This window comes from Misgurnus anguillicaudatus, unplaced genomic scaffold, assembly GCF_027580225.2.
Source record: "Misgurnus anguillicaudatus unplaced genomic scaffold, ASM2758022v2 HiC_scaffold_31, whole genome shotgun sequence".
In the NCBI taxonomy this organism is placed as follows: Eukaryota; Metazoa; Chordata; class Actinopteri; order Cypriniformes; family Cobitidae; genus Misgurnus; species Misgurnus anguillicaudatus.
In genome coordinates this window covers 2,856,574-2,965,055 of record NW_027395281.1, presented here as the reverse complement: position 1 = coordinate 2,965,055, position 108,482 = coordinate 2,856,574, and the positions used below count along the sequence as shown (strand labels likewise).

Genomic DNA, 108,482 nt, shown 5'->3' with positions numbered 1-108,482 from the left:
CAAATGACAAAAAAATAATTGCAGGCTTTTACCAAAGGTTTGAAATTAACCTAAACATTCAAAACATCAGTTTTTAATTATGTCAAAGCTTATGGTGCAGCCTCATGCTGCGTTTACACCAGCCGCAGTAGAGGCGGCAAGCGCGGGTGATTTACATGTAAAGTCAATGCAAACATGCGATAACATGCAAATTATTTTCTTGCGGGCGCGGTACACACGGTAAGTGCGGCGCGAATGGCACGGAAGGCATTGCCGTGGGAAACGAGTGAGATGAAAAATCTAAACTTCGGTGGATTTCTGTACAGCGTTAACCAATCAGGACCTTGCTGTAGTAGTGACGTGATTACAGGAAGCGAGTGGCACTTCATGCAGCTCCATATCCCACAATGCAACACGATTGTGATGTCACTTCAGCAACTCTCGCTTTGCACAGTTCAAATGATGGAGGGGGCGGTCTCCACTTTCCATGTGATCCAGTGCTTAGGGCGATCCATTTGAACCCACTTCAAGTGTTTCAGAAGTAGTTGACATTCGTACAACGTAAGCAATGACGTACATCCGAGTGAACGAGTTAGCGAGGTAAGGTCATAAAAAACGAACTGGAATGCAGGGTAGAATTTCACGCGCGAATGAACTCAAATGTTCAAGCATCCAACTATGTGCGAATATGTCAATGATGTGGCTGGTTGGCATTATGTAAGGAATAATTGATGACGGGCCATTGAATTATAAGAAAATAATGCACACCAAGGTGGTAATGCTGTTACACCGCAGGTGTGCATTATTTTCAAATAATTCAAAGGACCGGAGTCAATTATTCCGCTTATACCACGGTTACCACAAAAATTGCTCTGGTGCCTATTTTTAAGACATTTAACAAGTTAGGTGTGCGGTTTACAGAAAAATAATCAACACCCATAGAACATTTCTCAGCCAATCAGAATGCAGCATTCAACAGACCCGTGGTATAATTTTTAATAATTCAGCAGTGTGCATTTAATGCATGGCACATTTCTCAACCAATCAGAATAAAACATTCAACAGTCCCATAGTATAATAGATTGTAACCAATCTATGTTAAATAATGGAAAGTTGGGGATTGCTGGGGATTAGTTAAGTGAACAGGGGGTACCTTGAAGGTTCTGGTGGACTCAGACAAGTCAGATTTTGTTAGATCTGTACAACAGGTTTAATCTCTGTATTATTTTCTGTATTTCAGCAGGTGTGTTTGGTAATGAAGTGAAGTCAGTGAAAGTGATGACTGGTGATTCAGTTACTCTAAATACTTATCTTACTGACATTCATGAGGATGATGTGATCTGGTGGAGGTTTGGAGAAGGCGAATCTAAAAGTCTTTTAGCTGAAATTGTTAAACATAAGATCTGGTATGCAAGTGGAAGATTCAGAGACAAATTGCAGATATCGGACAGTAAGAGCGGAGATCTCACCATCATGAACATGAAGATCAAATACTCTGGACTTTATGAAGCAGAGATCAACATTGCCAATGGAGCATCAACATCATACAAGCGATTTAATGTTATTATCAGTGGTGAGTGTAAATATATTTTGTCAGGATGTTTGCTTTACAAATACATTTTAATTTAAGTTTTATTTCTTTCTTGTAGCGTCTCCTCCTGTTATTCATTCTAGACCGGGTGACGCAGTGTCTTTTACAGTGATGGAGGATGAATCTGTTACTTTACCCTGTAACGCTCAAACACAAAGAGATGCTTTCGTCATGTGGAGGTTTGGAGATGAAAGGGCTCTCATAGCTGAATTTGATATGGAGGACAATAAGACTTCAGTATATGATGGCACTGATGGGAGTTTCAAAGACAGACTGAAGTTGAATGATCAAACTGGAGATCTCACCATCACTGACAGCAAATCTAAACACAGTGGACTTTATCAGCTGAAGGTCAGCAGTAACAAACAGACCTTATACAAGACATTCAGTGTTACTGTCAGGGGTAAGTATCTCAAATCTCTCAGAATAAAGATGTTTAAATAATACAGATCATATCATGAAGAATGAAATTGAGCGTTTAAAATAAGAGCAGCTAATAACAAAAACTGCAATATCTTATACTTTTCTGCAACTCATAGCATCTGTGTATATTTAATATGATGCTGATTGTCTCTTTTTATTATTACAGAGGCAGGTTTATCTTCAGGTGGTAAAGCAGGATTATGTATTTTCTTCCTCCTGGTTATTGCTGCTGTTATTGCTGCTGGTTGGATTTTGTATCGTCGCAGGGTCTCTGAACTTCAATGTAAGTTTAATCTCCAGATAACACAGCAATAAGAAACAAATATATATTTTTTGCATTAGAGTGAGACTGTCCTAAAAAAATAAAATCCTCATAAGTTGTTTGTAAGGGATGAAGCGCCCTCTGTTTACAACCTGCAGGTTATAAACAGAACATAGATGTCTCAATATATAAAACACTCAGGCTGAGTTTAGTCCCAACAAAACATTACACAATGTTTTTTAAACAGAAACGGTGATGCATTGAACATCCGGTAGCTGAGAAGGCCATCCATTGTCCGATCTCCTTAGTACCGCATGGTTTATTTACACGTTGCTGCTGATTGGACTGTAGTTCTGACACACCCACCAAAGAAGAGAAAACGTATCTCAAACCCTGTTGCCCACCAGTGCACACTGTTTCCAGGAAACATGTCGTTCAACCTGGAAACCGTAGCGAAATGTGTGCACCTGTTAGAACCTGAACGTGCCCCTGATTCAGTTAATCAGCTTGTTGATTGTTTGGAGACATTTTAAACATTCTGGGAGTGGAGCCCAAGTACTGCAGTTGAGAACCAATGCCTTATGCGTCAGATTAGTAACATTTCACCTGAGGCCAGGGCTCGAACCCCAAGTTCAAATACCCCCCCCCCCCCCAGAATGCATGTTGTTACACCTTACAGTCACAGGTTTATGTAAGGACTCTTTTAACTGGAAGCATGAAGCTACATCCAAAACACGAAAGTCTTTAAGTGCAACGTTAATGAAATTCTGACCCCACAAACATTTAGTTAATGAAATTCTGACCCCACAAACATTTTGAGGAGATGGGGAGGAGGAGGGATGCTGGAAGAATTGCAACTGGACACATATATATTATATACACTCTCAAAATTGACAGACCTGAATAGAATAGAATACACTTTATTGTCCCCAAGGGGGAAATTTGTATTGGGCATAGCGCTACAATCTGTTGCATTACAACATGACAACACAAAACAAAACACAAAAACTCTTAAAATCCCTCTAAAAACAACACAAAATAAGTTACAAAGACAATACAGTAAAATAGAAGACAACATGAGGATAAGAACAGCAGAGCACATTTAAAGGTATAAACTCAACATCTATATACTGACCATGGTAATTAAAGTGCAAAGTGCATAAAAGTGCGAGTGTACTGCCCTTTAGTCTGCTAAAGTTTACTACTGGAATTCAGCAGCTTGACAGAAGTAGGAATAAATGATAACTTTAGTCTGTTTGTTTTACATCTTGGCACACGGAATCTTCTCCCTGATGGCAGAAGTTCATATTCAGGGAAGAGGGGGTGTAGGGGGTCTGCAGTTATTCTTTCTGCTTGTTTTATGACTGCTTGCTCGTACAGGCTCTGTATGGGCCTGTATTCTTTCCTCCCTATTATCCTCATAGCTGTTTTGTGTATGCTGATCAACCTGCTTTTTAGTTGCACCGTTAGGTTTCCAAACCATGCCGTTATTCCATATCTGATAATGCTCTCCAGGATTGCCCGGTAGAACATGAGCATAATCTGACTACTTACTCCATATAATCTCAGTCGCCTTAGAAAATAGAGTCTCTGCTGTAATCTATTACAAAGATGGCCGATATGTGTTTTCCAGCAGAGGAGATTGTCTATATGGACACCTAAGTATTTGTAAGACTTTACTTGGACAATTTTCTGATTTTTTATGGTGACTGGGTCGTGGTCAGTTACTTTCCTTGGATCAATAATCATCTCCTGTGTTTTTGTTACATTTAAGATGAGGTGGTTGGTGTCACACCACTTGATAAAAGAATCTATCTCATCATAGTACACAGAGGGATTTGTGTCTACCTGGAGAAGGCTCAAAATTGCTGTATCATCTGCAAATTTTAAGAAGTGATTGTTTGGGTATACATTCCTACAGTCATTGGTATACAATGTAAAAAGTATGGGCGATACCACAGAACCTTGTGGGATCCCCGTGTTTTTCTGTTTAACCTCTGACAGCGTGCTATTGATTTTCACCTGTTGGGTCCTATTTGTTAAAAAAGAATAAAACCATTTGATCAAAGCAGGGTTAATATGCATGTCATTCAATTTCTTTAAAAGCAGATAGGGTTGTACAGTATCAAATGCTGAGCTAAAATCAATAAATAATATTCTACAATAGGCTTCCTGTGTCCCCAAGATGTTTAGAAGTGAGATGTGAGATGCATAGTAGAGCATCTTCAGTACTGCGTTCATGTTTATAAGCAAATTGACATGGGTCCAACATTGGCTCGACCTCTGCTGTAAGCTGGGACACCACAAATTTCTCAAAACATTTCATTACAATTGAGGTCAGAGCTATGGGTCGAAAGTCACTATTAGCTGAGGCAGAGGATTTTTTAGGGACTGGTGTTATGGTGGTCTTCTTCCATAATGCTGGAACGGTGTGCGTGTCCAGAGACCGTTGGAATATGGGACACCACGCTGATGTTAATTCCTCTGCACAGTTTTTGAGCAAAAAAGCTGGTATTCCATCTGGGCCTGTTGACTTGTTTGTACACACCTTTTTAAAAAGGCGCTGAACGCTGGGTGGATCCACTTTCAGCCAGCCGGTGTAGTCATTATCAGGCAGCGATTGCCAAACACTGTTCAGCTTCTGGGAGAAATGTTCTGATTCGAACCTCAGGAAAAAGTCATTCAGCTCATTTGACCTTAGTAATTCATCCCCTACAATAGTTGTTTATTTGGGGGGGTTCATGTTAGTAACTGATTTCATAGTAGTCCACAGTTTTTTGGTGTTTGATGTTTGTATACTATTTTCCATGATTTGCCTATGTTTTTCTTTTGTGTCTCTGAGTAGCTTTTTGAGCTCTTTTTGGACAACTAACAATGTTGCCCTATCTTTATTTATCTTTTATTTATCTTTATTATAGCACAGCTGGCAGATGTTGTCTCCAAAATAAACGGTAGTAGTTGTAAACTGGATGTCTTACCCACTCATCTTTTTAAAGATGTTTTTCCCACTGTGAGTTCTAGCCTAACAGCTATAATTAACAGTTCTTTAATGAATGGAGTGGTACCTAGTAGTTTTAAACATGCAATTCTTCACCCCTTGTTAAAAAAACCTAATTTGGATCATACAGTTTATCACAATTATCGGCCAATTTCTAAATTGCCTTTTATTTCAAAAATTTTAGAGAAAGTGGTCTATTCACAGTTATATTCATTTTTAAATACTTGTGATATTCTAGATACATTCCAGTCGGGCTTTAGGACCTGTCATAGCACAGAATCGGCACTGCTCAAGGTTACTAATGATATATTACTATCGTTGGACTCTGGATCAAATGTTGTTCTGGTTTTATTGGACCTGAGTGCTGCCTTCGACACAATAGATCACGAAATTCTCCTCAATCGTCTGGAGCATTGGGTTGGTGTGCGGGGTATAGCTCTTCAGTGGTTTGCTTCGTATTTGAAAGGTAGGACAGTTGCTGTGAACTTGGGAGATTTCTCTTCCACATCGTCCCCTTTGGTTTGTGGTGTTCCTCAGGGGTCGATTTTGGGACCGTTGCTGTTTTCACTCTATATGCTTCCTCTACGCAGTGCTTTTCGGAAGTATAGCATTTCATATCATTGCTATGCTGATGATCTCCAGTTTTACTTTCCTGTGAGCTTAGATAAAACCTGTTCGTTGAATAAAGCACAGGAATGTTACAGTGACATTAAACTCTGGTTATCTAGCAACTTTCTCCAATTAAACGAGAGTAAAACTGAGGTTCTGATCGTAGGCTCTCCTGTCTTATCTACCTTTCCAGATCATTTGGGTTCTTTATCCCTAAAGACTGAGAATCATGTAAAGAGTTTAGGGGTAGTTATGGACTCATCACTTAATTTTAAGAAACATATTGGTGCTGTTGTCAGAGCAAGCTTTTTTAACCTGCGATCAATTGCTAAAGTAAAGCATTTTTTATCCAGTAAGGACCTAGAAATTGTAGTTCACTCTTTTATGGCATCTAAGCTTGACTACTGTAATTCGCTATATATCGGTCTACCCCACACTCTGCTTGGCCGCTTACAGTTAGTGCAGAATGCAGCGGCAAGGCTTTTAACGGGGGTGAGAAAGAGAGACCATATTAGTCCTGTACTTCAATCTCTACATTGGCTTCCGGTCAAATTTAGGATTGATTTTAAAATTCTCTTGTTTGTTTACAAGGCATTGTCAGGGCTTGCCCCCCGGTATATTAGTGACCTTATAGTTCCCTACTCTCCTTTTAGAACTCTCAGGTCTTCTGATCAACTACTTTTAAAGGTACCTCGTTGTAATTTTAAAACAAAAGGAGATCGTGCTTTTTCCGTGGTAGGTCCAAAACTCTGGAATAGTCTCCCATTCCATGTGAGGTCAGCTCCATCAGTTACAACTTTTAAGTCTTATTTAAAAACTCATTTATTTTCTTTAGCTTTTGAATGAAGTATGTTTGTTGTGTTCTATGATTTTAATGTTATTATTTTGTAAAGCACTTTGGGACAACGTCTGTTGTTTAAAAAATGTGCTATATAAATAAAGTTGCTTGCTTGCTTATTTCTGAAGGCTTGCTTTTTCCGGTTTATGCAGTGTTTAATCTCCTTTGTAATATAAACTTTGTTGTTGGGGTATACAATGACAGTTTTCTTATCTACCACATTGTCAGAGCAGAATTTTATGTAATCAGTCATTGTTTCAGTAGCCTCATCAAGCTCTAGTGCATGAAATATAGACCAGTCTGTACACATAAAACACCCCTTTAACATCTCAATGGAATCATCTGTCCACATATTGACAGTCTTATGTTCTGGTTTATTTGATTTAAAAACAGATTTATATAATGGGATTAAGTGTATTGTATTGTGGTCTGAATTAGAAAGAGGGGGTTTTGGCTTAGCAGAATATGCATTTTTAATATTTCCGTAGCATTTATCTAGTATCTTATTATTTCGAGTGTGGCAGTTTACATATTGTTCAAATCCTGGTAACACAGTCTCCAGCTTACAGTGGTTAAAATCACCTAAGAAGAAAATCGGTGCTCCAGGTGTGCGCTGCAGCTCTTCATGTGCACACTCTGCTATACATGTAGCAGCTTTACTTGCATTCGTGCTGGGGGGGACATATACAGCCACTATGATAATATTGCCAAACTGTCTTGGGAGATAGTGTGGTCTCAGGGATATACAAAGCAGTTCTATGTCCGGTTTACATATGGTGTGTCTTACTGTATACTGTCTGCACCATTTGTTACTCACATAGATGCACAATCCTCCTCCGTTCCTCTTGCCAGACGTTTCTGAGGAACGATCCGCTCGCACAAGCGAGCAGCCGTCCAGGTTAAGCAGAGAGTCAGGGACTCGTTGTTGGAGCCAGGTCTCAGTAAACACAATGAGGTTGGATTCCCGAAATTCAAAGCAGTTCCTGTGGTTAATTCGAAGTTCGTCCATCTTGGGCATCAACAACCGCGCGTTGCTCAGGATTATTGATGGTAGTGGTGGTTTACTTGCTCGTCGGCGGAGACGCTCTCTGACGCCTCCTCGCCTTCCTCGCTTTCGCCGCGGTCGTGTAACTCGAATGTCAGCTGGCAAATTATCTAGGGGTGTAAACTGAGATGATCGAAAATGCAACAGCATGTCTCTCGAATATATGCGTCGAAGTCCATATTCCCACTGTGTTGCGGAGCATAGAACTAAAAGATCACTGATAATCATCAGGACCAACAGCAGGACGGCTAGGTGTAGGCTTGATGCCATTGTTTGAGGCTATTGTTTGTCTGTAGATTATCTCGTTTGCAATGCGTCGTGAACACACATTCGCATTGCTAACAAACAAAGCGAATCTGCAACACTTATCCTCACGTGGGGCGCTTAATAAGCGAAAAAAAATAACAATAAACATTAAAACAGTGAGAACAGACAAAGAAAGCAACAGTAACACGAGCCCAGGTCGCTACAGAGCCGCGCCCCGGAAAGGTTCGAATGTTGATCGAAACATGATTGAATGTTTAGGCTCCTCCTGAATCTATGTTTAGAACTTCACTTAATTATCTGCATTTGTAAAATTAGAATTATTTTTATAAAAAAGTTGTAGAGATGTAAAGGAGAGATGTATGTTCTTCTTTGGTCCAATTAAAATTATTTTGATTTCTTCAAAATGCAAAATTTTAGGCAATTATTTACCAGCATTGAAGTAAGATGCTTTGTTGTCTAAATGTCTCTGAAAATTCAGTCCTGTCTGATAACTTAGATGTATAAAACCTTGAATGTTTTCTGTTTGTCTGATACAGATGAAATGAAGACTGTGTCAGTGATTGAGGGAAAGTCTGTCACATTGAATACTGAGATGACTGAATATGATCCCAAAGATCATGAAATAATCTGGAGGTTTGGAGACAAAGGCCACATGATCGCTCAGATTCATAAAAAGACCAATGATGCATCATTTGTTGTTGATGAGAGATTCAAAAACAAACTTCAACTGGATAAAACGACTGGAGATCTCACCATCAATGATTTCACAATCAGGACCTCTGGAGATTATCACATGGAGATCACCAGAAGTACCAGAATCAACAGATTCACAACATCTAAGACATTTAGAGTTGTTGTCCATGGTGAGAAGATCAAATATTTCAAATTCTTCAAAATTCTTAAATTCTCGGACAATATTTAGGGCCAGATTTACTAACAGCTTGTGCCAGCACAAACCATTATTTCGGCGTTAAATAACGATGTTGGGATTTATTAAGGATGCACAGTTGATTATTATCGCTGTAAAGGTGTGGTCTAGTTATTTTGCGACTGACCTTATTGCATATGCATTTCTAAGAGTTTCCCTTTAAGACACATTTTTTGGAGATTATTTAAATGATTCACTCAATGCAATTTATTAATGTTTGAACGTGTGTTATTACTGGTATTTGTGCAATTATTTAACACAAAAAAAAACATGTCTTAAATGTACATTGCACTTGAAATGGCTGCAATTATTGCTAAAAAGAAAAGCATCAGAGAGCATTGTTTTTAAAACTTCTTGTAAACCTTCACATTTTTGTCCTTCAGTTCTTTTGGTGTCCTATGGCTTCATTAGCTGGGATTACACCCCATATTTTCCACTGCGATGTCTGTTCTTCTATTTGCGACCCTTAAACTAATTTGTGCTGCTCTTTGTAGTTTGTGTTGGTCATTATGGAAATCAGCTGTTGCGCCTGTGTTATTAAATTTGTCCCTTTTTAGTAAATAACCCGCAGATATAGTAGTAGTTCTGTCCCTTAGATGTTATCAGTCTGTGTAAGAAAGTAATATAAACATGAAGTTAGTGCTGATGTCATAAGATTTGTGCACCTGTTATATATTTGACTCATGTGCCAATATTTCTTTATTTTAATAAAGTGGACACAATAAATGTCACAGAAGGAGAGTCTGTTGAACTACAGAGCGGCATTTCTGAACTACAGGATGATGATCAGATACAGTGGAGATCTGAAACTAAAGATGCCATCATAGCTGTAAGAAATAGAAAGAGCGATGATGAGATCTCAATAAACTGTGATGATGATGAGATGCTCAAAAACAGACTGACGCTGAATAATCAGACTGGATCTCTCGCCATCACAAACATTGAAAACTCAGACTCTGGAGTTTATGAACTACAGATTAAGAACCAAAATACAACTTCATATAAGAAATTTAATGTTGTTGTTGGGTGTGAGTAGCTCAAATCTTTTTTAAATTAATACTGATAATGTGATAAATGTGACATGTTTACTAATGTGTTTATGTATATTTATATATTTTGACATGCAGTAAATACAGTAAAACACACAGTTGGAGATTCTGTCACTTTACAAACTGGAGTCTCTGAGTTGAATGAAGACCATCAGATACTGTGGATGTTTGGAAAGAAAAACACTCGTATAGCTGAAATCAACCGAGCCAGTGGTCGTCTGTATGTATATGATGGTAATGATGAGAAATTCAGAGACAGAATAACACTAAATGAACAGAATGGAGATCTGACCATCAGAAACATCATGAGAGGACATTCAGATGTTTATAAACTGCAGATCAACAGCAGATCAGAGAGCAAATGCAAGAGTTTCATGCTTATTGTAAACGGTGAGTCACATAAATCAAAGACTGTGATTGATGAAGTTGATCATTTTTACTGAAATGTTTTAATGTTCATGTTTATCTGTATTTGTATTTGTGGTGTTGTGATGAAATGTAGAGAAATGGACAGAAATGTCAGTGATAGAGGGAGAATCTGTCACGCTACCCACTGATCTTACTCACATACATAATGATGATCAGATATTGTGGATGTTTGGATCTGAAGAGAGTCTCATAGCTAAATTTTATAAGAAAAGGAGTTGGAAGATATTTCCTTATGACGAGAAGAAGACTCTTTATGATGGTGTTGTTGGGAGATTTAAAAACAAACTAGAGCTGGATCAGACTGGATCTCTCACCATCAGAGACATTAACACTGAACTCACAGGACTTTATAAACTACAGATCATCAGCAACGGAGAAAACACATACAAGAAATACAAAGTTTCTGTCCATGGTAAGATATTAAAATATAACACATAACTCTGAAATAAACAACAAACACTTGCACTAAATCAAGTTACATTTAATAGGGTTGTATTTTTTTGCATTACATTGACATTCATAATTTTTTCACCACATTAGAAATGTGTCATGCACGTGAGGCACAGGTTAGATCCAAATGCAGGTTTTATTAAGAATAATCCACATACAGACAAGGGTCAACCACCAAGCAAACATAAACAGCAAAGGCAATCTAAATCAGTAGTACAATATCCAGGCATAGGTCAGGGCAGACAGAAAACAATCAAAAACCATTAACAGGAACAAGTCAAGAGTAAAAAGGCACAGAACAGAATGACAAGATATAGGCTCGGTATGTAGACTGATCTAACAATACTTCACAAGGTGTGTGAGTGAGAGCATGATTTATATAGTCCAGATAATGAGCAAACAGGAAACAGGTGTGGTGATGATCAGTGTGGTGCAAGGGGTTCTGGGTGTTCAGACAGCCAGCGACGTTATCGCTGTGTGTCACTCGTCTCTTTCAATTAGGTGTTTCTAAATCTGCTTGTCATAAACAAATGAGTACCATCCACTCCAGTAACTGACGGGAGAAGGATGACGTGAACTCCACTACTTCGTTCTCATTGGTAGTCACTCTCGAAATTTGCTCGACATTTGCATAAAGTTAAACTTTTCTTAACTTTCTCGCGTCGCTGAACACACCCATACGGTCGCCAACGGTCACTTTGGCTCGTGCCGCCGGAAGTCGCCCGGTTTCCATTGAAATGAATGAGATTGCGTCGTTCTGCTACTGTTGGTCGCTGGCTGTCTGAATGGGGTGTAAGGGAGATGTGAGGAAGAAGCCTCTGAAGGCCAGCAGAGGGAGACATTCAATTCAATTCAATTTTATTTATATAGCGCTTTTCACAAGTGTTAATTGTTGCAAAGCAGCTTTACATGAGAAGATGTAGAGGAGAACACAGATAATCAATAGATAATATAAGAAGTAGAGAAAGCGGTTAAACCGTACAAGCGATCATATTAATAATGTAACGTATACTGTAAAGTGCTAAGTTAAGCCAAAGTTGGCTGACTCTCCCTGGGATTAAAAACCCTCTAGGAAAAAAAAACCCAATGGGAAAAAGACCTAGAAGGACAAAAACCCTTGGGAGGAATTAATATATATTTATATATATATATAGAAACGGTAGGGATAGGAGGCGGGTAGGCGAATTAAACTGGTTTAGCCGGTGGTCTTTGGTCGGGCATCGGCTGGTCATCACGTTGAAGGACAGCCAGTGGATCAGTGATGCAATGATCTTCACAGCAACCGGTACTGGGTCTGTTTGTCTCATGGTCCTCGTGGTCGAGGACGAGACAGGGAGAGAAAAACAGAATTCTATTAGCGTAGGGGCCGTTCGCATGCAATGCAAGTGTCAAACATTATAGTGGTTCAAGTCGGCTCGGTTCCAGACAGGCTAACTATTGCGGCAATAGTATATTACCCATATGTGGTATGTGAGTGCTTTGTTCTAGACAAACTAACTACTGCGGGAAATGTACATTTACTGGACATTTTATGTGAATGCTTTGTTAAAGAAAAATGTCTTAAGTTTAGATTTAAATTGATCGACTGTGTCTGATACTCGAACATTATTTGGTAAATCATTCCAGAGCTTAGGGGCTAAGTAGGAAAAGGATCTACCACCTTTAGACACTTTTGATATTCTAGGGATAATTAAGTGACCAGAATTTTGTGAGCGCAGTTTACGTGATGGATTGTATTCTGATAGTAGTTCTTTAATATACGAAGGCGCTAGGCTATTTAAGGCTTTGTAGGTGATTAGTAATATTTTAAATTGTATACGATATTTAACTGGTAGCCAGTGTAAAGATGCCAGAATTGGACTGATGTGGTCATACTTTTTAGATCGAGTAAGCACTCTTGCGGCGGCGTTTTGAACCAGCTGTAGCTTGTTTACCTGATTTGCATGGCATCCCCCGAGTAACGAGTTACAATAGTCTATTCTAGAGGTCATAAAAGCATGTATAAGCTTTTCTGCATCTGATGCAGACAGCATATGGCGTATTTTTGAGATATTTCTAAGATGGAAGAATGCTGTGCGGCAGACGTTGGAGATATGACTATCAAAAGATAGATTGCTGTCGAACATTACGCCTAAATTCTTAACCGTGGAAGATGGCACCACCGTGCAGCCATCTATGGGCAACTTGTAATCTGACATATTATGTTTGTAGCGATTCGGTTCAATAATAAGTATCTCTGTTTTATTGGAGTTTAGCATAAGAAAGTTTTGTGCCATCCAGTCCCTAATATCACTAATGCAGTCTGTTAGCTTAGAAAACTGGTGGGTTTCGCTAGGATGCGACGAGATGTAAAGCTGGGTATCATCCGCATAGCAGTGAAAACTTATGTTATGTTTCCTGATAATGTCTCCTAGAGGTAACATATATAACGAGAATAGGATAGGGCCTAGAACTGATCCCTGAGGTATGCCGTATTTAACGGGGGAGTGATATGACTCTTCCTCATTTACATAAACAAAGTGATATCGATTGGTTAGATACGATCTGAACCAGGCTAACGCCTGACCACTGATGCCAACATAGTTTTCTAGTCTATTGAGTAAGATTGTGTGATCTATGGTGTCAAAGGCTGCACTAAGGTCTAGTAATATAAGGATTGAGATTTCACCACGATCGGATGTTAATAGGAGGTCATTTGTAACTCTAAGCAGCGCTGTCTCTGTGCTATGGTGGGGCCTGAATCCTGATTGGAACTTTTCATATGTATTATTATTTTCTACGAATGTGCGTAGCTGGCTTGCCACTACTTTTTCTAATATTTTAGAAAGAAAAGGTAGATTTGAGATTGGTCTAAAGTTATTAAGATCTCCCTGGTCAAGGTTTTGCTTTTTAATGAGCGGTCTAATAACTGCTAGTTTGAAAGCTGTTGGAACGTATCCTAATTCTAGAGATGAGTTAAAGATATTAAGTACCGTGTCTGACACTACATGAAATACCTCTTTTAGTAATTTTGTGGGAACGGGGTCTAGTATACAGGACGATGATTTGGATGACGTTACTAGTTTAGAGAGCTCTTCTATTGTAGTAGGATTAAATGACTCAAGATGTTCGTTTGGTAATCTAGTGGAAAATGTACTATTGGGTAGAGTGATGGCTGCTTGCGTAGTTTCTATGTTTTCCCTAATAAACATAATTTTGTTAGTAAAAAAGTTCATGAAGTCATCACTATTGTGTTGGAGTTTACTATTGGTTTCTGTTTGTTCTTTGTTTCTAGTCAGTTTCGCAACTGTGCTAAATAGAAAACGAGGGTTGTTATGATTTTCTTTAATAAGCGTACTGAGATAGGTAGATCTGGCAGTTTTAATAGCCTGTCTGTAGTGTTGAACACTCTCTTTCCATGCTGAACGCCATACCTCTAACTTTGTGCTTCGGTAGTTTCTTTCCATTTTTCTAGCTAATTTTTTAAGGGCTGCAGTATGATGGTCATACCATGGAGCTGGCGGTTTTTCTTTGATTCTCTTTTTTCGAATGGGAGCAACGGCATCCAACGTGCTAGAGCAGACGTTGTTCAGGTTTTCTATTATAATATCTAGATCTTCACGATTACCTGCTACATGTTTCATTTGAGACAGGTCTGGAAGAGTGCTAATAAAGCTATCTTTAGTGGTGGAAATTATTGTTCTGGCTAATCTGTAGCATGTTGTAGACTGAGCGGTCCTATCTAGAAGTATTGTGCATGACACAAGGCAATGGTCTGAAACGGCATCGCTCTGGGGTGATATTTCGATGTCATTAATATTGAGTCCGAGTGACAGAATTAAGTCTAGTGTGTGATTACGAGTATGTGTGGGCCCTGACACGTTTTGTTTAATGCCGAGAGAATTTAGAACATCCATAAACGCACGTCCTAATGCATCATTTGGATTATCCACATGGATATTAAAATCACCAACGATAAGAGCTTTATCTACAGTGACTGTAAGCTCAGATAGGAAGTCTGCTATTTCTTTTAGAAAATCTGTGTGGTGGCCTGGAGGCCTATATATGGTAGCTAAAATGAACGAAAGTCGTTTGTTGTTGCGATCAGTTATTTCCATATTTAACAGTATTATTTCAAACGAATTAAATTTTAGGTTGGATTTATGGTTTACTTTGAATATTTTATTGTATATTGTAGCTACACCACCCCCTCTCCCTGTTAGACGAGGAACATGTTTATAGTAATAGTCTTGTGGGGTGGATTCGTTTAAACTGGTGTAATCGTCTGCTTTAAGCCAGGTTTCTGTTAAACAGAGTGCATCTAAGTTTTGGTCAGTAATTATTTCATTGATAATTGGTTCTTTGTTGGTAAGTGATCTAATGTTAAGAAGGCCAAATTTTAACATTTGAGTTTCATCTGTTAATGTATTATGTTCTAGTTTTATGTTAATAAGATTTGTACGAGACGAGGTAAACGGTGCTCTGTATTTATTTGTTCGAGGAACAGACACAGTCGAGATGTGTTGGTACTCTGTTAAAAAAGGCTCTTGATGGCCCTCATATCAAAATGAATGCATGCAGATGTTTTAGTGTAGTGGAATTCAATGCAATTTATAAAAAGATGAAATACCATTAAATATTTAAAATTCTCCAAATTTCTTAAATTCTCTGATAATATTTAGGGCCAGATTTACTAAGAGCTTGCGCCAGCACAAATCATCATTTTATCATTAAATAACAATGTCGTGATTGCAGTGAATCATTAGCACTGAAAGGTGTGTTCTAGTTATTTTTGCAACTGACCTTATTTCATATGCATTTCTAGGAGTTTCCCTTTCAGAGACAAATTTTTTTGGAGGAGATTATTTAACTCATTCACCGCCAGCCTTTTTGAGAAAAGTTGCCCATCTGCATTTTTGTGATTTTAACAAAAGTTTCACAAAATTCCTTGCAGGAAAAATTATCTTCTATAAATATATAAACATACAAATTATATCAAATTAAAGAACACACCCTCTGCTTTCAAACAAACAACAAACAAACAAACAAACAAACAAAATGGGGAAAAAACGTTTCATTATATATTTATTTTTTCCACTTAATCTGACCACTGAAATATGGATATTTCTCTTCAAAAATACAACATTTTGAGCAAAAAGCTTAAAAAATGCGTTTTTGTAAAGGAATTAATGTTAGAGATCAGACTCAGAATGACTTAAAACATAAAGGCAGTTCAAAATGACTTAAATCTTTTTAACTTCCGTTTTTGATAAATTGGCGGTTTGGCGCCATCCAGTGGATAAAAGCGGTATTACACTTTCACTTTGAAATTCGTCCAGAAAGGCATGTTTATTAGTTAAATATTAACTCATAATTGACGAGATAACTCGTCAATGGCGGTGAATGAGTTAAATAATCCACGCAATGCGATTTACTAATGTTTGCACGTGTGTTATTAGTGGTATTTCTGCCATTATTAAACATAGAAAAAAAGCATGTCTTAAATTTACATTGCACTTGAAATGGCTACAATTATTGTTAAAAAAATAAGGCATCACAGAGATCAGAAAGAGCGTGATACAATGCAGAGGATTGTTTTAACATGTAACATGTTTGGAGGAACATATTATTCAAAAATATTGTTTGTCAAGCCATGTTATATTTTATTTGCTGAAGGAAATCAAATGAGTCACTAGAAAAAGTCAAACAATAGCAGACGTTTCAAAACGTCTTGTAAACCTTCATATTTTTGTCCTTCAGTTTTTAAAGTGCCCTATGACTGTGTTAGTTGGGATTACACCCTATATTTTTCGCTGTGATGTCCGTGGTCCTGAACTCAAGATCAGCTCTGCTTATTTGCGACCTTGAACTAATTTGTGCTGCTCTTGGTAGATTATGTTGGTCTGCAATATTTAAGTAACTTAACTGCAGATAGTACCACTCCACCGTGCTTTTTGTGAATTGCACCTTTGGGCTAATTTTCCCCGTTTAGTAATTCTGTCAAAACGTGTATAGATGTTATAAGTCTGTGTAAGAACGTAATAGAAAAATTAAGTTAGTGCTGATGCCATAATGCAAAAGTTTCATGCTAATTGTAAACGGTGAGTCACATGAATCTATGACTGTGATTAATGAAGTTGATCATTTTTACTGAACTGTTTTAATGTTCATGTTTATCTGTATTTGTATTTGTGATGAAATGCAGAGAAATGGACAGAAATGCCAGTGATGGAGGGAGAATCTGTCATGCTACCCACTGATCTTATTGACATACAGATTAATGATCAGATATTGTGGATGTTTGGACCTGAAGACATTATCATAACTAAATTTCATAAGAAAAAGAAATCGAATGGTGCTGATGACAAGAAGAGACTTAATGAAGGTGTTGACTTAATATTTAAAAACAAACTAGATCTGGATCAGACTGGATCACTCACCATCAGAGACATTAACACTGAACTCACAGGACTTTATAAACTACAGATCATCAACAACAAAGGGACAAACTACAAGAAATACAAAGTTTCTCTCTATGGTGAGATATTAAAATCTTTCACATAACTCTGAAATGAACAACAAACACTTGCACTAAATCAAGTTACATTTAATAGGTTTTTTATTTTATTGCTTTAAATTGACATTCACTATTTTCATCACTGCGTTAGACATGAATGCATGCAGATGTTTTAGTGTAGTGAAATTCAATGCAGTTTATAAAAAGATTAAATATCAACACTGTTTATGATTTTTATTTTGTTTTCTCACAGGTCAAGAAAGAGACGGGGCGGTAGATCATATAGAGATTGTGTCAGAGGAGAATCCTTTACTTCCCATACAAACTTCACAACAGCAGCAGTAGTATGTTATCTATTTATTCAACACTATATGCACACTTATTATACAACTGAGAGCAGCTGTCAGTGTAGAGATGAAAATCTCAAACTGATGCTGAACCATAAACAATACTTTATATTGACTGCCTAATATACTTTTATTAACAAACAGTCACAAATGTGAATACTTAAATAGTGTAAATTAAAGATACATATAAGATCTGATAAAAGTATTACAGATTCATCCCTCATTTAACAAAATCTTTGATCTCATTCAGTTCTGATGTCATGAACAAAACAGCAGCAGCAGCCACACCCACCAGATCAGAGACGACCAATTCAGACACAGCTGCAGTAAAACCACAACAGCAGAAGAAGAAAAAAAGAACATTTAATCATCACAATCTTTCAGAAAAACTGTATCAGTCATTCCAGTTTAAATAAGTTTTATATTGTTTGTGTTAAATTTGTTGTGTGTGGTTTCTGCACCACTAAACACTTTTATCAATCACTATAATCTCACCTGAACACGACTGACAGACATCATTGATGTTTAGATGTTGAGTTTGGTTTGTGTTGGTATTGTTAAGTACACAGCTGTATGTGTTTGTATCTTGATATTCAACCTCCAGAGGTAGAGAGAGTCTGATGTTGAGTTTGATCTTGATTTTATTGATGATGAACTTTGTGAAGAGTCTCTGCTGATAACAGGAACAGGTAGACGATCTGGAAAATAATAAAGAATCACATGATTTAATTTAAAGTCTTAAATCAGACAGTCAATAATGTGTAAGATTACAAAAGTTCTTCTTTACTCACCATAGACAGTAATGTTGAATGTTTTGAGTTGGGCATTTGTGTTGGTGTTGATTAGTTGATAAAGTCCAGTGTGTGTGATGCTGGTGTCTGTGATGGTCAGAGATCCAGTGTGATTGTTTAACTTCAGTCTGTTTTTAAATCTCCCATCAGGTTTATCATCAAATAATCTGACATTATTGTCCTCTCTCATGACTCCTGCTATACGAAACTCTTTGAGTCCAAACTTCCAAGAGATTCCCTCTTTTATCTGTGATTCAGTGAGATTGACAGATAAAGTCACAGAATCTCCCTCCATCACTGACACAAACTCACCAAACATACCTGGAAATAAATAAAACAACACTAGCAGATAGATAGTCTCTAAAGACAGACCCTCTATGTTAAATTAAGAATAGGAGTGATAATCTCATCTGAAATAACACAGACACTCATTTTTAAGTTTATATGTGTAGTTTAGTTAAATTACTTGTTAGTTATAGTTTGATGTAAATGTGTGGTTAAGTTCATGCAATAGTTGTGTATAAAGCAAACAGACTCACAAAAAGATTATGTCTCAACTTTGGCCCTTTATCTGTATATTAAACTGTGTTTGTGGGGAGTGCATCATGTATGTCCTGTATTTTGCTATATAATGTATAAATAAAACTTTTTCAGCTTATTTCTGATTCACTAGCTTAAAGGGATAGTTCGGCCAAAAACAATATTAAACCCATTATTTACTCACCCCCAAGCTGTCCGAGTTGCATATGTCCATTGTTTTTCAGACAAACACATTTTCGGATATTTTAGAAAATATTTTAGATCTTTCTGTTGATTAAATGTAATGTTACGGGGTCCAGCAATAGTCCACGACCTTCAAGTCCAAAAAAAGTGCGTCCATCCTTCACAAATTAAATCCAAACGGCTCCAGGATGATAAACAAAGGTCTTCTGTGGGTAAACCGTGCGGTGTTGTTGTAGAAATATCCATATTTAAAATGTTATTAACGTTATAAACTACCTTCCGGTAGCGCCGCCATCTTAGACTCAGGAGAGAGTATTAGCGTAGTGTACGGACTTTTCTTAGTGAGGGCGGGGGACAGAGCAGCAGCAGAGAAACTCTGTACGCTGCGTAAGCTCTCATCCTGAATGCGCATCACTCTAAGATGGCGGCGCTACCGGAAGGTAGTTTATAACGTTAATAACATTTTAAATATGGATATTTCTACAACAACACCGCACGGATTACCCACAGAAGACCTTTGTTTATCATCCTGGAGCCGTTTGGATTTAATTTGTGAAGGATGGACGCACCTTTTTGGACTTGAAGGTCGTGGACTATTGCTGGACCCGGTAACATTACATTTAAACAACAGAAAGATCTAAAATATTTTCTAAAATATCCGAAAATGTGTTTGTCTGAAAAACGATGGACACATGCAACTCGGACAGCTTGGGGGTGAGTAAATCATGGGTTTAATATTGTTTTTGGCCGAACTATCCCTTTAATTTTTCTGAAATGAACAGCACATGCAATAGCTTTAATTTATTATTTATATTCTTTACTAAAACTAAATAATTCATGACATAAATAATAAAAAATGTAATAAAAACATGAAATGCCCAATGCATATAGTATCAAAACAAGTACTATATACAATTTAACATGAAAAGTGCAAATATCATGTATGCATTTTATTTTTTTTATTTTCCTTGTTTTCTGTAATTTCTATCAAATGATAAGCACATAAATAAATAAACATCCTATAACTTATCAGACAGACACCACAAGAACAAACAGAAGAAAGTCACATCAGTCATTTACTTTGACAGTTTGCAGAACAGATCCAAATAATAACCACAATGCAGAATAGACTTTATAACAAAGCAAACTATAAAAACATTAAAACAATAGTGTAATTACACTCTTAAAAACTTGGATAAGTGTACGCCCCGCCCCCTTTCCTCAACTGGTGGTAAAACACTGATCTCATTTCAAAAGTTGTTACACAGGTTCTGTCCGAAAGCACCTATAAACATTCATATGGTAAGGAAACATCAAAAACAAAGTGAAAAGAAGTGAAATATAAGCAACAAGAGGGAGCATTTGTCACGACCTGGTCTCTCTATTTCTTGTCTCATCCGAGTTTGAGGGATTAGGTTGTGACAGTACGTGTCTGCCCTGAGAGAGTTGTGTGACATGCCCTTCCACGGTCCACGTTTCTCTCAGGGTTCGTGAATTGTTTCCCGCTCCCTTATGTTTGATTAGCTTCAGGTGTTTGTTGTTTAGTAATCCCTATTTAATTGGTATTCTGTCACGACACGGTACACGGGGAAGACAGGAAAACCCAAACGCAGACTTAAATAAAGAATAATTTAATATATAAAACCAAAACACCCACGAGGGGGTAAAACATTACAATGACAGACACAAGAGCTAAACGGATTAACATAAACACTGGAAACACTAAACTACAGAAACTTACATAAGACTAGGAACAGGAATAACACTAGGAACTTTAGCAAGGAACAGAGAATAATACCAACGCACGGAGGACAGGACAGAAGGACATTAAATAGGGATTACTAAACAACAAACACCTGAAGCTAATCAAACATAAGGGAGCGGGAAACAATTCACGAACCCTGAGAGAAACGTGGACCGTGGAAGGGCATGTCACACAACTCTCTCAGGGCAGACACGTACTGTCACAACCTAATCCCTCAAACTCGGATGAGACAAGAAATAGAGAGACCAGGTCGTGACAGCATTACTGTTTCTAAAATCAAGTGAGTGAAAAAATTTTCATTAACAACTTGAAATTAGATAATTATAATCTCATCTATCAGTGATATCTATCAGTCATTACAGAATAGTGAAACATGCAACACGGTTGTTTTTATTTTGTGGTCAAGTAAATAGACAGCTGAGCATCTGATAAAACACATTTCAAGGCGTGTCAAGAAAAGAAAAGTTTGCACAAAAACAATTCTGTTCCAAAATCTCATTTGTTCGCTCCAGGTAGAATTAAAGCCGTTCTACACCTGAGACAATGTATACTCATAAGGTTCCTACTCATTTGGCCAGGAGCATTCTTTAGGCCTCTCATCCAATCAACAAAGATTATACTTATTATATTGTTAAGGGATTAGAAGAGTATGTGAGAAGGTATTCTCTGTGAAGAAGATCTGATCACCTTTTGGTTTGTTTTAGAGCAGGAATGGGCAACTTCGGTCCTGGAGGGTCGGTGTCCTGCAGAGTTTAGCTCCAATCATAATTAAACACACCTGAAGCAGTCCATTAAGGTCTTAATAGAAACTTTTAGGCAGGGTTGCTGAGGAAAGTTGAAGCTAAACTCTGCAGGACACCGACCCTCCAGGACCAAAGTTGCCCATCCCTGTTTTAGAGCCTTAAAATAAGTGTCAACCTGCCAGACCATGGATTGGGGAAACTATTTTGTTATCTTATGAGGTGTGCATATTGCCTTCACCTCTTCTAGTTAGGGCACATTCTACAAAGTTTGGCATCTTCTTAGGCCATTTTATCTGGGGCTTTAGTGCAAGATATGTGTGATGCTGCAAGGTGATCCACCTCGTATACATTTATGATGCACTAGAGTTTGGACCTCTCATCCTTACCTGGAAACCAGGTTCTTATGTCCTGATTATTGTGTAAACTCCTAAAAAATAGGACAGATACATATCCTTATGGCATAGTGGGCATTGGTTTCTTAAAGTGTCATTTCATGTTGCAGCGTTGAGTTCCCTCGAAAGGAAACATCTCGATTACGACTGAAACCTCAGTTCCCAGAGAACGACTGTAACCTCTTTGCCAAAAAGCTGCATTCAGACTAGCAGCGACTAGCAGTAGCAGAGCGACGCAATCTCATTGATTTCAATGGAAGCTTGGTGACTTCCGGCTACACAAGCGACAATAACCATTGGCGACTGGATGGGGCGTGTCCAGTCGCTGGACAAAGTTGCAGAGGTGGGTAGAGTACCCAAAATCTGTACTCAAGTAAAAGTACAAGTACTTCTACAAAAATGTACTCAAGTAAAAGTATTAATCTAATTATTTACTTGAGTAAAAAAGTATCAGATGAAAAAACTACTCAAGTAGTTAGTTACTCGTTACTTCCGATCTGATAGAGAAGTAGCGCAAAAGCACTGAATTTCAGACAACTTGAAGGGTTTCACAAATCTCTCCTTAAAAGTCTCATTGTTCTGCTTATAAGTAAAGCAGCCTATCTCAGTCCTGCAATGGGTACATTAACATCACATAACATGTCATTTGAGAAAAAATCTCAAACACACACACACACACACACAGATGTTTTTCTGACGGTAAACTCTGTATTTATTTTCATGTTCACAACACAAACTTGTCAGCGTTTGCCTTTAAACATGCAAACAGTAAACAAAAAAAAGAATGTGTGTGTCTGTTTGTTATCATGTTTTTATATGAATAGGTTATTTTCATTGCCATTAAAGTGCAATTACTGAACATAAACAGGAGCTTAATAAAAATTATCATTTTAGAATTTCATATGGAACTTATCTGTTTGTGCAAATCAACTCTACATTTATTATAATTCATAATACGTTTCTTTAAAATCAAACTTTATTCTTTTTTTTATTCATTCATTCTTTAGGAAGGATTTAAATAAAATACAATCCGTTTTTTTTAAATGTATTTTCTACACATTGGCGAGGTGTCCGGATTTGTGTTTAAATGCAAAAAGACGTCCTTACATTATGCTGTTCAGTTTGTTTAGTTGTGGGGAAATTATATGGAAATGTGCAGATGTGAACGTGCTGTTTGTATGGTTTATCTTACACTAGGTTTTGTCATCGCTTGCACAAGAGTGCATATGGCAAAAAAACTCGTATAGTGTGTGAAATGACTATTAATAGTGTTCAAATAGACATTACTGTGACTTACCACTTCAGGTTGGATCTTGAATTCCTGTATGCTGAGATGTCAGCTCGTTTATTGAACAAAGCATGCATCGCATTATGAAACTATTCTTTTTGATCTCTTGGAGTGAAAACATAGACCGAACTTGAAGCCGCCATGCGTGATCTGCCTCCGATATCTTGCACAACGCAGTTAACGCACACTCGCCCTCATCTGCTTCTCCTATCATCTACGCGTGGGGCGCGCGATAAAGGGTGACCGCGTGGTCGTGCGCGTTAAAGGGTGACGCAGCCTGTCTCGTGAAACTTTCGAACACGCCCTATAAACGCCCTATTTAAAAAATATATTTGTTCATTAATTATTACCATTTAACAGAAGCGCAGTAACGCCGCCGAATGTAGTGAAGTAAAAGTAGTTTTTTCACCACTGGGGGCGGCAGTGGCTCAGTGGTTCATGTAGGTTGTCTACAAACCGGAAGGTTGGTGGTTCGATCCCCGGCTCCACCGGACCAAGTGTCGAGGTGTCCTTGAGCAAGACACCTAACCCCAGCTGCTCCCGATGAGCTGGATGGTGCCTTGCATGGCTGACACCGCCGTCGGTGTATGAATGTGAGGCAATATGTAAAGCGCTTTGGATGGCCATAGGTCTATTAAAGGCGGAGTCCATGATGTTTGAAAGCTAATGTTGATATTTGAAATCACCTAAACAAACACGCCCCTTCCCCAATAGAATCTGGACCTTCTGTTGATAGACCCGCCCCACACATACGCAAACCGGCATTTGATTTGATTTGATTGGCTATAAGTGTGTTTTGGTAGTCGGCCCGTCTCCTTTTCCAACGCGTTTTTCAAACATCGTGGACTCCGCCTTTAAAAGCGCTATATAAATGCAGTCCATTTACCATTTAAAAAATACCTATCCTTAAATTTACTCTAAAAGTACTAGTTACCCAAAAATGTACTCAAGTACATGTAACGAAGTAAATGTAATTTGTTACTACCTACCTCTGCAAAGTTGACATTTTTTTAACTTTATGCAAATGATGAGGGACATTCGGGAGCGACTACCAATTAGAACGAAGAAGTTCACGTCACCCATCTCTCGGCAGTTATTGGAGAGGACGTTACTCATTTGTTTATGACAACCAGATATAGAAACGCCTCTTTTGAAAGAGACGAGCGACACACAGCGATAAAGTCACTTATAATGTGAATGTACCTTAATATTCACCTAATACAAATCTTAACATCTGCTTACAGAATGACACTTTTTTTCCAAACTTCACAACACAGAAGTAAAATGTCCCAAACTATGGAATGAATGGTTACAGGTAACTGTGTGCTTACCATCTTCTATCAAAATATATTGTTTTGTGTTTATCAGAATACAGAAATTCACACGTTTTAAACAACATGAGTGTGAGTAAAAGATCTCTTTAAGACCTCTTTAATTTACCTTATTTAAAATTACAATGAAATTGAAATGAAAAAAAAAAAAAAAATATATATATATATATATATATATATATATATATATATATATATTCGTTTGGGAATATTGTGTTTTTTTTTACAAATGACTTATTTGTAAGCTTCATTATTTTGAAAAAATTTAAAAACACAAATCTCCTCCCCTCCTTGACTTCTGGTCATATGGTATGGCAGATGGGCGGGGTCAGGGAAAAGATCACAGTGATTAGCAAATAGCAACATGACCCAACTTCAAACAATCCAATCAATTCTCGATGGACAAATTGAAGTCCAGCTCTACCTTTTTTCATTTCAGAAGCTGTTTCACTCAGGCCTAGTCCACACAGACACGGGTATTTTTATAACCGTGAGTTTTTTCACGTGGTTCGGCCGTTCGTCCACACGAAACCGCAGTATCAGGGCACTGAAAACGAGCATATTTGAAAACCCAGGGTCAGGGTGAGCTTTTTAAGAAACCCCGGTTACAGTGGTGTTGTGTAGAGATTAAAACTGGGGGTTTTGCCTTACGACGTCAGAGTGTGCGCCGTTATCCACTGTGTTTGACGTCAAGATTGTACGCCTCTGACTGCTTTGTCGATGATTCTGTGCAATGGCGGACGTATCTTGCTAATAATAACTGTGCTAACAGGGCTTCTAACATGTATACAGATAGATGCTCAGTTATCTCACTATATAACGGAACACAATTTGGGTTATATCTAGGGATGCACCGATATGGAAAATTTGGCCGATACCGATAACTCTTTACATTTGGGGGCAGATAACCGATATATATAGGCTAATAAATATTCATATTATTTTCACAATGAAAAACTCCCAGACTGCAGACATCTTGTCTTTGCACTAGACTACCATACTCTTCTTAAGCCCGCAACACGTGTCATCTTCGTGCTATGTAACAGAAAGCACCAATCAAAACTCCACATGGCCAGCAATGAGCAAGTGAAGTGGTTCAACAAACCAAAATAATCCATCATGTATCGGCTTTAATTTATCGGCCTAACTTTGCTATCAGACCGATAACCGATAATATAAGCAGTTATCGGCTGATATATCGTGCATCCCTAGTTATATCCCTGCCTGCTGGTGTGGCATGCTCTTGACAGCGCTTGATTGCGTGCTTTTGCTTTATCGTGTGGATGGATATTTAATTTAAACCGAGCATGTGTGGACGGGATTTTTTTTAGGGAAAACTCCGGTTATAAATATACCCCTATCCGTGTGGACTAGGCCTCAGATATACGTCACCACAGACAAAAACAGACAATTACTACTTGTTTCATGGCGAGTTTAAGCATTTATGTCAAATCTTTTATTGAACTTCTTCTCTGAACACATGTATCACACTTGTACATTTGCACTTAATGTATTTATTTTGATACTCCACAATTAAAAAGAGTTTTCAGATCAATCTCATAGTATTATAATGTCATCATAAACTTGAACACACCCATTCATCCTAAAGGAATCTTGATGATCTGGTTCAGGTGAGTTTTGTGTTTCTGCAGAACTCCAGATGAAAGTAAATCCCCCGGTCAGACCTGATAATCTTATGAACGAACACAACTAATGAGATTTGATTTAACCTCCACTGAATATCTTCATTAAATCTGTTCTAATTGGAATTAACAGCAGAATGAAGAAGACTTTCACAATCATTATTTTATTTCTTGTGTGTGGTGAGTGTTTAGTCTTAACATTAATGCTTTCACTTTCATATTCAATAAGCATTTACTATTCTTATACATTGCATTTATATTACTCAAGATGACTTACAAATTAAATTACAATATGTAGCTTTTATAAAGAAAATAAGGAAATCACAGTAAACTTGTTAAATATCATACATAACGTACAATCCATTATTGCCATTTTTATCCTGCTCCTAGAAAGATTGTACTAAAATTAAGTATACTTTTCCTGAGATGATGACATTAGGTCAAATGTAACCCAGTCTGTGTTTAAAACAGTAAAGTGTGGGACTTTTCTTTTAAGGAGGCCAACCCATTAAACACTTTCTGCCTCCGCCACTGATTAGTTCTACAGTGTTTTAAATTACCATTTTTTGGACAGCGCTTTCGGGAATGAATGGGTGTAAGAAAGAACTTTTTAGGGCCTTAAATTTAACTTTCTGAATTTTAGACTTTTTAGACCTTTTAAGACCTCATGGATATGGCTGCAACATGACTAAAAATGTGTCTGGATCAATTCATACAGTGCCATTATTCTTTGTATTTCAGCAGGTGTGTTTGGTGATCCAGATAAAGTAACGTCAGTGACAGTGACGGCTGGAGATTCAGTTACTCTACACACTGATATCACTAAAATACACGAGGATGATGTGATCTGGTGGAGGTTTGGAGAAGGCGAATCTAAAAGTCTTTTAGTTGAAATTGCTATATCGAAGATCTTGTATGCAAGTGGGAGATTCAGAGACAAACTGCAGATATCTGACAGTAAGATCGGAGATCTCACCATCAAGAACATGAAGATAAAATACTCTGGACTCTATGAAGCAGAGATCAATATTGACACTGGAACATTATACAAGAGATTTAATGTCACTGTCATTGGTGAGTGTAAATGTGTTTTGTCAAGATGTTTGCTTTACAAATTAATTTTAATTTGATGATTTAAGCCTTATTTTTCTGTCTTTGAAATATTTATCTGTTTTTGTAGCGTCTCCTCCTATGAATGCTGGACCAAGGGAAGTGGCATCTTTTACAGTAAAGGAGGGTGAATCTGTTAGTTTACCCTGTAATGTTCAAACACAAAAAGATGCTCTGATAGTGTGGAGGTTTGGAGATGAAAGTTTTCTCATAGCTGAAGTTGATATGGAGGATGATATGATCTCATTATTTGATGGTACTGATGGAAGTTTTAAAGACAGACTGAAGCTAAATGGTCAAACTGGAGATCTCACAATCACTGACAGCAAACCTGAACACTCCGGAGTTTATTGGCTAAAGATCAGCAGTAATACACAGACCTTATACAAGTCATTCAGTGTTATTGTCAGGGGTGAGTATCTCAGATCACGTAAAGATGATTAGTAAAGAAGATTAATCAACTGTGTTTAAATAATTCCATTTAACTCGAATTCCTTTGAACATTTTAATGCCTGCTAACCTAGGTGTTTTCAGCAATATAAAAATAGTCTTTGGTCTCCCCATAATGTTTCTGTACTCAAGTTTCAACTCAAAATAGACCACAGATCTTTCATTATATAATGTTGAACATGGCCATTCGGGGTTGCAATGAAAAATGTGCTGTTTTTGTGTGTGTTTCTTTAAATGCAAAGAAAGCTTCTGTTCCCCTCCCTGTATGCAAAGTAGAGGGTAAAGTGCTTTCAAGTGCTTTAAAATACATTAAAACGTGTGTCTCTGGCAAAAGGTTGAACTACGAGCTCATAAATTGGAGTCTGTGAGAGGTTATAGTTGGGGCATAATTAATGTGACATCACATTGATAAGGGATTGAGAACATGACCCTCGCAGATCTGCGGAGATGGGTTTCTATCCCCCGGAAGCGTCTACCCCCCACGGTTGCAGAGCTCTAGAATGACGATCTCTGCAAAATTGAGTCCCCTCCGGCTCTCAGCACCCAGATCCGCAGCCAGTAGAGGTTCCCAATGGAGATGGCTGGCTTGTGTTCTACAATGCCTCCGGTATCTGTTGGTCCTCCCGATGAAGACTCTTATTTCTGTCACTGCATTGGAGGGGGCCGTCTATTTCTGATGCCAGCTCGGATCCGTACCCACCTTCAGGCTGGGCAGCGGTCGGCTTGGAGTGGACTCAACCTCCCCCGTCCAGCCCTTGATGATTGGTGAACTAACTGCATCTGCATATCGGGCCTGTGGGGAGGTGGCCTAGGCAATTCATGCTATGGTGTACACCTGGTGTAAAGATTATGATCTCCAACTCAACACATCAAAAACACAGGAACTTATCGTCAATCTTAGACGTAAGCCATCTCCCAAAACTCCTGTGCTCATTGAAGGTGTACCCATCTGCATCACTGATACATTTAAATTCCTTGGAACCTACATCAGCAATAACCTTAAATGGAAAATTAACTCTGATCATATCCACAAAAAAGCCCAGCAAAGACTTTTCCACCTCCGACAGCTTAAGAAGTTCAAAGTAAGGTCTCATCTCCTGCTCCGCTTCTACACAGCCATCGTTGAAAGTATTCTCACTACATCCATTACAGTCTGGTTTGGCAGTCTCGACACTTTTTCCCGGAAGAAATTGCAGCGCATCATTAACAGAGCATCTAAAGTCATTGGCTCACCTCTTCCAATCCCTTGAATCACTCTACCACAAACGGACATTACGCAGGGCCCATAAAATAATCTCAGATAACACTCACCCTGCACACAACGCTTTTCAGCTATTGCCCTCAGGAAGGCGCTATAGGGTCACAGCTTCCAGAACAACTCGTTTTAAAAACAGTTTCATCCCAACAGCAATAAACATTCTGAACTCTGTACGCTGAGGAATTGATTAAGTACAACTTCTTAAATACTCTGTGGTGTATATGTGTGTATTAATATGTTTTTCGGTATGTATGTTACTTTATATGTTTATTGTTTAACGTAATGCTGGCCCCTGTACCAAAGAAATATCTGTACTGTAAAACTAATTCCACCAGCCTGGCTGTGTGGTCATTAAAATTGAATTGAATTGGCATTGCTCCGATCTCCCAGACCGTCCTTTTCTGCAAGTCAGTCAAGAACTTTGCCCAACAGTTCTCGGCTGCCCAGAATCAGACTGAGGCAATTGTTGACATCATGCTGCATCGGAAAGAAAGCTGCCACTTCTAGTCCCTCTACATTGGCGCCTCAGTCTGCTGCTCGCCGAATGGGGCCCTGCGGTGGCCACCTATGTTTCTCCACCACAGAATACATCTCGGCAGTGCAGAGGAATTGGTCACCAGCACCCTGCCCCACCTGCTACTTGTGGAGGAAAATGTAAGAACAAGCGGTCCTGAAAAGGGCGATCTGGAGGGGATTGCTGTTTGGGAGAGATGGTGATAGCAACACTCCCTCCCCTGGAGGAGGGACGGGTGGAAAATCTTTTGTTTCAGTTAATTTCTGTTTCGCCGGCTTTTCAGCCGGCACCCACAAATCCACAAAAGGAGTGAATTCCCCTTCCTTTGTCACCTAGTGACAATAAAATGACTCAGGTCCCAGCCACGGAAACAAAACAGACAGTCAGTGTATAAATGCAAAAAATACTTTTTATTAATAGGCTAGAAAGCATTAAATAGGAAACACTATTATGGAGGGTAAAGTCCACTAAAATAAAGTCTTTATAGCAAATGGGGGCGGGGTTAAGGTTCGGTGGCTCCTCGGCAATCCGCCCAGCTGTCCTTCCAAATAATCGAGCAAATACGTCCAGAAGGTCACGGCAGTCGTCAGACCCACCAGAGAAAGTGACGGTACTTTAAGCAGCAAACGTTGAGGAAGACTCCGGGTAGCCAAGGCAGGCTCGCAGCAGCACTGGGCCAAGATCACCAACGGGACAATCCAGAGGCTAGAAGAGAGCACCAAGAATAACCACCAGCACCACAAACAGCAGAGGTCACACTTGCACTGTAGTACGACAAAATATAGTTACGGCCCTTCAGGCGAAGTTAGCGAGCGTTGAGGGAAGTTAGAGGGTAACCACTGTCTTCAGGACAAAGCCGCCACTGGGACCACAGGAAAGGTATTGCAGAGGCTTCGGGCAACCATAGCGAGCGTTGAGAGAGGTTTGAGGATAACCACAGTCTTCAGAATAACGCCACCCGCTGGAACGACCAGATAGGTATTTCTGGGACTGGAAACAAGCGACCACCATAAACACCAACACCACAAATAGTAAATGGACACATTCACAGTGCAGTAACAAAAATATATTTACGGCCCTTCAGGCAACATTAGAGAGCGTTGAGGGAGGTCGGAGGAAAATCACAGTCTTCAGGACGACGCCAGCCGCTGGAACTACCAGGTAGGTACTGCTGGGGCTAGAAGCAAGCGACCACAATGAACACAAACCCCACAGATAGCAAATCGACACACATTTACACGGTGCAGTAGTAAAAATATATTTACGGCCCTTCAGGCAACATTAGAGAGCGTTGAGGAAATCCAGAGCAGTGCACCGTTGTTCAGCAAACGTCCTGGGAACCCAAACTTCCGTTGCAAGGCAGGAGAGTGTATTACACCATGGCAGCAAACATCTACGTCACCCTCAAAACAAAAACCAACGTCCTCTCCCAAAGAAACAGTTTTTTATACCCTTTCACTTAAGCAGGTCCAGCTGTTTGGCAATTGGTTGCTAATTGTCATCATCAGCAGCAAGACAGAGACAATAAAACAATTCATCAAAGACAGGAAGCACAGTCCAAATATGGGCAAAAAGGTGGAGCATAATAATGAATCCTAATAAAGAAAATTAGGTCAAATTAACAGGGGAGGAAGCACAGACCAAATATGGGCAAAATAATAAAACAGGAAACAAGTTGCCAGGTTTGTCCATGAATGAATCTCTAAGAGTTAAATAGGGCAGTTTTAAAATAAAAAAAGTAACACTATAAATTTAATGTACAGTAAATACCCACTACAATTCAAAGTGCCTATATTTTAATGCACACAATAACCATCACACAGCACACTGCACACAATAAAGCCCTAATGTCTTAAATGATTCAAGGCAAGAAAAGAAAACTACTAAATCAGCCTGTGACATTTCCCCATCACTTTTCTAGTGGTCGTCCCGACTACTAATTATGTGTGCCCATACCTGGTTGGGGGCTGTCCCCTAGTGGTTCTTTGTGACCGCCTTACTGCCCCACCTGTTGGACTCATAGGGAGGCTTGGCGGACAAGGCACAGTGTCCGGTGATATTGAATGCTCCAATTCATTTGTTAGTCCTTCTGTCACCAGGCTTGGGATCTGTTCCACTGGGTCTACTTCACTAACTAGAGTCAGCAGATCTCTCTCTGGATTCGATGCGGCGAAGGTGGTGGCGGGTGTATAGGCCGTGGGCTGAGGGACAAGTGGAGTGACCATGATCGGATACCAGGACATAGCCTGTGGTTGACTTTTAGACTCTTCTCCTTCCGAAGGCTCTTCCCTCGACATGTCCAAGGGGCAACAGCGCAGGTTGTTACGGTGAATGGTCTTTGTGGGGCTTTCATGACCTTCTGGACGGATTACATAGACCGGTCGATCAACTCTAGGTCGGGCTACCACCACCCAAACATCTGGACCCCAGTGCGGTGCCAGCTTGCCCTTTGCACGTCTGCGAAAATTCCTCAGGAGAACTCGTTCTCCTGGCAGAAGCGAATCCACCTTGGCCCGTCGATTATACCTTTGCTGGTCCTTCTGTTGCCGCCTCTCTACATTTGCCTTTACAGTGTTGTAAACTTGTGTCAGGGTTCTGTAATGTTGGTTCACCCAATCTGGCAGGGAATATCTTGGCAAGGGGGGAGGTGAGGTTACAACCCAGTCCACTGGGAGGCGTGCATGTCGGCCGAAGACGATGAAATGAGGGGTCATACCAGTGGAACTATGGGTGGTGTTATTATAAGCCTGTAGTAATGCAGGAAGACTCTGTGGCCAGTGATTTTGATCAGCTTCCGAAAGAGAACTAAGGAGAGACAACAAAGTTTGATTAAACCTCTCACAGGCACCATTACCTTGAGGATGGTAAGGGGTGGTTCGGGACTGTTTACATCCATACAACTGGCACAGTTGTTCCATTACAGCTGACTCAAATGCCCCCCCACGATCAGAGAGGATCCTTTCGGGGCACCCCATCACCTGAATCACAGCACTGTACAGGGCTTTGGCTGTAGTAATCGCAGACTGGTCCTTGGTTGGTACTGCAAAGGCATACTTGGAAAAGAGGTCCGTCATAACTAAAATATAAGGGAAAGGGTCCCCAGGTCTCCCCAATGACAGGTAATCAATTCCCAATATCTCAAAGGGATAGGATGTGGAAATAGGTACCAGGGGAGCTCTTACCTCAGGTCCAGACTTCTGTCTAAGGCATCGAGGACAGGTCGCCGTCCAAGTCTCCATGCTCTTCACCATATTTGGCCAATAGAATCGTCTCCTCAAAACTGACCAGACCTTCTCTGCTCCTTGATGGCCCAAACTTTCATGATACTGTTGCCATAACTCTCGTGTTTCTTGCTCTGGGACCAACACTTGCCAGTGTATTTCACCCATTCTTGGGTCGGTGTATCGGCGTTGCATTTGATTGTCACGAATTACAATACGTTCCCAATCATGCAGGAGTCGCTTTACTTGTTGAGGAGCCCCTTTTTGTTCATGAGGTGGTGGAAGTGTATTTGTAGCCTTCCAGGTCCGCAGAAGCTGCAGCCCTGGATCTTGAAACTGGCAGTTATACCACCGGTCCAAAGTCTGATGAATGTCCTCTACAGGATGGGCCAAATCGGCAGGTTCAGCCACCATCCCTACCACAGCATCAACACATTCGGCTGGCAGCCTGGAAAGGGCATCAGCATTTTTATTAGTTCTGCCAGGGCGAAACTTAATGGTATACTGGTAGTTGGCCAGCTGGTTCACCCAACGTTGTTCCACAGCTCCCAGGTTGGCAGTTGCTAGATGTACAAGCGGACTGTTATCTGTAAAGACGTCAATGGTGGCCCCCCACAGATAATCTTTAAACTTTTCTGTCATGGCCCATTTCAGGGCTAAAAGTTCAAGTTTGAATGAGCTGTAATTTTGATCATTTCTTTCAGTGGGGTGCAAACTCCGACTGGCAAAAGCGATGACTCTCTCTTGTCCATCCTGTTCTTGGGCCAGTACTGCTCCCAAGCCCTTCAGGCTGACATCAGTAAACAATCGGAAAGGTAGAGAGAAGTCAGCATATGCAAGGACTGGGGCTGACACCAAGGCCTTTTTTAGCCTGTCAAATGAGTCCTGGCAAGTTTCGGTCCAATTCACCTGGGTTCTTCCCTGTTGAGCAGTGGCCGTTCCCTTCAACAAGGCATGAAGAGGGGCAGCAAGTTGAGAAAATCCTTGAATAAATCTCCTGTAATACCCCGCAAAGCCCAGAAAAGAACGCACCTGTTTGATTGTTCGTGGAGCAGGCTATTCCTCCACCACAGCGGTCTTCTGAGGGTCAGTTGCTACTCCTTGATTGCTGATTACATGGCCCAAGTAGGTTACCTGTTGCTGAAACAGCTTGCACTTCTTTGGTTGCAACTTCAGGCCATGGTCATACAGCTTCCGAAACACCTCTTCCAAGTGGTGAAGATGGCTGTCAAAGTCAGGGGAAAACACAACCACATCATCTAAATAAATTAATAAGAAGTCATGCACCATAGACCCCAGGCACCTCTGCATGAGCCTCTGGAAGGTTGCTGGAGCATTGCAAAGTCCAAAAGGCATACGGTCAAATTCATAGAGTCCCATTGGTGTGGTAAATGCGGTCTTCTGGCGGTCTTGGGGGTCCATCTCAACTTGCCAATACCCACTAGCCAGGTCGAGTGTGGAATACCATTGGGCCTTCTTCAGCCCAGTAAGGGACTCTTCGATTCGAGGTAGTGGGTATGCATCCTTGTGAGTAATTGCATTGAGCTTACGATAGTCCACACAGAACCTCCAACTGCCATCTTTCTTTTTAACCAGGACTACCGGTGCCGCCCATGGACTAGAGCTTTCACGTACCACTCCACTGTCTAGCATGCCTTGTAAAAGGGTCCTTAGTTCTGGATAAAGCGTTGGGGGAACAGGACGATAGCGTTCACGACAGGGTGGAGCAGCACCTGTAGGTATCTGATGCTGTACTGCATTGGTCCTGCCAAAGTCATCATCATGCACGGCAAACACACTGTTCCACTTCCTTAGAAGCTGCCGAATTCGTTGTTGTTGATCTGGACTCAGGCCATCTCCCTCAATAGCCAGTACAGAATCTGCAAGAGTAGAGGGTTCAGAAAGGTTAGAAACTGCTCGAATTGCCACTTCCACTGCTCCAGAAGAGTCAGGCTGGACCACTAACTCCCGTCCCATTTTGACATCACACTCATTAATCTGCATTACCGTAGCCAATGGTCGACGCAGTGGGACCTCAACTGGATATGGATTTGGATTGCACATTCTCACTGGCAGCTTACCTCCGCTTATCACTGCTAGAGACCGTGCTACATACCACTCCCCATCTTGATCTTCAAAGGGTTCTATTAATGCATTGTAGACTGTCTTGGGGGCTCCCTCCTGAAGTTGAGCCCATACCACCATCTCAGACTCAGGGGGGATAACAACTGGTGGTTGTCGGGGTAGTCGAGCAACTCCTTGAAAGGGGATGGCATGCCCTTCAGCTGTCACCCTCTGGCAGACCGAGAAAGCTTGTTCCCAGGCTTGACCTGCTACAGGCGACACAAGAGACTTAAAAGCGGTTAACCCAGGGTGTTTGCCTTTGGCCAGTTCATCCCAGCAGTGTGCAATTACATTCATCCCTAGAATGGAATGGTCTGCTCCCATACACCCGTCTTCAACCACCACCATTCCCTTCTGTGGAACCTGGATGCCCCCAACAGCAAAATCAACAACTGCATAGCCAACATATGGTATCTGTAACCCATTAACAGCTCGTAAGGTTAGCCAGGGAGAATCATAAGCGCAATTTATGTCAATATTCCCAAAATGTTTTGCAAAGGCGGCTTTACTCACCAGAGTGACTTGGGAGCCGATATCAAGGACACAAGAAATTATTTTTCCATTAGCCTCCACCTCAACACGTGGACATTCTCCAATAAGCTGGGACTTCATCGTCACTCCAGCAGAGTGAGCGACTGTCCCTGCCACACGTCCCTTGGTGGCAGGGGGGGCTAAAAACCCGAATTTGACCTGCGACGATTTGGGCAGTGCCTCTGGATGTGCCCCACTCCTCCACAGTCCCTGCATATAGGCCTCCCCTCAGTATCCCACTGGAAGGACCCCCTGCCTGGTGGTATCTGTTGAGGTTTTGAACGTACAGTTGGACCGACGGGCAGTTGGGGCATGTTGGCAGACAAAGATGGAACAGTGGGTTGACTAGTCATTGGGGAGTAGGTGATATCTGTCTGCGGAGTTCTTCAACAATGGAGGCACTCAAACCCTTCACTTGCTCTGCCACTTCTTTGCGCAATTCTGCCTGGAGTTCGCTTTTTAATTGGCTCATGTCAGGTGTGTCACATTTTGGGGTGTGGACTGGTGAGGCCACAGCTGTAGGTGTAGCAGCCCATCTAACCCAGGCATGGTCTTCTCCATGTTGTTGCTCTTGCTGGAGTGCTATAGCCTCAGTACAGACAGCGGCAAATGTCAACTGTGGGTTGCGACGCACTTGGCGATGGATCTCTTGCTGAATTGGGCCTGGTCTTAAGTTCAAGGTGAACTGGTCTAACAGGTACTCGCCCTCTTCTTCTTGAGTTGGCTCACGTCCTTGCCAGTCAAAGTAGAGTTCCCGTAACTTTAAGATAAAAGATTCCACTCCCTCATCCTGACCTTGCCTACAGCTAAAGAACCTTGACCGTCGCTGTGCTCGACTTGCTCCATCACCATACCTCTTCTGTAGGGCGTCTAGCAATGCCTTGGTATCGACAGTCTCCTCTGCCTTAAATAAACGTGCCTGCCGCCTTGCCTCCCCATCTAGAGTTGCCAACAGGAAATCCACCCCTTGTTGTGTGGTTAGCCCTTGTGCCCTTAGCATAGCCTCTATCTGAGACCTCCATGAATTAAACTTTCCCTTCTCCCCGCTAAAACGGGGTATCCATGGCCCCCCCATAAACCATGGCACCAACAAATGGGCTGCTGCCTGATTACCTCCTCTAGCCCCATTTCCCTCTGCCTCTTGATTAGCTGCACTACTAGGAGGATCAGACATGACTGTTGTGTTCCGCTGCTGGGACCCTGCCGACTGCGCCAGAAAAAGACTGTCACCTAGTGACAATAAAATGACTCAGGTCCCAGCCACGGAAACAAAACAGACAGTCAGTGTATAAATGCAAAAAATACTTTTTATTAATAGGCTAGAAAGCATTAAATAGGAAACACTATTATGGAGGGTAAAGTCCACTAAAATAAAGTCTTTATAGCAAATGGGGGCGGGGTTAAGGTTCGGTGGCTCCTCGGCAATCCGCCCAGCTGTCCTTCCAAATAATCGAGCAAATACGTCCAGAAGGTCACGGCAGTCGTCAGACCCACCAGAGAAAGTGACGGTACTTTAAGCAGCAAACGTTGAGGAAGACTCCGGGTAGCCAAGGCAGGCTCGCAGCAGCACTGGGCCAAGATCACCAACGGGACAATCCAGAGGCTAGAAGAGAGCACCAAGAATAACCACCAGCACCACAAACAGCAGAGGTCACACTTGCACTGTAGTACGACAAAATATAGTTACGGCCCTTCAGGCGAAGTTAGCGAGCGTTGAGGGAAGTTAGAGGGTAACCACTGTCTTCAGGACAAAGCCGCCACTGGGACCACAGGAAAGGTATTGCAGAGGCTTCGGGCAACCATAGCGAGCGTTGAGAGAGGTTTGAGGATAACCACAGTCTTCAGAATAACGCCACCCGCTGGAACGACCAGATAGGTATTTCTGGGACTGGAAACAAGCGACCACCATAAACACCAACACCACAAATAGTAAATGGACACATTCACAGTGCAGTAACAAAAATATATTTACGGCCCTTCAGGCAACATTAGAGAGCGTTGAGGGAGGTTGGAGGAAAATCACAGTCTTCAGGACGACGCCAGCCGCTGGAACTACCAGGTAGGTACTGCTGGGGCTAGAAGCAAGCGACCACAATGAACACAAACCCCACAGATAGCAAATCGACACACATTTACACGGTGCAGTAGTAAAAATATATTTACGGCCCTTCAGGCAACATTAGAGAGCGTTGAGGAAATCCAGAGCAGTGCACCGTTGTTCAGCAAACGTCCTGGGAACCCAAACTTCCGTTGCAAGGCAGGAGAGTGTATTACACCATGGCAGCAAACATCTACGTCACCCTCAAAACAAAAACCAACGTCCTCTCCCAAAGAAACAGTTTTTTATACCCTTTCACTTAAGCAGGTCCAGCTGTTTGGCAATTGGTTGCTAATTGTCATCATCAGCAGCAAGACAGAGACAATAAAACAATTCATCAAAGACAGGAAGCACAGTCCAAATATGGGCAAAAAGGTGGAGCATAATAATGAATCCTAATAAAGAAAATTAGGTCAAATTAACAGGGGAGGAAGCACAGACCAAATATGGGCAAAATAATAAAACAGGAAACAAGTTGTCAGGTTTGTCCATGAATGAATCTCTAAGAGTTAAATAGGGCAGTTTTAAAATAAAAAAAGTAACACTATAAATTTAATGTACAGTAAATACCCACTACAATTCAAAGTGCCTATATTTTAATGCACACAATAACCATCGCACAGCACACTGCACACAATAAAGCCCTAATGTCTTAAATGATTCAAGGCAAGAAAAGAAAACTACTAAATCAGCCTGTGACACCTTCTCCAGGTCTCCAGAGGAACTTGGGAGCTAAGAGCGGTCAGTAAACTGTCCTTCCTCCACGTGAGTGAATGGGTGAATGTGAAGTAATATGTAAAGTGCTTTGGATGGCCAATTGGATGGTTGCATTGGCCCCTGTTAAGAGGGTAGGGGACCTCCATGCATTTTCAGTTGACAATTTGTGTCTTTACTTTGGGCTTGCTGTCTCTAGCGTTACGCTAAGGCCATGGCCCGGCTACGTGCCCAAGGTTCAAACCACTTGTTTTAGAGATCAGGAGGTGAGCCTGCAAGCGTTGCCCCCGGAGGAGGCAGATCTAGCCCTAGTTTTGCTATCTCCCATACGCGCACTGCCGTTGTATGTTGACAGAACTCAAAGCTTCAGGACCTCAGACCAGCTCTTTGTCTATTACGGTGGACAGCAGAAAGGGAAAGCTGTCACCAAGCACTGGAAAGTAGACAGCATTGCCCTTGCTTACCAGGTGCAGTGCATCCCGTGCCCATTTAAGTATAAGTGGTGTGTCATCTTGAGCATTAGAGCGTGATTCCTCACTGACAGACATCTGCAGAGCTGCTGGCTGGGCGACACCTAAAACGTTTACTAGATTTTATAGTGTTCGTGTCGAGCTGTGTGTCGGCTTGCAGCACCATTCAAATTAGTGCCATAAATGCTTTACAAAAAGTATGATACTCCCCCACTGCCTTGGCAGTCAATGTTGTGGAGCATCGGCTGTCAGCCTTTCATCAGCTGTATTCATTGTAACTTGTGTTAAGGCCTGGTGTCCATAAAGCGTCCCCTATGCAGGGTTCCACTGTGTGTATTTTTTATGGGGTTAATACTACCAGCCAACGTTTTCCCATGGCAGAGCCCGCTGTGCGTCCCTGTCATACAGACTTATATATGCGATAACCATATTGTATTATGCCACCTATTAAACCTTCTTAGGGGGTTGCTTCCGAAGCATCCCTAGTTCCGCCCAGATGGGTTCGGTTTCGTGGGTTAAGGAACAAGTAGGGACAGCCTTCTGCAGTAAGCCCAGGTTCCACCTCTTCAGATCTAGAGATGAAAGGTGCTGCTTCCGTGGCACTTTGGTAGGGATTCCCCTAATGACGTCGTAGTGACCGACTAAAAGGGAACGTCTCATATGTAACTCTTGTTCCCTAAAGGGGGACCATTACTGATGTTAGCTGGGCACTAGATGCTCGGCTTTCTCAGCTAAAATAGCTGACTGGGTATCACATCTGCCTCTCGTATTATACTCACATGGCAGGGGGGGTTCTGGCAGATGCAAATACCTGCATGCCAAGATCATTGGCGTTTTACAAGTTTATCGAAGTTTATTGGTCCCACGAAGCACGTTCCCGATACGTCAATCATGACGTGACGTCTCCGTTCCCTTCCTTTAGGGAATGAGGATTACATACTTAACAGAGAGATTTTGTGTGACTGTTGTGGTCAAAAGGAGATTACACAAAGAAGAATAGATGGATTTGTATAATTGCAGGATGTTTCTGCACATACTGGCGACTATTTTTCTGCTAGAAACACATTTAAAAGTGCATTTTCTAGGTTGGGGGGCTTTAAAATTAGAGCATTAAATAACTGGATTTTACTTTTCTGAAACTCATTGTGGGAATGTGTATATTTAATCTAATTGTCTCTCTTTATCATTAAAGGAGCTGGATTGTCTTCAGGTGGTATAGCAGGATTATGTGTTTTCTTTCTCCTGATTATTGCTGCTGTGATTGCTGCTGGTTGGATTTTGTATCGTCGCAGGGTCTCTGAACTCCAATGTAAGTTTAATCTCCAGATAAAACAGCAATAAGAAAAAAATATTTTTCTGCATTAGAGTGAGACAAAAAAAAAAACAGCCTCATAGTCTGTTTGAAAGGAATGGATCGCCCTCTGGTGGCCAACAGCTTTTTACAAAGTGCAGGTTACATGTAGATGTTGTTAGCCTTATCACAGTGGTTCCTTAGGCCCTCTTACCCAGAACATTTTAGATGTCTTAGGGGTGGGCGATATCTCGATATTCAAACTATATCGATATATTTTTCAAACTCGAAATGGATTTTGACATATCATATATATCGATATAATGTTTATATTAAATTCTAATTTCGCCACTTTGCTTCTTTGCCTTCTCTGTGTGCTGTGATCACCCCCCCCTCCTTGCGTTTGTCCCCCTCCCCTCGCGTGTTGTCTCATTTAACATGGCGCCCGTCGCGGAATCAACACTGGCCACCGCGAATAGATCTTCCATGATTCCCGTTTACATGTATATTTTACTGTTTAAAACGGCTTAAATTCATTGTTGTGAGCGCTCAGCGTGCCCCCCTCTCTTTCTCTCATTGCTTCGACCACGCGCGTCTCTCTCTGGTGACAGTGAAAAGGTGGCAGTGCCAGTGCCGGTCCTAGATGCTGGGGGGCCCTAAGCAAAGCTTTGTGAGGGGCCCTCTGTCAGTGCATTCAGACCCTGATAGCACACATGCATCTTGAAGACGTCTATTTGATGTCTGCGTTTACATCTGCAAGATGTCTTATTTAGATTGTTTTCTCATCTGCAATACGTCTGTGAGACGTCTCCTAAAAGATGTCATATAGACATATTGAAGATGTCTGCAAGACGTTTTTGATTTAGAATGTATGTAAAGCAGCTCTTTTCCTTTATAAGATGTTTTTACACACCAGATGTATTCCAGATCTCCAGATCTTTACCAGACATCTTACAGACGTACCTGTGCTATCTGGGTAAAACCCAGTCAATGTTGCTGTTAGTTAGTTGTTAACTAACCACATAGTGTATTATCTTATAGCTGTATATTATTCCCATATGCACATTACTTTGAAACCCTGACTGATAAACTTGCTGATTATAACATGAAACATGTATTTGCTGATAAGTTGTTTTGATTTAAAATGTGTTGTGAGAAGCACTAAAAATTAACCTGATCTAAATGAATGTAATGAATCAAATTAAATTGAATATAAATACATACTGTTAATACACAGGGGTTAAATTGGGATTTGTTATGTGGGGGGGGCTCTGTGGGGAAGGGTACTTCGAGGGGTAACATGTTTAATACTGATGACAGCAAAGCCACTGGTGTGTTTCAATGACATTCTGGACCTCTGATAGGATTTGATAAGTTTCAGCTTTAAAAGAGCATTTCACCCGTAGAAACATTAATCTTTATTGAAAGTGTTATATTTGTAGTCGAAATGTAACATACATTTAGAATTTGGTGCCTATTTTACAAAGAAAAGGGGTGTTTGTAGTCTCACTCCCTCAACAAAGAAAAGATATTGCACTTCCTTCTTTCAATGATGCAAAATGATGAAGTGTCCCTTTAAAGCTGTCATAGAGGTTGACCCCAAATATTTTAAAAATAGTTTCTGATTTTAAATATTGCAAATCTATGAGTTTGACACCCTATATCCATTTGTTGCACATGTCATTATGCACAATTGATCAAAGTTTAAAGGATGTTAAAAGAATCAATCTCCTTGAATAATTCTAGGCATAAGATGCCCAAAAAGACTCAATTAACAAGATAAGGTACAACACACAGTACTGTATCAGCAACATGTCTTATAAATTAGCCATAGAGATTCCCTATGCTGGTCAGCAGCTGAAAACAATCATATAGTTAGGTTTGATTTGTGTAATCAAAATACATTATTTTATTAAACTATACAATGAGTTATATCCAGTGTTATCCAGTTAACATACTAATTAAACGAGTGACATATACTTTAATCCTTTACAAATTTCAAGTCTTCTAATAAGTTTTCTCGACGTGGGCACCATTCTTACCTATCTCTCTCTCTCTCTCTCTCTCTCTCTCTCTCTCTCTCTCTCTCATGATGTCAAATTATCCTGCGCGAAAGCACGTTCTTGAAGTTCAAAGGGAAAAGCGCGTGTTTTCGCGGCAATTGCGTCACCCAATTCGCGTCATTTGCATCGCCCCATGCTAGGACGCGTGTGGATGCGTCTTTGCATTGACTATATATGTAATCTGCTCGCGCAAATCCTTTATCTTGTTCCCTTGCTTCACGTTTTTTCCCCTTTATTCTGCCCCAGACGGATAGCTTTGTTTTAAATCAATGGTGGGCATATAATATGCGCATCGTTACCAAATCACTCTTCTGCGTCATCCACGCGGCCGTTTCTAAATTTGAAGGCTGCAACCTCCGGATGTCGCATATGCGCGCTGCATACGTCATCAAGCCTGATTTATTTAAGTTAAATGAGCATTTCATTTGCAAGTCATAAACATAATATAACAATTAACCATTAACTAAGAATAATAGTCAACATTATAATTGTTAATATTCTGAAATACGTTTTTATGACGCATATGCAGCCTACAAATGACCTCTGAAGGCTGCAGCCTTCGGATTGAGAAACTGCCTGCATGTTGTCCGAGTATATCACTGATTTAAGAAATCATTAAGTATTTTTAAAAACCCGCATAATTTCGGAAGTTTGCAAATTATTTAAATTATAGCGCCTTGTTTTCATTAAACATAATAATAATTTTTCTTTGATATAATGGTTTTAAATAATTCTGAGATCAAGGGGGCCCTCTAGTGGTGCGGGGCCCTATGCAAATTGCGTAGTTTGCGTATAGGAAAGACCGGCACTGGGCAGTGCTTTAATGTCCGTTTCTCCATATACTTTCTTTTTCGCGTAAATGTCATCAGTCACGGATGTTACTGACAGAGAAGACGACTGATCTAGTTTATCATGACTAAACAAAGGTTAGCAGTAGTGCTTCACACACACACACGTTTTCTTGATGTGAAAGCTTTCTCTCTCCCTACGATGCGGTGTGCAAGCGCACGTATTCTGTAGTTTTCTGTGTAACAACAACCAGGGGCGGACTTACCCATTAGGCAAAGGTCGGCAATTGCCTTGGGCCCCGCGTTACCAAGGGGCCCCAAAACGCAGGGGTGTACTTGGTGAACTGCCACTTTTTGCCCCTGGTTATCATCAAGATTTCCAGAAGACTATAATAATTTTGTTTAATTAGGAATCCTATTTAAACATCTTTTGTGTTTTTCAGTATATTCTCATAAAAGATTTGAACGTTATTGTTACATCTGCACGAATCCGCCCCCCATTATAGTTTAGAGTGGATCATTCCATGCACCAGCGCATATGCGCGCGGCGCGCAGCTCAAATCAACAAAGCCAGCAAAGCTGCAGGCAGCAGCGAGTGAGTATGATACATTAAAAGAGCGAAGCTGCAAGGAAATAAACTAACAGTGAAACGTTGCTACACCAATGGAGCAGAAAAGATGATTCACACAAAAATGTAGCCAAAGTCTGACTCCGCTTTTCTCCACACAAACACCACACGGTCTGTGCTGCTCTCAGCAACCTCTTTTCCGTCAGACACCTCTCTCTCGGCCACGGACACTGATAGTTTGCCGGTGAGTATGCTCCGCAAATAATACAGGTTCTACAGTTTATAAAATATAAGCGTGTAATCTCAGGTACAGTAGCCTTTAGGTAAGTTTTAGTCCGCTGAAATGTCTGCCCAGCGCCACTAAAGATTGTAATTCATTCCCCAATATGCACACAAATTCGTGATCGCTTTAGTCTCATTTAAATCTCATATGAAAACTGTACCATGCATCGCCTTTGCCCTGTATTTCACTAGCGAACGTCAAAGTACAAGATGTATACATTAACTGATAGATGACATCTGTATAGTTCATTAATATAAAAACTATTTACATAATGTAATGCAGAAGCAATACATGATGCTTTACCATCATATACCACCACTGTATAAAGTCAAATATCACTCCTTGTTTATCTTGTCTCGAGTTCTTAACACCTATGATTGCATTATTTTAAAACCATATTATGTTTCTTTTCATCATATTATGTTCATTTGAATACAAAGTATTTTAATTTAAAATATATTGTGGATGTAATGTGGCATTAAATGAAAATATATTAAAGAAATTCAGTACACAAAGTAAAATAAAAAAGTACATAAATGTACACATCTTTTTTACATGTAGCACTGTGGTTAATATAAAATCCAATCATAGTATTCAAACAATACTGTATGTATGTATATGCAGTGCTTTAAGTGGGCCGGAGCGCCCCGGTACTCAGTACCGCCACTTCTAAAAATAGCTCTTGAGCGCACCACCACCTCTACGTGCGCCCAGAACGTGCTTTTAGCGTACCGGAACGCTCATCTGTTTAAAAATCAGAGGTTTAATTTAATAATTTGGCTGCGCTGCCGCTTTTCAGAGCGCCCTTAATGTACGCTTCCTAATTCGTTCCACCGAGAGCAGAGACTACATTACCCATACACACTTGCGTTTACAAGTTAAAAGCGCATGCGTCCTTCAGTCAGTGTCAACGTGCTCTGGAGAGGTGTGTGTTTGTGTGTGAAACACTCAACCATAGCTGCTCGGTTAAAATGAAAATACAATGAACACGTAATATGCCCTCCTTGTTTTAGACTCTGAGTAGTAAAAGAACAAGGTCAGAATCAGAGGACTCGCTGACATCCCACCAAGCCAGAATGATAGCTGCAGGTCAGACGCAAGCCTTGTAGGTCAAGATTATCAAGCCTTGATAATCTCCGCTGTCGCGGCTTTCAGTTTGGTTCCCCTCGACGCAACTTCGGATTTCCTCAGGCGATGTGCAGAAAACATTCTTGAAATTGTAATATACATTTAGTTTAATTGCTAAACTAAAAGTAAACGAAATTTCAATGAATTTGAACGACGTGCACAGTAGTTTTACCACCCGCAAAATGGAAAAAAAATGGGACAAAATAAATGACTTTAGAGTTTCAAATGGCCAGTATTTTGTTATTCTTGACCCCATAGAATGACTTGGTGTCATTTTAATGTTTTTTTTTCAAGCTTTTTCTATCTGAACCACTAGTTTTAGCATTTACCACACTCTAAAAAACGATTCGTTGGCTGAACAACCATAACTTATGAAAGTAATTGGATTAAACACAAAAAACTTAGTTTTTATAACTTTTCAACCTCTACTTAACATATTTAGTATGTGTAACACAAAAATTTAAGTTACCAGGTGAACTTAAATGTATCCAAAAATAAAATGAAAAAACATAAGTAATGCTAACTACTTTAACAATTGCATCAAAATTAAGTAAATCTAGCATAATATTTTAAGTAACTATAGAGCCACGTGATTTTCCATGATGCCTTTCCAGCCAAAAATTATGACATCTGTCATAGCCATTTTGTGAAGCAAATCCAACTTCAAAATGTTCTTTTAACAAAAAACAAAGTTTTTCTTGTTGAAGGGCATCAGTTCATTAATTTGTGTTCAGTGAATGAAATAAGCATAATCATCCTGCTAACAAATATCATTTGTTGACTGGAGTTTTAAGTTTTTGTCCAATTTGTTTACCCAACTTGTCAAACTGAGTAATCTGAACAAGCAATTTAAAAAAAAACAATGGTCTGAATAGTTCCCAGCATGCATTGCGACATGTTCACTTCTTTGGTTAATATTTACTAAAAAAGATGACTGTTTTAATGTTTGCGTGCTTTATTTATGTTGATATGTTGTTAATGTTAGTTATATGTTATATTTAGAGTTATTTTGAAAAAATGATGTTTGTTCATTGTTACCATGATTGAGAAGTGTGTGCTCAGTGTAGAGGGCAACACAGTGGGTTAGCGCACATCTTAATTTCCTCACAGCAAAAAGGTCTCTGATTCAAGCAAGAGCTAAGTCAGACAAAGACTTTGTTCAGGAGACCTTTCTGTGTACACTCCCACAGTCCAAAACATGCAGATTAGCTGAATTGAATATACTTAATTGCTCCAACTTCACTCTAAAATATGTGTTGGATTTACTTAAAATATATATGCACCATTTTTGCATCACACTTTTTTTTTTTTTTTTTTTTTTTTTTTTTTTTTTTTTTTTTTTTACGTGTGCATCACACTTTTTAAGTAATCCCAACTTGGAATAATTTTACTTAAAATAAACAAGAAAATATGTGTTATATGAACTTAAATATTTGAGTTCATCAACATTCTTTACTTAAAAATTTAAGTACATAAAACACAGGTTTTCTTGTTAATTTTAAGTAAAACTATCAAAGTTGGAAATACTTAAAAAGTGTGATGCAAAAATGGTGCATATATATTTTAAGTAAATCCAACACATCATTTTTTAGAGTGCATGCTGAAAATTTTACTCACATATCTGCCTTTTGCACATTTTATTTATGTTCAAAAACTCTTTCTACAATAGCTCTTTCTAATGGTATTTTTTCAAAATCCTTTTGCACATTTTATTTATGTTCAGTAGCTATTTCTAGCTCAAGCAAATCCACAAATTTATAAAAGGATTAATTATTTTTTACAAGGTCGTCTGTTGACTGCTAAATATTAAACCCCTTCAATATAGGAGTCGAGTTAGCAAAAAAAATAGAGTACCGGCAACTCTTTTGGGCCACTTAAAGCACTGTGTATATGTATGTACAGGAATACAAAACAGAATACAATTTTGGGTAGATAACTGTACCTTAACGACCTACATTGTTAGAAAAAAGCAAAATATGTATGCTAGCTGTTAGTGGGGCAGCACTCTTTAAAAAGGTAATTGTATGGACCATTAGGTACAGATGTAAACATTTCGTACCAATATGTACCTTTTGAGATACTAATATGTATTTTTGAGGTACTTATAAGCTCTCTTTGGTATATCTGAGGTAGTAAAATGAAATCCTCAGGTGCAAAGCTGTACTTTTTGAAAGGGTACAGCCCCAGTGACAGAAAAGGTTTTGTACCTTTATTTCTGACAGTGTATATATATATATATATATATATATATATATATATATATATATATATATATATATATATATATATATACAGACTGTATATATTAATCTCAACCTCATTGGGGGCTGAAACTTATGCAACCTCTGAGGTAGTAAAATGAAATCCTCAGGTGCAAAGCTGTACTTTTTGAAAGGGTACAGCCCCAGTGACAGAAAAGGTACAGTTTTGTACCTTTATTTCTGACAGTGTGTATATATATATATATATATATATATATATATATATATATATATATATATATATATATATATATATATATATATATATATATATATATATATATATTAGGGGTGGAACGGTACACAGAAGTCACGGTTCGGTTCGTACCTCGGTTCAGACGCCACGGTTCGGTTTAAATTTCGGTACAATGGAGGGAAAAGCAAAACAAAAATGCAGAAGGCAAATTTTTTTTGTACTTAAGATAATCTTAAAACCATAGGTGTCCTTATCTGTGTTATTGTGAGATGTCATGAATATGAACTGAAATGCATTTAACATATCTATAAACTTGTACTCATCTTTCATACAAAGATGGGTTTCAAATGTATTACAAGTTACCTAAATACATTTTTAAATGACATTTTAGCACATTTATTTCATATTAATTTACTAAAGAACAAACAAATGTAGGCTTGTAGGATGCATTATTGAGTGTGTACGACTTCATCAGGCGCTGCAAGAAACGACAAGAGGATGACGTCAGAGTAACGCGAGAGCGATTTAAATCAGCCTCATCCGCAAGATTTCTCGCGGTACTCTGACGCTGATGGCGCTGCGTGAAGTTCAGCACACTTAAAAAACTGAAAGCAGTTGAACTCGACAGAACTGCTCTGCGTATGCCTGCGCTTTGTCCATTAATTATAAAAATAGAAAAAAATATAAATAGCAGGACAATTTATCTCCCACTTCTCAGCGTGAGAAATACAAGGTGTGGCCTGTGAACTGAAATGCGTGTGGTGAATGCGGGTGACTTGAGAGCCCTGATTTGATGTATTTCCACTCACATACCCAAAAACTGCCGACAACGCCGACACACACTCCTCGTCTTTTCCACCACTCTCTCGCCTGTACTGCTGACTGGAAAACTAAAGTTTTCCCAAACTTGCGATCTTAAAGAGGCCGGCAGATCCTCACCACCATTTGCCATACTCGCTGTCGCTGCTTTCTGACTCACTCACTCGACCGTCAACCTGACAAAAAACTGCAGAGTGCCAGAGAATGTAGACGGTCTCTGATAGAGCGCATACATAGGCGGAGCTCGGCTGCATCGGCGCCTATCAGAGCTTCAGAGCTAAAGCGGGGCAACAGATTAGCTGTCCATAAAGAACCCGCGTATCTAACATTAGTTCCGCATTACATTAATTATAATGCACGCAAGTTTTTTTAATTTTCATACCGTGTATTCTCCGTTTAAATTCGTGCATCGAACCGTGACCCCCGTACCGATTCGGTTCGAAACGAATACATGTATCGTTCCACCCCTAATATATATATATATATATATATATATATATATATATATATATATATATATATATATATATACAGACTGTATATATTAATCTCAACCTCATTGGGGGCTGAAACTTATGCAACCTCGAGAAAAAAAGAGAGAGAGATAGCGATGAGAAGTAAAGGGTGCATAGTTAGGGCCCCGACACACACGATTTTGCCTTGGGCCCCCAAATCACTAAATCTGCCCCTGACAACAACAGTGTTTTCTCTCATATTTAACCCATTTACTCCTAAAACGCCTAAAACCTGTTATTCCAGGATAAATACCCTTATCTCTTGAGGGTTTTCAGAAAAAATACTAAGAATTGTCAACGTCTACCAAAAACTTAATATCTGAAGTTGAGTTGTTTTATTTTTTTAATAAAAAGAAGACAATATGTACAACCCCAAAACAGAAAAAGTTGGGACACAGTAGAAATTGTGAGTAAAAAAGGAATGGAATAATTTACAAATCTCATAAACTTATATTTTATTCACAGTAGTATATAGATAACATCAAATGTTGAAAGTGAGATATTTTGAAATGTCATGACAAATATTGGCTCATTTATGATTTCATGAGAGCTACACATTCCAAAAAAAGTTGGGACAGGTAGCAATAAGAAGCCATAAAAGTTAAATGTACATACAAGGAACAGCTGGAAGAGGACCAATGTTTAGGAATAGGAATGTTGTCCCATTCTTGTCTAAAACAGGCTTCTAGTTGCTCAACGGTCTTAGGTCTTCTTTGTCGCATCTTCCTCTTTATGATGCACCAAATGTTTTCTATGGGTGAAAGATCTGGACTGCAGGCTGGCCATTTCAGTACCCGGATCCTTCTTCTACGCAGTATTGATGTTGTAATTGATGCAGTATGTGGTCTGGCATTTGTCATGTTGGAAAATGCAAGGTCTTCCCTGAAAGAGACGACGTCTGAATGGGATCATATGTATCTAGAACTTGGATAAACCTTTCAGCATTGATGGTGCCTTTTCAGATGTGTAAGCTGCCCATGCCACACGTACTCATGCAACTCCAAACCATCAAAGATGCAGGCTTCTGAACTGAGCGCTAATAACAACTTGGGTTGTCATTGTCCTCTTTAGTCCGGATGAAATGGCATCCCAGTTTTTCAAAAAGAACTTCAAATTTTGATTTGTTGGACCACAGAACAGTTTTCCACTTTGCCAAAGTCCATTTTAAATGAGCCTTGCCCAGGGAAAACGCCTGTGCTTCTGGATCATGTTTAGATATGGCTTCTTTTTTGACCTACAGAGTTTTAGCTGGCAACAGCGAATGACACGGTGGATTGTGTTCACTGACAATGTGTTCTGGAAGTATTCCTGAGTCCATGTTGTGATTTCCATTACAGTAGCATTCTTGTATGTGATGCAGTGCTGTCTAAGAGCCCAAAGATCACGGGCATCCGTTATGGTTTTCCGGTTTTGACCCTTACGCACAGAGATTGTTCCAGATTCTTAGAATCTTTGAATGGTATTATGCACTGTAGATGATGATAACTTCAATCTCATTGCAATTTTTCTCTGAGAAACTCAGAAAACTATTTTTCGCTGCAGCATTGGGGGAATTGGTGATTCTCTGCCCATCTTGACCTCTGAGAGACACTGCCACTCTGAGAGGCTCTTTTTATACCCAATCATGTTGCCAATTGACCTAATAAGTTGCAAATTGGTCTTTCAACTGTTCCTTATATGTACATTTAAATTTTCTGGCCTCTTATTGCTACCTGTCCCAACTTTTTTTGGAATGTGTAGCTCTCATGAAATCATAAATGAGCCAATATTTGGCATGACATTTCAAAATATCTTACTTTCAACATTTGATATGTTATCTATATTCTACTAAATATAAGTTTATGAGATTTGTAAATGAGTCCATTCCTTTTTTACTCACAATTTCTACTGTGTCCCAACTTTTTCTGTTTTGGGGTTGTATTTTCTTAGTTAAAGTATAATTTTTGTATATATTTTTTAAATGTTGCAGAAGCACTTTGTTCCTTCGTGAACTACCTCTTTGCACTTCAATAAAAAAGCCCTTGTGGATTTTGACATATTTGTTTTGCAGTAGTTTTTTGGGAAGGCAAATTTCCATGCAAAGCTATATCGAGATATATCAAAATATATCGAGATATAATTGTCACTCCATATCGCCCAGCCCTAAGATGTCTCCATATATAAAACACCTGGGCTGAGTTCAGCCCCAACAAAACGTTAGGAGACATCTAAAATATTCTTGGAGGGGGTCCAAGGCCTGAAGTTGAGAACCAATGCCAAGGCTAGGGCTCGAGCCCCAAGTGATCTGCCCAGAAGAAAGAGCAGTGAAGGTGGAGATCGGGAGGAGGATGAGGAGGGAGGCTGGAAGAATTGCAACTGGATGCAGAGGCACTGAGACTGCCTAACATAGACTTTTAAAAATAATTGACGGGCTGAATGTTTAGGCTCCTCTCGAACCTACATTTAGAACTTTACTTAATTATCTGCATTGTTTCTTCTTTGGTCAGATTAAAATAGTTAAATGTGCTATATAAATAAAATTGAATAGACAGGTGGAAACAATACTTTAATTTAAAAGATGATTTCCTCAAAATGCCAAATTTTAGGCCATTATTTATCAGCATGAAAGTAAGATGCTTTGTTGTCTAAATGTCTTTTGAAAATTCAGTCCTGTCAGACAACTTGGATTTATAAAACCCTGAATGTTTTCTGTTTATCTGAGACAGATGAAATGAAGACTGTGTCAGTGATTGAGGGAAAGTCTGTCACATTGAATACTGAGATGACTGAATATGATCCCAAAGATCATGAAATAATCTGGAGGTTTGGAGACAAAGGCCACATGATCGCTCAGATTCATAAGAAGACCAATGATGTCTCATATGTTGATGATGAGAGATTTAAAAACAAACTTCATCTGGATAAGGAGACTGGAGATCTCACCATCAACGATTTCACAATCAGGACCTCTGGAGATTATTACCTGGAAATCAACAGAAGAACCAGAATCAACAGATTCATCAGTTCTAAAACATTCAGAGTTGTTGTCCATGGTGAGAAGATCAAATATTTCAAATTCTTCAAAATTCTTAAATTCTCTGATAATATTTAGGGACAGATTTACAAACAGTTGCGCCAGCAAAAACCATCATTTTGGAGTTAAATAACGATGTCTGGATTTAGTAAATATGCAAAGTGGATTATTATTGCTGAAAAGGTGTGCTCTAGTTATTTTGCAACTGACCTCATTGCAAATGCATTTCTAGAAGTTTCCCTTTAAGACAATTTTTTTGAGAAGATTATTTAAATGATTCACTCAATGCAATTAACTAATGTTTGCACGTGTGTTATTACTGGTATTTGTGCCATTATTTAAAAAAAAAACATGTTTTAAAAATACTTTGTGCTTGAAATGGCTGAAATTATTGCTAAAAAAAGAAGCATCAGAGAGCATTGTTTCAAAAATTCTTGTAAACCTTCATATTTTTGTCCTTCAGTTCTCTTGGTGTCCTATGGCTTCATTAGCTGGGATTACACCCCATATTTTCCACTGCAATGTCTGTTCTTCTATTTGCGACCCCTGAACTAATTTGCACTGGTTTTAGTAGATTGTGTTGGTCATTATGGAAATCAGCTGTTGCACCTGTGTTATTAAATTTGTCCCTTTTTAGTAAATAACCCGCAGATATAGTAGTAGTAGTAGTTCTGTTACTTAGATGTTATCAGTCTGTGTAAGAAAGTAATAGAAACATGAAGTTAGTTGTCACCAGGTGACGATCTGTAACCAAAAAGTATGGAAGACGGGTTCCGCCCGACGATGGTTCCGCCCGGACGACTAACTCCGAACACCGGAATTTCTGGGGTTTCCCCGAACACAAAATCAGGCCAAACTAGACACAGGTGAAGACAATTTACACAGCGATTTCTGATACGTCGATCAGGAGAACAAGTAGAGTACAAAAAGGCCTTTGAAGAGATCAGAAGGAGGTGGTTGGTGTACTTTGTTCACGCTGTGTTGCTGCTGTGTAGGGCCGCTGTTTCGATCCACATCGATCCCTTGGGGAAGAAAGAGGCAGAAGGTAACTAGGTGAAGAGGTTTGTGGACGGATTTACTTACGAGTGTGTGAAATCCGAGTCTACGAGTGCAGTAAACCCCAGGCTGTGAGAACAAACAACGAGTACCGGGCCCCATTGCGAAGGGAAGCGTGGGTGAGCCGCGGAACGACCGGAAGCACGGAATAGGAACCACTCGTTTAGGGAAGCCGTCTGCTGTAAGTCATCTGGCCCTGTGAAACACAAGAAGAGCGGGTGAGCCAAACAGGTAGCTAATAACACACAGGAGTTGCGCTGATTTTCCATTGTGTACTATTCCATCTCTCTTGCGACGAAAGCGACGCCTAACCAAACTCACTGACCGGTCGAGGCTAGGTGGTCCAGTCCCGAAATTCACGTGAGAGTGTGTCGAGTGCTGTGGGTGAGTGAAATTGTTATTGGTGTCTACACAAAGCTTGCTGTGTGTGTTGTGCTTGCAGTGCTTAGAACTGCCCCAGCCTCGGACGATTTGTGAGGGAAGAACACGTTGTGGCTCGTGCCCCGTGCAAAGAGAAGACTTAAACCTCTCGGCCCCCTGTGTGTCAGTAATAACCATCACTTTGAAGCTAGACAGTGGTGAAGTCCAGTGTTATGTCCAAGTGAGTAGCAACTAAGTGTACTGTACGGTTTTTGGGTCGTGGCAATATTTGATTCTATCCCCCAGAAGTCTTTGGTGTGTGCGGAGCCTCATCGAGAGTTCGCCCCAGCTCGCGGCCCCCGGCTGTCCAAGCAAGGAGGGAGAGCTAGGGAAGCGTTCGGCTCCGTGGCACTCGACCCATCAACCCTACGACACCCCTGAGGCGTAAGCAGACGGGTGGAGGTATACAGTGCACGAACGCTGTTGCGAAAGCCCACTGTCCGAAGGAAACTAGAAGTTTAAATCTTGTGAGTAATTTATCTGTGTGATGCATTAATCTATCTATACTTACAGCAGAGCCCTGAGGAGGAAACGAACTGTGAAATACCTACCTTTGCCCTAGTGTACTGCCTCGCAGCGAACGAGAAGTCCAAGCCCTGTGAGTAACTTACCTGTGTGATGTGGTAATCTGTCTGTGCTTATAGCAGAGCCCTGCGGAGGAAACGAACTGTGAAATACCTACCTTTGCCCTAGTGTACGGCCTCGCAGCGAACGAGAAGTCCAAGCCCTGTGAGTGACTTACCTGTGTGATGTGGTAATCTGTCTGTGCTTATAGCAGAGCCCTGAGGAGGAAACGAACTGTGAAATACCTACCTTTGCCCTAGTGTACTGCCTCGCAGCAAACGAGAAGTCCAAGCCCTGTGAGTAACTTACCTGTGTGATGTGGTAATCTGTCTGTGCTTATAGCAGAGCCCTGAGGAGGAAACGAATGGTGAAATACCTACCTTGTCCTAGTACACCGTCCCGAAACGGACGAGAGGCCCAAGCTCCTGCACCGTCCCGAAGAGAGTGAGGGGCCCCCACAAGGAGAACCAGAGGGTGTAGGAGAGACGGAGGAAAAACCAGATTAGTCGCAATATCGTGTAGAAAATAAGTCACTAACAGTGTTTTACCTGTTTTGCCTCCAGGAGGAAGCGGAGGGTGCCACGGGTTCAAGGAATAAGTGGACAGGAGTCCGGGCCCCCGCTCCATGGTCTAGGCCGCCCTGGGGGGCGAGAAGAAGTGCTTTCAAAGTGTCCTTTCCCCTTTTTCCCTCCCCTTTCCCTATTTTTAATTATTTAAATAAAGTTATATTTTAAACGTAGTATACTTGTCTGTCTGGTCATTGGAGTGGTCTTGGGAACCTCCTCGAGGTGGAAAGTAGAGAGGGGCGTGGCCTTTTAGTCAACTTGGGTCCGCCCCGGCCGTGACATAGTGCTGATGTCATAAAATTTGTACACCTGTTATATATTTGACTCATGTGTCAATATTTCTTTATTTTTATAAAGTGGACACAATAAATGTCACAGAAGGAGAGTCTGTTGAACTACAGAGCGGCATTTCTGAACTAGAGGATGATGATCAGATACAGTGGAGATCTGAAGCTAAAGATGCCATCATAGCTAAAATAAATGGAAAGAGCAATGATGAGATCTCAATAAACTGTGATGATGATGAGATGTTTAAAAACAGACTGACACTGGATCATCAGACTGGATCTCTCACCATCACAAACATTGAAAACTCAGACTCTGGAGTTTATGAACTACAGATTAAAAACAGAAATACAACTTCATATAAGAAATGTAATGTTCTCGTTGGGTGTGAGTAGCTCAAATCTTTTTTAAATTAATACTGATAATGTTATGAATGTGACATGTTTACTAATGTGTTTATGTATATTTATATATTTTGACATGCAGTAAATACAGTAAAACACACAGTTGGAGATTCTGTGACTTTACAAACTGGAATCTCTGAGTTAAAGGAAGACCATCAGATACTGTGGACGTTTGGAAATAAAAACACTCGTATAGCTGAAATCAACCGAGTCAGTGGTCATCCGTATGTATATGATGGTAATGATGAGAGATTTAGAGACAGACTGACACTGAGTGAACTGAATGGAGATCTGATCATCACAAACATCATGAGAGGACATTCAGATGTTTATAAACTGCAGATCAACAGCAGATCAGAGAGTAAATGCAAGAGTTTCATGCTTACTGTAAACGGTGAGTTACATGAATCAAAGACTGTGATTGATGAAGTTGATCATTTTTACTGAACTGTTTTAATGTTTATCTGTATTTGTATTTGTGGTGTTGTAATAAAAATGTAGAGAAATGGACAGAAATGTCAGTGATGGAGGGAGAATCTGTCAGGCTACACACTGATCTTACTCACACACAGATTGATTATGAGATAATGTGGATGTTTGGATCTGAAGAGAGTCTCATAGCTAAATTTTATAAGAAATGGAGTTGGAAGATAATTACTTATGATGAGAAAAAGATGCTTTATGATGGTGTTGATGGGAGATTTAAAAACAAACTACAGCTGGATCAGACTGGATCTCTCACCATCAGAGACATTAACACTGAACTCACAGGACTTTATAAACTACAGATCATCAGGAACGGAGAAAACACATACAAGAAATACAAAGTTTCTGTCCACGGTGAGATATTTAAATATAACACACAAGTAAGGAATAATTGATGACGGGCCATTGAATTATAAGAAAATAATGCACACCAAGGTGGTAATGCGGCACGACGCGAAGGTGTGCATTATTTTCAAATAATTCAAAGGACCGGAGTCAATTATTCTGCTTATACCACGGTTACCACAAACATTGCTCTGGTGCCTATTTTTAAGACATTTGACAAGTTAGGTGTGCGGTTTACAGAAAAATAATCAACACCCATAGAACATTTCTCAGCCAATCAGAATGCAGCATGCAACAGACCCGTGGTATAACTCTGAAATAAACAACAAAAACTTGCACTAAATCAAGTTACATTTAATAGGGTTTTTTTTTGCTTTAAATTGACATGCATATTTTTTGGACCACATTAGAAATGTGTCATGCACGTGAGGCACAGGTTAGATCCAAATGCAGGTTTTATTAAGAAAAAATCAACATACAGGCAAGGGTCAACCACCAAGCAAACATAAACAGCAAAGGTAATCTAAATCAATTGTACAATATGGCGTATGTCAGGGCAAACAGCAAACAAATTTAAAAACGATTAACAGGAACGGGTCAAAAGTAAAAAGGGACAGAACAGAATGACAGGATATACGCTCGGTATGCAGCAATGGCGTAGGTTTGATTCTGGCATTGGTGGGGACATAAATAAAATGGTCGCATTGCAAAAACTGTTTATCACTGTTTACTTGACATAAACAACAGACAACTCAGTATGCACTTTACTCAGTGACATCTGACTCCCACCCCCGGTGCCATCCCAAATTTAATGTACTATAATAAACAATTCATTATGTCCTAGAGCCTAATAAACAGTAACTGTTTAAGTCTTTGTCAACAAAAAAAAATCACATTGTAACATATATCCAAATGTATTTTATAAGATTGAAGAATATGCAATTAATATTTAATTCTTAATTTAATTTTGCCAAAAAAAAATCCCAGTGTTGAAGTAGGTGTGTATATCATGCTGTTTCCTGAACAACGTTTATTAAAGGCGGAGTCCATGATGTTTGAAAGCCAATGTTGATATTTGAAATCACCTAAACAAACAATACCCCAATAGAATCTGGACCTTCTGTTGATAGACCCGCCCCACACATACGCAACCCGGCATTTGATTTGATTGGCTATAAGTGTGTTTTGGTAGTCGGCCTGTCTCCTTTTCCAATGCGTTTTTCAAACATCGTGGACTCCGCCTTTAACGTTTCTGTAGTTCACATTAAATCTTCTTTTCATTAACAGACAGTAAATTAGTGTGAAAAAAATAGTTTAAGTTTAAAATGCAACCTTACATTATGTCTACATCTGTGCAAGTAATGACCACAGTGCAGTAATGTAAAGTATTCAGCAATCATGACATGAATTTATGTTTTTACCAGGTTGGGGTTATTTTCTTTCATGGATTAGGGACCCCCTAAATAACCTTGCCACCCCATTTATAAAAGGTTGACACAAGTTTGCAACTCCTCAGGTTAACATGGGATTGTCGTGTATTGGTGAAACGAACACTGTCCTTGAATCATTATGTGACACAACTTTTTATGTGCATGAAACAGTTACAGCGGGTATAATAATACTTTCTTCCTCACTTACCTGTAGCCCGAATAATCACGCGCGTCTTGTTGAGTGAACTTTGGCGTGTTGTACAAAGTGAAAACACCCTATCACTCGTAGCGAGTAAAAAGAAGCCCATCAGAAAGTGATGTGAGTTAGAGAGGCGGGACTCAAGAAATGCCAATCCAATCATATTAGCAATGTGAGTTAGAGAGGCGGGACTAAAGAAATGCAAAGCCAATCATATTAGCGATGTGAGTTACGGAGGCGGGCATTGCAGAGAACGAAAGCTGTTAACCGTTTGTGTACCACATAGAGCGTTATTTTTACAGAACAGGATCGCAAAAGATTTCTAATCTCATTTAAATGATTCCTGAAAAAAAAAATAAGTAAAAAATAGAAAACACAAGAATAAGACGGACATCAGTGGTTATCTATAAATACAGATTAATTGTTTTGGTCGAAATTATTGCTAGGGACAATTCAGTCTTCCCTGAATATTGGTAAGGACATGTCCCTAGCGTCCCACCCTAAATCTACGCCCATGGTATGCAGACTGATCTAACAATACTTCACAAGGTGCGTGAGTGAGAGCATGATTTATATAGTCCAGATAATGAGCAAACAGGAAACAGGTGTGGTGATGATCAGTGTGGTGCAAGGGGTTCTGGGTGATGGAGTCCTAAGAGAGATGTGAGGAAGAAGCCTCTGAAGGCCAGCAGAGGGAAACATGATGGCCCTCATATCAAAATGAATGCATGCAGATGTTTTAGTGTAGTGGAATTCAATGCAATTTACAAAAAGATGAAATACCATTAAATATTTCAAATTCTCCAAATTTCTTAAATTCTCTGATAATATTTAGGGCCAGATTTACTAAGAGCTTGCGCCAGCACAAACCATCATTTTGGCGTTAAATAACAATGTAGTGATTGCAGTGAATCATTAGCGCTGTAAAGGTGTGGTCTAGTTATTTTGCGACTAACCTCATTGCATATGCATTTCTAGAAGTTTCTCTTTCAGACACAATTTGTTGGAGGAGATTATTTAAATGATCCACGCAATGCGATTTACTAATGTTTGCACGTGTGTTATTACTGGTATTTGTGCCACTATTTAATGCAGAGAAAAAGCATGTCTTAAATTACTTTGCACGTGAAATGGCTGCAATTATTGTTGAAAAAGAGCCACCACAGAGATCAGAAAGCGCGTGATACAATGCAGATAATTGTTTTAACATTTAACAGTTTATTTGGACGAATGTATTATTCAAAATTATAAAACGGGCAGTTCTGGTTCTTCATTCTGATTGGTTGAAACGCGTTCTAAGCCGTGATAAAATACACCGGTAACCTCACGGTTCAGACCACATTACATAAGTATCACTGTGCCACTGTTGCTGCGTACTGATTTATGAAAATAAACACCACAGTCTTTAATCATTTTTTTAATTTGTCTACAATTGCACAATTAATGGCGATATCCAGATAAATGTCAATAAATATTGTTGAGTCATCTCGTCGATAAAGAGAAAACGTTGTCTTAGGAGTTTATAACTGAAGTTCATACATCTGCTATTATCCACTGGGTGGTGATCTTACACTCTAAAAATGGCTGGGTTATTTTTGACCCATAATGAGTAAATATTGGACAGAACACGTGCTGGGTTAAAAATGTACCCATGCTGGGTTAAAAATTACCCAATGTTGGGTTGTTGTTATGCAACCATGGGCTATAATAACCCAGCAGTTGGGTTAAAATAACCCAGCATTGGGTCATTTTTTAACCCAGCATGTGTTCTGTCCAATATTTACCCAGCATGGGTCAAAAATAACCCAGCCATTTTTAGAGTGTACCCAATTTTAACACTGATGCATTCACTAGGAGAAGTCACACAATAGCAGACATTTTTAAAGTGCCCAATGGCTGTGTTAGCTGGGATTACACCCCATCACTGTGATGTCCATGGTGCTGAAATCAAGATCTGCTCTGCTTATTTGCGATCCTTAACTAATTTGCGCTGGTCTTAGTAGATTGTGTTGGTCATTATGGAAATCTGCAGTTGCGCCTGTGTTATTTAATTTGCACCATTTTAGTAAATTACCTGCAGATATTACCAATCCCATCAGCGCCTTTTGTGAATTGCACCTTTGGGATCATTTTCCTCATTTAGTAAATCTGTTAAAATGTGTAGATGTTATCAGTCTGTGTTAGAACATAATAGAAACATGAAGTTAGTGCTTATGCCATTATGCTTATTGTAAATGGTGAGTCACATGAATCTATGACTGTGATTGATGAAGTTGATCATTTTTACTGAACTGTTTTAATGTTCATGTTTATCTATATTTGTATTTGTGGTGTTGTGATGAAATGTAGAGAAATGGACAGAAAAGTCAGTGATGGAGGGAGAATCTGTCACGCTACCCACTGATCTTACTCACATACAGATTAATGATCAGATACTGTGGATGTTTGGACCTGAAGACAGTATCATAACTAAATTTCATAAGAAAAAGAAATCGAATGTTGCTGATGACAAGAGGAGACTTAATGATGGTGTTGACCTAAGATTTAAAACCAAACTAGATCTGGATCAGACTGGATCACTCACCATCAGAGACATTAACACTGAACTCACAGGACTTTATAAACTACAGATCATCAACAACAAAGAGACCAAATATAAGAAATACAAAGTTTCTCTCTATGGTGAGATATTAAAGTCTTTCACTTAACTCTGAAACAACAAACACTTGCACTAAATCAAGTTACATTTAATTGATTTTTATTTTATTGACATTCACTATTTTCATCACTATGTTAGACATGAATGCATGCAGATGTTTTAGTGTAGTGGAATTCAATGCAGTTTATAAAAAGATGAAATTTCAATGTTTGTGATTTTTATTTTGTTTTCTCACAGGTCAAGAAAGAGACAAGCCGGCAGATCATATAGAGATTGTGTCAGAGGGGACTCCTTTACTTCCCATACAAACTTCACAGTATGTTATCAATTTATTCAACACTATATGCACACTTATTATAGCAGCTGTCAGTGTAAAGAGATGAAAATCTCAATGTGATGCTGAACCTTAAACAATACTTTACATTGACTGCTTAATTTACTTTTATTAACAAACAGTCACAAATATGAATACAGAAACAGTGTAAATTAAAGATACATATATAAGATTTGATAATAGTATTACAGATTCATCCCTCATTTAACAAAATCTTTGATCTCATTCAGTTCTGATGTCATAAACAAAACAGCAGCAGCAGCCACACCCACCAGATCAGAGACGACCAATTCAGACACAGCTGCAGTAAAACCACAACAGCAGAAGAAGAAAAAAAGAACAATTAATCATCACAATCTTTCAAACAAACTGTATCAGTCATTCCAGATTAAATAAGTTTTATATTGTTTGTGTTAAATTTGTTGTGTGTGGTTTCTGCACCACTAAACACTTTTATCTATCACTATAATCATACCTGAACACGGCTGACAGACATCATTGATGTTGAGATGTTGAGTTTGGTTTGTGATGGTATTGTTGAGTACACATCTGTATGTGTTTGTATCCTGATATTCAACCTCCAGAGGTAGAGAGAGTCTGATGATGAGATCAGACACACTGATGATGGACAATAAACTGTTTCCTTTATACCAGGACAGACTCACATCTCTCACATTCAACACTGAACACAATAATGAACAATTTGAGCTTTCTTCATCTCTTTGGTGATTTGTTCTTGATTTTATTGATGATGAACTTTGAGAAGAATCTCTGCTGATAACAGGAAAGGGTAGATGAGCTGGAAATAATACAGAATTACATGAATTAATTTAAAGTCTTAAATCAGACAATCAAATATGTTTAAGATTACTAAAGTTCTTAAAAGTTCTTCTCACCACATACATTAATGTTGAATGTTTTGAGTTTGGTGTTTGTCTTGGTGTTGATTAGTTGATAAAGTCCAGTGTCTGTGATGGTCAGAGATCCAGTGTGATTGTTTAACTTCAGTCTGTTTTTAAATCTCCCATCAGGTTTATCATCAAATAACTTGACAATATTGTCTTCTCTCATGATTCCTGCTATACGAAACTATTTGAGTCCAAACATATGTGTGGTTTAGTTCAATTCCTTTTTAGTTATAGTTTAATGTAAATGTGTGTTCCTGCAATAGTTGTGTATAAAAACAAACAGACTCACAAAAGGGTCATGTGTCAACTTTAGCCCTTTATCTGTATATGAAAATGTGTTTGTGGGGAGTGTATCATGTATGTCCTGTATTTTGCTATATACTGTATAAATAAAACTTTTTTTAGCTTAATTCTGGTTCACACATGCAGCATATGTAATAGCTTTAATTTATTATTTATATTCTTTACTAAAACTAAATATTTTACGAGATAAATCATAAAAAAATTGTAATAACATGAAATTCCTGATTAATATAGTATCAAAACAAGTACTACTTATGAAAAGTGCAAAAATAATTTATGTGTTTTTAATTTTTGTATTTATTTTTCTTGTTTTCTGTAATTTCTATCAAATGATAAGCACTTAAATAAATAAACACACTATAACTTACCAGACAGACACAAGAAAATACATAAGAAAGTCATTTTCTTTGACAGTTTGAAGAACAGATCCAAATAATAACCACAATACAGAATAGACTTTATAACAAAGCAAATTAAGGTCTTACTAGGCATACGATAAACTTTTAGGCCTTAAATTAAGTGTCAATTTGCCAGACCATGGATTGGGGAATCTACTTTGTTATCTTATGAGGTGTGCATATTGCCTTCACCTCTTCTAGTTAGGGCACATTCTACTAAGTTTGGCATCTTCTTATGCCCTTTTATCTGGAGCTTCAGTGCAAGATATGTGTGATACTGCAAGGTGACCCACCTCCTATACATTTATGAGGTACAGTTTGGACCTCTCATCCTTACCTGGAAACCAGGTTCTTATGTCCTGATTATTGCGTAAACTTCTACAAAATAGGACAGACACAAATCCTAATGGCATAGTGGCCATTTGTTTCCTAAAGGGTCATTTCATGTTGCAGCATCCCTCGAAAGGAAACATCTCGATTACGACTGTAACCTCGGTTCCCTGAGAATGACTGTAACCTCTGTTCCCCCGTGACCGACGAATTGGGGAACGCGCCTCGCAGGACCAATCTACTTCGAGAAACTTCAAACACGCCATTGAACTTGGCATGAAGATATTTGCATCTGCCGGCGCCGCCCCGCGGGTATTTAACGAGAGGCAGGTGCAGAAATCAAATCAGCTTTATAGGCTTCGAAAGTTGGCAGCAATCTGCTCTCGAGAAGCGCTCTCTTACGGATAGATCTCTGTGCTGGTTGGTCGGGCGAAAGTACCTTTCAGCGAGCCTACGAGTTTTCCACTTCTTTCTTTCTTTTTTATTTTTTCTGAAGAGTGTGTGCGTGTAGCTGCTCCCTGTGTGCTGCATCAACATCTAAGCACATAAAAGAGTGATTTCCTCTAAAAGAGTGTGCAGTGTTTTGCATCTTTTTAAAGACAGCATTCACTTGCCTGAGTCGGGAGCGTCTTTTAAAGATGTCTTTTCGGCTGTGTTCGACTTCTGAATGTGGCAAATACATGGGTCCTCGTAATGGACACGATCGTTGCGGCTCGTGCCTTGGCATACAACACGCAGAGGCCGCGTTCGTGGGAGGTACATGCCCTTTAATTTAAAAGATGATTTTCTCAAAATGCCAAATTTTAGGTCATTATTTACCAGCAGGAAAGTAAGATGCTTTGTTGTCTAAATGTCTTTTGAAAATTCAGTCCTGTCAGATAACTTGGATTTATAAAACCTTTAATGTTTTCTGTTTGTCTGAGACAGATGAAATGAAGACTGTGTCAGTGATTGAAGGAAATTCTGCCACATTAAAAACAGAGATCACTAAATATGATCCCAAAGATCATGAAATAATCTGGAGGTTTGGAGACAATGACCACATGATCGCTCAGAATCACAAAAAGACCAATGATGTCTCATATGTTGATGATGAGAGATTCAAAAACAAACTTCATATGGATAAGATGAATGGAAATCTCACCATCACAGATATAAGAATCAGGACCTCTGGAAATTATCACATGGAGATCACCAGAAGAACCAGAATTAACAGAAACGCCAAATATAAGACATTCAAAGTTGTTGTCCATGGTGAGAAGTTCAAATTCTCCAAAATTTTTAAATTCTCTGATAATATTTAGGGCCAGATATACTAATGTTTGCATATGACTGGTATTTGTTCCATTATTTAATGCTGAAAAAATGTTTTAAATTACTTTGTGCTTGAAATGGCTGCAATTATTGCTAAAAAGAAGGATCAAAGAGATCAGAGAGCGTGTGATACAATGCCGAGGATTGTTTTAACATGTGATAGTTTATTTGGAATGCAAGAGGAACATCTTATTTAAAAAAATGCCAAGCCATGTGATTTTTCGTTTGCTAAAAGAAATAAAATAGAATTTAAGAAGTCAAACATTTCACAATTTTTTTGTAAACCTTCATATTTTTGTCCTCCAGTTCTTTCAGTGTCCTATGGCTTTATTAGCTCGGATAACACCCCACATTTTTTGCTGTGATGTCTGTGGTGCTGAACTCAAGATCATCACTGCTTATTTGAGACCTTATAGTAGATTATGTTGTTAATTATGGAAATTTGCTTTTGCGTCTGTGTTTTTTAATTTGCAACATTTTAGTAAATAACCCACAGATATTACCACTCCCATATGCATCTTTTGTGAACATGCTAATTTGCCCCGTTTAGTAAATCTGAGTGTCAATATGTGTATACAGTATGTTATCAGTCAGAACATAATAGAATGTAATAGAAACATGAAGTTAGTGCTGATGTCATAAGATTTGTGCACCTGTTATATATTTTACTCGTGTGTCAATATTTCTTTATTTTAATAAAGTGGACACAAATGTCACAAAAGGAGAATCTGCTGACCTACAGACGGGCATTTCTGAACTACAGGATGATGATCAGATACAGTGGAGATTTTAAGCTAAAGATGCCATTATAGCTGTAAGAAAGAGCAATGAGATCTTAATAAACTGTGATGATGATGAACTGCTATCGTATAGCTTAAATCAACCGAGCCAGTGGTCAAATGTATGTATATGATGGTAATAATGAGAGATTCAGATACAGACTGACACTAAATGAACTGAATGGAGATCTGACCATCAGAAACATCATGAGAGGACATTCAGATGTTTATAAACTGCAGATCAACAGCAGATCAGACAGCACGCCCAAGAGTTTCATGATTATTGTAAACGGTGAGTCACATGAATCAAAGACTGTGATTGAGGAAGTTGATCATTTTTACTGTTTTAATGTTCATGTTTATCTATATTTGTGGTGTTGTGATGAAATGTAGAGATATGGAGACAAATGTCAGTGATGGAGGGAGAATCTGTCACACTACACACTGATCTTACTGACATACAGAGTGATGAAGTGATACAGTGGCTGTTTGGACCTGAAGACAGTATTATAAATAAATTTCACAAGAAAAAGAGTTTGAAAAGGTTATTTTTTGGTTTTGTTGATGAGAAGAAGATGCTTTATGATGGTGTTGACGGGAGATTTAAAAACAAACTACAGCTGGATCAGACTGGATCTCTCACCATCAAAGACATTAACACTGAACATTTGTTCATTTGTCAGCAATGGAGAATACACATACAAGAAATATAAAGTTTCTCTCTATGGTGAGATATTGAAATCTTTCACATAACTCTGACATAAACAACAAACACTTGCACTAAAACAAGTTACATTTAATAGATTTTTATTTTATTGCTTTAAATTGACATTCATTTTTTCATCACTGCGTTAGAAATGAATGCATGCAGATGTTTTAGTGTAGTGTAGGGGTGTGACGAGATCTCGTGCGACGAGATCTCGCGAGATTAAATGTGTTTCGCGAGATTACATGTGTCTCGCGAGATTTCTTGTGGAGGTGAAATGCTGGCCGTTTCTCAAATAAAAGACTGCATCCTTCGGAGGTCGCATTTTTTAACTGCATTTACTCCCATATGTTAATTAATCAACACTGGCCGCCACAAATAGATTTTTCATGATTCCCATTTACATTTTAATTTTACTATTTAAAACGGCTTAATTCATTGCAGCGAGTGCACAGCGCGCCTCCATCCTCCCTCTCTCGTTGTGTGCAGCGCCTGAACAGCGCGCGCCGCCGGCCCCCTCCCCTCTCTATGAAACGCGCCTCCAGTGAAAGGTATTTTAACTCTGTGTTCCTCCGTGTACTTTCTCTTTTTCGCGTAAACGTTAACAGTCACGGATGTTACTGACAGCTGATCAAGTTCATAATGAGTGACTTTACAAAAGGTTAGCACTAGTGTTTCCCACACATACCCTTTCTGATGTGAGTCTGTGTCCGAGCTCTCTCCCTACCTTTGATGCGGTATGCCCGTGCACGTGTTCTGTAGTAATAGCAACCGTGTATTCTCTCATATTTATGAATTTGCAACAAATTGTCTGCGCTATACGCGATAAAACTACCACTCGTATTTAAATAAAAAACGCTAATAACACCACTGATGAGAAGAGCAACATCAGTACAGCCTCAATGTAAATGTATGATGATTTTTTCAGACGATGTCGCGTTTTTAGCAGCAGTTAAAGAAAGAGCTGATTGGATTAAACAAAGAGTAACTGGGTCATGGGTCCTGTTTAGTCACTATTTTATAGACAACAGAACAGAAACTATGTAAAACTAGCATTCAGTTGTGTTAAAAAGCAATATAATGTGACGGATTCAGGCATTTGTTATAATACATGCATAATGCTTTTTATTTATAGGCCACAAATGTAATGTGTTTGTTAATGTTGTTTAATGTAACTTGGTTTTAATACTTTATTTGAACCAATTATTATTGCATCTTCGTTATTATGTAATTTTAAATGCTACTGCTCACTTGGGTCTATTTTTATTACCCCAAAATACCAAATTACTTCATTATCAGTTAGCAAAATAATTGTTAGGGCCAGTCCTTAGTTATAACATTTAAAAATAATGTGATTTCAGTTTCTTATTCATTTATTTTATCATTGTGGGTTTCTTAAAAAGTGTAAAAAATATCGTCTCGTCTCGTTCTTGTGAACCCAATCTCGTGTTTCGTCTCGTCTCGTGGATTAAGTGTCTCGTCACACCCCTAGTGTAGTGGAATTAAATGCAGTTTATGAAAAGATCAAATATCAACACTGTTGGTGATTTTATTTGATTTTATATTTTGTATTTGGCAGATCATATAGAGATTGTGTCAGAGAGGAATCCTTTACTTCCCATACAAACCTCACAACAACAGCAGTGGTATGTTTTGTTTATTTAATCACCACTATATGCACACTTATTATACAACTGAGAGCAGCTGTCAGTGTAAAGAGATGAAAATCTCAATGTGATGTTGACCCATAAACAATACTTTACATTGACTGCCTAATATACTTTTATTAACATATACGGTCACAAATATGAATACAGAAATTGTGTAAATTAAAGATACATATAAGATTTGATAATAGTAATACAGAATCATCCCTCATTTAACAGAATCTCTGATCTCATTTGGTTCTGATGTCATAAACTAGAACAGCAATAGTAGCCACACCCACCAGAGCAGAGACGACCGATCGGATCACAGCTTCAGTAAAACCACAACAGCAGAAGGCTTGTGAGAGAAAAAAAATGCACAATTAATCATCACAACCTTTCAAGCAAACTGTATCAGTCATTCAAGATTAAATAAGTTTAATATTGTTTGTGTGCATTTATGGTGGACTTTGTTAAAGGACATAAACACTAACAATCACTATGATCATACCTGAACACGACTGACAGACATCATTGATGTTTAGATATCGAGTCTGATTCACAATGTTATTGTTGAGTACACAGCTGTAAGTGTTGTTATCCTGATAATCCACCTCCAGAGGTAGAGAGAGTCTGATGTTGAGATCAGACACACTGATGATGGACAATAAACTGTTTCCTTTATACCAGGACAGACTCACATCTCTCACATTCAACACTGAACACAATAATGAACAGTTTGAGCTTTCTTCATCTTTCTGGTGATTTGTTCTTGATTTTCTTGATGATGAACTTTGTGAAAAGTCTTTGCTGATAACAGGAACGGGTAGACGAGCTGAAGAATAAATTAGAAGAAATAATTAAATAGAATTAAAGTCTTAAATCAGACAATCAATAACGTGTCAGATTACAAAAGTTTCTTTACTCACCAAAGACAGTAATGTTGAATGTTTTGAGTTGGGCGTTTGTGTTGGTGTTGATAAGTTGATAAAGTCCAGTGTGTGTGATGTTGGTGTTTGTGATGGTCAGAGATCCATCAAGTTTGTTTAACTTAAGTCTGTTTTTGAATCTCCCATCAGGTTTATCATCAAATAATCTGACATTATTGTCCTCCCTCATGACTCCTGCTATACGAAACTCTTTGGGCCCAAACTTCCAGGTGATTCCCTCTTTTATCTGTGATTCAGTGAGACTGACAGATAAAGTCACAGAATCTCCCACCATCACTGACACGGATTCACTGCCAAACACACCTGGAAAATAAATAAAACAACACTTGCAAATGCAAATAGACTTGATGTAAATGTGTTTAAGTTCCTGCAGTAGTTAATTTAAAAACAAACAGAGCCACAAATAGATCACGTGTCATGTTTCGCCCTGTCTCTGTATTTGAAAATGTGTTTTGGGAGTGTATCCTGTATGTCCTGTATTCTGCTGTATATAAATAAAACGTATACATTTAGCTTAATTCAAATTTGCAAGCTTCACTTATCTGAAATTAACAGCACGTAAATATCTTTAATTTAGTAGATTTATTTTTAGTGAAAGAAGATCTCTGTTACATATGTAACACTTATTCCCTTAAGTTAGGTAATGGAGACGTCATGTCATGACTGACGTATTGGGAACGTGCTTCGCGGGACCAATCAACTTTGAGAAACTTCTGAAAGACCAGTGAACTTGGCATGCAGGTATTTGCATCTGCTGGCGCTGCCCCACCACGCAAGTATAAAATGAGCGGCAGGTGCAATACCAAATCACCTATTTTCGCTGAGAAAGCCGAGCATCTGGTGCCTGGCCAACATCAGCAGTGGTACAGCAGAGCCGTGGTGACGGGACGTCTTCTATCCATTCATTCAGGGAATAAGGGTTGCATACGTAACAGAGACGTTCCCTTTCAGTCAGGGTGGGGCACTCCACTTTTTTTTTTTATAATTTTTCAGCTCCCCTAGAGTTAAAGGCGGGGGGATGCATGATCTCTGAAAGCCAATGTTTATATTTGAAATCACCTAAACAAGCAAGCGTCTACCCCAATAGAATCTGGACGATCTTTTGACACACCTCACACATACGCAACCCAGGCAATTATGTCGGTTAGAAGACACGCCCCTTACTGCTGATTGACTACAAGAGTGTTTAGGTACTCCACCCGACTCCCTTTTACAAAGTGTTTTCATGCACCCCGCCTTTAAATCAGACTGTCAATAATGTTTAAGATTACAAAAGTTATTCAAAGTTCTTCTTTCTTCATCTTTCTGGTGATTTGTTGTTGACTTAATTGATGATGAACTTTGTGAAGAGTCTCTGCTGATAACAGCACCGGGCAGACGAGCTGGAAAATAATACAAAATAAATTACATAAAATAATTAAATGGAATTAAAGTCTTATGCTGCGTTTACACCAGCCATGGTAGAGGCGTCAAGCGCGAGTGATTTTAAATGTTAAGTTAATGTGAAGATGCGTTGACACGTGTCTGGAGGTCTCGTGGCGCGGATGAGGCGTTTGGCGCGGTAGACGCAATTCCGTCTCGTTCGCACGAATGCGGCGAATTGAGCGTATGGCGCGGTATGCACGAATGGTGCTTTTTGTGCATTTTGCGTTTGACGCCCAAGTTGAAAAATTTCAACTTTGGCGGATTTCGCGCTGTGTTAACCAATCAGGAGCCTGCTTGCTGCTGTGGCGGCAGCCCCGCCCGGAGTCACTCATTCAGCATGAAGGAACGCTTGATATTGTCTGTGAGCAGTCACACATTATACCACACAAGTTCTTACTTCTATGAAGAGAGGAGGGAATAAAAAGGACCTTGCTTGGAAGAGTGTCATTGAGGACATTGGGCAACCTGGTAAGTTGCAAATACACATTTCACTTTTGAGTCACGTGATGTTTATCCACCCGCGCCGTTTATTTTCCCCCTATAGCAGGGGTGGGCAACTCCTGGCCCTGAGGGCCAGTGTCCCTGCAGAGTTTAGCTCCAACCCTAATCAAACACAGCTGAAAAATCTAATTGAAGCCTTGAGGACCGTTTGGAAATGACATTCAGGTGTGTTTGATTAAGGTTGCAGCTAAACTCTGCAGGACTGTGGCCCTCGATGCCCACCCCTGCCCTATAGCAAGGTGACTAAATACAAACCGGTAACTCTCTCGATAAATGCACAATCAACATCAGCCATCTTGCAAACAGACAATCGCATACCACTTGCCCCTCCCACAAGAAGCAGATTTTGCATCTGACGCACGACAAATGCTTGCTTTTTCCCATGCCTACTTCGCTGTGAATGCAAGCAAACTGTTTAAGCGGCAAACTAGGCAGGACACGCGATTTTGACGCCTGAAATGTGGTTGGTGTAAACGCAGCATTAAATCAGACAATCAATAATGTGTAAGATTACAAAAGTTATTTAAAGTTCTTCTTTACTCACCATAGACAGTAATGTTGAACGTTTTGAGTTGGACATTTGTGTTGGTGTTGATTAGTTGATAAAGTCCAGTGTGTGTGATGCTGGTGTCTGTGATGGTCAAAGATCCGGTCTGTTTGTTTAACTTCAGTCTGTTTTTGAATCTCCCATCTGGTTTATCATCAAATAATTTGACATTATTGTCTTCTCTCATGACTCCTGCTATACGAAACTCTTTGGGTCCAAACTTCCAAGAGATTCCCTCTTTTATCTGTGATTCAGTGAGACTGACAGATAAAGTCACAGAATCTCCCTCCATCACTGACACAAACTCACTACCAAACACACCTGGAAAATAAATAAAACAACACTGCAACTCTTGCAGATGGATATCCGGTAAAAACAGACACATTATGTTAAATTAAGAATAGGAACTTAAATCTCCTGAGCATCTAAAATGATGCACTCATGCCTTAAGTTTATATATATGTGTGGTTTAGTTCCGTTACTTGTTAGTTATAGTTTGATGTAAATGTGTGGTTAAGTTCCTGCAGTAGTTGTTAGGTTAAAAACAAGCAGACCCACAAATAGATCACATGGCATTTTTAAACCCTGTCTCTGTATTTTAAAAAGTTTTTTTGGGGGGAGGGGGGTGTATCATGTCTGTTTTCTGCTATCAATAAACTTTAATTTCAGCTTAATTTATCTGAAATTAACTTCACGTGTATATCTTTAGTTTAGTAGTTTTATTCTTTAGTAAAGGAACTGATGGTATAAATTATTTTAAAAAAAACATTAAATGCCAAATGCATATAGTCTCAAAACAAATAGTATATACAATTTAACATGAAAATTGCAAATGCAAAATATAATGTAATTTTCTTGTTTTCTATCATTTCTAACAAATGATAAGCACTTAAATAAAAAAAATCCTATAACTTACCAGACAGACACCACAAGAGCCAACAGAAGAATGTCACGTTAGTCATTTTCTACAACAGCTTGCAGAACAGATCCAAATAAAAACCTCAATACTGAAAAACTTTATAACAAAGCAAACAGTTAAACCGTTAAAACAATAGCGTACTTAGGGGCGGACGCAGACTGACAGCTTTTTTCAGCTGAGCACTTTGGTTGCTTCTGCTTTGTTTATTAGTTGTTGAACGATGCACCGGTTGGTTGTTGAGATGTTTATCCTGTCCCTCCTCCACTGTGATTGGACGGCAGTGTGAGAACTGACATTGACGAGCTGAGCTTTTCACGCAAAGCTGAATATATATATTTTTTTAAAAGCTGACCACTGTCTCTCAGCGCGGAAAATAAACGACAGCTGCTGGCTTTAAAAAGTGCAACGCTTCCATTGGAAACCATTGAAAACATATGCCGGCCTCCTGCGAAAAACGTTTTGGTGTGCACACTACCTTACACTCTTAAAAACTCTGATAAGTGTACGCCCCGCAGCCTTTACTCAACTGGTGGTAAAACACTGATCTGATGTTGATAACAAATGAAAATTAGATAATCATAATCTCAATCTATCAGAGATATCTATCAGTCATTACTCAGAATAGTGAAACATACAACACGATTGTTTATATTTTGTGGTTAAGTATAGAGACAGCTGAGCATCTGATAAAACATATTGCAAGGCGTGTGAAAAAGAGAAAAGTTTGCACACTAAGGGATTAATAAATTATTACAAAATCTCATTTAGAAGTGGTTTATATGGAAGAACTTAAACAGGATGATCACAACTGAGGTTGTTGAACGATACTTAACTCTAGAGCTCCCTCCACCAGGAAACTGCATACATCATAGTAAAGAGTTTTCAGTTCATGGTGTAGTGAAAGACATATTGACCCAGTTAACTGGCTTAAAATCTGGAATTTCTACAAGATTGATCATGCTATTTTGCTACCTTATGAGGTGTGCAGATTGCCTTCATATCTGCTAGTTACGGCACACTTTTCTAGAAGTATGGCATCTTCTCGGGCCTTTCTATAAAAGGGAACGTCTCAATTATGCCTGTAACCTATGTTTTCTGAAAACGACTGTTATCTCTGTTGGTTGATCATGTCAGATGGTAAGAAAGAAAGAAGTACAGTGGGGGTTAAAGGTGGTCTTCTGATTGGTCAGATTGAAGGTATGTTTAATTTAAAGGAACTTTATTAGCATGATCGCGGCATTATACATGGAAATCTCACCATCACTAACAGCAAAACTAAACACACTGGAGTTTATGAGCTAAAAATCATCAGTAACAAACAGTTCACCTTTTACAAGACAGTTTTATTGTCAGGGGCGAGTATCTCAAATCTCTCATAATAAAGATTATAAATTAGCTGTTTAAATTTTTCAGATCATAACATATAGGGGCGGTTTCCCGGACAGGGATTAGCTTAATCCGGGACTAGGCCTTGGTTTAATTAGGAAAAATAACTAGTTTTAACAAACATGCTTTACTAAAAACATTACCTGTGTGCATTTTGAGGCAAAACCAAAGGCACTGGTGTATTTTAAGATATGTCAGTTCAAGTTGTTTTCAGTTTGGACAGCTCTTAAAAATGTTTTAGTCTAGGACTAGTCTAATCCCTGTCCGGGAAACCGCCCGATAAAGTGGCGATCACACAGAACGGGTTTGTGGCATTTTTAGTTAATTGTTTACGGAAGTTAATTGTTTTCTATTGCTTTCTATTTTTATGCCTCATTTTGCCGCATACCATGCCAAAGGTTTTTGCAGGGGGCTCGGAGCGCCTGAAGCTAAAAAAAGTTAACTGTGATTGGAAAAGTGCTCGACGTCCAATCAAATGAGGGGAGAGGCAGAACGTCCTTTGTGGTCTGTCTCGCGTTTTCAAGCATTTACAACAGATATACAGCAAAAATAGATTTCTCTTTATGCTAAATATATTTTGTAGAAATAAATATTTATTTAAATTTTTTTAAATTAGAAAATATATTAAGTTGTAACCTTATATATATTAACATAAATAAAAAAAAATCAGGGGCAATAAACAAATTTCTAATTTCTGATCTTATTGTATGTATTTTTAGTAGGGCTGTCAATAGATTAAAATATTTAATCGCGATTAATCGCATGATTTCATGAGTTAACTCGCGATTAATCGCAAATTAATCACACATTTTTATCTGTTCTAAATTTACCTAAATGTAAAACTTTTCAAGTTTTTAATGCTCTAATCAGCATGGATTTGGATAATATATATGCTATATGCAAATGTATGTCTACAACAGCCTATTTACATTTTCAACAAACCATCAGCCATAGTTTTATAAATGTTTTTGCCTTTAGAAGACCTTGTTCTTTCTCCATTTCTGTTTGCTGCTGCATCATTTGTGACCTGTGCTGGCAAATTGAGTTGGGATGAGCAAACATTCTCTATTAAAATTAATATATGTTACATATATGTTTTTCTTTTATTGTTTAATTTTGACTGAGACAGACCACTTTAAGATACTGTAGGATAATGCAAGGGTTTAATATAATGACACAACAGATACTTTTCCTTAACAGTTAACCAAACATTCACTTCAGATATAACAGATTATAGGTCATACCTGCGTGAATTCTTGTCAAAACAGATATTTTTAAACCTGTAATTTTGTGTTAGATGTCTATATATATATATATCAGGGTCACCGCGCACTCGCGCGTTTGTGTGCATGCGCTTCAGACGTCTGCGTCAGACATCGCTTTTGAGCCTTGTCACTCTTAATAACTCTTTTAACATCAATCAGATCCCGAACTTTATCTCTCTTAATAATTATTTTAACATCAAGAAAGTCCTGCAGTCTATTTTCATTTCTGAATGCTTTAAAAACGAAACTAAAAAGTGAAAGAAGATGCATCTTTGCTTTATATGGATTTGGGACGGTACACCTCACAAAAAACGTGCAGAAAAAGAAAACTGCACGTGGAGAAAATGTGCATTTTTGATGTTTAATGACCATTTAGAGCATTGGATTCGCTAGACGAGAGCTTAATGTTCTCATTTTTATGAAAAGCTCCTACTCATCTAGACAGCGCCGGTCACTTGCGGTCACTTGCTGCGTCTCAATTCATCCAGCTGTGGGTCAAACAGAAATGACGTGTTGCGTTAATCGCCCGTTAATAAAATTAGTGCCGTTAAAATGAATTTGCGTTAACGCGTTACTAACGCGTTTATTTTGACAGCCCTAATTTTTAGTATTGTATATTAACCCTTTGGTTTATCTTAGTGAAGCACTGTAGTCAGCCTAGTTGTTGTTGAAATGTGCAATATAAATAAATAAAACTTGAAACTTAATTGTACAAACCATACAGCAAAAAAAAAAATTGCCAAAATATAAAAGTTTGTATAAAATGTATAAGTACGTATATACAAATACTAAATATAAAATTATAAGTATATATTTAGCTAAATAATTTTAATTTGTATTGCTGCAGGTTCTCTAAACTCCAATGCAAGTTTCATCTTCAGATATCCATTCTCTCAGATCCACATCCACATGATCACGCTGAGTGACGTCACGCTGAACAGATCACGCTGATCAGATCGTGCATCGGAGCTCCGTCGAGTTCTTCATCTAAAATCCTTTTTTTTTTTATATCTTATTCCTATTTATATAATATAACTTATTAGTTTACTTATTAGTTGAGCAGTACTACCACGTGAAACTATTTATCACTAATAAACACCCAGTGTTAGCATATAGCCCGCTAGCATTAACAAACGCTGCCGACTGAAGCTAGCATTTTCTGATCTAATGGCGGATTCATCTGATATATGCTTTTCTGACCTGTCCTCGCCTGAGCGGGAAGCTGTGGAGGAGTTGATCAGTTTGAGCAGATCCAACGCGAGCTACAGCGCCCACTTCACCCTGTCTCCGGACGTCCACAAGCGACCCAGGCGTGCAACAAACAAGCACTCCACGCGATGCAGCTTCACGGACCATGAACGAGTGAACGGAGATGCCATTGCCCAACATGAAAGCGATCGGGAAGCTGTGGAGGAGCCGCTGCCCGGCCTTCGCAGATTCAGCATGCCCCACATCACCCTGGACCCAGATGTTCGCAGGCGACTGAGGCGTGTCACAACCGAACACCCCACGCGATGCAGCTCCGCGGAGCGCGCTCGGGTAAACGAAGACGCCATCGCCCAGCATGAAAGCGGTAAGACTCCGCTTGTTATTGTAACATGTACTACTTGCCACATGTATAGTTTAGCTTCTGCTGTTAGCATAGAGGGGTTTACATGCACTAAGTGTATTGAAGTATTAAGATTAACTGAGAAGGTTGCTGAACTAGAATCGCGCATCCGAACGCTAGTTGAGGATAGCAAAACCGCTAATGTTACTGTTGTAAATACTGTATCGAGCGAAAAGACTAATGGCTCGGTTCCGACATCAGATGCTAATGTAAACATTACAAATACTGTATCGAGCGCGCATAGTGTTTATCAAAATACACATGGCTCGATTCTGACATCAGAGTCAAATCGGCGTTCTAACTGGGTGACTGTCAGGCGGCATAGTCATATACGGCGTCCATCTAAGACCCATAACGTTACGGTAATTTCTAACAGATTCGATCCCCTAAGGAGTACATCAGCTGAAACACCTGTTAAAAGTGCCCTGGTCATTGGAGATTCTATACTCAGGAACACTAACATTGAGGCACCAAACACCCTAGTCGACTGTATACCGGGAGCCAGAACGTCTGACATTAGATCCAAACTTAAAGTGCTGGCTAATGCTAAGCGGAAGTTTTCTAAGATTGTTATTCACGCCGGCACAAATGACACCAGACTCCGACAGTCGGAAATCACCAAAGATACTATTAAGGAGATGTGTGAAATTGCAAAAACAATGTCAGACAATGTAATATGCTCTGGTCCCCTCCCCGCCTACCGGGGAGATGAAACACATAGTAGATTAGTGTCTCTCAATGGCTGGATGTCAAAGTGGTGCCCTCAGCATAATGTAGGGTTTATAGACAATTGGAAGCATTTCTGGGGGAGACCATTCCTCCTAACCCGAGATGGCCTTCATCCGACATCAGAAGGAAGTGCTATACTTACCAAAAATCTGATTAATAGTCTTAATTCTGATATAGTCTGACTATCCAGGGCCCAGGTCAGAAAACAGACGGATCAGCTTAACCATCCGTCTGTTAGCTGGCATGATATGTCAAGATCACATATATCCCAGCACTTCGAGTCGATCTTACCAGAATATCAACACATTTCAACTGTATCTGTTCCCCGAACAAGCAACTACAGAGCACCGCTTGCCACATCACGTACAAATTTGATTAACATAAAATTAGAAAACAATACATTACCAGATGAACCTCGAATGTTAAAATTCGGCCTTCTTAACATTAGATCGCTTACCAATAAAGAACCTTTTGTTAATGAAATAATTAATGACCAAAACTTAGATGCACTCTGTTTAACAGAAACCTGGCTTAAAGCAGATGACTACATTAGTTTAAACGAATCCACCCCACAAGACTATTATTATAAACACGAACCTCGATTAAAGGGGAGAGGGGGTGGTGTAGCTACAATATACAGCAACATTTTTAAAGTTAACCAAAAATCTGAACTCAAATTTAATTCATTTGAACTAATGTTATTAAATATGGAAATAACTGATCGTAACAACAAACAGCTTTCTTTTGTCTTAGCTACAATCTATAGACCTCCGGGCCACCATGCAGATTTCCTTAAAGAAATAGCAAATTTCCTGTCTGAGCTTGTAGTCACTGTAGATAAAGCTCTTATCGTTGGTGACTTTAATATTCATGTGGATAACTCAAAAGATGCACTAGGACGTGCGTTTATGGATGTTCTAAATTCTCTCGGTATTAAACAAAACGTGTCAGGGCCCACGCATACTCGTAAGCACACATTAGACTTAATTCTGTCACTCGGACTCAATATTAATGACATCGAAATATCACCTCAGAGTGATGCAGTTTCTGACCATTACCTTGTGTCATACACTGTACTTCTAGATAGGATCACTCAATCCACAACATGCTACCGACTAGCCAGAACAATAATTTCCACCACTAAAGATAGCTTTATTAGCACTCTTCCAGACCTGTCCCAAATGAAACATGTAGCAGATAACTGTGACGATCTAGATACTGTAATAGAAAACCTGAACAATGTCTGTTCTAACACACTGGATGCCGTTGCTCCCATTCGAAAAAAGAAAATCAAAGAAAAACCGCCAGCTCCATGGTATGACCATCACACCGCTGCTCTTAAAAAGGCAGCTAGAAAAATGGAAAGAAATTATAGAAGCACAAAGTTAGAGGTATGGCGTGCAGCATGGAAAGAGAGTGTTAAACACTACAGACAGGCTATAAAAACGGCCAGATCTCAGTACGCTTATTAAAGAAAATCATAACAACCCTCGTTTCCTCTTTAGCACAGTTGCAAAACTGACAAGAAACAAAGAACAAACAGAAATCAATAGTAAACTTCAACACAATAGTAACGATTTCATGAACTTCTTTTCTAACAAAATTACGGCTATTAGGGAAAACATCGTAACTACCCAAGCAGCCATCACTCTACCCATTAGTTCACTAAACACTAGATTACCATATGAACATCTTGATTCATTTAAACCTACTACAATAGATGAGCTCTCTAAACTAGTCACATCATCCAAATCATCGTCCTGTATATTAGACCCCGTTCCCACAAAACTACTTAAAGAGGTATTCCCTGTAGTGTCAACCCCGGTACTACATATCTTTAACTCATCGCTAGAAATAGGATACGTTCCAACAGCTTTCAAGCTAGCAGTTATTAAACCGCTGATTAAAAAACCACAGCTTGATCAGAGAGAGCTTAATAACTTTAGACCAATCTCAAATCTCCCTTTTCTTTCGAAAATATTAGAAAAGGTAGTGGCAAGCCAGTTACGCACATTCTTGACAAATAATAGTACGTATGAAAAGTTCCAATCAGGATTCAGGCCCCACCATAGCACAGAGACAGCGCTGCTTAGAGTTACAAATGACCTCCTGTTAACATCCGATCGTGGTGAAATCTCAATCCTTATATTACTAGACCTTAGCGCAGCCTTTGACACAATAGATCACACAATCTTACTCAATAGACTAGAAAACTATGTTGGTATCAGTGGTCAGGCGTTAGCCTGGTTTAGGTCGTATCTAACCAATCGCTATCACTTTGTTTATGTAAATGAGGAAGAGTCATATCACTCCCTGGTTAAATATGGTGTACCGCAGGGATCAGTTTTAGGTCCTATCCTGTTCTCGTTATATATGTTACCCCTAGGAGACATTATCAGGAAACATAACATAAGTTTTCACTGCTATGAGGATGATACCCAGCTTTACATCTCCTCACATCCCAGCGAAACCCACACGTTTTCTAAGCTAACAGACTGCATTAGCGATGTTAGTGACTGGATGGCACATAACTTTCTTAAGCTCAACTCCAATAAGACAGAGATGCTTATTATTGAACCGAATCGCTACAAACATAATATGTCAGATTACAAGTTGCACATAGATGGCTGTACTGTGGTGCCATCTTCCTCGGTTAGGAACTTAGGTGTGATGTTCGACAGCAACTTATCCTTCGATAGTCATATCGGCAACATCTGCCGCACAGCATTCTTCCATCTTAGAAATATCTCAAAAATTCGCCATATGCTGTCTACATCTGACGCAGAGAAGCTTATCCATGCTTTTATGACCTCTAGAATAGACTATTGTAACTCGCTACTTGGGGGATGCCATGCAAATCAGGTAAACAAGCTGCAGCTAGTTCAAAACGCTTCTGCAAGACTGCTTACTCGATCTAAGAAGTATGACCACATAAGTCTAATTCTGGCATCATTATGTCACCACTAGGGGCTGGCTGTGTTTGACTAAAGCCACGCCCCTTTTCAACTCCCACCTCGAGGAGGTCCCCAAAGCCAACCCAATGACCAGACAAACACGGAAACAGGTGAGTAAAATTTAAAACAAGCTTTATTGAATTTAAATATTTAAAAGAACTGGGGAATTGGGGAAAGGGGGATTTAAAACTAATAGGCTTCTTCTCCTCCCTCCAGGGAGACTGCAGCCACGGGCAGACAGGGGCAAAGGCAACAGGGGTGTCAATCACCATAAGCCGGGGGAAAGAGGGAATCGTCAGGCTCCGGCCTGGACCCTGTTAACCGTGGCGCCCTCCTTCTTCTTTCCCGGAGGCAGAACAATTTCGGTGTGACTGGTAGGAGATTTTCCACTGTCCGTGAACCTTTCCTCGGTCCGGCAGGGGTCCTCGCCCCACGTGCCTTCACGTCCCCCGCAGGTGTTCACTGCGACACAGAAACACGGTTAGTGTGGATTTGGTATACTTCTCACCGGTTCTGCTGCATACAGCTTTCTGGGTAGGTATCACGTTCACAGTCTGTTCTTCACTTATTCACTCTCGTTCTTCTCTCTCTCCACAGGTGGCCGCTAGGACACAAAGACACTGTTACTGAGACTTCGAGTATTTCTCACCGGCTCTGCTGCATACAGCTTTCTGGGTAGGTATCACGTTCACAGTCTGTTCTTCAATTATTCACTCTCGTTCTTCTCTCTCTCCACAGGTGGCCGCTAGGACACAAAGACACTGTTACTGAGACTTCGAGTATTTCTCACCGGCTCTGCTGCATACAGCTTTCTGGGTAGGTATCACGTTCACAGTCTGTTCTTCAATTATTCACTCTCGTTCTTCTCTCTCTCCACAGGTGGCCGCTAGGACACAAAGACACTGTTACTGAGACTTCGAGTATTTCTCACCGGCTCTGCTGCATACAGCTTTCTGGGTAGGTATCACGTTCACAGTCTGTTCTTCACTTATTCACTCTCGTTCTTCTCTCTCTCCACAGGTGGCCGCTAGGACACAAAGACACTGTTACTGAGACTTCGAGTATTTCTCACCGGCTCTGCTGCATACAGCTTTCTGGGTAGGTATCACGTTCACAGTCTGTTCTTCAATTATTCACTCTCGTTCTTCTCTCTCTCCACAGGTGGCCGCTAGGACACAAAGACACTGTTACTGAGACTTCGAGTATTTCTCACCGGCTCTGCTGCATACAGCTTTCTGGGTAGGTATGGCCTTTTCTTCTCCGTAGGTCAGCAGAGGGGCGAAGGTCACACACCACCTCACCGGGTCGAGCGCTGCCCTATCTCCACTGCCCGTAGGCCGATCGAATCCTGGACAGGGGCGCCCCTTTGTAGGGACCGCGGGGGCGGCGGACTCTTTCGCCTCTGACTCTGCGACAAAAGACAGACACAGGTAAGTGTACACCACAAATACTTCCAATACTTCACTCACAGCCCTGGACAGCTCTTGGTCCGCGTCCCTTCGTCCTCCGAAACAGCACACAGCGTATGGTAGCAGAATTTTCTGAGGTCGTTAGCCCCTCCGTCCTCTGCCCAGTAGAGAAGATGGATGTACGGGGCTTCGTCTACAAGACACACAGCAACCCACAGCAAATACACAGCACCACTCCAATGTGAAAGCTTATTATTTGTAAAGTCTCACTCACCACGCTATAAGTGCAACACCACAAGGAAAAGCGCCCGGTGTCCTCCACTGCGCTTGGGCTAAATAGGGGCGATGGCAAACACGACCGAAATAAAGTCTCGTTGCTGTGCTGTTTTGGATCTATACTTCCAGCGGCTCGCCCACCACGCTATTATAGGGGCAGGGCCGCCCGTTTCCTCCTCGAGGACTCCAACGATCACACAGGTTAATCTCTGCAGTTTACTCCACACCAAACAAGTATACTCACAGCGGATAGCCTTTGTTTACGTTGTACAACAAGGTCAGTTTTCTTCCTGCTTTACTCCTTCAAAAGTACTGGTTAAACCAAAGTTCCTTTCTACTCATCGGATTTTCCGTTTACTCCAGCAGGTCCACCGTCAACTACAGTGAGAGAGGGAGAGAGAGAGAAATACAGACAGCCACCACGTCTGACAATGAGCACAGCTCCGTTCCTCAGCACACACTAACAACGAACACAACTGTCCTCTAACTGCGCTTTTTATACTCCTCTTTGTACTCCAGTTATCCAATTACTCGGCGATCTCTTCAACTAGGCACAGCTGTGCCCAATCGGCTGATTACAGCCTTCGCGGAGTCACCGGATGTCCGGTGTTTCTGTTTTTCCGGTCGGGGCGGAAACATCCGGGCGGAACCAAACTTCTTCAACTTTTGGTTCCCGCCCTGAAAAATCGTCACCCCGTGACATCCTCCCCCGCCAATGCATTCTAGTCCCTGGAATGCCTTCGAGTAGTCCACTCACCATAGCGGGAAGGGGGCCGGCCGCGATTCTCCCGTTGGGAGCGCCTCACAGGGGAGTCAGGTTCGGCGGGCTCGGGCACAACCTCAGGTTGTCCTTGGGCGGCCGGGGGTTCGGCTGGCTCTGGTGCTGGTCCTGGCTGCCTCTGGGCGGCCGGGGGTTCAACTGGCTCAGGTGCTAGCTCTGGCTCTCCTGGGGCGGCCGGGGGTGGTGCCACCGCGGGTAAGCCTGGTACCACAGCCCATCCTTCCATCCAGGGGGCCGTTGGTGCCGGTTCCGCAACTACCTCCTCCGTGACCTCGGGATAATTTGGACAAGGGCGAATCATGTTTCGGTGTACCACACGTTCAGGGCCGGCCTTTCCTTCCGGCCGGATGGTATACACCGGCTGTCCCGGTCTCTGCTGCCTGCAGATTACGTACGGGGTGGCCTCCCAACGGTCACTCAACTTTCCTTTACCTTGCCGCCGGTTGTCTCGTACCAAGACTCTCTCTCCTGGTAACAAGGGGGCGTCCCGGGCCGTCCGGTCGTACAACCGCTTGTTCTTTTCTCCTGTGGCCCGTATCTTCTGGGATACCTGCTCGTAGGCAAAGTGCAGCCGTTGGTGGTGGCGCCCCACCCATTCCGTCACGCTTCCTTCCTCCTGGCCAGCGGCCGCTCCCAAGACCAGGTCCGTCGGCATCCGCACATGTCTACCGAACATCAGATAAGTGGGGGCATACCCCGTCGTACTATGAATGCTGTTATTATAAGCTTGTAAGAGGTTCGGTAGAGCACTCACCCAATCACTCTGCTTCCGTTGATCCAGGGTCCCTAAGAGCCCCAACAGGGTTTGATTAAACCTCTCGCAACAGCCGTTTCCTTGAGGGTGATATGACGTCGTATGGGTCTTCGTGCACCCATACAGCTGGCATAATTCCCGGATCACCTTTGATTCGAAATTTGCCCCTTGATCTGAATGCAAGAACTCTGGACATCCGAACGTTTGGAAGACGTGCCGCCATAGAGCCGTTGCGGTGGTACTTGCCGTCTGATCGAGGGTGGGGACTGCCCATGCGTACTTCGTAAACAGGTCGGTGATTACTAAGATGTTTGGATAGCGGTCCTGTGGCCGGCCCAGTGTTAGGAAATCCATCGCCATGATGTGGAGGGGAGCTTTGGCACATATGGGTATCATCGGCGCTCGGGCCTCTCGTCGAGACTTGAACAACATACACCTGGGGCAAGCTTGGACCAAGCTACGTACTGATGCTTCCAGCCCCGGCCAGTAGAAGAACCTGCGCAGCAGCGATACCGTCCGTTCTTGACCCTGGTGCCCCAGCTGGTCATGGTAGGCGGACACCAGGGCTGCTGCTTGGTCGGCGGGCACCACGATCTGGCGCACCTCCTCGTCCAGCTTCGGATCACTAACTTTTCGGCAAAGCACCCCTTCCTGTAGCTCCAGCTTGTCCCACTGTCCCAGCAGTCTTCTTCCCGTCTCTGTCTGGGTCAGCCTCTCGGACGACGTTGGCCGCCGGCCTTGTTCCACCCACATCTTCACCTGGCGTAAATCCTGATCCTGGGCCTGCCGTTCTTTCCACCGGCAGGGGTCCCAACCCCAGCTCCCGGGTACCGCCTCCTGCTGGCCTCCTGGTGCTTCCACAACCCCTATCAGATAGCCTTCCCTCTGGCTTTCCTCTTCTTGGCCATCACAGCAACCGGGGCCGTCTACCTCTGGCAATCGGGACAAGACATCCGCGTTCGTGTGTTCCCGCCCAGGCCGATACTGCAGTTGGTAATCGAAATTGGCAAGTTGTGCCACCCAGCGTTGCTCCACAGCCCCCAACTTCGCTGTCTGTAAATGTACCAGAGGATTATTGTCTGTAATCACCGTTACCTTAGCACCCCAGAGGTAGTCCTTAAACTTCTCACTCAGGGCCCACTTTAGGGCCAGCAGTTCCAGTTTGAATGAGCTATAGTTTGCATCGTTCCTCTCCGCTGGGTGGAGGCTTCGGCTTGCGTAGGCGATCACCCGTTCCGTACCCGCTTGTCGTTGGGCCAAGACTGCTCCCAGCCCCAGGTTGCTAGCGTCTGTATACAAGAGAAATGGCTGGGTAAAGTCTGCATAGGCCAAGATAGGAGCCTGTAACAATTCCTGTTTCAATCTCTGAAATGCCCCCTCACAGAACTCATCCCAATCAATAGGGGGTGACCCCCGTCCCCGGTTTCGCCCTGTGCCGACCAGTAGCTGGTTAAGGGGCTTGGCAATCTTGGAAAAGTCTTTTATGAACCGTCTGTAGTACCCCACAAACCCTAGAAATGACCGCACTTGCCTCACAGTCTTGGGTGCACTCCAGTCTCTTACCGCGGAGACCTTCCCAGGGTCTACGGCTACCCCAGCAGCGCTGACCACGTGGCCCAGGAACTGGACTTCCCGCCTCAACAGATGGCATTTGTCGGGTTGCAACTTCAGCCCATATTTCTCCATCGCCTGGAAAACCTCTTCGAGGTGTCGGAGGTGGGAATCGAAATCTGGGGAATACACAATTACATCATCCAAATATACCAAAACTGACTCCATTAACTGACCTCCAAGACAGCGCTGCATGAGGCGTTGGAACGTGGCCGGAGCGTTACAGAGCCCGAAAGGCATCCGTTCCCACTCGAATAGTCCGAACGGGGTCGTAAAGGCGGTCTTCTCTCTATCGGCCTCGGCCACTGGCACCTGCCAATATCCACTGGCCAGATCCAAAGTGGAGTACCAAGCAGACCGTGTGAGACCGGCAAGGGAGTCTTCAATCCGGGGTAAGGGAAACGCGTCTTTCTTGGTCACCAGGTTAAGCTTCCGATAGTCCACACAAAACCTCCAAGCTCCTGCAGCCTGAGGGCAAAAGCTCGAATAGGTTGTCGGGGGCCTTGTTTACAATTAAAAAATTGTGAACGGAGGACAGCTACGGGGGTATGGTCACCATATTGTTCAGCAAGGAACTGGAACACAGTCTGGGCGGTGGCTCTAATTGCTTCGGGGGCGGCTTGTACCTCTCGCCGTGCTTCTCCTTCTAGGGAGTTCAACACAAATTGGAGCCGCTGGGCGGCGCTAAGGCCCTGCAAGTCGGCCAAGTACTCCAGTTGGGCCTTCCATTCGGTCAGGCGTACCTCCGACTCTGCTCCTCCATATCTCTGGACCCATGGGCTGCCCATGATAACGGGTGTGGCACGGGGTGGGGCTGCTGGCCCCGCGTTGTCAGTCATTGGGTGACCTTGGTTACTCAACTCGAGGTGGGACCCTGCCGACTACGCCAAAATCTGTCACCACTAGGGGCTGGCTGTGTTTGACTAAAGCCACGCCCCTTTTCAACTCCCACCTCGAGGAGGTCCCCAAAGCCAACCCAATGACCAGACAAACACGGAAACAGGTGAGTAAAATTTAAAACAAGCTTTATTGAATTTAAATATTTAAAAGAACTGGGGAATTGGGGAAAGGGGGATTTAAAACTAATAGGCTTCTTCTCCTCCCTCCAGGGAGACTGCAGCCACGGGCAGACAGGGGCAAAGGCAACAGGGGTGTCAATCACCATAAGCCGGGGGAAAGAGGGAATCGTCAGGCTCCGGCCTGGACCCTGTTAACCGTGGCGCCCTCCTTCTTCTTTCCCGGAGGCAGAACAATTTCGGTGTGACTGGTAGGAGATTTTCCACTGTCCGTGAACCTTTCCTCGGTCCGGCAGGGGTCCTCGCCCCACGTGCCTTCACGTCCCCCGCAGGTGTTCACTGCGACACAGAAACACGGTTAGTGTGGATTTGGTATACTTCTCACCGGTTCTGCTGCATACAGCTTTCTGGGTAGGTATCACGTTCACAGTCTGTTCTTCACTTATTCACTCTCGTTCTTCTCTCTCTCCACAGGTGGCCGCTAGGACACAAAGACACTGTTACTGAGACTTCGAGTATTTCTCACCGGCTCTGCTGCATACAGCTTTCTGGGTAGGTATCACGTTCACAGTCTGTTCTTCAATTATTCACTCTCGTTCTTCTCTCTCTCCACAGGTGGCCGCTAGGACACAAAGACACTGTTACTGAGACTTCGAGTATTTCTCACCGGCTCTGCTGCATACAGCTTTCTGGGTAGGTATCACGTTCACAGTCTGTTCTTCAATTATTCACTCTCGTTCTTCTCTCTCTCCACAGGTGGCCGCTAGGACACAAAGACACTGTTACTGAGACTTCGAGTATTTCTCACCGGCTCTGCTGCATACAGCTTTCTGGGTAGGTATCACGTTCACAGTCTGTTCTTCACTTATTCACTCTCGTTCTTCTCTCTCTCCACAGGTGGCCGCTAGGACACAAAGACACTGTTACTGAGACTTCGAGTATTTCTCACCGGCTCTGCTGCATACAGCTTTCTGGGTAGGTATCACGTTCACAGTCTGTTCTTCAATTATTCACTCTCGTTCTTCTCTCTCTCCACAGGTGGCCGCTAGGACACAAAGACACTGTTACTGAGACTTCGAGTATTTCTCACCGGCTCTGCTGCATACAGCTTTCTGGGTAGGTATGGCCTTTTCTTCTCCGTAGGTCAGCAGAGGGGCGAAGGTCACACACCACCTCACCGGGTCGAGCGCTGCCCTATCTCCACTGCCCGTAGGCCGATCGAATCCTGGACAGGGGCGCCCCTTTGTAGGGACCGCGGGGGCGGCGGACTCTTTCGCCTCTGACTCTGCGACAAAAGACAGACACAGGTAAGTGTACACCACAAATACTTCCAATACTTCACTCACAGCCCTGGACAGCTCTTGGTCCGCGTCCCTTCGTCCTCCGAAACAGCACACAGCGTATGGTAGCAGAATTTTCTGAGGTCGTTAGCCCCTCCGTCCTCTGCCCAGTAGAGAAGATGGATGTACGGGGCTTCGTCTACAAGACACACAGCAACCCACAGCAAATACACAGCACCACTCCAATGTGAAAGCTTATTATTTGTAAAGTCTCACTCACCACGCTATAAGTGCAACACCACAAGGAAAAGCGCCCGGTGTCCTCCACTGCGCTTGGGCTAAATAGGGGCGATGGCAAACACGACCGAAATAAAGTCTCGTTGCTGTGCTGTTTTGGATCTATACTTCCAGCGGCTCGCCCACCACGCTATTATAGGGGCAGGGCCGCCCGTTTCCTCCTCGAGGACTCCAACGATCACACAGGTTAATCTCTGCAGTTTACTCCACACCAAACAAGTATACTCACAGCGGATAGCCTTTGTTTACGTTGTACAACAAGGTCAGTTTTCTTCCTGCTTTACTCCTTCAAAAGTACTGGTTAAACCAAAGTTCCTTTCTACTCATCGGATTTTCCGTTTACTCCAGCAGGTCCACCGTCAACTACAGTGAGAGAGGGAGAGAGAGAGAAATACAGACAGCCACCACGTCTGACAATGAGCACAGCTCCGTTCCTCAGCACACACTAACAACGAACACAACTGTCCTCTAACTGCGCTTTTTATACTCCTCTTTGTACTCCAGTTATCCAATTACTCGGCGATCTCTTCAACTAGGCACAGCTGTGCCCAATCGGCTGATTACAGCCTTCGCGGAGTCACCGGATGTCCGGTGTTTCTGTTTTTCCGGTCGGGGCGGAAACATCCGGGCGGAACCAAACTTCTTCAACTTTTGGTTCCCGCCCTGAAAAATCGTCACCCCGTGACAATTACACTGGCTACCAGTTAATTATCGCATACAATTTAAAATATCACTTATCACCTACAAAGCCTTAAATGGCCTTGCACCCTCATATCTTAGAGAATTACTATCAGAATACAATCCATCACGTGCACTGCGTTCGCAAAATTCTGGTCTCTTAGTTATCCCTAAAATATCAAAAGTGTCTAAAGGTGGAAGATCCTTTTCCTACTTAGCCCCTAAGCTCTGGAATGATTTGCCAACCGTTGTCCGAGAATCAGACACAATAGATACCTTTAAATCTAGACTTAAAACTTTTCTCTTTAACAAGGCATTCACATAATTGTTTTATTAATGTTACTCATCTCACAATAGATAGCTTGAACAACCTAATAAATAAATAAACTAAATCCTCATTTTCGTCAACACTTCAAAGCATGGTAAATGCTATTAATACTCTTAAGAAAAATGTTTAATCTCTCCTTACTCGTTTACATACGTGCAGCAAACCATGAGCCGGGCATAAACTTTCAAAAACAAATGTCACGTATAAAATAGAAAAGGCTACATATAAGGAAAAGAAACGCTACTCTGTGCACATACAAACCACATTACAAGGCCAAAACTTCAAAACTAGACCAATAAAACCCCGAATCGGGCCATTAATTGCCAAGCGCAGAGGAGTGATTGAAAGTTATGTATGGCATTATGTTATCACTTGCTCGGCGCTTCTCCTGAGGTTTCTGAGTCGAGTAGGGGAGTACTGTGAAGCCCAGACAGGCATCAGGGAGATGGCTGGCGCAGTCACGTCCCTGTCTCCCCTTTACTCCCTTGCTCGTCCGGATTTCAATAAAGCTCGGTGGGTATAGATTTGTGGTGTTAAGCCCACTAGTCGGGGGCGGGACTTCAGTCCTTAAAAGGGTGTCACTGCACCCATTTCCAAAACATTCGCCGTCCCGTGCATTTTCCTCGTTCTCCCTAAACCAAACTGTGCAGAGTCTTTCACTGGGATGACGTTGTATCTATACGTATATGTACATGTGTGTGTATGTGTGTATATATATATAGATATATGTTTGTGTATATGTACATGTGTATACATATGAATGGCCCCTACGCTAATTGGGTTTTGTTTTTCTTTCTTTATGTCTCGTCCTTGTCTCCGAGGACAATGAGACAAACAGACCCAGTTCCGGTAAATGTGAAAGTCGGCACACCTCTGACCCACCGGCAGACCTTCAACGTGATGCCCAGCTGATGCATGACCAACGACCACCGGCAGAACCCGCTTAACCTCCGCCTAATCTCCTTAATCGTTTCAATGTATATATAAATATATCTCCCAAGGGTTTTTCCCTCCTATGACTTTTTTTTACTTCCCCGGCTGAGCCTGGGGTTTTTTTTCTCCTAGGGGGTTTTTCAACCCGGGGAGGCAGCCTTCTTGGGCTTAACTTAGCACCCTCTTCTTTACGTTACATTAGTAATACGCACGCTTATAATGTTGATTCATAGCCGCAGCAAATTTAGCTGCTTGTGCTATCGTGTATTATGTTGTGCTATCTGTCGTTTTTCTGTGCTTTCCACTGCTTCTATTAATGTAAAGCTGCTTTGAAACAATCACCAATTGTGAAAAGCGCTATATAAATAAAATTGAATTGAATTGAATAACACACCAATAAAAAGCAAATATATTTATTTTATTAAAATGAGACTACTCTTAAAACAACAACTTTGTAGTTTGTTTGTAAGAAATATAGCGACCTCTGGGGGCCAGTACCTTAACACAACATACAGGTTATGTTTCAATGTTGTTTGACTTATGTGTCAGATGTGTAAAATTATTTTTTTACATAAAAATTGCAGTTAAGATCAATTTTCCTATCTAGACTAATGGAAAATAGTTACATTTAAGATCATTTCTTTAAGGGTGCCACATTATAGGCCATTAATTACAAGCATGATAGTAAGATGCCTCGTTCTCTTTAAATGTCTTTTGAAAGTTCAGTCCTGTCAATAAACCGCAGTACTGACGTTAATTAACAGATTTATGCAAAAATACCCATCTGATACATTTTTACAGCAGATTAATTTAGTGGATTTTTCCTCCATGAACAACTTGAAAGGGTAGTAAATTAGCCTGTGGTGTATTGTTGAGGTTTTTTTTATACATTTCAAAGCATTTTCTCAAAATGTGTGTTAACATAAGATTTGTCACAAGAAAGTTCTGAACAAATTAAGACTCAACCCTCCAACATTATTTTCATATAATTCAACAGCCCGTCGTCAATATTTCATTACATACATATCTGATGATAATAATACAAATTCATCTATTCGGTCCTGATGTCATAAACCAGAACAGCAACAGTAGCCATGCCCACCAGAGCAGAGACGACCAATCGGATCACGGCTTCAGTAAAACCACAACAGCAAAAGTCTGTGTCAGAGACAAAATGCACAATAAAACTAAATTAATTATCACAACCTTTCAAACAAACTGTGTTAGTCATTCCAGATTAAGTTTAATGTTGTTTACGTGCATTTATATGTTAAATTTGATGTAGACGTTTGACATAAACACAAACAAGGACATATACACAAAGAATCCCTATAATCATACCTGAACACGACTGACAGACATCATTGATGTTTAGATATTGAGTCTGATTTACAATGGCATTGTTGAGTACACAGCTGTATGTGTTGTTATCCTGATAATCCACCTCCAGAGGAAGAGAGAGTCTGATGTTGAGATCAGACACACTGATGATGGACAATGAACTGTTTCCTTTGTACCAGGACAGACTCACATCTCTCACATCTTTCACTTTCAACACTGAACACAATAATGAACAGTGATTTTTTCTTGATGATGAACTTTGTGAAGAATCTTTGCTGATAACAGGAGAGGGCAGACGAGCTGGAGAATAAATTACAAGAAATAATTAAATGGATTTCAATTCTGGTTTAAATCAGAAAATCAATAATGTGTCAGATTACAAAGATTATTTAAAAGTTCTTCTTTACTCACCATATACATTAATGTTGAATGTTTTGAGTTTGGTGTTTGTCTTGGTGTTGATTAGTTGATAAAGTCCAGTGTGTGTGATGTTGGTGTTTGTGATGGTCAGAGATCCAGTCTGATTGTTTAACTTCAGTCTGTTTTTAAATCTCCCATCAGGTTTATCATCAAATAATCTGACATTATTGTCTTCTCTCATAATTCCAGCTATAAGAACTCCTGTATGTCCAAACTTCCAGGAGATTCCCTCCTCTCTCTGTGATTCAGTGAGATTGACAGATAAAGTCACAGAATCTCCCTCCATCACAGACACAGACTCACTATCACAAAAAACACCTGAAAAATAAACAACAACACTTATATTTCGGTCTTTGGCCAGCCAAAATGTATGTCTAACACTTATCTACTCTATCTCCAACTGTCTTCCTCATTAATATAAAACCATTCTTAATACTTCAATATCAATTACAAAATAATACAATGAAGCAAATGTTATTATGTTTTAATATTTTTGTACGTAAGAAAAATATGCAACATTAACATTACACACAAATGACATCCTGAGTCTTTAAAGAACCAAGATTTAAAAGTTAAAACTGAATATACCCTCTCATAAAATAGCATATGAACAATTTACAACTAATGTGTCCTTGCAAAAACTATTTTTAGGTTTGCTTTTATTTAACTGTACAGTTAAATAATTTAACAAAACAAACCAAAAGCACACATCACCATTAAAATGTATATGTAATGTTTTTGGTGTGCTACTGGGGAAATATCCTTTATGATACAGACACATTTGATATCAATAAGTTTCTCAGAGGTACTAATATTCATTATTTAGGTATAAAGGATTATTTTTTCTATACCTTTCTTTTTGAAGGTGTAAAAAAAATAAGAAAACTACTAGTGATAAACTCACAGTCATGTTTCTGCTCTCTTTATGAAGGTGATCTAGTCGCTGTTGTTGCTTTTCACTTCAGCTTTCCCATTACCACGTTTTAAACTTACTTTGTCCCTTTTCTGTTTCCCACCTATTAGTTCCTCATTAGTTTTTTATGTTAGTTTCACATGTTTAGTTTATTTATGTGTGGTTAAGTTCAGTTCCCTGTTAGTTATAGTTTTATGTAAGTGTTTGTATTAACACTCTCTGTAAGTAATTCTTTGTTGCCTTACAATTTTTTGTTTAATCAACTCAGATTTACAATTCATTTCAACTTATTATCACTTATCTTGAAGATAGATGAGTTACTACTTATAAAATGAAGTTGACATATTTTAATTATACAAGTTATAAGAACTCATCTCTAGTCGATATCTGAATTGATTAAACACCAACAATTTAAGTCAGCAAATAATGTTTTACAGTGCAGTAATCAAAAGTAGTTGTTTTAAAAAAGTTTAAAGACTTTGGCCATGTCTCTGTATTTTGGGGTAGTTTATCCTGTATGTCCTGTATTCTGCTATATATAAATAAAACTTTTGATTTCATCTTAATTCTGATTTGCAAGCTTAAGGTATCTGAAATTAACAGCACAAGTAATATCTTTAGTTTAGTAGTTTTATACTTTAGTGAAACTAAATAAATTATAAAACTTTATTAAAAACATGAAATGCCCAATGCTTATAGTCTCCAAAACAAATACATATACACTTTAACATGAAAAGTTTGCTAAACATAATGTAGTCTGTGTTTTATAATTCGCCCTGTTTTATTATTTCTATTAAATTAAAAGTGTTTAAATAAAATAAAACTTACCAGACAGACTCCACAAGAGCAAAAAGATGAAAGTCACATCGCTCATTTTCTTCAACAGCTCGCAGAACAGATCCAAATAACAATCGCAATACTGAATAGACTTTATAACAAAGCAACAATAGCGTCCTCTTAAAAACTCAGATCCGCCCCTTTTACTACACTAGTGGTAAACCACTGATCTGATGTTACATGAGACTTCTCATTCAGTAAAGAAAGGTCAGTTTAAGAGTTGTTTTTACACAGGTTGTGTCTGAAACAGCCATTTATAAGACTTCATAGGTTAAGTTAATTGTTAAATTAAAATGAACAAGATCATCAGGCCTACTGTTGAAGCAGATTTCATTCAGCACCACAACACCGACTCCAGGCTCTTTGATGAACCATTAATCTGCAATTAAACAAAACAAGACAAAGGATCACACACATATCATCAGATCAAAAATCTGTCAACTAAGAGATAAGAGTAAAAAACACATTTAACCCTGTCATTCATAAACAGTAAGTTACCTGCAAGCTCATAAATTCTGTGTCAGTTGGCTCAATATACATGGTAATACGATTGAAATAAAAACTACACACATCCAATTAATGTTAAATAGGCAATATAACATTTCTACAGCCTAAATCCACCAAAGTTTTGTATATTAAACTCATATTAACAGGAAAAAAACCGCGCTTTAAATTGGCGCGCGGGCGGCAACATTAAACAAACTCATCAAGACCGCTCGTTTCTAAAGCTTGATAAATGCGCTTCACTTTTAACAGAAAATCATATATATGAACTTAATACATCTTCATATCACTTCTTTAATTAATATCGACTCATATTTTTATTCTGTTCAACGTTTTTATTAATCTTTAGAGGGACGCAAAAACCAACCTGACTCTCTTCAGTCACTGGCTGCAGATCTGACTGAAAAAGTTTGCCGCGACAGCGTCACTAAGTGACGTCACTCAAACTTTAACTGCATATTTTTTACAAAACACGTTTTTTCCGTGCATATAAAAATAAAAAATGATTATAAGATGGATGGATAAAAATACATTTTTCGAAAATATTTTTTTCGAAAAAACTATTTATTTAAATGTAATCTCTTTCAAAATAAAAGACACTAAAGTTTGCTGGAACACAAAACTGAAAACAAGTAAGTGAAAGAAGAATTGTAAATAGCACCAGAAAATAAGATAACCATAATCTCTATCAGTGATATCTATCAATCATTACTCAGAAACATGCAACAATGTTGTTTATATTCTGTGGTTAAGTATAGAGACAGCTGAGCATCTGATATTATATTGCAAGATGTCTGAAGAAGATGAAATAAAGTTTGTACAGAAGATAAGGAATAAATTATTAGCATTCTGCTACAAAATCTCATTTGTTCCACATACAGGGTACAGCTGTATGTGGAACCCAATTCAGTGGCGGTTCTACACGGAGGCCAAGGGTGGCCCGTGCCTCTGTAGACAAGTCCCTGGCCACCCCTGTGGCCACCCCGTTCTGACCAAATAAAAAAGTATACATTTATTTTGATTTTACACGCGAGCGCCAAAAGCGGAACTAATCCGCCGCATAACGTTCTAAACGGGCAAATTAGAGCGGCGCACCCAACCACTGTAGCTGGTGCGGGTGGCGGGTGCTGGGTGCTGCTCAGCGAGTGTCTCAATTCGTTCCCAATTTTCCGATGTTGAGAATGTGTATGCAGGTTTGGGCACTGGTAAGGACTCTAGCTCACTTGACATTGGGACACTGTTCACTTGTTGTCCTGTGACGTGGCTGCTTAAGCGCGGTGATCATTCACAGCTGTTACTCATCAACAACCGGCAAAACCAACATCTCGCTAACTTTTTAAAGTTTACACATTGTAAAAAGCGCTGTAATTATGCTCTTACATATACGTGCATAAAATTGGAGGAATATAATTAAATGTGTCATATAAAAGTGTTTACAATTTAAAATAAATATTATTTTAAATACTGATTAGATTGTGGTCCCTAACTGTCTAGCAATGTGTGTTTATATGTAAACTAAAACAAACGTTTGTCTTTATAAAAGTTTGCATTTCATAAAGTTTATTGAGTAGGCTCGCATGATTTTCGGTTGGGGGGCTTTAGAAAAGAGCCAAGCTCCCCTTTTGCACCTGCACTCACTCTTGTATTAAACAATGATTTATATGATTGTAAAGTAAGATAAAGTTTATGGGGCAATTTCCCATAAAGGAATTAGACTAGTCCTAGACTAAAATAAATGTAAGAGCTGTCCAAACTGAAAACAACTTGCAATGCCATATTTTAAAATACACCAGTGCCCTTTGTTTTGCTTCAAAATGCACACAAGTAATGTATTTAGTAAGGCATGTTTGTTAAAACTAGTTATTTTTCTTAATTAAACTAAGGCCTAGTCCTGTCTTAAACTAATTCCTGTAACCGCCCCTATAATCTTTAAATATAATTTCTTGACGTTTTTTTATGTGCCCCTCTGGTAAAACACTGGCCCCTCCTTGGCCCCCCTAGTGAAATTTGTCTAGAACCGCCACTGACCCAATTTACCCAATTGGTAGCAGCGATGCGCTTTTATGCTGGTTGGTAAACGTCAAAAGTTGTCAAAAAATTATAACCACTATGCTTTATAAAAAATAAATAAACTCTACAATGTCCACTTTCCTAAAGAGTTTAACTCCAACCCTGAACAAACCTGTCTATAACTTTCTGACACAAGACACTAAGATTAAAAGAATCTGATGTAAAAACCAAGGGTGCCAAGTCAAAGCTTTTTCTGCCCCCTTGTGGCTTGCTGCAGTATATTCCTGCCTAACCACGCCCTCTCCATGTAAACAAATGGAACTTAAAGAGTACCTAAACAACTGGTCAGAGACTGACTCCTTCCACTGGCCATATTTAAAAATGCAAGAAAAGTGGGCATAGTGGGAGATAGAGGGGACGAACTGAGCTTGTACCAAGTGTGTGGTGAGATCGTAACAAGGGCGTGGTGAGCTTGAACCTGCATACGTAGGATCGTATCGCTTACATCACGCGGTACCGCAACATCCAATAGGAAAATTCAACTGCAGTAGCCACCGTTCAACCTGAAGAGGGCAGCACTCAGACGTTTTTACACAATATATTGTGGCATTGAAACTCTTTATACCCAAATGTCAAAAAAGTTACTCAAATCTATCAACAACACTAATAAAGCACCATTCATACAGATCTTTAACAAAAAAAGTTGGTTATTGTACACTTTAAATAAATTTCCCCAGACGATGGTTTTAGTTATTTAGTCAATTGTGAGATATTGTCTACAGCCATCAGGCCCGGAGTGGGAAATCGGGAGAACCGGGAGGATTCCCGGTGGGCCGCTTCACTTTTGGGCCGGTCGAGTTTTTTTTTTTTTACATTTGTCACGTTAGTGAGTCTATCTTCTCTTAAATGACACTTCACACGTTTCACATTGACACTGCAGCGCGCAGCCTCTGCATGGGTTGTACCATGTGAAGGAGTTTTCCCCGCCCCTCCCATAGAGTTGGTTCGGTCCATAGCACGTCTTTTCCTAAACTTTTCTCCGGTAGACTGGGACGGTCCTACTGTAACAATACGGGTCTGAGAGGAGGAGGGCATAAAAAACAGGTTGAAGAAAAAAGCCATTGTAGGAGGATGCTGCCAAATGTGCCAAACTTACAGATTTATTTTCAAGAGGACAAACAAAACAGGTAACTTAAAGAGAAATAAGCCTAGTAATGGTTAGCATTAGCAACTTAATTATTCGGCTAATACCGTTTTCAAACTATTTACAAGCCAACTTTTTTTTGTTAAAATATTAGCCTTTTGTGTATACATGAATTCATAGACTTTACAAATATTATGCAAGCAGTTTCTGAGCAGCAGATAAGCCAGTTCCCCGCTAAAAACGAGGAGGCAATGAGTAAACAATATGAATTAAAGTTATTTAACCCTCAGGTTGTGTTCAGAACCATATAACACTTTTTGTGTTCCCAGTCAAAAATGAGCAGCCTAAAAAAAGCTTATAAATCACTTTTTATGCTATATATTTACCCAATATTGGATTTAATATTTTTTGTCAAACTGTTTTCTTTTTTAATTAGGACTGGGTTTTATATTTATATTTGCATCTGATTAATCATAGGCCTCATAGCATTAGCAATGCTAATAATTTATCAACCTTTCCTTGTGGAATAGACTCTAAACAGGGCTGGGTTATTTTTTACCCATAATGGGTAAATATTGGACAGAACACGCTGCTGGGTTAAAATTGACCCAATGCTGGGTTGTTTTAACCCAACTGTTGGGTTATTATAATCCATGGTTGCATAACAACAACCCAACATTGGGTTATTGTCACACCCCGGGGGCGGACCCAACTATGCTAAGGGTCACACCCCTCTCAACTCTTCCACCTCGAGGAGTTTCCCAAGACCACCCCAATGACCAGACAGACGAGTATACTATAATTAAAATAAACTTTATTAAATATTTAAAAGGGAAAGGGGGAAAGGGGAAAGGGCTTATGAGTCTTCTCTTTGCCTCCAGGGCCACTTGGAATGAGAACTGGGGACAGGGGCTCCTTTGGGGCTCTGACCCAACAATCCGTGGCGCGCTCCGCTTCTCCTGGAGGCAGAATCAAACAAAAGTCAGACAGAGGTAAAGTACTTCGTTGCCAAACGCTGTTCGTTCACCCAGGACCTTCGGCAGAACAGGTAAGTGATGATGTACACAGGTCAAGTTCACTCCACAGGTTACGCTACTCACGGTGCTGAGGGCTCTTCGTTCACACAGAACTTCACTTGTACAGGTAGGTAATTGCTATAAGCACAGAACAGTTTTACTTCACAGGTTATGTTACTCACAGCACTGGGGATCTTCGCTCACACAGAGCTTCACTTGCACAGGTAGGTAATTGCTATAAGCACAGAACAGTTTTACTTCACAGGTTACGTTACTCACAGCACTGGGGATCTCCGCTCGCACAGAGCTTCACTTGTACAGGTAGGTTATTGCTATAAGCACAGAACAGGTTTACTTCACAGGTTACGTTACTCACGGCACTGGGGATCTTCGCTCACACAGAGCTTCACTTGCACAGGTAGGTAATTGCTATAAGCACAGAACAGTTTTACATCACAGGTTATGTTACTCACAGCACTGGGGATCTTCATACACACAGAGCTTCACTGGCACAGGTAGGTAATTGCTATAAGCACAGAACAGGTTTACTTCACAGGTTACGTTACTCACAGCACTGGGGATCTTCGCTCGCACAGAGCTTCACTTGTACAGGTAGGTAATTGCTATAAGCACAGAACAGTTTTACTTCACAGGTTACGTTACTCACAGCACTGGGGATCTTCGCTCGCACAGAGCTTCACTTGTACAGGTAGGTAATTGCTATAAGCACAGAACAGTTTTACTTCACAGGTTATGTTACTCACAGCACTGGGGATCTTTGCTCACACAGAGCTTCACTTGCACAGGTAGGTAATTGCTATAAGCACAGAACAGTTTTACTTCACAGGTTATGTTACTCACGGTGCTGAGGGCTCTTCATGCACACAGAGCTTTACTTGCAAACAGTGGATTTTCGCTACAGTGTTGGTGCACCGTGTTCCTTCGCCCATCCACTCCGGCTGTCCGGGCGTCGTAGGGACTAGTGGGTCCGATGACACGGAGCCGAACGCTTCCCAAACTCCCCCTCCTTCTTCCACGACCGGGGTCACGAGTTGGGGCGAACTTTCGTCGGGGCTCCGCTCACCACAAGCTTCTGTTGGAGAGGTCAGTACACACACCGCTGCAACCCACAGTCCGCACGGTACACTCTTGGTAATACTCACTGGGTTTCACCACTGTCTGCTCTATGGATGAACGAAGCTCTCGTGGATACACCCCGGGCACAGGGCTCAATTTTCTCGCTCTCCTTAGGACCCAGGCCACAACGGATGTCGTCGTCTCGCGACTCGTCTGAGGCTAGGCAGTTTGAACGCTACAAGCACAGCATACACACAGCAAGTAAAGCGTAAACACCATCAATCAGTGAAACTCACCCACAGCACTCTTATACAACTTCACGTGGTTTTTAGATCGCCCTTGCCACCTGGCTACGACGACCTCGAGAGGATGGTTGGGCGATAGCTGGACCGCCAATGAGAGTGAGATGTGTGTTATTCACAGGCCCGGCGTGTTGGTTATCACTCCTCTGGCTCACCTGCGCTTCCTTTTTCCCACAGGGCCACTGTTCTACTGGTGAACGGTGCTTCCTACCAAGTGCTTCGTCCGTGCTTCCGGTCAACCCGCGGCTCGCCCACGCTTTCCTCTCCAGTGGGGCCAGGGACCTCAAAAACACAAAGGAACACACCAAAACAACTCTTCGTACAAGTATTGCACAGATAAGTACCACAGCTGTTACTCACACTTTGTTGTCAACAACTGGTATTAGCTACACTCTTGATGGCTCTGTGTCCGCTCTTTCTCTGATGAAACCCCTCGATATTCCTTCGTCAACTGACTGTCCCTTTCTCTCTCTTCCCCAGGAGCACGATCCAACCAGCGTGGTCCGTCTGCAAAGCAGCAACACAGCGTATACAAAGTACACCACAAGCACCACCGTTTGATGTCTTCAAAGGTCTTTTTATCCACTGACTCTTCTCCTCGTCAGCCTACCAGCAACCGCTGTGTGAATTATTCCCACCTGAACGTGATCAGGCTTAATTTTGGTTTCGGGGAAACCCCGGAAATTCCGGTTTTCTAAGTGAAGCGTCCGGGTGGAACCATCGACGGGCGGAACCCGTCTTCCACACTTTTGGTTCCGCCCTCACAAACCGTCACCTGTGACATTATTTTTAACCCAGCATTTGTTCTGTCCAATATTTACCCATTATGGGTAAAAAAATAACCCAGAGTGTAGAGGAATATTTTTGTTAACTTCTCATCTTAAGTGAAATATTATTTAACTTTTACCTTATTTGTTGAACCATGATATTAATAAAAACTATAGTAAGAGCTGAACTGTTGCTTTATTTATCCAATTTGAAAAAAGTGCTAATTTGGAATAACACTATGGAAAAAGTGGGCCGGTCTTGGGCCTGAAACTCCCGGGCTGAAAAGTGGCCCCACTCCGGCCCTGACAGCCATTATTGAGAGATTTTGGCTTCATTTTACAGTGGAAGTCTATGAAGACCCATCGTCCATCTTAGTTTTACAGTATATGGTTACAACAATATGGATGTAAAGGGTATTTGGCAAAAGACACCCGCGATCACAGCAAGGTATCTGAGTTAATAACAGTATAAATAAAATGTGCTTTAGATATCCCACATAATTTTTCCATTCGGTTATGGCAGTGAATACACAGTAAGCATTCACCATTTAAAGTGTTTTACCTATGATACAAAATGTAACATCTGCCACAACTACACAGCATCCACTACAGTATATTCATCACAAATGTATGTTAAAGTATATAAAGTATAGTTTATATGACTCATACGTGTAGACAGATAACGCAGCTTTACGATCTCTCTTGTATTACTTTATTGTCATACACCAAGTTGAACACACCCATTACTGAGTAATCTTGATGATCTGGTTTAGTTTTTTTATTTCTTCAGAACTCCAGAGAAAAGTAGTTCCCAGATCAGAGCTGATAATCTTATGAACGAACACAGCTGATGGGATCTGTTTATAACCTCCTCTGAATCTTCTTTTAATATTTTCTTATTGGAATCAACAGCAAGATGAAGAAGACTTTCACAATCATTATTTTATTTCTTGTGTGTGGTGAGTGTTTCGTTTTAAAATTAATGCTTTCACTTTCACACTATTTGGAAACAGCAGAAACATTTACTGATCTTATATGTTACATTTATATTATCCAAGACAACTTATACATTAAATTCAAATGTGTATGTACAGCACTTTTTTACAATGTTGCATTGTTTCCAAGCAGCTTTTACCAGAAACTTGTAATATATAGTACATAAGGAATAACTGACAATGGGCCATTTAATAATTCTGTATGGTACTGGAATGCGGTCAACTGACCTGTAACATAGGTGTGCATTGACTGATACCAGATAAAAACAGCCCCTGAGAAATAATTAATTAAAACTTTGCATATTCACAAAAAGTTTTTACCTATGCTACTATGACACTCAGAGATTTAAATGATAAATTAGACTAAAGGGAGACTTTAAGAACTATAAACCATATACAAAGTTAAGTTTACCAAGTACATTTTAAAGTAGAATTAGTTGGATTATGTTTGATCTGTAGCAAATGTTTAATCTTTGAATTTGTGTATTTTAGGAGGTGTGTTTGGTGATGATGTGAAGTCAGTGTCAGTGATGGCTGGAGATTCTGTCGCACTACAAACTAATCTCACTGAGCTACAGGAGGATGATGTGATCTGGTGGAGGTTTGGAGAAAGCGAATCTAAAAGTCTTTTAGCTGAAATTGTAAAACATAAGATCTGGTATGCACGTGGGAGATTCAGAGACAAATTGCAGATATCGGATATTTGGACTGGAGATCTCATTATAAAGAACATGAAGATTAAATACTCTGGACTCTATGAAGCAGAGATCAACATTAACACTGGAACAGTATACAAGAGATTTCATGTTACTGTCAAAGGTGAGTGTAAATATGTTTTGCTTTACAAATAAATTTTGATTTAAGCTTCTTAATCTGTCTGTGTTACTGTTTCTTATAGAGTCTCCCCCTGTTATAAATGCTGGACCAAGTGAATTGGCATCTTTTACAGTGACGGAGGGTGAATCTGTTGTTTTACCTTGTAATGTTCAAACACAGAGAGATGATCTGATACTGTGGAGATTTGGAGATGAAAGTGCTCTCATAGCTGAAGTTGATATGGAAGATAATAAGATATCAGTATATGATGGTGCTGATGGGAGATTCAAAGATAAACTGATGCTAAATTATCAAACTGGAGATCTCACCATCACTGACAGCAAACCTAAACACAGTGGAGTTTATCAACTAAAGATCAGCAGCAACAAACAAACCTTATACAAGTCATTCAGTGTTATTGTCAGGGGTGAGTATCTGAAATCTCTCATAGTAAAGATGTTTAAATAATACAGATCATATCATGAAGATTGGAATTTTATTTAAAATCTTACTTTAAGGGTTTAAAGTGAGACAATTAAACAACTAAAACATTGTTATACTCTTTTGCAAATTATCGCAGGAACACATAATGATTATTTCTCTATATCTTTACAGAATCAAGTCTATCGTCAGGTGTTATAGCAGGATTCTTTGTTTTCTTCCTCCTGGTTATTGCTGCTGTTATTGCTGCTGGTTTGATTTTGTATCGTAGCAGAGTCTCTGAACAGAGAGTCCAACGTAAGTTTAATATCCAGATAACACAGCAATAAGAAGCAAATATATTTATTGTATTAAAGTAAGACTGTCCTCCAGAAATAACAACCTAATAGTTTGTGTGTGTAAGCAGCTTATTACAATGTAAAGTTGCAGTTAAGGAATAAGTGCCCTCTAGCGGCCAGCAGTTTTACAACATGGTTACATTTTAATGTAGTTTGACTTATGTGTCAGATCAGTTTTCTGATTCGGATCTCCCAATCTCTTTGATCAATATGAACAAATCTTTTCAAGTCTTTTTGTTAATTTGAACAGGATTACGTGTTATTTTACAAATTCCCCCAGAATGACCACTTGGTCAATGGTGACATTTCTAACAAGAGATAGTTGATAGTCCTCGTGTACAATTTGTGCTTCTGTCACATGATTTAAAAGAAATTATTTGTTCACCTCCCGTCTTTGGGTATGAGTCAAGTTATAGTTTCAAGGGAAGTGTGGTCACGTTACAAAAAAATGAATGACTCAGACCCGAAGACTCGAGAGATAAACTTATAATTTATTTTTCCGGTAAATATAAGCCATAGCCCATTGGATTGTCACTTTGAAAGGAACAATCGACTTGTGAAGACTTGAGAGGTGAACTAATCCGTTTTCTTTCTGACAAAGAACCAATAGCACATGTGTAGTCAACACAAACTGAATGAATCACTCTTTGAGATAACTCGTTACTGCCGAGTAATATTAAAGATTCTTTCGAGATGAAAAATTTTCCATGAACGACCTATCACTAGTATGTTCTCTGTTTGTCTGATAGATGAAGACTGTGTCAGGGAGGGAAATTCTGCCACATTGAAAACTGGGATTACTGGAAATCACATAGATCATAAAATAATTTGGAAGTTTGGGGCCAATGGCCCCATCATCGCTCAGAACCATAGAAAGACCAATGATGTAACATATGTTGATGATGAGAGATTCAAAAACAAACTTCAACTGGATAGTGAGACTGGAGATCTCACCATCAATGATATCACAATAAAGACCTCTGGAGATTATCACCTGGAGATCACCAGAAGAGCCAGAATCACCCAATCTAAGAGGTTCAGAGTTGTTGTCCGAGGTGAGAAGATCAAATATTTTAAATTCTCCAAAATTATACCAATAATATTTAGAAGATCAAAATGTGTAGTTGTTATCATTTAGTGTAAGAAGTTATGTTGATGTCAATTGAAGATGTGTGCACCTGTTAAATATTTGACTCAGATGTTCATCTGCACATCTCTTCATGTGTCAATATTTCTTTATTTTTATAAAGTGGACCCACTAAAGGTCCCAGAAGGAGACTCTGTCAAACTACAGACAGGCATTCCTGAACTACAGGATGATGATCAGATACAGTGGAGATTTAATGCCAAAGATCCCATTATAGCTGCAATAAATAGAAAGAGCGATGATGAGATCTCAATAAACTGTGATGATGATGCGATATTCAAAAACAGACTGACGTTGGACCATCAGACTGGATCTCTCACCATCACAAACATTAAACACTCAGACTCTGGAGTTTATGAACTACAGATTAAGAACAAAAATACAACTTCATATAAGAAATTCAATGTTCTCGTCTGTTGTAAGTATAGCTTAAATAAAAAAATAAAAAATAATGATAATGTGATAAACGTGAAGTTTACAAATGCACTGTGTTTTCTAATGCAGTCAATACACTAAAATGCACAGTGGGTGATTCTGTTACTTTAAAAACTGGTATCTGTGAGCTGAAGGAAGACCATCAGATACTGTGGACATGTGGAGATAAAAACACTCGTATAGCTAAAATCAACAGAGCCAGCGGTCAGACGTCTGTATATGATGGTAATGATGAAAGATTCATAGACAGACTGAGTCTTAATAAACTGAATGGAGATCTGACCATCACAAACATCAGTAGAGGGCATTCAGATGTTTATAAACTCCAGATCAACAGCAAATCAGAGAGCATGTGCAAAAGTTTCATTCTTATCACAAAGGGTGAGTCATTCAATTCAATTCAATTCAATTCAATTTTATTTATATAGCGCTTTTCACAATTGGTGATTGTTTCAAAGCAGCTTTACATTAATAGAAGCAGTGGAAAGCACAGAAAAACGACAGATAGCACAACATAATACACGATAGCACAAGCAGCTAAATTTGATGCGGCTATGAATCAACATTATAAGCGTGCGTATTGCTAATATAACGTAAAGAAGAGGGTGCTAAGTTAAGCCCAAGAGGGCTGCCTCCCCGGGTTGAAAAACCCCCTAGGAGAAAAAAAACCCCAGGCTCAGCCGGGGAAGTAAAAGTCATGTGAATCTAAAGTGGCTAAAGTGCTTTTGAAATGAAATTTTCACCAGATGTTGGTAACAATCCATTTAATCCACATATTTAAAGAAATCAAACCATAGATGTCCATAAATTAACTTTCTTTTCGAGCGAACTCAACGCTGCATCATGAAATTAAACTTTGGGAATGCCATCAGCGTTTGTGCATGTTAATAATTATTTTTCTTCTTTAAGCTTATTGGCAGCTCATATTTTTAAAAGAGCATTACCATTATCAGAGACCCTATAACCTTATTTTCTAGACCATTCAAAGCTTTTAAATGTTGCTGCATATTTCAGCACCTCCATCTATGGCCCAAGTCCATCTGAATAATTTATGAAACTAGTCTGTCTTATAGGGGACGAGAGATGAAAGGGTCAGAATTACACCTGACAGATTCAGGCATGCAAATAGTTTCTCGATATATGAGGCATCTTGAAGCTTTCATTAACAACAAAGGCTTTTGTACAAAGTATTCAATACTTTGCAGTAAGTGTGTTCAATACTTTATCCCTGTGTCATTTTACATGATTACACATAATTTAATTTATGCACATGATTTAGTTTCTTTGAATATGTGCATTGCATTGGTTGTTACCAACATCTGGTGAAAATTTAATGTTAATAATACGTTTAATAAAGCAATGGTGACATGTTCAATTCTTATTTTAGCCGCTGTATGACTGTAATTAAACCAGTTGAGCTGAAAATTATCTTCATTAATGTTTATGTTTGTCTGTATTTTTGTATGTTGCTGTGATTAAACAAAATTAAGAAAAACTGGAGTCAGTGATGGAGGGAGAATCTCTCACACTACACACTGATCTTACTGACATACAGGGTGATGAAGTGATGATACTGTGGATGTTTGGACCTAAAGACAGTCTCATAGCTAAAGCTAAGAAGATGAAGATGATGCTTTATGATGGTGCTGATGGGAGATTCAAAGACAAACTAGAGCTGGATCAGACTGGATCTCTTACCATCAAAAACATTAACAGTAAACACACAGGACTTTATAAACTACAGATCATCAGCAAAAGAGAGACCAACTATAAGAAATACAGAGTTTCTGTTTGTGGTGAGATGTTTAAATATTTCACAAAAATTAACATCACAAACTAGCACTAAACAAAGTTTAGTTTTGCACATAGCAGGTTTTTAGTTTATTGCTTTAAATTGTCTTTCAGATTTTTCTTCTGTACATTTTAAATTAATGCATGCAGGTGTTTTAGTGCAGGAGAGTGGAATTCAATGCAGTTCATGAAAAGTTAGAAGTTAGAAGTGATTTGTCTCCATTAATCACAAATGTGGATTTTTTTGTGTGATAGTGTAATAATATTGTCTGGGTGGCTTGTCAGATAAAATCAAATTTTTTAGTATTGTAAAATGAATGATTCTGTTCATTATTGCGAAATGCAGGTGTAATATCAACATTGTGGTTTTTATCTGGTTTTCTCACAGGTAATCAAGAAAGAGATGGGACTGGAGATCTTACAGGGGTTGCATCAGAGGAGATTCCTTTACTTCCCATACAAACCCCACAAAAACAGTAAAATAAAAACTGATAAGAACTTTAAATGTTTGTTAATAAAGGTCTAAGCTCTTATATTATTGATGTTGATTTGTTGTAAATGATAGTCACCATTCACAAGACCAGTGTTTTTGTACATGAACCCTGTTCAGAACATTTTATTGTATTTCTCTCCACAGTACTGACAATGCATGTCAAATACATGTGTTTCTGTGGAGAATTAAGTTATTCAAGGGTTGACTTAAAGTCATTCATGAATTTTGTGTTGTAATACCATTTTAACACCAAAAGTAATATAAAGAAATTAAAAAATAAATATATTTAGAGATGGAGATGTTGGACACAGCAATTGATATTACAAATGAAATCAAATTAAAATTAAGTTTGAACTTTGTATAACTTGGAAACTAAAGACTACTAATCGCAACTTGATTTGTCTGCTACTCCAACTAAAGGTTCTACGTTAATACAACTTAACCTGTTTAGTTTCACCCTGTGTAAAAACTAAAATGATTTAATCCAATGGGTTTCCTCACAAATCTCTACTAATATCAACTTATTTGGATTAAGATTGTACCAGCCAAACTCTGTATTTCACTGAAATATTTAGGGGTTGTACAGACCAAAACTTTTAAATGCGGCTGAAAATGCCTGGACAACGCCGAATGCCAGCTGTTTTTCAGCTGAGTGCCAGCTTTCTTCAGCTAAGCGCTTTGGTAGCTCTGATACGTCAGCTGTGAGACGGTTGGTTGTTGTGATACTTGTCCCGCCCCTCCTCCACTGTGATTGGACGGCCGCGTGAGAACTGACATTGACGAGCGGAGCTTTCATCCAAAGTTAAATATTTTTAAACTCTCGGTGCTCAGCGCTGAGGTCGCCGGATGCTCGACATTGGAACAGTCCTTCGACAGATGTAGATGACTTAGCATCCTCGAAATACTGGCTACCGAGGATCTTTCCTTGACATTGAGAAACAGCTTTTGTACTGTGCATCTTGAATGTGTTAGCATTTAGCCTAGCCCCATTCATTTCTTAGGATCCAAACAGGGATTAATTTAGAAGCCACCAAACACTTCCATGTTTTCCCTATTTAAAGACTGTTACATCAGTAGTTTCACGAGTAAGTATGGTGGCACAAAATAAAACAAGGATATAAAACATGAAACTATATTGTATGGGGGAAGATGACTTAGTTTGCAGCACTTGGACCTCGAGCGCAGTAATAATGACGGAAGTTTGAGCGAGAGGAGTAGTCATGATGTTACCGAAGTCGAAGTACCGAATAAACTGAAAGTGCTCTTCTGATGACCAAAAGATGATTTAACTTTTCACTTTACAGTACACTTAAAAAATGATTCATTGAATTTAATCAATTTTTTTAACGTAAGTGGTTGCAATCAATTTATTTAAGCTACATTTAAACAAAAATGATTAGTAAAGCAAAATAAAATATAAAACTTTTGTTTAAATGTAGCTTAAATAAATTGATTGCAACCACTTACCTTAAAAAAATGTATTAAATTCAATGAATCATTTTTTTTCAGTGTAAATTACACATTTTCACTTAAACTGTAAAAATGTAAAGTTGGATCAACTTAAAAAATTACTTCAATTGGTAAAACCTAAAATATCTTTAAGTGGAAAACACTTTAAATAAAAAATAAGTTGAAATAACTCAAACATTTTGAGTGTTACCAATTGAAGTATTTTTCTAAGTTGATCCAACGTTTCACCTTTTACACTGTAATGTATTTATTTTGATACTCTGCTATTACAAAGAGCTTTACAGTATGTCATACACCATAAACACGCCCACTCCTGAAGAATCTTGATAATCTGGTTTAGTTGTTTTTTGAATATCTGCAGAACTTTAGAGAAAGTAAATCCCCGGGCTAGAGTTGATAATGATATAAATACAGCTGATGAGATCTGTTCTCAATCTCCTCTGAATATTTTAATTTAATCTGCTCTTATTGGAATAAACAGCAGGATGAAGACTTTCACAATCATTATTTTATTTCTTGTGTGTGGTGAGTGTTTCATTTTAACATTATTACTTTCACTTTCACAATTTGGAAACAGTAAACATTTACTAATCTTATACATTGGGGAAAACACATTTTATAGAATTCAATGGGTACCGTCAACTTACCATCATTTATCAAAATATATTTGTATGTGTTCATTAGAAAAAAGAAATAAATACAAGTTTAGAACAACAATAGGATGAGAAAACTATGACATAATTTTCATTTTTGGGTGAACTATCGCTTTAAATATGTAGCACACAGTACATATAGGGTAATATACATGGCATTATTGCGAGTTTTATTATCCTCATAGAAAGATTGTACTAAAATAAAATTGTACTGAGACGATGGGACATTTAATCAAATATTATCTTGTCTGTGAAAACCCATTTAAAGTTGCTTGTTTGCCCGATTCTATATAATGTAAAGAACATTCTGTGAAAATATCATCTTAATATCTTAAATATTGACTAAGATCATGTCAAAGATTGAAATCAAACATTTAACCTTAAGAACAATAAACATTATACAAAATTAAGTATACCAGGTAAATGGCATAAAGCAGGAATAATGAAGCTAAAGAGTAGTGAATGGCCTCAAAGAGGGTTTTAAAAATTATCAACAAAGTAAAAAAATGGAAAGTTAGATATTTCTTGAAGATTGTGGTGAACTCATTCCACCAGTGAGGAACAGATCTAACATAAATGTTGTTTATGCTAGATCTGTACCAGCTGTCCAAAAGGTTTAAAGGTCCACTGTGTAGATTTTGTGGCTTCTTTCTTTAACAGCTTCTGGTTGTAAATTGCATCAAGAAGCTCAGTCCACAGATCACCCCTCCCTTTCGAAACACATAGAAATGCTACAATAGCCGCCACAGGACAAACATGTCATCCTCTGAGACAGTGTAGTGACGAAATGTGCTCTATATATAACAATTTGTCTGTTTAGGGCTACTGTAGAAACATGAAGACACCTTCCATGTAAGGTGTATGAAGATAAAATGGCCCTTTCTTTTGGTAATAAAAACATTACAGATCATTATGTAACACTGATAATATAGTTATGTATATCACATCTCCATCTAGAGATCAGTAGCGGCGAGTGACTTCTTTATCCGA

General features: G+C 39.9%; 4 protein-coding genes and 1 long non-coding RNA gene across 5 annotated transcripts; 3 read left to right on the top strand and 2 right to left on the bottom strand.

The window, feature by feature from the left end:
• Window positions 1-1,225: 1,225 nt before the first annotated feature.
• Window positions 1,226-9,976, top strand: LOC141362967 (uncharacterized). The gene is made up of 5 exons (XM_073865290.1): window positions 1,226-1,552; window positions 1,629-1,973; window positions 2,160-2,276; window positions 8,549-8,875; window positions 9,654-9,976. The coding sequence occupies exons 1-5, from the start codon at window positions 1,258-1,260 to the stop codon at window positions 9,974-9,976; spliced, it is 1,407 nt and encodes a 468-aa protein (XP_073721391.1). The 5' UTR covers window positions 1,226-1,257.
• Window positions 9,977-26,416: 16,440 nt separating this feature from the next.
• LOC141362966 (uncharacterized) lies at window positions 26,417-55,088 on the top strand. The gene is made up of 7 exons (XM_073865289.1): window positions 26,417-26,567; window positions 27,132-27,461; window positions 27,568-27,909; window positions 40,070-40,186; window positions 51,495-51,821; window positions 52,710-52,847; window positions 54,766-55,088. Exons 1-7 carry the CDS (start codon window positions 26,525-26,527, stop codon window positions 55,086-55,088), a joined length of 1,620 nt encoding a protein of 539 aa, XP_073721390.1. The 5' UTR covers window positions 26,417-26,524.
• On the bottom strand, window positions 36,885-38,138 carry LOC141362983 (uncharacterized). Its single transcript, XR_012368509.1, has 2 exons — window positions 37,759-38,138; window positions 36,885-37,670 (listed from the first exon to the last, which is right to left on the bottom strand). It is a non-coding gene; the product is annotated as an uncharacterized lncRNA (long non-coding RNA).
• Window positions 55,089-67,185: 12,097 nt separating the features above from the next.
• LOC129454076 (uncharacterized) lies at window positions 67,186-70,649 on the bottom strand. The gene is made up of 5 exons (XM_055218559.2): window positions 70,355-70,649; window positions 69,156-69,266; window positions 67,864-68,187; window positions 67,446-67,769; window positions 67,186-67,292 (listed from the first exon to the last, which is right to left on the bottom strand). The coding sequence occupies exons 1-5, from the start codon at window positions 70,647-70,649 to the stop codon at window positions 67,186-67,188; spliced, it is 1,161 nt and encodes a 386-aa protein (XP_055074534.2).
• A 29,065-nt stretch (window positions 70,650-99,714) lies between these two features.
• Window positions 99,715-106,500, top strand: LOC141362965 (uncharacterized). Its single transcript, XM_073865288.1, has 9 exons — window positions 99,715-99,872; window positions 100,401-100,727; window positions 100,807-101,151; window positions 101,340-101,462; window positions 102,253-102,558; window positions 102,754-103,068; window positions 103,155-103,466; window positions 104,576-104,881; window positions 105,265-106,500. Exons 1-9 carry the CDS (start codon window positions 99,830-99,832, stop codon window positions 105,354-105,356), a joined length of 2,169 nt encoding a protein of 722 aa, XP_073721389.1. The 5' UTR covers window positions 99,715-99,829; the 3' UTR covers window positions 105,357-106,500.
• The last annotated feature ends 1,982 nt before the right edge of the window (window positions 106,501-108,482 follow it).

Excerpts from the sequence above, each read along its gene's own strand:
- LOC141362967 (XM_073865290.1), top strand. The coding sequence starts at position 1,258 with ATGACTGGTGATTCAGTTACTCTAAATACTTATCTTACTGACATTCAT. Across the intron at positions 1,553-1,628 it reads ATTTAATGTTATTATCAGTG|CGTCTCCTCCTGTTATTCAT; the intron begins GTGAGTGTAAAT and ends TCTTTCTTGTAG. Across the intron at positions 2,277-8,548 it reads CAGGGTCTCTGAACTTCAAT|ATGAAATGAAGACTGTGTCA; the intron begins GTAAGTTTAATC and ends TGTCTGATACAG.
- LOC141362966 (XM_073865289.1), top strand. The coding sequence starts at position 26,525 with ATGAAGAAGACTTTCACAATCATTATTTTATTTCTTGTGTGTG. Across the intron at positions 27,462-27,567 it reads ATTTAATGTCACTGTCATTG|CGTCTCCTCCTATGAATGCT; the intron begins GTGAGTGTAAAT and ends CTGTTTTTGTAG. Across the intron at positions 40,187-51,494 it reads CAGGGTCTCTGAACTCCAAT|ATGAAATGAAGACTGTGTCA; the intron begins GTAAGTTTAATC and ends TATCTGAGACAG.
- LOC129454076 (XM_055218559.2), bottom strand. The coding sequence starts at position 70,649 with ATGGAGGGAGATTCTGTGACTTTATCTGTCAGTCTCACTGAATCACAG. Across the intron at positions 69,267-70,354 it reads GTTCAACATTACTGTCTATG|CTCGTCTGCCCGGTGCTGTT; the intron begins GTGAGTAAAGAA and ends ATTATTTTCCAG. Across the intron at positions 67,293-67,445 it reads TGTCTGTCAGTCGTGTTCAG|CCTTCTGCTGTTGTGGTTTT; the intron begins GTATGATCATAG and ends TTCTCTCACAAG.
- LOC141362965 (XM_073865288.1), top strand. The coding sequence starts at position 99,830 with ATGAAGAAGACTTTCACAATCATTATTTTATTTCTTGTGTGTG. Across the intron at positions 101,152-101,339 it reads ATTCAGTGTTATTGTCAGGG|AATCAAGTCTATCGTCAGGT; the intron begins GTGAGTATCTGA and ends ATATCTTTACAG. Across the intron at positions 104,882-105,264 it reads ATACAGAGTTTCTGTTTGTG|GTAATCAAGAAAGAGATGGG; the intron begins GTGAGATGTTTA and ends GTTTTCTCACAG.